This window comes from Emydura macquarii, unplaced genomic scaffold (genome assembly GCF_026122565.2).
Source record: "Emydura macquarii macquarii isolate MOO-44397 ecotype Brisbane River unplaced genomic scaffold, CSIRO-AGI_Emac_v2 contig_2834, whole genome shotgun sequence".
In the NCBI taxonomy this organism is placed as follows: domain Eukaryota; kingdom Metazoa; phylum Chordata; order Testudines; family Chelidae; genus Emydura; species Emydura macquarii.
This window is the reverse complement of record NW_027132971.1, coordinates 829,595-971,066: the sequence shown is the minus strand read 5'-3', so window position 1 is coordinate 971,066 and position 141,472 is coordinate 829,595. Positions and strand designations below refer to the sequence as shown.

General features: G+C 38.2%; 2 long non-coding RNA genes across 3 annotated transcripts; both read right to left on the bottom strand.

Moving 5' to 3' along the window:
- Window positions 1-36,045: 36,045 nt before the first annotated feature.
- On the bottom strand, window positions 36,046-49,399 carry LOC137166323 (uncharacterized). Its single transcript, XR_010923646.1, has 4 exons — window positions 49,348-49,399; window positions 42,820-42,881; window positions 37,631-37,936; window positions 36,046-36,131 (listed from the first exon to the last, which is right to left on the bottom strand). It is a non-coding gene; the product is annotated as an uncharacterized lncRNA (long non-coding RNA).
- A 1,232-nt stretch (window positions 49,400-50,631) lies between these two features.
- On the bottom strand, window positions 50,632-135,539 carry LOC137166318 (uncharacterized). 2 transcript variants are annotated; one of them, XR_010923644.1, is made up of 3 exons: window positions 135,378-135,539; window positions 91,576-91,711; window positions 50,632-50,802 (listed from the first exon to the last, which is right to left on the bottom strand). It is a non-coding gene; the product is annotated as an uncharacterized lncRNA (long non-coding RNA). The 2 variants fall into 2 exon arrangements; XR_010923645.1 differs by lacking the exon at window positions 135,378-135,539 and adding an exon at window positions 92,832-92,922.
- Window positions 135,540-141,472: the final 5,933 nt, after the last annotated feature.

Below are 141,472 nucleotides of genomic sequence, written 5' to 3'. Positions count from 1 at the left end.
AAGAACTTCCCTAGTACTTAGTGAGAAGCATCTTCTCTTTCTTCTTCTGCTTCTTTTCCCCACTTCATGCCTATCATTGCAATTTTATCTGTGGAAGTTTATAGTTTAAGTAAATACCAAACAATGAACATACATTCTCTTTGGTATCAGCCTGGTAGGTCACATTTCCTCTTAGCGTTTGTTTTAGCAGCTGCAAAAAAAAAAAAAAAAGTAATTTCCATGTAGTAAATCTCTCTTGATACCCAGGCTTTATATTTTGACCCAATTTGTTCCTTCACTGTCTCTTGGACTATAAAGAGATCTAGCATCAAATAGTAATCCCGAATGATTTTTCTATTTCCTGATGTTTCCTCCCTGACTCACCCCATCTTTAATCTTATATAAAATAGAACACTTTGGTGAATATAAACCATTTTTATGGCCAAATACATCTTAATTTGAACTCAAATTAAAGCAGACTCTTTCTTTTTTCTTGTTCCCAATTCCAAATTATAATTATAATGATTATAATGATCTCACTATTACTCCCTTGTCTAATGTACTGTTATTACTCACTGTAACATTGTGTCCTTTTATTCTTCATTTTGCTCAAGTTTATGCTCCTACCCAGCTTTCACTGAGTTCTTTTCATGTCTGTCTCAGTACTGTTTATAAACTATGTTTTTTAATAGATCTTCAATATCTTCAAAGGCCTCTGTTTTGGCGGCAGGATGTGTGTGTGACAATTAAGATAAGAGCGTTCAATGGGGTAGTGATGAGAATTCTGTTATATAGAACAGAAACATGGCCATTATAAACTACTGAGGAGAGAAAACTAAACAGTTTCAGTGTCAAAAGTTAAGGTGCATTCTTAACATCCGTTGGTTTGATTTTGTGACAAATGAGGCAAGTTGCCATCTTGGAAAAATTGAAAACAAGGTGACTGTTACTGTGGAGTCATATCCAATGTTCAGAAGAAGGTACACTTCATACAAGATTTATAGAGCTGAGGTCAAAACAAATAGAGCACGAGGCTGACCACAATTGAGGTTAGAAGATGAAATTTTAAGAGATTTAAGAAACCTAAACCTCCCATACTGATTCTTGCTGAAGGAAGATGACTTGCATGGAACCATTCAAGATTAAAGTCTGTTCTGCTTGCCACCACAGTTACATCATAGCCATGTGAATCTGCTTCTGGTGCTTTGTAATAAATAGATCTGTGCATATACCCCATGCCACTTTTAGGTTCACAGGAATACAAAGTTACAGTCCGCTGATGCAGAGGCTCCAGTCCACTGACTATGACTGGAATTGGAAAATGTTAAGCAATAAATGATATGTCTTTTTAAGGTGGAATCACTCACTCAGGGACTGCAAACTCTCTATCATTTCAGAACTTGATATATGAAATATCTTAAAATCCACTGCAACTCAGCACAGTTTTCCATCTTTAAGGGTTCATTTCTGTATTATCACCAGAGAAAAAACAAATCGTCACTATATTGTAATATATAGCTCTCAAATGTTTAAAGTTCAATGAAATCTTTATTTTCAGATGTTTGTTTTAAGCACTGAATGAGAAAGTAGTCTCATATTATAACAGTCACTAGGAGTTCAGTGACAAGGCAGAACAGAGGCTTCAAATAATAGCACTACATTCTGAAAAGCTCATGGCCTTTGTTAACAAAGATGAAATTTCACTTCACAAGGAACATGATTTTAGTACAGTTGCAGTTATAATGGAGCTAAAAGGGGACACATTCAACTAGTTCTATTGAAGTTGCAAAATTAGTTGATGAGGTTTAACAGTTTATTCCTTTTTTGTATAAGAACCTTTGGGAAAATGGAACACTATTATGATTTTATTTTCAGTCATGATAAGGTAATTACTCCTTTTTTCTTTGAAGATTTGTATCCTGGATTATATAATTAGTACATTAAGTTAGTTTTCCCCCCATCCCACCCAATGTATGACAAGAAATCATTTCTCCTTTTAAACTATAGACCATGTAATACAGTCAATGCTTAGCTGTTTAAAAATACAGTTTCCTCACTGACTGGTCCCCAGCTACATGCAAGGAGTGTCAGGAGTGGCCCAGCATCTTTTTTTCTGAGGGATTAGAGAGTAGTAGATATTGGACAGTTGTTCTTCCTCCACAGGATACAAAAGTTCCCCAGGATTCAGTCGCACCTCTTGTTCAACAGGGAAATAAAGCCATTAGTGAAAAAATATGGCTTGTGGTATCATCTAGTATCTTAAGTACTTATATGGCAGCATTACCTGAGCACCACACAATCTTTAATAGATTCATCTTCAATATCCTGAGAGGTAGGCAAGTACTATTGCCTCCATTTCACAGCTGGGATACTGAGGCTCAGACAGACCGAATGACTTGCTAAAGTCTATAGCAGAATAGGGATTGGAACTGATGTCTTTTGAGTCCCAGACTTGCATCTTAACTACCAGACAAACTTCTCTCAGCCCTCTGAATGCTTGATGAAATCTAGTTGATTTCTGACACTTCAGACCAGCTCGTGAACAAGATACCAATGGTAATATCGAATAAAATATGGCTAGTAGCATTGCAGATACAGCACACAGGCCCCGATAAGGAGAATCTAGTGTCATTCTCCAGTAACCAGCCCAGCAGGCTCAAGAAGGATCAATACCCAGCTGCCCTATGACACAGAAAGGACTGCTAAAATGTAAGGGGTGAAATCCTGGCCGCACAGAGTATGTCTACACTGTAACTAGGAAATGTAATTCCCAATCTAGGTAGACAGACTCACGCTAGCTCAGCTCAAAAATAACGTTGTGGATGTTGTAACATGGGCAATACGCTCAGGTAGCTGCCTAAATTTGGATCCGGGGGGTCAGGTGGGCTTGAACTCAGAGAGTTGGCCTGACCTGTCAGCAGTGCCGCAGCCTCCAGTCCATAAGTTTGTCTACCTGTGCTTTCGGCTCAGTGTTGATTTCAACTAAGTCTTTTAAGTGAGGGAGAAATAACATAACACTGTGTAGGATACTTAAGGCTTTGAGAGGCACTCAGATATCCACCAAGAGAAAACTAAAACAAAAACCCAGTGAAATGTACTTTCCGTAAATGACAGGTATAACAAACAATAAGGAATGATTAACAATGGACATAAATAGCCACAAACACTTCAAGTAGAATGAAGTCAGATGATACAACTGAACTCTGGCATATCTGACAACCCTCTCCTCATTCACCACTACTTTACAATGCCTATCAGCTCTAACACTTCACTGTAGTAATTCATTCTTTCATATAACATATTAACACACACACACATACATTCTCTCTCTCTCTCTCTCTCTGAAATGAAGCTGACTTGAAATCCACATTGCACCACAGATTCTCTTTTGCTTCCTGCAGGAAATTGTGCTTGCAAGAACTGTGTCCCACTTTCTGTTTGTTTTCTCATTCACTTTCTTCATTGTTTATTTTGTCCTATATAATATTATGGTCATACTTCATGAATGTTTTATTAATGTAACTATATTAAAGGCTAATAAACTAACTGTTCTAATAAATGGCTAATTGTTATAGAATCCAAGAGGTTGTTTATAATCTATGTATTAATACTTTGTTTATAATCCATGGTTATAAGTATCTATAACAACTTTTGTAATGCTTATAGACCACTTATAATACATTATTCATGTCTGTAACCTTCTTACAACATCTATTATGTTATATAATGCTTGGTCCTGCCATAAGTGCAGGGGACTGGACTAGCTGACCTCATGAGGTCCCTTCCAGTCCTATGATTCCATGATTAGTTATTTTTACTCTCCAGCAACAGAATCTTAATATAAAGAGCAGTATTTCTAAGGTATGTAATGCCATATCTAAGCATAGCACACAACAATTTATTTAGCTTTCAACTAATCAAAGAATAAGATATAAACTATTTCTCTACAGTACCAGCGTTTACTCCTCTTTCCCTTCCCATCACAGACTCCTCCTCCTCCACACTCTTTTCATATTCTTCAACATTCTCAACAAAAGCATTGTCAGTTTCTTTTGTCTTTGATCTAGCTTCAGGGCCTGAACTTGCAGTGCATGTTATACAGGTGGACCTTTCCAGCCATGGAGAATCACACTGAAGTTAACGGGGCTTCTTGCTGACAGCAAGATCTTCTCATGTGTAATACATTGGAGGGTAAGGGCATAGACTGCAATTACATTGAGGCAAGGACCTTTTTCTTATTTATGCTTGTAAAGTTCCCTGCATAGTTAAGGCAATATATAAAATGATCAACAACATATGTTTCTCTTGTATGTAAAATCCTTCTCTTTGCAGTCAAAATTTAGTTCAGCTAGTGGAAATCCTGACACCACTTTCAACTATTTTACAAATGTATCTACTGTCAAATGATATTTTTCATACACTATTTTCCTTATTCTGCATTTGTTATTTTTGTTAAATTACATCAAGATGAGCTTTCAATTGAATGACAATCAGGTTCCCATGGAATTATCAGACATCTGTTGTTGTTTTTTACTCAAAGGCATTTTTCTAACCTCAGCTTTTTAAAAATCCTGGCCCATCCTTCTACAAAGGGAAACAACACTAAAGTGATATTCCTTGGAGAATTTTTTACGCCACAAAGCATAGATTGAGACTGTGAATAAATTAGTCTGTAGATTACAGTTCAATGAATTCAGAGTAGAAGTAAAAGGATTTTCCTCCCTCCTCTGTGGATTGTGTGATTGAAAATGTGTGTATGAAAGAAGCTGGCCACTGGCTGTTAAAGAAATGTATAGTAAATCTAAGCATCATTATTCTACAATGTTTTCTTCCTTTGCTGTTTGTCACTGCATTCCTTCAAGCTTGAGTTTATTTTCAGTGGCTTTTCTTCCCCATCATCAGCAAACTGAGCAAATCATCACCCAATTCCAGTGAAGTACAGGACTTCTTCAGGTAAACCATAATTGCTTGTATTTACCATTCCTTTCCCAAGGAAAAGTTGCTCCTCCAGGTCAAGCTCAATGTATCAAAGCCCACGCATTGCAAGTACTTGTATATATAATTGGTAAACTGAAGGAGGTGGTAAATTCTGCAATGATTTATGCCATTTATACCAGGGTGGTGGTTGTGGGATTTTTTTTTTTAAATTATTCATAAAACAGTGCGTTAATTACCTACAATCACAGACACCCCCCACTCCTATGCAGAATAAACTCTAGCTGGATTGTATGTTTTTCAAGTTAATAAAACTCTTCCTTTCACTCCCATATGACTAACATTCTCCATTGTATCCAGAGTAAAATGCAAGCATGGAACAGAAGGACCAAGTTATCATAATAAGATACTTTGTTTTCTCCATAGCAAAAAATATGCTTATTATTCCTGTAAAGGCATTTTGTTTTACATAAAGTTGCAACATTTCAGGCCAGCTGAGAACTGGTCTAAATTTCACTCTGTCCCTTAATAAGATATTTGGCTATACTCAGTTGACTAATCATGAAATATTTACTGGATCAAGCACAGATAACAATTCTCCCAATTCTAAAAATGCAGACAAACATGATCAAACACTAGAAACTTTGCCTAAGCTTGCTCACTAGAGCAAGGTCATCTATAATTACTTCCTTCCATTTTTTCCCCCTTCTTCCTGAAGGATAGTTCAAGGAAGATCTTTATCTTGCTTTCCTTCTCCAAAAACTTCACTAGTATTGACCTACTGATGGGAACTGAACTGCAGTTTTCATTTGATACAGAATCACATGTATATGCCTACCACTACTTGGCAATCATGCTTAGGGTAACAGTGGTTTGATTAATAATGTTTTGAGAGTAACAGTTCTATAATTGGTAAGGCCATACATTAATAATTATATGTAATTGTCTAGTTAATGGGGTTTTATGAAAACTACAGTTAATGTGATAAGGAACTATTCTGATCTTTGACTGCATCATTGTTTCAACTATGCGGTTCATGAACACAAATATTTAATACTTGGTGTCAGAGTAGTTAACTGATTAACAGACATCGCTGAAATATGTTGCTTTATCAGATGAGTCCAAATAATCCTCCATTTTTCTTGAATATTGAATGTTTCACTCACAGTAAAACCATTTAATTGTGAAAAATAACTCACTTTAATTTTCAAGCAACTTAAATAACTTCCTACTAGCAAAAGCAAATATATACATCACATTTATTCTATGGATATCATGACAACATATAATAGTTACATCCTTTATGGATTTCTAAATAGCAGGCAAGTTCCTGATGGGAATTTTGGCTCAGATCTTTGGATATGACCGAGGAAGGCATAGCACAACTCAGGAGGGTGATGTGCAAAGCTCATTTAAGCCATATTTGTACTTCCCAATTGTGGTTCAGCTGTATACCAGGCTAAAATCTGCCCTAATTTACATTGGCTGCTAACAACCCCAAGGAACTAATTCAGTAGCAGAAATCATTAAGGCACAAGAAAGCTCCAGCTCCACATACAAGTTCAGTGATCATGTATTTTACTCTGGGAGCCAAGAAGGGGTTGAGATAGAGAGCTGCAGTTCACTAGTGATCCTGCCTACGGCCAATAAGACAGGCTTTATGGCTGCTTTGCACCAGAGGTGTGGCACAAAGTAGCTGCATTGCAGGGGAGATGATCATCCCTGTTATTAAAATAATTAGAGTAACAATTTTAAGGTCTGGTACATTACGAGCAACTCTTATTAAAGAATATATGGTGAAAGCTTGGCTTCCTGTGTCTCCAATGGAATAAAAGTGTTTGTAGCTCTGAGAGTTCATCATGCATTGGACTATGCTAATCCAGGATTTATCAGTTCTGTCATTAGGCACCTAACTATGCTTTCAAGTTCCAAAACTAGGCCCTTAATGTTCACGTGTCCAAATAGACCAGGCTGGCAGTGGGTTCATGTGGAGGGATGGGACGGGAGGCTGTGAAAGTCATGAAACTGTTTACAGTGGCTGATTTGGCCTAATGGCTTATGCCCCATGGATTCTAAGGAGTTTTGAGCTTTCCCCCTCTCCCCGCCTGCCAATTGTCCTATCCTAAACCACTCCATTTGGGCATCATGCACTTGGTAGATAGTGTGCATTCAGTCCTGCCACAGCCTGAATACTGGAACTGCACTAGTAGAATTATTCATCTTGAGTAAGTATACCAATAACATTGATTCAGGTCAAGCCCTGCTTACCTTACTCACATGAAAGTCAGTACATCTGCCTCTGTGAGTTACACATACAGTATCTGGCCCTCAGTCTTTAAATAGGGAGTCACATCTTTCTAAAAGTTTAGTTTCAGCTTAACGCTATTGTCTTAGTTTATAGCATCTTGCAAGCAGTGCATTAACTAAAACCCAGTGATCCTCAAAGCAGTCTGAGCACTGTTTAATCTTGCATTTCTCATATTCTGCTTCTATTCTGGGGGAGTCTAAGGAAAACTACACACTCCTATAATTAAAAAAAAAAAAAAGTCACCCAGGCTAAGCTCTGGGTTATATACAAAAGGTACCGCCAAAACAATGCTATATGAAACTCCAGCCTAATCCTTCTTCACAGGTCTTGCTGCTCCTAGTGCTGGCTTTTTCCTATCTCAAACCCTACCTCGCTGTCAGTCTGCCAATGGACAACCCTCATCTCCTTCATATTTGGTTGGGGTAATGAACTAGCTGCACCAATGATCCAAAATCCATGTAATCCTTTCCCAACAGGATCAACACCTGTTATGTTAGCAAGGTGAAATGCTTCAGGCAAACACTACCAGCATTACATTGCTTTTGTTAATATTCAGGACAAATATACCTTTATTGTTCTGCTGATTTGGGAAAATGCCTATGACAATAAATGTCTGGGCTTTCATCAAAGATTTGTTTTTTGTAAGCCTTTACGTATGTGCAACAATGTTGATTTGATCGACTGTTTAATTGCCTGTCTCCTCACATGTTTTCTAGCAGAGGATAATACTATTGGTGTTAATTGCTGTAGGGACAGAAGAAACCTGTGTTTAGTTTCCACTGGAATTCTCTCTCCAGACTCATGGGGAGGTGGTGGTGTGGTTATACTGGAAGATATTTTCCCAGAGACTGTTTTCTTTGGTATACTGACATTCTTTGGGCAATGTGACTATTTCCACTCTGTTTTTAGAGTTACATAGGAGTAGCAATTTAACCTTTACATCCATTAATAATAGGAATAATCAACGTGAACTGGTTCTTACACAGAAATAACCCAACTCTGTTTTCTACATAAAGCCATCACACTGAAGCCCTGTGTGATTACAAACGTCACCAGAACTGGATTATTTCATGATAAACAGCAAATTCTACTGAGCTAAATGGAGATGTACAGTATATGATTTAATGGTTCAAGATAACAAGATACAACATGAAAGCTCTTCTAATGAAAAATACTCTGATCAGATAAACTATATGGGTACACAAATAAATATTTTCCATAAATACTTTATAACTGTCTTAGAGATTGTGAAGTAGTTATGATTTAGAAGAACTGATCTAGTGTATGTAAATAGCCAAGTCTATTAAACTCTGACTAAAGAATAATCCAGGCCATCCAAGTAATCATCTTTACACTTGTTTGCATTATTAAGTGACCTACTGAAAAGAATTACTCAATTACTCATCACAGATATTTTCTTTTTAAAGTTTTGATGAAATTATAGGTTTATCTATCCCTGAATTGAGCTTCACGATCAGACATCTCGTTTACAGGAATTAAGATCGAATCTGAAAAATGTTAACAAAAACTCAGATCAAACTTAAATTGACTCTTTCCTTAATTTTTTGCCTTCAATATATAGATATAGATATAGATATAGATGAGAACATTATAAAATAAAGTACTTGTTTCTGCACTAGCTGGGAGGAAGGGTGGGGAAGAGAAGGAAGATAATATGGGCAGGAGTACATTGTGCATTAGAGAGACGTAGTAGGAATGGATGGGGAATCTATGATAGTCTGACACAAAGACAGTGATAGGGAACAAGTCAGTGTCTGGGTTGAAGGTGAAAAGGAAATCTTATCCCTGTATCATACTTTGTGCATGAGCCATTATGAAAGTTTTTGATTAATATATTTCAATGTATGTCATGAATAAATAAGAATTTAAATGTCTTTTTGTAAACCAGCATCAGCAATGACACCAATATGGCTCATAAAACAACATTTGCTGGGTAACTACTGCCACAGAACAGGGATAATCTTATTTTAGGTCCTGCAGAAATAATGTGTGCGCGCATTATTTTTCTGTAACGACATAATGAATCTCTCTCCATAGGAAGGGAGGGAAAATACCTAGCAACACAGAACCCTCAATAATCAGCTTCCCTTAGGCGTACTACTAGGAACACTCCATTATTATCCCTTGATTATCAATGTAAAAAGCGTACCAATATATCCAGAACTGTTAGATAATAATCAGTACAAATTTAGGGAATTTATTACACAGATTTTTTGGTGGTTTTTTAATCCAGTGACCCTGAGAGAATCAATATAGGTAGTTGTGTCTATGTGATCTTACATATTTAAATAACATGTTCTATAATCTGCACACTATTGTGACAACACATGTAGTTACTGCAGTTTTCATTCTAAAAGGTCTTAGGAAACATAGGACTAGATTCAAAACAGAATTTAGGCACCTAAATCGCAGAATGAAACCCCCACTAGATTCACAAAACGTCCACTCAGCTACCACCAAACCCTGTAGACACCTAAAATCATTTCAGGCCTAAGATGTTGCAGTACAATTTCCCCTATGCATCAATGTTTGTGCCTCTGAGCACGTGAGTTGTTGCTCCTTTCTAGGTGTCCAGATGCCTAAGCCCCAACATGATGCTCGAATTGGGAGAAGATAGCTCAGTCACCCAGGATGCAGGAGACCCAGGATCCAGTCCAAGCCCCCTGCTCCAATAACTCTGTCTAACTCACCTGCAGAGTCTGATCAGACAGGCACATTCAAAGGCTGCATACTAGATCAGGCCCAGCACAAAAGCTTACAGAACATGGCCGAGAGGTAGGAGAGGAGTAGCAGCTCCCACATAACTCTTAGCCCAGTAATTAGGGTACTCACCTGGGATGTGGGAGACCCTGAGTTCAAAGTCTCCCCTCAACTTGAGGGGAAGAGTTTGAACAAGGATCTACCACTGTATAGGTGAGTGCCTAGCCACTGGGCTATAGGATAATCTTATGATGATCGGTTCACTCAGTCTTTCCTGTTGAAGCTGTTCCACTATGGATACATTTTTTTAAAGGACATTGTATCAGAGGTACTAGCTCCTGGGTCACCCACATCCTGGGTGAGTGCTTTAACTAACAAGCTATGGAGTCAGTCTCATGCTTGCTCTCTCCCTTCATGGTCCAATGGCTAATTATTTATTCACAGTGGAACAGCCTCAGCAGGAGAGACTGAGGGAGCCCAACAACAGAATCTATCATAGCCCAGTGGTTAGGGCACTCACCTGAGAGGTAGCAAATCTGATCCCTTCTCTTAATCAAATGGTGAGGGAGCTGGAACTGGGAGTCTTCCACATCCTAAGTACCCCAATCACTGGGCTAAAAATTATGAAGGAGCTCCTCCTCTGTAAGTACCTAATCCCAAAGAGGGTTTACACCTGAAAATCCCAAACAGCAGAAGGCAACTCTCTCTAGCCCAGAATTAGGTACCTATCCCTGAGAGCGGTGGGGTTTAGGACACACCTCTCTCCTCAACATCTGCCACTGGCTAATGTAGACTGCTCCCCAGCCAGTGTGGTGGCTTTTGAGAGTCCCATTCTGAGGCATCTATAGCCGTCCTTTCAACTCAGGCTTTGTGAATCCCAATGATTTTCTAGGCACCTCAGGCACCTTCTAGGCATCTGTGTTGGAACAGATCTTGCTCAGCAAAGGTGGAATCTTCTGAGAATTTAGATGCTAAACTCTAAGAAGCCTCAACTAAGCCTGTATGAACTCCAATTTCACAAAGGCTTACAAACTTGGCCCCATTTGGGTCAATTTTCATGGGTTCAGCAACAAGCACAACCTTGACACCAAAGTGCTCCTGCCCTACACTTCCCAAATTTTAAGGCCTGGCTCCAAATCTTGAAGGCACTAGAGCTTCTCAGTGAAATAGTTACGATATTTTTTTAAATGTTGGCAAAATATAATATTTTCCCTAGCATCATTCGCAGAAATAACTAGAGCTTTTTAGTTGAAACTTACAAAAAAGAAAATCAATCTGAGGCAGACATGGAGGGTTTCAACCTACACCACTGAAATCCAGCAAAGAGTTTTGTAATAGAAAGTATTAAGTAACCTTAACTTTAGTCATCACAACCAGACCCACCTATAATATGAGCATAAATGTTGATGCAATTTTAAAAAGCAACAAAGTGTGTTAGCCACACATTTTGGGGCCTGTCCTGTAACACTTTTAAAACATTAAAAAAATGTAAGTGACTCAAGAGCCTACGTCATTCTTTCTAAAGCTAACTCTTAATGAGACTTAGAATCTTAAATGCCTAAGTCTTCTTTTTGGAAATGGGACTTAGGCTCTTGAGTCATTTTGAAAATGTTATTCTCTTGTATTTGAGACATCAAAATAAAGTAAAAATGACAAAATTCAGTGGTAATGGATAGGACTGTCCATTTACAATCCTTTAGCCAAATAATATTTTTTCCACTTCACTAAAATTTCTCAAAGCAAAATTCAGATGGTGTTCCCCTGGTTCTAATTCATATTTATCTATTTTCCATACCAGAACTGATTCTTTGTGAACTTTGCAGTCTTTAGTGAATTTATATTCTATATGCTTCTTTTTATTCCAGAGAATGAGTTCTCAGACTTGCAATTGTGAAATACTACAGGATGTATGTGCTAGTATTCTTTTCAGAATGGCTTATCCCCTATTTATTGTTCAATAGCAAACAACAGCTCTTAAACACAGAGGACATTTACTACATTATGCTCAGTGACAAGGTGTGCATGAAATAATTGAAATTTATACCATTTCATCATTAATGCCACAATGACGTAAGGGCTTATTTTTTCTGTAACAGGGGATCCCAAACTTCCTTGCTGAATATACCAATAAAGAGTGTCTTATGAATCACTTCTCATCCTATTCACAATTTCACAGACCAACACCACTCTTCATAGAATCATAGACAATTAGGGTTGAAAGGGACCTCAGGGGATCATCTAGTCCAACCCCCTGTTCAAAGCAGGACCAACCCCAACTAAATCATCCTAGCCAGGGCTTTGTCAAACTCTTCCATTTGTGATCAGATATCACATCACTCTTGTGGCAATTACAGACATTGCTTTCTTGGAAAAGTATTATTAAGATCATTAAGTGTATTTTGACCTATCTCCTAATGCAATTAAGGAGAGAAAGGGCAGTCAGCTCTCCATGATCACTTGTTCTGCAGAGCACAGTTTTGAAACCTGTTCTTTCAAATGCAATGAACAATTATGCCTTTAATATTGGGGAACATGCATCACATACAAGTTAAAATCTCATGATAAGACATCTTAAAAATAACATACCTCACTATATAAAGACCAAAAGGCTGTTGCAGTCTCACGATACTTTGACATTCTCAAGTAAAACTGAGAATTTAAAAGTCCCCAGAACATATTTTAATTTGAAAGAATATGCTTTGGTTTTTGAACAAAAATACACTTTAATTAACATTAGGATCAAACATCTCAACGTTCTTTTCCTTAGTTACTGCCTCCAAATGCAGCATAACAGATATATGAACGTATAACACCATTAGTAGGCAGCAGGTGAATGCATAGAATTCAGGTGACATACTTTAGAGATACTCAAAGCAGATCAGCAGTGCTGTTGTTTATAGTTATGCTGCATGTTCAGGCATCCCATGTGTTGGAATTACTAATGCTAGCTGAACAACCTTGATAATCTTTTATTGTGTGTTTGTGCCTTTACTACTACTTTTATCCTCTTTGAGCCTGAAGCATTACTACACTGTTATCTGTTTGTCAAGCAAGTTACTGTACCAATCCATGAAACAACTCTTAACAAGATAATTAATCAAGTTCTTCATTCACCACCATTTCTGATCTGCACAATTATTACTATTTTCAAGCTAACAAGTGATATTAAACACAGCCTCAGTGCTAGTGAGTTGAACCACCATCCCTGCTTAAGAAATTACAGCGCCTTTTCGTGAATACTCTTCTTTCAATCTGTTTTAAGTATTTAAAATCTATTTCTTTAGAAACACATTTTATTGATGCATTGTGTCACACAGAAATGAACCAATTTATGTAAATGAATATTCTGCATACTGGAGATAAAAAAATTAAACAATTTCAGACATCTCTGACAGAATTTCTAAATGAAGAGAGTAGATTAGTCAAATTTAAAAACGTAAGAAAAATAATATGTGGTCACCTTTTAATCCTTAAATTAAATGTAAATTACTACTTCAAAAGGCAGTAGTAATTTCAACCTTTGAAATTTTAAATCACTTTTTTGCTTTTAAACTCAGTCAAATAACATTTTGTTTAGCAGTTTGATTTTTTCTTACTTTTCCTGATTAATTATGTTTTAATAAATATAATTAAAGACTATAATGCTATTCCTTTAGCACAACAGTCCATGGGGCTGTGTCGAATTTACTATCAAATTCCTTGAGATGCAGTTCCAGAAAACCTTAATCAAAGAATCAGGGTATGTCCAAAAAGAATTTAGATTTTTACAACAGAAAAATAAGATCAAAGAAAAACACCTGGACATAACTATTGCAAAAAGATCAGGTTTCTGTAAACCCCAGGATCTCTCCAACCCAGAATTTTAGCCTTGGAACAGAGAATTAATTATATTCCCGAGGAGCTGTTACGTCTATCATTGCTTCATCATCACTGATCTTTTTAGAATGGAAGCATTCATTTACAGGATTTCTTTTCCACAACATGATTGTCTGGTAATAGACCCTTTAAATAAGAGAGAGGATCAACCACAAGGTGGCCATTTTGTTTCTAGGTTCCACTAGCTGTAATTCCCTTCTTTCTAAGTGATTGATTAACAAGATTATTATTCAAGTTCAGGAGATTGATTGCTCATATTAGATCTTTCCCTGCTATTTTTTTTTCTGAGGAGATGCAAAATCCCTCAACTCTCAAAATGTGTTCTGAAACTTGATTCTTCAGGTTAGACATTTAAACAGTCTGCTTATGTTACATCATTGTGCATGCAATCTGGTAACTGGGCACACAATATATACTTGCTTTGTGAGGAGCAAAAAGTACATACATGTTTAAGTACCCATCTCTGTGCACAGATATATACTTCCCACATGTATTTATGTTTTAGCACAATGTTATGTATCCACATTCTATCTATGTATATGCAATTAAGAACTGAATATTTGACCAAGTCCTCAAGGGGTGTTTTCCCCTCTAATTTAGTTCAAAGCAATTCATTTTCGCCAATCCTGGTAGCTGCTCCTTACAGGACAGATCAGCTGCACCTGTGTGGAGCAATTTGTAAGTTTGAGACCTGTAGGCCTGAGGTTTGAGAATACAGCACAATAAGTAAGTTGGTAAGTTGTTCCAATGGTTAAAAACCCTCACTGTTAAAAACATTATGCTTTATTTCCAGTCTGAATTTGTCTCTCTTCAACTTCCAGCCATTGGATCATGTTATATCTTTCTCACCTAGATTGAAGTCTCATGGTTAAGACAACGGAATGTTACATTGGGAAACTGGGTTCTATCCGTGTCTCTGCCACAGAGTTCCTATGTCATGCTGGGCATGTCATATGAATCTTCTTTTTTTTTTTTGTGCAGGTGTCCTCTAATTCATTTTCTGGGTGCTAAACATGATGCACCTAAAAACAGATTTGCAGAAGAGTCAAGTGTCACTGAAGTCATATGAACACATATGCTTAAATGTACTTTGACATAATACGCTTGGACTTCTGTCAGGCATTTAAGTTGGTACCACAAGACATTTTGATAAAAATATTAGAATGATATGAAAGTTAACATGGCACAAGTTAAATGGATTAATTACTAGCTGATAGGTCTCAAAATGTAACTGTAAATGAGGAATCATCATTGGGAGGGTGAGATGCTGGCTGGATTGGGGGGTGGGGCATTTATTATATTATTTAACATCAATATGTCAAAATCATAATAATTCATATGAGATATGCCATGTCAGGTACCGTTAGAAAGGCTGTAATGAGCTAAATAATGTTTATGTTCACGTTATATGTGTATTGGAAGTTATGGATGTGTTTGTATCTATATTTCAACTTGTGCTGTGTTTCTGGGCGACAACCCAGACAGGATGGCTACAGCACTAGCCTGCTTAATGGCCCATTAAGGAAACTCACAGATACAATGGGCCCAGGGGGAGAAGCCAGGGATGTACCTGATGAGTCACTAGGACTTACTCATGTGACCCTGGACTCCATCTTATTCCTGTAAATTTCCACAAGCAGCATGGCAAAGGCCAAAGGAAATAAAAGGCAGCTGCACCACATCCATTTGGTCTTCAGTCATTCTTCAGCCACCTCTGGATCAACTCATCTACAACTGAAGCTGTGAAACAAAGGACTGAGACCCATCCAGGTACTGGATGTACACCAGAGGGACCATACAAGCCTGCAAACTCCACAATTCTATTAGAAACCTGATATATATCGACTTTCAAATCAATTGTATGTGTCTGATTGCTTTAATTATTTAACACTTCTCTTATAGGTTTTTCTTTCTTTTTATAATAAACCTTTAGTTTTAGTTACTAAAGGATTGGCTGGCAGCATGGTATTTTGGGTAAGATCCAAACTTATATTGATCTGGTACTGTGGCTGACCCTTTGGGGTCAGGTGAAGCCTTTTTGGCAAAGAGCATAGAGTTTTAAATAACTGATCTCTTTACTGGACCTAGTGACTGATTGGGAGCCAGAGACTGAAATGCAGTAAAGAGGCCTGTGTATATTTTTATTTTGGCTTCTTGATAACCAGCATGGGGAATCTAAGCAGTGATTGTGCCTGGTTGGGAAGTCTGACTTCAGTGTCACCCACCAGTGCTGGGAGAATCTGCTCTCCTTCTACAGCCTGCACTGACCTTAGCATTTTCAGGTGGCTACCCTAGGCATGGACGGGTCACAGAGGGTCTATTGGGGTCCCACAGGGATCTGTTCTTGGTCCTACACTTGGTATCCTGGGCACAAGAAAACAATATGCATTTTAATAGAGCTAAATGTAAATGTATACATCTAGGATCAGAGTACACAGGCCATGCTTACAGGATGGAGGACTCTAACCTGGGAAGCAGTGACTCTGAAAAGGATTTGAGGGCTGAAGTAGATAATCAGCTAAACATAAGCTCCTAGTGTGATGCTGTGCCCGTAAGAGCTAATGCAATCCTGGGACGCATAAACAAGGGAATCTCCACTAGTTATTTTCCCTCTGTATTTGGTACTGGTGCAACCATTTCTGGAATACTGTGTCCAGTTCTGGTGCCAACAATCCAAGGAGGATGTTGACAAATTGGAGAGGGTTAAGAGAAGAGCCTCAAGAATGATTAGAGGACTAGAAAACATGCCTTATAGGGACAGACTCTTCTATTTAGCTTAAGAAAGAGAAGGTTAAGGGATGACCTGATTACAGTCTATAAGTATCTACATGGGGAATAAATAATGAGTTCTTCAATCTTCTAGCAGAGAAACATATAACACAATCCCATGGCTGAAAGCTGAAGCTGGACAAATTTAGACTGGAAATGAGGTGTACATTTTTAATCATGAGAGTAATTAACTTTTGGAACAATTTACCAAGGGTTGTAGTGGATCCTCCATCGCTACTGATTTTTTTTTTAAAAATCAGATTGGATTTTTTCTGAAAGATATACTCTAGGAATTATTTTGGGAGGTTCTATGGTCTGTGCTATATAGGAGGTAAGACTAGATCACAGTGGTCCCTCTGGCCTGGGAATTTATGGATAGAAGTATGTTACAGAAGTGTGGAATTCTCTTAAAAAAGCCCCAAAAAAACAGGTCTTACATTTCCCAGCCTGGTCACCCACAATTAGTAGACACTTTTGGCCTTATGGTTAATGCCTCCATTCCCTATCTGTAAAGTGAGGCTAGTGCTAGAGCTGGCTGGAAATTCTCTGACGGGAAGATTCTTACCATGGGAGAATTCTTACTAAAAATGTCATGGTTTGCAAAAACGGTTCAATTTGAAATGTTTGCCAGAAACCTTCCTGATTTCCTACTAGTTCAAGCACCAAACTCCTCAGCAGTCTGCTTCTCAGGTTGCTGGGGAACCCAGGCTGGATCTTCCAGACTCATGGCTCTTTGATAGTCTGCCTGGTCAGCTGATGGGGGAGCTGAGCATTTGGAAGCCCCAGCTCCTATGCTCCCAGGTGTCCTCCACAGCTCACCTCACATGTTGCTTCAGTGCAGCATTCCCTGTTCCCCAGGAACCTGCCAGGTAGAATGATGAGAAACCAGGAGTTCTGACTCCTGAACTACAAAGCTCCTGACTCCCTTTCAGACCAGTAACTGGAATGACTGAGATCTGGAAGTCCTATGAGAGCTGGCTCCCAAGCTCACAGTCCAAGTTTCACAATCTGTGGCCCTGACACAGCCCACCAACTGGACTGCCCTTGAGCAGAGGACCTTAGGGCTTTCAGCGTCCTTGGCAGCTCAGCATGTGGACTGCCCCAAGGCTGGGACTCCATTTTCTTTCATGGACAATTTCCAAATCTTAAAATATCAAAATGCTCTGCAAAATGGAATTGCTATCTTCTGCACAGCTCTAAATTAGAGCTGGATGAATAACTGATTTTTAAGGTCACAGGAAATTCCAAAAAAAGAAAAAAACAGTTTTGATTCAGCTTGAATCAAATCCAAAAATCAAACAACAACAAAAAACAAACACAAAAACCCAGCGAATGGAAATTTTCCATTTAGGTTGACCAAAACATGAAACTGATTTTGGGGGGCATTTGTAAAGGGTGTTGTAACACCCTTTATAGCATTTAGGGAGACCTGGGTTTAAGTCTCCATTCTGCCTGATGTGGAGCAGGGATTTTAGCTTTTGTCTTCTCCTAGGTATATGCCCTAACCACCAGACCGTAGAGTCAATCTTGCTCTCTTTCTCTCTGGCCTAATGTCTATTCATTATGATAATGACAATGAATAATCATTAGGTCAGAGCACAAAGAAGAATAACTTTGTAGCCTGGTGGATAAGGTGCTCATCTAGGTTGCGGGAGATACAAGTCCAAGTTCCTGCTCCAATGACAAAATTATTTATACACAGTGGTACAACTTCAAAAAAGAGAGCTAGAGACTTGTCCCAGAAGAGCCCAGTTGTTAGGGGACTCCCTCATTGCAAGAGCGTTCCAAGTTCAAATCCTTTCTCCACATCAGGCAGATGGGGCAACTAAGTCTGTCTCCTGAATCCTGTGTTAAAGGATATAAAGGGAAGCCAACCCCTCCACAAAAAAATATTGGCTGAAAACAATTTTGGCAAATTCATCAATAGTTTCAGATCAACTGCAAGTGTATTTTTCAGTGATTAATTATTCACCTGAAAAATTTTGTCCAGCTCCACAGCAGGTATTGCCACCACCTCACCTCACATGGGCATTGTAAAGATGAATTCATTAATTTTGTGAAGCACTGACATAGTATGAGGTCAGAAACATTGAAAAGCCCAGGAGGAAATTATTTTATATTCAGTGCAGGTTTTGGATGGTGTACAGTAACTACAAATATAAATGTAAATGGAATCCTTTCTGCCATATCATGTAACATTGAGATAAAACACATCTGAAAGGAGCAACGGGAACTAGCTCACAATACAAGTCAAGTTTACAAAGGGGACCAAAGAACCCTTATAAGAGGAAAGCATAGAAAAGCTGTGGCAAGACATCAAAACACAGATGAAAGCATTGTCCAGCAAGAGAGGGAGAGTGTAGGATATGCCACAAATATGGCAATAGCATGCTAATCATCAAGATCAGTGAAACAATCCAACCATCAGATAGTTTCATAGTCTATGTGAAACTATCCTTAAAATAACAGACAACACTATGGTATCTAGTATCTAAAGATCAATCTAAATGGATAAAACAAATTTAAAATGGAGTCTGGCACAGTTATCCCTGCAGGGAAAAAGGGCGGGGGGAAAGACAGCCCTGCAAATACTGATAAGATTCTGTATGAGTCAGTAACACATGCTTGGGCATTTGTAGGGAAAAATGGAGAAAAAACAGGAAGAAAGTTCTTCAACAAATACTATGCATAATACCAGCACTGAAAGGACTGACAGCAATATGAAATCTATGCCTACTAGAGAAACTTGATTGCACTGCATTTAAAAAGTAAAGCATTCACATCCACAGTTGGAAGAGCAGATGAAAGAAGTACATAAATAAGGCTGGTACCATCAACTAGTCCACTTTCCCATCACAATTACATGGCATCCCAATGTCCTTGTTGAGAAAAAGAGAGTGAATGGGTATTTCCCAGCTAGACAAACCCACCATAGGAATGATTGTGGTGCTAAAGCCCATCGGCAAAATCTGCATTCATGTGGGCCTCACACAACTTAATAAAAGCATGTACAGAGTAAGACATACACTTCCTGCAGGTGGCCAGACACTTCTTACAGAAAAGCAGACATTAGTTGTGTTATCAGAGCCCAAAACATTTTCAGGGCTAGATGTCACAACATGCAAACCCCTCTTGCTAAAGAATATACACCATTCACGACGTGCAATGCTGTATTTGGAGAATATTGTTTTAATGTGTTCATATTCAGCATACTTTTAGCACCAGAGTATTTTTTTAAAAAAATGTATGAGAATATGACAAGACTGTTGAAGTTTTTTGCCATGAAGACATTGTGTTGTTATAAGGAAGAGACAAAAAATGAACATGATGTTTTACTTCACATAATGCTGAGATGCTTCCAACAAGCCTGTCTCATTCTAATTTAAGAAGGAACAGATAATGTGTTGAACATACAACAAATGATTGCACCGCACCTTTAAGCAGGGGGGAACTTGGCTGGCTGGCCAGATGATAGGAACGGTGCTTTATGGCTGAGGAGGTGGGGTGGAGAAAGAGGTCAAACAGCTGCAGAAGAAGACAAGGGGCGACACTGACTCATCCCCTGGAATCTGGATGGGTGACAAAGTTTAAAAGGGGCAGCCCATGAGGTGAAGCCCCTTTCACATGCACAGGTGGCAGCGGTTCCTACCCTCCATCCCCCTTTAGGTGGTGAAATACCAGGTTTGGTCAAGACCTGCTGTGGGCATTCCGCTAGCCACCCCTTTTTAGGAATTTTTCCCTCACCACCAGATTGGCCTAGGTCAAGGTGTTTTTTTTTTTTGCCTGCCCCACAGCAAGCTCGGGGAGGCCTTTGTTGATGTGAGGCATGAAGGGATTTAGGCTATATGTCATAACTCATTATATAAGAGTTGGGCACCTGTCCAGTGCAGGCACTCCATAGAAAAGGTATATAGTAACCGGATAAATGGATTGGTAAAGGACTTTAAAAGGAGGTGATGGTTAAAGGACCAGAAGGGGGAAGGGTTGGGGCTCCTATGATTGGTATGGCAGGGAGCCAACCCCTATTTCTTATGGCTCACCTTAACCCTCCTACTGGGGGGTGTGGCGGATGATAAGGACCCAGCAAAGGGTTGGCTGGGGGACCTGGATGGAAAAAAAGAGGGGGATTGGGGGAATAATAAAATTGTGGCCTGATTAAAACCATATGTAATGTCTCCTGTCCTCTCTTCACTATAGCTGGACAACAGGTAACTCAACCTGATATAGACAAATTGAAGGCATTACTTGTCTGTTTCCAGTTTAAGAAAAGTAATGGGAGTGTCCAAATGCCCTGAAAAATGCTATTAAATTTAGCACAGCTATCAAAACCTGTAATAGATCTTCTTAATGGCCATTACATGTGGACGTAGGGGACAGTCCACAACAAAAATGTTTAATAAAAGAACTGGTATTGCAACCTGTTTTAAACAATATACAGTAGTACAATCTTAAACCATGGTAACAACTATTGCATTTTTTTCCCTCCAGTTAAGGAGTAGTGCTCACACAGAAGTAGTAAGCAGGAGGCCGGAAACTTCACAGAGACAGAACAGTACTATTCCTGTTTTCGAAAGGAAGATATAGCAGTTACTTGAATAATTTGGTGTATATCTGTTAGGCTTAGATTTTACAAAAGAAAAAGACCACAAGCCCTTAGTATCACTTTTGGGTTCAAACCCACTAAGATCATCTTTAATCCAGAGTGCAAAGGTAGTTGTGATTTTCTTTCAAACACATCCAAGGAGCACTCCTAGCAGCAGACATTATCAAGAGCTCCTGTTAAATTGCAGCTAATGGAAGAAGCAGAAACATAAAAGAAAATCATTATCTATATTAGAGCAATCCAGCATCAGGCATCCAACTTCAGCAAATTAGAGATGCACCACTAAAGGATGAGACTTGTCAGAAACTTGCAGAACTCTGCCAAAGAGTAAAGTCAAAGGACAAATCCCCACAGATCTTCCCCTATATTGACAAGATCACAATGACTTCATATGGCAGATGGACTGCTTATGAAAGGACAACACACATTTAGTTGAATAGTACTTCAAAAAGCAGGGACACACTTTCATGAAATTCATGAGGGACACACTAGGGTGCAGGACAAGAGAACAGCAATAAGCAAGTGGCCCAGAATGAATACATGACAGTGAGCACCAACAGACTAGTTTTTTCTGGAACGGAAACAGTTTTGTAGTCTGTTACATCTCTAGATATGTCAAAATGGCAGTGTTTCCAAAGAGTTCACCAATACTTGCAAGATACGGTGTTCTTGAAGTCCTGATAATGGTGCTCAGTTTATAGCATCAACATTCACAGCATACGCACAGGATTTTTATTCTGAACACTGCACTAGTAGTCCACATTTGTATCAGAGCAATGGGGAGGAAAAAGAGTAGCGCAGATCTTTCTGCTACAGAAAGCAGTGGACTGTACAAAGTATTCCAGGCATCCTTGTCAACAGCACTCACTACTGTCTCAGGGAGTCTTCTGACAGAAACAATACTTTTGTCTGTGTCATCAGGACATCTTAACCCTAAGTGGTCCAACTTGGCAGAATTCTGAAAGAAGGATGCTGCAGCAGACATTTGACAGCAACAAACCTTCAAATGTTTGCTACAGAAAAATAGTGTTCCTAGAACTGAGCTAAGGACAGAAAGTGTCTTTGGATCAGTTCTGCAATCCCCAAATTATCAATGCTGTTGATGGAGGAAACTACGAAATGGCATGATGGAGATTTTCAGTGAGTCAGAGAAATATTGTGGTTCAGAGGTATCTTTTCCTGGAAGCATGCTTGCTATTTCTCACTGAGTTTTACTTCCACCACAGTGAACAAAAAAACCTGTCTATTAATAGGATAGTTTAAAAGACCCTCTTTTTCTTTCCTTAAGCACTATTCATAACTCCTTGTAAACTTGCTCTTCCTTCCTAGTGTGCACTTCTAGCATATTAAATATAATACAATCTACTTATATCTGTGACTTTTTATAGTGCAAGTGATAAAGAACTAATGAAAAAAAGGCTAAGAAGGTCTTTGTCATCATTTGGGAAAAAACAATACAGTATTTCCTATATCTAGAGTGCATGTTCTTAATAGCAATAGCCTTAATAGCAACATTACTCTGAGGAATCCATAATATGATGGCACCATAGTAATATATTGTAGTGTGCATCAGACAACTTGTATATCAAGTCAAAAGTATTTAAAATAAATTTCACTGCACAATGAGCATAAAATTATTTGGTCATGAGGTACCACTATTCTGTGTGATATGTAACCTGTGAACATTAGGCCTATGAAGACTTAGTGTCTTTACACAGGTAACCAAGGGTAAAACTTGGTTTCAATAGGGATTGAAGTAAAGGTAATCCTTACAGGTACACGGCTAAAGTCAGGGTTTGCCATCCTTTCTGGATTTTTGTTTGCAAATTGAAGAAGCACATATTTCATGGGGAAAAAAATCACAGATGAACAACACTATTACACTCTAGAGGATTTAAAATGGTGTTTGAAAGTCTAAACAGTGCAGAGTTAATTCCTCTATTTAACAAAAATTGCTAAGCATGTGGAAGTTAAAGTAAACTACAAAACCTGATATACAACAGGAAGTTTTGTCTGATAGTTTGGCCTTAGAAAACATAATTCTTTTTTTGTTTGAAAGTCACATGCATTATGGACAGTATCAGACATAAAACTTACTTTCCTTCCTTTTAGCCAGTTTGTGCCATAAACTTAACATGAAACAAACTTAATGTTATTGAATATTGAATTCTTGCTGAAATACAACAGGGAACATTAATGAACATTCCTACATTTTGTGAGGAGTGAAAACTAAAACCACCAGTGAGTGGTCTGGTTACAAGTGAGAGGAAATTGTGCTCATGTCTATAGATCAAGATGAAGAGATGTAATGAATATCTACTATATGCTCTTTCAAGAATCTATATGGTTTACACAAAGGGACTTGTTCAAACATTGTTCTACCATAATGGCCTATTGAATTCAAATTAGCAAGGCTTTAGAAAGGACATTTTTGCCAATAATGGAGTTCACTGATAAAATCCTCTGTAGTTGTGATAAGGGTGATACTCTAATGCTACTTTTATTGATCTTAAGAAGGAAAAGTTTGACAAGAGATAGCACAATTTGCTGATTCATAGGTTTTTACAGATAGGTATGTTTGGAAGTGTCAATAGGTAGATCAGCTCTTATTTATGAAGCAGAAGGCTCTGCACTATTATAAATTGAATTTGTATGAGGCGGACTGTGGCCTCCCCCGTCCTCTCTCCTTCATTATTTTCCTCTTCCCAATTTTTATTTCAAATTCTTCAAGGCATTGAAAGACACTGTTCTAAGTGGATGAATGTGTGTGTTTTTTTCTTCATCTTTTTTGGCCACACTTATATTCTGAGGAACATTCTTTACAATCTGAGTATTTGCTGAAACAAAAGTGTTTGTTCTCTTTTCCATTATAATTGATAAAATAGTTAACTTATCTAGGTCGTGTGAAGCAAAATAGTAAATAGAGTGACTGACACCACACTTAACATTTTCAAGAGAACAGGTTTTCCACCAGAAAACGCAGTTTCATCACAATCAAAAATGTTTCACAGGATCGTTTCAATTTCAGTGCAATTTTTTAAAGGAAAAAGTCAAAACAAACCATTTCATCTTAGCTTTATCATTTTGTTTCAACTTTTATATTGTATTACAATATTATTTTAATGGGTAGTATATTTTATATTCTGTGTTATTATAATGTTTAGACATGACCAAAACAAAGAAATTTGATTGTTCTGAATCAAAAGGTTTTGGAATCTTTGTTCTTTGGTTTTCACTCAGATTTGAAACAAAACAAGTTCTAAACTGTTGGAAATATCATGTGTCCTTGTCAGTGTTAGAAACTGCTAGAAAATGGAAAGGTTTTATTTATTTTTTAAACATCGAATCAACACTAATAAAAATGTAATAAAAGATATAGCAATGCATATTTTCCAGGTATCACAATTGTGTTTTTGCTAATCAATACAACCCGCTCCTTTCCCCACCCCCTCCATACACATACTTTTGTAATCAGAGCTAAAAATGATTGATTGTAATATAGTAAGTAAAAGCAATCTTTACCCTAGAATGTTATTTCAAATAGGAGAGATGTCCTGAAATCTTATTTATTTATTAGGTTATTCCCTTGACCTATGGTAACGTATTGTCAAACAAACATACTATTGGACAACATCAAAACAGTTACTATAATACACAATCACATGGTAAATCTCTATCTCTATGTCAAAAACTAATTTTCCAGTTAAAAGAAAGCAAATCAACTTCACTTCAGAATTTCCTAAAGAGAAAGATTAGAGATATTATGCTAAACAGGTAAACACCTTTAAGGGTAGAAGGAAACTAAGTTACTGTTTTACATATCATATATACTGGACAAATTCAGAAGAAAACAAGTGCCATCCACTTTTGTTGGCCAGATCATTTTTGTTTAAACGGATAACTTGTCTTCAGTAATCTCAAATACACAGGGGAAAAATTACATAGCAAATGATTTTTTTTGTTTGGTTTTGTCTTTATAATGGAAAATAGGCTTATTTCAGAGGAGAATAGCATGTCAGAGATCTGGTAAAAATGATAGGCATTTTTAGAAAAAAGGATTTTCTGATTTTTGGGTGGGATTTTTTTTTTCTTTTTTTCTTTTGAAACCAACACATTTTTCAATTTTCATTTCATTATATAACACCACAAATTTTAGGGTCAAAAACAAAAATATTTTGAGTTTATTTTTTATCTCCCCCAAATATTAAATGTAGAAATTGTATGTGTAAATCTTTGTTTCTGTAAAAAGGCTATGTTTTGTGAAAAAAACATTTTAGAATGAAAAATGGCAACCAGCTCTCATTTTTTATTTATTTATTTAAGTAGTACCCAGATACCCAAACCAGATCAGGGTCCCACTGAGCTAGTTGCTGCACTGACATAGTAAGAGTCAATATCACCCCCCAAATAACTTAAAATTGTAGTTTATGACAAAACATAACAGGTGAGTGAACAATCAAATGGGAAAAGAAGAAGGATGACAGAGCAAAAGTATTATGAAACTAGCTGCCAGATCCTCAGACCGTGCAGGCCGAGAGCACCACAACCCAGGTGGACCCCACACCGACCGAAGGAGACCCAGAGGTAACAGAGATGCAGCAGCCAACAATCCCAGAGACCCAGGAAAACTATGGAGTTCGCTGCCGGGGAAAAGGGGTAAGAAGTAGCTCAGGGGATGTAAACTTTGCTACAGTAGGTGTGGTCGGACAACTTGTCAGCGTGTTTCGGGAGGATCCCCACCGACCCAGTAGCAAGTAGCCCTGTCACTGCCAGGGCCCTGGGCTGGGGCTTGTAGGAGCAGGTGCCCCGGGGTGCCCCATTCCCACAAAGTACCAGTAGGCCACAGTACCCCACAAAGGTGGGTGACTTTATTGACTCCGTCCATTATGCCTCACTGCCCTGCCTGAAAGAGCCGCTTTATTGACTCCAGCCAGTATGCCCTGCAAACCAGGGCCACCCTATTGACTCTGGCCATTAGGGTACACAGCCCACACCACCAGGGCAGTCATGTGGAGTCAGGCCACAAGGCAGACTGCCCTGAACTCAGGGTGGGAAGTTAGACTTGACTGCAGGGTCACAATGCCTCTTCTCCCCAAAGGGTGGGGGGACAGGGTATGCAAGCCTGTGATGAAGCCGTACCCCCAAATGGTGATTTATTGTGTGTTTAGGTCGCTGAGAGCACACTGGCAACGCCTGGACGGCAGAGTGGCAAACACAGTCTGCATTATAGTGGCATGTTTTGGCTTCCACAACATACAGTGGGCACAGAGGGCACAGGAGAGATCCAGGTTTCAAAGTCTACAGCGGCAGCTGCTCCCTCTCATGTGCACACTGCTCCTGGTTCCTGGCAGGCCAGGAAAATTCATTATGACATTTATTGGCACATAATGGATGGAACAACAGGGAGACAACAGTTGATTTCAGAGTGAGCCAATAGACAGTATGTGACACTACATTGCTGCTGGAAAACCTCAATAGACTATAGCCATTTGTTTTGTCCTGTGGATGGATTTCAATCCCCTCTAACTCACTCCAGTGTACCACCGGAGACCACACAATTGTGTCTTACACTTTAAGGCCAGAAGGGACCATCATGATCATCTAATCCGACATCCTGAACATTGCAGGCCACAGAACCTCACCCACTCCTGTAATAGAGCTATAACCCCTGCCTGAGTTACTGAAGTCCTCAAACCTTGATTTACAGACTTCAAGTTACAGAGAATTCACCATTTACTCTATCTTCAACCATCAAGGGACTCCTGCCCCATGCTGCAAAGGAAGGTGAAAAGTCCCCACGGTCTTTGCCAATCTCACCTGAGAAAAAATTCCTTCTTGACTCCAAATATGGCGATCATGTAGACATTGGCTATATAGGCAAGACCTACCAGCTAGACATATGGCAAAGAATCTCTGTAATAACTCAGATCCCACCACATCTAATGCCCTATTTCTGACTATCAGTGCCCCTCATCAAAATTAACACCTTTTGCTGAGGGTTTGCACTGCACAAGATGTATCCATACTTTAATTGCCAGGATTGAGCAATTTTTCTTCTATATGTTAAAAGCTCTGTTTCATGTGCTTTATGGGGGGTCTTTATTCATTGTTAAAAAAGTGAAAAACAGTTATTGGATGGGTATTTCCATTACTTTGTACCAGTGTTCTCTGAAACTAGTGCAGATAGCACTTAACAGCTGTTATGCATGAATACTCCTATGTTTGGTAATGGTGACTCTTGGGGAGGGGGATGAGGGGTCATTAAAACTCTGGCGAAGATTATCAATCTTCATTCTAAACTTTGTTTGGGTTTCCTTTGTTTGTATTGTTAATTTCATCATTTACACAGCCAAAGGTTTACCTAATCTTTGTGGGAGTTTCCCATATTTTCCTTCTGAAAAAGAACAGTTGTGTTGGGTTTAGTACGCTATTGTCACCCCTGGTTTCCTTCTTTAAGTGTGGGAGAGAAGCTGTGGGAGGGGCAACGGCAAGTAAGGAGTTCTTGCTACATACAGATGAGCACTCCCAAAGTTAAAACCAGTGACTGCTTGTTGGGAGTTGGGGGATCATTGAAGCATAGTCCAGTGACATACATCTGGAATTTTTGGTTCTTTGATTTTCCTCAAACTTCTTTAGTGTTCTTTAAATGCTGTATGTACGCTTCTGTTATGTATAGCATTGTGGCGCAGCAGACAGGAACAATAACTTCATAGCTTTGGGTACTGTCATGCACCAGGCCTTTTTAAAACAATAGGAAATTTGTGGCTGGTGGGGGGTTGAAGAAGATGTTCGAGGGACAGAGAATTAATCACTTTTCTTTAGCCACACATGCAACCAATAGTCATTGCTTTGAGTTCTACTGAACATCCAGTATGAGTGGGAAATATCCCCCTGATTATCAGAAAGGTCCTGCCAAGTCAAAGACAAGGGTTGCATTATATTTCATGTCTTCTCTGAAGGAACCGAGGGACACACCCACTAAAAAACATAGCTGTGCTGCTGAAGGCCACGGTTTGGATACTTCGTTGTGTCTACACTTACCTCAGAGATTCGGTGGCAGTCGACCAGAGTTACGCAAACTACGCAAAAGACCTGCGTAACTCCTGTCGCTTCCGTGCTTCTGTTCTGCGTTCCGACATTGTTCCTGTCGATGCAGCGCTACGCCACTTGAGGAGGTGGTCTTAATATGTTGATTTCTGGATCGACTGAGAAGGTCTTCACTGACCGCTCATTCGATCCAGATAAATCGATCAGTGAAGACATAGCCTGAGAAATGCAACTGGTACAGTCCCCTTCTTTCTCACACAACTTTTGCAGCCCCTGACGAAGGAGCTCGGGCTAACAAAAGCAAGGTACCTGCAGTATTGTTATTAAAATGTTGTAATGTATAGTGCATCAAAGGAACTGGTTGGGTTGGGCTTTGGTTCAAGGCTGGCCATCATTTAGAGAACATAGTTTTCAAAAGGTACTAGAATAGAAAAAGAAGTGTCTTTTGAATCCTGTGGAAGGGATAAAGCAATCTATGACAGAGAGACATTCCTGATAATGGTCACACATTGCAGAATAGAGGGAGGTGGTGACCTACAAAGCTAGATAAAGCACATTTGCCTTATTGTTAAATCTGAGGAACCAGCTTGAGTTTGTGCTATACCAAAAGTTTGCTGAATTACACTTGCCAGACAGGAAAGCAATTAGAGAGGAAAAGGAACATATTCTACACTAGCAGATGGAGTTCCCAGGGAAGAGAAACAGAGAATCAAAAAAAACCACCGTCACCCCTGCACTGCCAGACAGTCCATCATGTGTCCCGGGAACAGCATTGGAAAGGACATGGAAACTCTGCAAATGTATAGTGTTCTCTGGACTTTTCAATTAACACTGCAAGTTTGCTGCCTTTCCACTGCGAAGGGACATGGTATTGTGCCTGAGCAACTGCAGGAGTGGATTCTTCACCCACTCCCACTTCTCCCAGCTTCTGATGAGTGGCTCAGCCCTGGGAGAGGCCACGGGTCAGGGACTGGGAATGGTAATAAACATTTAAATGGTCACAGAGCGAATGGACTGCTCAGGTGTTGACCTGACAACCAAACAGTTCCCATTCCCTTCATGACCTCAGAAGGCCAGCACACAAGCCACCAACCACACCCGTCCCTTTCTGCTTGTCTCCTGTTCATAAGGGGAAGGAAAGATAGAAGAAGAAATAAGGATGGGTTGGGGTCTTTCGACAAGAAACTGCTCTTTCCCCGTTGGACCATTTCCAAACTAAGGACTATCACTGCAGGAGTGCTGACTGAGAAATACCCAGACAGTGTGGCAGGGACATCTACTACATGTTTTACAGTGTTCATGGGATTTTAATAAAATCATTAATTTACAGCAGAGTCTTGCTCTAGTATCATGTCAGGGTGGAGCAGGAGTGGGATGTAATGGAGGTGCCAGCTTCAGGCATGTATTCTCAGAGCAAGGGGGCATATTTCCAGAGAGCATGGGGGTGTATTGTAACTTACCAGCCAGCTCCTGCCATGACTTAGGGTCCTCCTTATTTGTTAGGTTCCCCACTCAGAGTGACTGTCGGAGTTCTTTGCCCTCCAGCCAGGAGCCTGATGTGCGTCATGCACTCCTGGCACTGTGATAGAGTCACATGAATGCCAGCCTCCTCAAAATCTCCCAGTACAGGGGAATGGTCCTGGAAACCCAGGCAAAGTTCTGTAGGATGGTGTACTCAGACCACATGTTGATCAGCACCTATGTATGTTCCAAAGACCAGGTGGTTTCTCTCAGACCAGAATCCATGATCACTTGTACTGATCAATGGAATTCACCAGAAATCTGTTCTGGAGTTCTCAGCACAAATAGCTGCTTCCACTGGCAAAGTGGAGGGAAAGGGGACAGTCAGGAACCTTTACACCTTTGGGTAACGGTCAGCCAGCAAAGGGATCAAAGCATTGTGGTAATGGTCCTGGAGCACCATCGATATCCATGACCTTCTACACACCTTCTGCCCCGCTTCACACAGCACCACAGAACAGGAACAGGCCCGTGCCATAGTGGAGGTGTGCATGTACCCACACCATTCAGACGTACAAGCTTTCACACTAGACTGTCCTTGAGGAACATGCTTCTGGGGTTTAGATGTGGACGGTAGGGGGGTTATGACAACAATGCACATGTATCTGCGTATAGTTGCATGTGAAGATGTACCTTATGATAATTCACAGTACTCAAGAAGATTTTTTTTCCTTTTAAGAAAAGGACACAATATAGTGTGTGGGAACTTTATATATAGCTTAGTATATCCCCCATGAAAGCTCTTACCCTACGGTCAGTAGTTAGGAACATTCAGATTAAAACATCAGGCTTGCACAATGTGATCCAAACAACTCCCTTTCAGATCAAATACAAAATATTGAAGTATATTTATATAATAAACAGAAAAAGAATCAATATATGCTTATTAAAACAGAAATATGTAACTATATGTTAATGGCCTAAACACACCTCCATGGGTCTAGTACTATGCAGCATTAAATGTGTCTTACTTAAGGACACAAAAGAGCTTCCACAGTGTTAGTATCCACCCTATCTTAAAAATGTCCTTTAATTATCTCCTCTGAATCAATATGTTATGAAAGAAAGGAGGACAGCAACAGCTGCTTAATGGACCAACAGTAATAGAGTGTATACAAACTGTGACCTCCTCCATGTCCTTGAAAGCATGGATATTTTTCATATTTTGGGGTCTGCTTTTAATTTTGGTAAGACACTTTCCAAAGCAGGCCCAGTTCACTGCACACTCCTAAGAGAATCAACTGTTTTTTTTTCTTTAATTAAAAATCCAGGTGTACTGAGAGTATCCCTAAACCAGGCGTACTGAGAGTATCCCTAAACCAGACAGCGTGCAGTTACCACAAGCCATTTAACAGCACCCAAGAATTTTCCCAATAAGCTGAGTCATATGGACAGGGATAAGAATATCAATCATGTTGATGACAAGTCATGTAGTGAGAGCAGTAGCTGTAATAGAGATTGTCACAATGACTACACTGCGATTCTTCAAACTTTATAAACAAAAGTCATCACTCATTAGTAATGGAGCCAATTTCTGAATGCTAGTCAAAAAGAAAACTTTTCTTCTTACAGTACAATTCTGTTCTGGTCTCACAGGTGACCACATTATTAATAATCATTTTATATGTATTTGGAGTATTCATAAACAAGAGTGAGCTCTCTACAATAGAGGCACTCTATATCAGCTGCTTGAGAGTCATGAGAGTCTTGGTGAATGATACTATGATGTTTGCATTCACTTTTATAATGTACATATGTATTGGAAAGAAAGGTGGGCAACTGGACACTCCAGGTATGTTCAAACATTTTCAGTTTAGCACCCAAAGACTACGTTGAATTCTGCTTCTTCAGATGATATAGAATAGTTCTTACACAGCCTGGAGAAAAGGTAGCAGAGCTTGTACTGAAAGAGAAGGAATTATTACTGTAACTGGGTGCCAAAGACCACAAAGAGACTGCCACACTCAGGGCAGACAGAAAGAAATAGGGCAGAGAATCCCCCTAAAGTGGTGGTTTATTCCAGAACTAGATTCTCCAAGCTAGTGAATAAAGAGCTTCTGTTGTACTACACCGGTTAACAAGAAGGCAAACAGTCCCCTTTAGGCATTCCAGCCCTTGGCTTCCATCTAGACAACCAAGTCTAATATAGTGAGAGTTTACTGAAAACACTGTTCACCATACTTAAAGATCTACCAATCCCAAAGGATCAGACACTCATTCTCAGGTCAATATGAATCTCAGATATTACCCAAATATCACATTATCAGCCAATCCTTAACAACTGAATCTAAGATTTATTATTAAAAGGAAAAGGAAAGAAGAGAGTTATAAATAGTTTAGGAATCATATGCATAGAAATGACTTTCAGTGTTCATAGGTCAGGATCATTGCAGTAATGTTATATCTGCTGGCATGCAGAAGTCTCTTTGGAATCAATTCAATGGGTTGAACTCCAATAGGCAGTTCAGGTGTAGAGTCTGTTAGAGTTTTTCCATGAGAATGCCAGGGTAATCCAGGTACTTTCCTGGAGATATCGGTTGTATGGCTTAGACCTTCCCTGTGAAAGTTTAAGCAGATCTGAGATGAAGGATCAAGCCCGAGGTTTCATTTTTATAGCTCTTTAACAGGCTAACTATTCTCCTCATAGCAACCATCACAGCAGGGCGCCTTCCCCTGAGGAAGAATAGGTAATGCAGATTAGCTTCAAAGCAAAGGTCCACAGGCAATCTTTTATTTCCTATGAATACACTGGTAAACTAGTTACACTCATTCACAAAAGGCAATTAGCTGGTCCTCCATTATAACACAAATAGTTAGGCTGAAGACAATGTAGATAATATTATTAGTTTTCCTGTAGTATCTCACATCTTTGATCTTAAGGTTAACAGAACTATTTGCATGCATAATGTAAGGCAATTAAAACATGAAATGGAATTAGCATCTACAACATAATTTAGTTACTGTGTTAAATTTCTAACAGGATATTGGTGAACACAGACAAATGCACTGAGCATATACCCTTGATTTCTATTACTATAAACGAACAGGTTAACGGTTACTAGTCTAGTACGCCTTTTTGAAATTCACATACAAGTAAATTGTGTTGATTACAACTGTAATGCCTCTTGTTAAGTTGTTATGGGTAATACACAGGTTGGCTGGTCTGCCAATGTTACATTTACTTTACATCAAAGTGGATTTATTTCTATGTCATTCACATAATGTTTGTGACAGAAAAACAGGACAACTACCCCAACACGTCCCCTATTATGGGTCAAGAGTTTAACAGGAGATGAGAAAAGCCAGGATATAATACACGTTTGTTTGTTTTTTTGTAAGGGGAGGTTGAAGAAATGAAATATTCCAAAAATTAGACCATCATATTATCTTTGACACTGTTCTGATTTCAACCATAATCCATTGTACATGGCTGGGTATCTGCAAGTCACATTGACTTGATGTTTGTCCTTCACTAGGTAATCCACCAGAAATTCACTTTTTATTCCTTTTTTTTTTTTTTAAAGAAGTAAAAGAGTACTGTGTTAAGTATATCTCATTTAAAAGACTATATTTTTAAAGCAATGATTTACAGACATCAGCATTTAACAGTACAGTCATTTATGAAAGAGCATATAGGAGAAGACCCTAAATCTATATTTGTATGTGCATTGTTAGGGCCTTATTGACTTGACTGCTAACTTGCTATACTACAGCCTCTCTCAGAAGACTATCCAGTACGAATGCTTTAGATTCTCCTGGTGGGCCTCCCACTCATATCTTTTGCAACTGCCAGTAATCTTGCATTAGTCTCTGCAATTATACATTGTTGTGTTCCAAAAGTTTCATTTTAAATAAGATGTATTGCTCAGAGGGTTAAAAGGAAATGTTCCCACTCCATTCAAATAAAAATGTATATACTTATAGTGTGTAAACATACACACTTTTCGCACGCATGCACGCACACACTCTTATTTCAACTATAGACTAACAAAATTATGTAAAATACATTTTGTGAAACTTTACCCTGTAGGTTACTATGTGAGAGAGCGATTCGATGACAGAAACAATGATTGACATGGCTATTCCTTGGTACATTTGGCTCATTTGGTGCAGCCACTATCAAAGATTACTCTTTAACTGTTAGACTAGAGGACTTTTCAAGACAGCAAATGGATCAAGGCAGTTACTTCTGATTACATCTATCATAAACCAACATCAAATAATTTTACTTTAGTGGTCTGCTTGCATGCTTTGAACTTGACATGTTTTGTACTGACTGAGCATCTGTAAAGTTAAGATTTTTTTTCCCTCCAGAATGTGGTTTGGAAATAATAAGAATAATAAATATGTGAAGATTATAGAGATGAAAGTACCATCAGTATTCATACATTTACTTATTTCCCCACCCATTTCCTTTCCTTAGTATTCTAGAGTTCTATGGATGAAGCCAAGCTAATGAAGACTCACCCAGAACAGTCTTACGTTCTGGTTGTAGTATCGGAGAAATATTCAAAAGGATTAATATATTTCTTTCTTAAAATCCTTTCAGGTCATAATTTGATGATATTGGCTGAAATTCTGTCTTTGTTTACATCCATATTGCTCTCACTAAAATCATGAGTGTAGACGAGGGGAGAATTTAATCCTGAGTAGAGATGTCACAAATTCACTTTTAAATATTTGTTTGAATATGAAACAGTAGCAATTAGTATTTGATAAGTTACAAATCTGAATAAACTATGACCTTGGGATCTCACAAACCTTTCTAATAGAGTGATTCATATTTTCTATGTATTTCAACCAGTAGACAGAAATACCAGAGAATGAAATGCAGGACTCAATTACCAAGGGGAGCACAGGAGCAGCTGCTGTGGCTGAAACTGGAAAACCATGATTCTTCAGCAGTTTTGTCTCCCCAAAACATGTTTTCTTTATGGCGGTGATCTAAATTTTGCTGAGACAGAAACTGTATTCTACAAACATAGCGAAGCATGGAAATATGAAGGCACAGAGAAGTTGGGCAAAGAAACAAAACATGTTCCTGAGCCTCCAGCCTTTAGTATCACACACACTGTTAGTAGCACAAGTTAGAAATCAAGACCACATACAGATAAAATCATGGCAGGAAGCTTAGAAGAGCTTTTTGTGGGGAAAAAGGAGGGTTTGCAGCCAGGGAATATAAGTGGCAGGATGGAACTCTTCTGGGGGCCAGGACAAGCCTGGCTGTGCTGATCACAAATCTCCCTTCCTCCTCTTCAAATCTGTCTCTAAATTTTGCCTCATGTCCTGCCACTCCCAGCTCCCTGCCTCAAGGAGAATGGGGAATAGGAAGGGTAGCCTCTTTTACTGAAAAAGTAGAGGAGGCTGAAGAATTGAGGAAAGGAAAGAATGAGCAAAGGGAGGAGAGAATCTAGTGCATAGGTAAAGCAGGTCAAATTAGAACCAAAACTAATTTTGAGCACAGCTCTAGGAATAGGTCTGTATTTTTATTTATTTATCGACCAAAGAAAGTGCTGATCAATTTAATCTAGCTCAAAAAGCTTTTCCCCCGCCTCCTTCCCCATTTTAAAGTGAATACCAAGTAATTTCCCCTGAGGAAAACGTGTTTCTCAGAAATAGCTTTACATATTTTTTTTATTTATTTTAACAAAATACTTGATACTTGTTTATAAACCTCTACAGGTTTTATGAAATCTCCAATTATATTCCCTCTAGTCTAAAACAATTTGAGTTGAAATGCATTTCTCTGATAGGCAGAATTTTATGGCTGGAAAGCTTTCTATATTTTCAGATATAGGGACTCAAAAGGGTTTTTATTTAACATCAGCTCAATAATTACCTTTTCTACCTTCCCATCTTTCCACTATTGTTTCTGGCATATTAGTTTTCAAGGTCTCAAAGTTCACAGCACTTCTTTTTTTCCTTTTTTTTGCAAGAACAGTGATACACTTCTTGCATCGTGAATAGTAATGTTATTTTCTGCTACTGTAGCTGAACACAGTGACATATAGGCTACCTGCTTTTCAATATCCTACAGCAAATTCCTTGGAGTTCTGTGTCAGCACCAGCAGATTTATCAACCTTGAAGAAAACTTTTTTTAATGGTTTTATTTATTTAAAAACTATCCTCATCAGGATAGCCACATGACATGCAACAACTCAATGTCATGAAGATGCTATGAGATGGTAGGCATTCCAACATACTAATCAACACTTAAGTTAATAAATAGCATAATTTGAAATGTTATTTAGATATTGTGTTCTAAATAAAAATGCACACAGCCTATAAAGTTACATTTTGCATTTATTTTGAACCTGAATAGGAGGACTTGAAAGCATTTTACAAATACAAAACTTCACAATTACTGTTTCCTGCATGTGGAGAGAAAGAGAGAGAGAGTTATTAACTATCCCCATTTTCTAGTTGGAAGCATAGGCACACTTTTTCACTATAATAAAGAAATATTTTACAATTCAAGGCAGATCTAGTTATATGCACAAATATTTGATACTGTTGAAGTCTTAATTTAAAAGCAAACACCTCCTCAGAATATAATGCAAAAACAGTAATTATTTTGACAACATAGGATAGAATTTGTTTTATGTTACCAGAATAAGTTATCAGGAACAATCTGTATAGCAGCCAAACTTTGGGAGCAGAATAACATTTTAAATTTGATTAAACTAATAATATTCTTTATAATTTTACTGTGACATATATTGAAGAACACCTCAAAAACTTCACAGCAATAAAAGTTGAGCTGGGTCACTGATATGTCATTTTCATTACATAGTCTTACAGCGTCCGTGATCCAAATACAACAGCCTTTTTAACCTCACCAAAATTGCCTTCCACAACATTCCAGTAGTTAAGAAAAGTAATGCTGGACCTTTGAATTACTAGTCATGACTTTGATTTTTAAGATAATAGCTATGGAACAGTGTTAAAACCAGAAACTCTATATTCATATCTAGCAGATCCCGTTAACAAGGAATTTTCAATCAACTTATCAGTTAAAGTACATGGGTAATAGAAACCCACTGACCCTCATTTCTCTCTATTATCAAGTCCTTATTTATGCAGCAGAATATTTGCATAGGTTCATGAGTATTAAGAAATCAAAGTAGGTCTTAGATTACGCAGCTAAAGTTTCTATAATAATCCATTTTTAATACTTCTAAAATATTGATCTTGAAATATACTTTGGGAGATTTCACATGTTCTACATAGTTATAAGCACTTGAAGCCAGGTGGCAACAAGTTATTTTGTTATTCCTGTTCAGTTATTTCTCGTAATTAGCCAATACTAATATAAAAAATTGTGGCCAACATCATGGTTGGTGTGAATGAAAGTCTATTAACTTCAGTGGAACTGAACCTGCTGTACATTGGGGCTTTTTTCCTGCTCCCATTGACTTTACAGGCTGCAGGACTCCTATCTAAACCTGGACCCATATTTATAAAAGTGACTAGAAAAGAGACTTGTTTAGTGTTTGTCGATAAAAAAGCTTGGCTACATTTCATAAATGGCACAATGTTCTGTAAGCGTCAATACTGCAATTCAGCTTGGTGAAAAATAAACTGTGCTCTGTCAGCTTTGTGCACTCCCATTCTTAGGGAAAAAAACAGCCCACACATCTTCAGGGGCAGAGGTTCCTCAGTCAGAAGAACTGGAGCAGTTCCATCACACATTGGTATTTCACAGAAAACTGCAAAATTCTAAAGCTGTTTCCATTTCACAGGACTTGAAAGATCCATTTTGCATAAAAGATTTCTTTTAAATCAACATTTTTATAGTGAAACTTAAAACTTTCTTTGTTCTGAAAAGCTATTTTCAATAAAGGTAAAATATATAAACACACACACACACCTTTGATTGAGTCAAAATTTTGCCAAGCTCTAAGACAAAGTCGGGTATTCTGGCCACATCTTCATTGATTGGGGGCATGTGGAAGGGACAGTGAGACATGTAAGGACTCACTAAGGCTACTTCAGCCACTGGACTAAAATAGCCTCCTTACAATAACTCCACAGACAGTCCATTGTCTTTCTATACATCCAGCTCATCCGGGCCTAGGATTTAGACCTTAATGCAGAACTTTCGTGAAAACTGTGTGAAAGTACAATTGCAGAATAATGTAGATGTTCTACACCAGCTGGCCATACAGTGCTGACCCTAAACAAAAAAAAAGTGTTTGTCAGTAGACTAATAAGACATTAACAGAAACCAAAGATAGGTGCAGGCTGCAAAATTCAGATCTGGATTTTAAACATCTCTTAGTGTAGGGGTGTTCAGATCTTGAACTTTGGTCTGAGCTTTGTTCTCCATGGACAAAAATAGTAATAGGGTCCATGCGGTTCTCACAAAAGAACTTGTCAAAATTACCAGCTTTGCTTAAAAAAAAAAAAAAAAAAAGCATGTATGTCAAAACTGAGAATTTTCCCAACATTCAAACCATTTCTGGCAATGTGGAAAGTAATTTAATTAACAATTCATTTGAATGAAATTGTAAGTTTGTAAACATTTCTCAGAACAGCATCTGTGGTACTCTCTCGCTCTCTCTCTCTCTCTTTTTTTTTTTTAAAGAGTGAATATGTATACATTTGCTATTACTGTCGTATTACTTTGCTATAAATCTTATATGGACAGTTATGATTTAATGTATATTTATGAAAATTAAAAGAAAATTGAGGATAAGGAAGAAATTCAGTTTTTAGGAATCATTAAACTAGATTTAATTGCTCTAATGTGAAATCACCAGCTATTGACTCCACTTTCATATCACATTTTATAGTATAAATTATTCCAACGGATTATTATTCAGTGTAACTGGGCTGTTGATACTACAAGGTATGGAGGCCTTGTTTTCCAAGGAAACTTGTGTGACTTCTACTCCCCTACAGTAAAATCTTCAATTCACTTAACCAGAAGAAATTCTATTACATACCCGAACATGCTGTTGTTTGCTCAAGGTACAATAATTGAATACATTATGCAGAGAAACACTGGAGAGACCCACGCTCTTCCCTATGCTGGATGGACTATGCTGGTTAGCATATTTATTACTGAAATTTACAGCATCTCTCCTGCACACGGTTTAAAATTTCTTCATATCAAACAAGGTAGAATAGATAATATCTTTTATTGGATCAACTTCTGTTGGTGAGAAAGACAAGCTTTCGAGCTGGTCTCATAAAAGATATTACCTCACCTACCTTGTCTCGCTAATATCCTGGGACAGACATGGCTACAACCACACTGCATACAACGTTACACACAGTGATTTTCAATTCTTTTTTGTTTGTTTGTGTTTCACCCTTAAAAAAAAGCGGGGTCCAAAAAGTCAGGATATCAGTATTGCCAGCCCCTACATTTAGAACCCACAAAATCACAAGATTGGCCTAAAAAGCATGGGATTGTGGTTGGTTGGTTTGTTAAAAAAATAATAGATCATACTTTTTTTAGTTTGTCTTCTAGGTTTTGAACTCCCTCTGCCCACTCCTCTGTGCATGTGAGGAGCAATTACAGTTTGAAAATTCAACCTTAAAAGCGTGCCAACTGTGTACACACAAAAATGCTAAACCTTGGTTCCCTATGCTGTCCCTTGATTACATCCATAAGAGGAAGGATCTGCCCACGCCTTTACCTTCTTGTACTCTGCTGGAGATGCCCTTTCAACTGAGCTCAGAGATTAGGTTAGTTCCGTTTTGTTGCACTGAGGTTCTGCCCTGTTCCGTGAGCAAAAGGATGCCTCCGTATTTCAGGAAACTGCTATAGCTACCTGCAGCACAAATGGCACAGCGTCCTCTAGTGGCCACCGTGGAAAATTTCAGGTAATTCGGCCAAAATTGCTCAGCCGTTGCTGTTCGTGTTTTATATTAAGAACCCCTTAAAATTGGTGCAGAATCACAACACTATCAGGTTATTGGCAATACTGGGATATGTTCTGGAAAAGCAACTGAAATTTTTGGGTATTGCTTGAAATGGAGATTTAACTCTAGAACCTTTGAACAGAGTTTATTTTAACATGCTCACTAATAGAACTAGAGGGTCAGATATTTAAACTGTACTGGCCCATTCACACAGGCATTGTGCACGTGCAAGTACCTACCTATCTTTATTGTGTACAATGCTCAAACTTTTATGCACAAACTGGGACACTGAGCATGCAAACAAAGACCCAACTAGCCATATTTTCTGCATCCATGCCTAATTTGCATGAGCAATCAAACCAATTTCACAAACTAGTGGGCATCCCTTGTCAAAAATGTGGTCATTACCTCACTGAACTGTATATGTGCTTTGAAGTTTTGTAACGTCTACGCACATTACCAGTAGAAGGCTTGATTTCACTGATACAGCAGAAAGGACAGCAGAGTCATCTGTTCTTGACTCAAGGTAAAGAGCACATATTCTGTTGTGGAAATTTTCTTTTTAGATACATTATTTTTCTTAAAACAATAAAATGTTCAAGCAATGTATCAACACAACCTATGGCAATTATATTCTCATTTCTTTTGTTAGGACTTTCTTAATTCAGTATTTGCAAGCAGTCTGTGTTTCTTCTGGCATGTTTCATATGTTTCATTTATTTACATTAATCCTAATCATCACACATACCAATTGGGGGAAGCTTATTAGTATCCTTAAAATGTTGGACCTTGATTAGATATACAAGAAAGAGCAAAGAGTAGAGAATACGAGTCGAGAAATTCTACTGATGGCCACAGAAGTACTCCATTAAGATAATATTTCCTAAGCAATAGCCCAGAAACACTCTTAATGTCAAGGCTGATCACAAGTCTGAGAAAAAAGAATAACCATTCCATTAGAACTATTTTTTCTTATCTACCACTGTAACAGGAACATATTACAGCCATATCAAGTACTAAAAAAATAATTTTCTTCATACAGTGGAGCAAGGTAAAGAATCTAAACATGGTTCAGGAGGCAAAGAAGGAAAGGATAGTTGTTCTAATTCCAATAGTGAACCCATTATGAAAAAAGGTTAACGTTAATTAGTGATCCACTACTCTTCCCTACTCCTACCCTTCCTCCAAAGACTCTACTAGGTGAGAGAAAGGGTTGGATATTGACATCTAAATGATAAAGATATGCTTTGTGTGAGGTTTTGATTTTTTTTTTTTAAATTAACTATACATTCAAGGTGTTTAAATCTCTAACAGGCAGACTGGATCAATCCACATGGACCAATTATATCAAATGAACAACTCCGCCAATGGAAAGTGAATTTCTTAAAATCATATTGTTCTCACATGCATCTCATACCATTCAGGATTCATCTGGGCTCCACTGTCTCTGCTCATATGCAAATATGGAATGCTTCACAAGAAATATACTAAATATTTTATATAGGAACTACCAGAAAGTGCCAAGTAGAAATCAGAATTTTGAATCATCTGATCTCAGAAAAAAAATCACTCTTTCCCTGTCTGGTAACAGAACCATTACAGTGAATGTTTATTTTATTAAAGTTCACAGAAGTCCACCTCATCATATTGCTGCAAACATTTGTCATCATAATTGGCTGTGGGCCTACTGGTGAACATTGTTTAACAATACATGCAATATTACATTTTACTAATCCATTCAAAATTTTGTGGGAATGTGGGGCTTTTGTTTGGTTAGCTTGTTTTTGAGTCCTCAGTTTTTGGTTTTTTAGTTAACCTTTAAGGATCCAAAACTATCAATGTTAGTTATCTTCAAAAAAAAAAAAAAACCAAACAAACAAACAAAAAAAAAACTTCTAGCTTGATTTGTTTGTTTTATAGTACATTTGAAGTTAGTACATTTTATAGTACATTTGAAATTTCATACAGAAGTGGCAACCTTAAAAAGTGTCAAAGCAACACCTAGACTTTACACTCAAAAACCATATTACATATCTAACAGGTCAAATGGAAACAGAAGAAACCAGGGATGTATGAGCTCAAGTTGCACCTTTGTAAGTGACTAAGAATCTCCATTAGGTACTGCACACTGAAGACTTCATTGCCTAGAGTACAGACAGGTCAGAGGATCATTGGAGGCACTAAGCTGTTCAAAACTGTAAGTGGGGGAAAGGGAAGAAACAGCAGTTGCCAGAAGTAAGTGGGAGTTGCCCATCTGAGACCCATTACTTTGTGGATGCTTTCACTCAGCTTGACCATGCAGAGCAGGCAGACCTAGAACCTAAATTCCAGGGGAATACCTGCTATTAAGTGGGAAAGTCCACCCAATGCACCCAGCACACCACTTCGCAGACAAGGGCAGATGTTCAGAACTTGGCAATGCAAGTGCCAGGCAAAGGTAATCAAAGTGGGCACCTCCACTACTATATGTCTCCTAACAGGATCCCCCATTCTTACACAGCCCTGCCCCTCTTTCCACTAGAGTATGGGGATGTATCTATGTTCTAGGGGGGAAGCTATTCAGAGACATCCATGTGATCTGAAACTAGAATTCAGGGCAGCTGGTGCAAGGAAAGCAATTTTAAAGCCAAGAGTATAATACTTATTGTTTGTTGGCTATTATTTTAATAATTTGGCAGCATATAAAGCAGTCATTTATCATGATGTTTTGACAGTACACCCACAGCAATACTGATTTTTACAACCCTTATGCGATATAACTAGGAGATTTAAAAAAAATGCAAACATTAATCTAGCCAAACTACATAAGAGCATACATTGAGTGAGGCTCACCACAATTAAACTAAGCATACATATGAACTACTTAAACTGCATTAAAAAACCCACAAGGCCACGTGATCTTGTCTCCAACCCATTCAAAATGAGCCCTGACAAATCTTTCTTCAGTAACCCCTCACACCACTCTTACCTGGTGATGTCCTTTTTTCCTCTGCTTCTGAAAAGAATTTATGTACTGATATCCCCACTCCAGCATCTTCAGTATATACATTGACCTGTTCCCTTCAAATTCTGCATTATCCTTTGGGTTGGAGGACTCAGCGACTCACCTACACATGGGCTGCAGCACTCAACTGCTCCCTTTTTCTCTAACTGATTCAAGGATAGTAGACAGAATACAGCCATTACCTGACAAAATGGTTTCTTCTAACAATTTTGAACACACTGGGCATTCCCAGCCAATCAGGGCACTAGAAACAAAAATCACAGGAGTTATGTGACTTGTTATAATTAACCAACCCATCCTGAAACAAAAAAAGAAAAGAAAAAAAAAAAAAAGATGAAGATCTTCTGGACCAAAACAATGTTGAGGCAATAGGAGATGGAGGAATTGGATCCAGGATTTGGAATGATCATCTTTCTTTTCAGAACTAATAAGTTTTTTAAAATATTTTTTACTTGCAGGCTCTGAATATAGCTGTTCCTCAGAAGAGGTGTTGCATTAATGATTAAAAGGCACAACCTAGCTACAGACAGTGAACTTTTGCCTGATTAAGGGCATGAGGATTGAGTTTATAACAATTCAGACTAGAGCTGCAAACCTGCAGGCATTTATGCACTTGATTGCAATGGGCCTACTCATAGCAGTAAAGTTAAGCTCTTGAGTAAATAGTTGCAGACTGAATTATTATCTATGAAATATTGTAACCTGGAAAATACATACCTGAAGACTGCAATCAATCACTAGTAGATTAAATGACTCTTAACAGAATTTTATGTGACTGGTTGTAAACTTTACTGGGATGTTTGTAAAAAGTAACTCGTTATAGTCTTTAACTTTGAGTTGTGTTTTCAAACATTGTTTTCATATGCAAATATGCAGATTGTAATATAATTTGCTATTGACTGTTTTTTTTGTGTGTGTTTGTTAAGAACTTAAGTAACATTTTTTTCCAGTACCAATTGTAAAAAAGACAGATTATTTATTTAAGAAAATATGGTACATTATTCATGTATCCCACTTCCTTGTAAATCAGCTGTTTGTTTTTAGAATGTTTTACTTCAACTTCATTTCTTGTTTCATTAACAGACTAGCACCCATGACATTAAGCATCTTTTAGCATTTGCACTAGAAAACCATATTTTAAGGTTGTATTATCTTTGCTATAACAGTCTCAGAATGAAATGTGCACAACATCACTGTAGATACTATATAGTTTTCTTTATAAATTATTTGTATTGAATAAGCATTTCTCAACATTTGGGTGTTTTAAGGAATAAATTATTCTTGGTGCTGTTACATTACAGTTAGGAATAAGTTCCAACTTTCAGTTAAAATCCATTACCACCATTTATCAGTTGCATCTACCTTTCCCATAGCTTTTGGTATTAAGCTAAGAACCGCAAACTTGGCTTGAAATCTAAGATTCATGTAAAATTTAAAGGTAACTGGTTTGGTATTTTTGTTAAAGATAATATTAAAGTCCCTGATCCAGGAAAGTATGTAAGCCCATCTTAACTTTAAGCAGAAGGGGCTAGATCCACAAAGGGATTTAGTCATCTCATTGCTACTGTAGGCACCTATGTCCTAAATTTAGAGCCTCAACCCCCCCTATTCAGCTGCTGTCTAACCATATAGGTGCCTAAGCTAGCACCCATAAAATCCCCTAGGCTCTGAAATTCCTGCTAGTTGCTGCATAAATCCTAATCCCTGGCACCTATCTCACTCTTAAACCCCAGCAGGATTCACAAAGTAGCCATTCTCAGCTTGTCTTGCATGTGGGACCCAATTTGGCAGGTGTGCTCAAAGCATGCACAGATCAGGTTTCACACAAAGTGCTGCTGCTGCTTCCCTTTTTTTTATCCAATAGTCAAAGTAGCTAAAGCATTCAACCAAGAGCTGGAAGATCTAGGTTTGAATCCCCACTCTGCCTGACGTAGAACAGAAGACTCAAACCCAGGTTTCCTATCTTTTTTGAGGTGGCCCTAACTGCTGGGCTATAAGCTAGTGGGGAGTAAGTTGTTCTGAGGGTATCCTCTTGATGCTTGTAAAAATGCTCAAATATTCATTAGACCTGAGAGACTGAGAGAACAACTCTATGGCCTAGTGGTGTAGGCGTTCACCTGGGAGACCCTGCTTCCATTCCGTCCTCCAGCAACTATTTAATTATTTATACAAAATAGAACAGTTTCAACAGCAGAGAGAGAGCAAGCCCCTCTGCAGAATATGCTGTGAGTTGGTGGTTAAGGCACATGGAGCAGAGGTAAGAGCCCTCGGCTCAAGTCCCTGCCCCGCAGACTGGAGATCTGAAGCTGTGTTTCCTGCATAAAGGAGAAGGTGGCACCTCCTCCTTTGATTTTTGTGAGAAAGAGTTGAGCTGGCTCAGGTGTCTAACTTCAGGAAAGGGTTTACATCCACAAATACCAAATGGAGGGCAGCTCCTATCTTCCTTTGAATTAGGTGGCTGAGGCCACACTCCTGAACTCAGCCTTTTCTTTTGGCAAGCTTTTAGGCAGCTCGTAATCAGTGCTGGCTTTCATGAATCCCATTTAGGTGCCTAAATCGCCTCATGCATTGTATATGGAGCCTAATTTGGGGCTATGGATCCCACTAAACAGATGAGCCTAAGTCTGCTTTGTGGATCTAGGTCATAGGAGTCATGCTGAAGATAATGGGACTACTCGTATGCTTAAAGTCAGGTACATGAATAAGAATGTTGCTGAAACATGGTGTAAGAGAACAAACCTATGCACACACAGAACATCTCTTCTATTTATTTGTAGGGAGAGAGTTTTCTGTGTAGATCTCTGAATATAGTAATTTACAGTATTAATTATGCTCAGACATGTTTTAGCTTAGTGATACTCTCAAGCTAAAATCCTTAGCAGTTCAAGTTGTCTCCCAACCTAGTTAAAGATATATTGATAAAAGATACTATTGCCAGATTTTAACATGCATACATTTAAAATTTAGAGAATAAACTTTCTTCCAATTTGGCTTGTAGATTGAGTTGAGTTTTGTAGTTAAAAGACAAAAATAATCTTGGTACTAAAAAGTGTTATTTGGCTGACCCGCCCCTTTTCACCTTTACTGCTGTGCTTGCATAAATATATTTAGCAGTGCCACTTGCAGTGAATCAAGACTAGCATTCTTTGCCACAATTCATTATCATCATCACTGCTACACATTAATTGTTATCAAACATTTTGTAACTTCCAGCTGCTTAGACATAGCATGACTTAATGAGTATAACCTTTAACACATTGCTTTTGGGCTAGTCAGTATCACTGACTGACTTTGTGCCATTGCTTCTTGAACTTGTCAGTGTTAAAGCCTCTGTGGCTAGCAATGGATGTAAGCTATGAAACTCCAACTCCTCCTCTGAAATAAATATAACTACACAAGCGCAACTGAATATCACCACTGCTTACAGAAGAGTGACTGTAGCCACTAGATCTGAGGCATTCTATAGTGTGCTTTCATAGCTGTTCCTTAAATAAAATTCATAGCTACAGTACTCAGCTGTTGCAGTGTGATATCAGAAATACCCACCTATTCAAACATGGTCAAAACACAATAATGATTTCATTTATATATTTGAAAATAGTGTCCATTATTTATGTAGTACCTTTCACCCAAAATAATCCAAAATTTCTTTAAAAATTATATATAAAGAAATCTCCACTATCCATTGAAGCATAACTATCTCTATGGTGGAATGTGTCAACTATACAACAACATTTAAAGAAACTACAGATTAGTTTAGGAAAGGAAAGGAGAAATACAATATCAGTTGAAACTCCAGAGGAAAATAGGTAGGAAAAATGTAATTACCAACAGTGTGCAAGAAATCAGTTAGATTCATATCTTTATGAAAAGAACTATGGGATTTTCAATGGGAACAACAACTTGGGATGTTTGTTTTATCTCTCCTTGACTTATATGTTCCTAGTTGACTATATAAAACTCTCCTATCTATGTTTCCCAAATATAAAGTAGTTGCATTATGGATCAGGAGTTAACATAGCCCCTGGAAGTAGAGAAGAATTTAACTAGAGTTAAATGTTAAATGCACTAATGTTTCTAGCCCACAAACATTTACTTTATCTTTAAATTCAGTGAATCAAATTGCCTTTGCTGTTATTTAGATGGAAAAGCAGGATGGAATATTGGATATAATCCAATACATCTGGCCTATTGGGGTTTCTAGCAGATCTAGGATAGGGTTAGGGAAATGTAGATGAAATATAGTAATAACTATAATAAAATAATGTTTAAATACACACTTCCCAAAGGAATGTTAAATAACATTGAAGCAGATGTTTGATAACAGAAAAAAAAGGTTGAAGAACAAGTACCCTGACTGACTATCAAGTATTCATTTTGATTGTTTGGAAGGCTAAGAGTTGAAGACACACAGAAATCTGATAAATGTGATAACATTAAAGCCTTTACTGAAACCAAGTGAAAAAAAAGGCTCAAATATTTTTTAAACAGACATACAAATTGAAGTATATTCCCACTAAGGAATTTGGAAATCAGCCATGGTAGACATGGGTTATTAAGTCGGAAATTTATTCAGGAGACATAGTTAAGCACCTTGAAAGTCAGTATGTTCATTTTGAATTCAGTCTTCCCTTTAATGGTCACCTAGGGTAAAGTTCCTATAAAATTGATGTGATAGGAACTGCATAGTTAGACTGAATGATGCTGTGTTTTACATTGCTAGAAGTTTTGAGACATACATGGGAGGTGTACTAGAGAGATCTGCATACATTAGGGAGCATTAACCTTGTGGTATGAAATAATATTCTTCGGTGATGCAAGAAGGCAAGAGCAGAGGATCTGTCATTGCATTTAACAACTTGGAGTGTGCTGTGAAATCACCAAATAATAAAACAGCAGATCGCCAAAATATAGGAAATTAGAAATCATTTGACACACAAGCACCTATCTAAGAAAGAACTTCATAGACAAAGTAACAGTGGCAGGGATTGTGAACTAAATTGGAATGACTAATTGCAGCTAAATTGCAGATATTTTTTTTAAAAAACCCTCCATTTCTTATTCATCATTCTCTCAATAGCAGTGGTAATAGAGTTTCTGTTCATCAACTCAAATATTATTTTTATGCAGCTCTAATATTCTCCCATGCTGATTACTAGAGCCAGTTTTTCAAGCCCACAAACACTTTGACCCCATCCATGATTTTGGGAACCTGCAAACGTAAAGGGCCAATCAAGCTTTATGTTTTTAAATGCAATTTCAAGCCATTATCCTTGCAAAGATGGCCTTGAACACATACTAATGTTATAAACTGATCACTGAAAGTCTCTCATTATGTGTTCCACTGACCATAGGTTATTCACAGTCATTCTTACTACACATCTGGCCTTTGGCACCTATGAAACCTCTGCATTAGTCTTCTAAGTTTTGGGGGAGTAGAGACCAATTCTCTACTGTTGGGAACTGTGGTGATACCTGGGTTGATGTCGCTGCAACTACCATCATATCCCACCCACCTGGCTTACCATGGCTGAGTCAATGCCTCTATTGATCAATGTCTAACCAGAAATAAAAGATACACAGCATAACCCCAGCTGGCCTGAGTCAGCTGACTTGGGCTTGTGGGTCTGAATTGCAGTTTAGATGTTCGGGTTCAACCTGGAATCCCTGGAGGGAGTTGGGTGTAAGAGCCCAGTCTCCAACCTGAGTTCAAACATGTACACCACTATTTTTAGCCCCAGAGCCTGAATCCTGTGAGTCGATTGGCCCTGGATCTGGGACTCAGTGCCATGTTTTTTTTTTTTTAAATTTCACACCAGACATACGCTTAGGGTCCAGTTCCCCAGCTCCAATTATTATTTAACTATGTATACATAGTGGAACAAGATTAAAAAAAAAAAAAAGATTGGGAGCAACCCACTCCAGAACACAAAATAGCTTGATGGTTAGGCCACTCGCCAGGGAAACTTGGGTTCATATCTCTGTTCCAGAGAAGGGATTTGGATTTGGATCTCCCTCATCCTAGGTGAGTGCCCTAACTAGGGAGACACCACCACCACCACCACCTCCCATTTGTGAACACAGCACTTTAAAAATGCTCCAAAACAAAGCATTTAAAGTCAAACCAAAGACTGAAAATGGACTTTTTGAATCTGCTGAAAATTGTAAAAATCATGTCGATTCACTTTGACCTGATCCAAATTTTGTTCACATTTTTCAGAACTGCCAGTGAACTGAAAAAAATCAGTCAGCTCTATTTGCTACTGTAGAACTGAAAACAGCTCAGCCATCGCTTGAGCTCATACAACAGAACCAGCCAGACTGAAATGGAGATGCAGAAAGAAAACTCATGTGATTAAGAGTTAAAAATAATATTAGAGGGAAGTGGCGAGGGGTCCCTAGCCACAAAGATATTGACAACTACAGCTGTGTACTACAACTTTATAATCTTTTTTCTATTCTCTTCCTCCCTCCCCAGTCACCATCACCACAAGTACAGCAAATAAAGTTATGCTTTACTTACTGTTGAATAGCAATTCAGGTAAAATTCAATGGATTCCTGATGCTGTGAGATTAGATTATCTCATGATCAGGCCACTGGGACATACATAATAGTGAACTGAACTGGCACAAAGTAGACTCAGTATTAGACTTTTTATGTAGCAAAGCAAAGCACAGAAAGCTGTCAGATCTAGGGTCCCAATTTTTACCTTACAGATGGTTCAGCCACATGATTCACTGCCTTTCCTTGTAAGAGTTTGCTATGTTTGAAGCAACCAACTTCTCTGACCACCAGGGGGAGGCATTTTAGAAATGTGAGAAGCAGCCTCATTTAAATGTGTAACTGAGAGCAAATTATTTTTGCATTCTAATCCAGCCTTGAAATTGACACCCTTTGTGGATTTAGTTCAAGTCATTCTGAGCCACATTTTAAAAAGGGCTCATAACCCAAAACAGAAATCAGATTTTCAAAAGAGTTTGTCTCCTATTTAGGCACTTAGCTGAAAGTACTCAGGGCCCAGCAGCTCCTACTGTGAATGATAGGAGTTGCTGAGTGTTATTGAAATCTGGTCCTTAACTCTTTTGCTTGTCTTTGTTTCCCCTTCCATACATTGGTGGATAACACTTATCTTACATCTTACCTTATATACTACTAAATAAGTGCTACAATTACTCAGATTGCATATAAACAAAATCCTCATAAGGATAATTGTTCCTTGAAAAACACTTTTAAAGTTCCAGTTCTGTAGCAGGATGTTGGGAAGAAGTTGGCTATTTTATTTTAAATGGTTTAGGTAAATATGCAGGTGTACCAAAGAATAATCTCACTGCCCAAAGTCTGAAAGCCTGCTGTGTGCATAGTGATGTGAACCTGGTGGATAGGAAACCAATTATATTCACAGATAGGCACCTGAAAAATGTGCTAGATACAATTAAATAGGGCTGTGTGGGGAAGTTTTCATTCTTAGTGTGCACTAGTATGATGAGTGAAAAAGTATGAGGGCCTTTTTTGAGATATTAACTAGAGACTAATTTGCAAGTAATTTCAAATTCAGTGAGATTTCATTGGCCTAACAAGCAATATGGGTGCTAAACCGTAAATAAGAGAGAGGCCTCTCTGATATCTGTCAAAGATAGGTAAGATGCACCCAGGATAGGGCTACAAACTCCTCTGACTGAGTAGCAGACAGGAAAGATTAAAAACTGGCTCCTGTAAATACAGGACAATTAATTTCAGAATCACTTCAGGGTGGATGTCAAGTGTATGGGGTCAGGACTCTGGCATAGAGGAATGCCGTAGGCAGTTGGTAATTCTCTCTCCCTCCGCCCTGCCCTTCTCCTCTCCAAAAAAACCTATACAGTATTACCAATCTGATGGGTTTCCAAGCGATTCTAGATTTACTTATGCCAGCTCTGATTTTTTTCTGCATGTATTTACAGTTTTGATCCAGGACCTATACAGTGTTTCCCTGAATAAAATAATGAAATTCCACAGCACAAGCTTTATTAGGCGTACAAAACAATACGTTATCATATAATGCATCTAAGCTTCAACTGCTTGCAGCCAGATTGACTATTGCAGTCCACTGAAAGAATGCTCTTATCCTCCAAACAGAGAAGTGATTCACAAAGGTCTGGGATATTCTCACTATGAAGAAAATTGCCTGTCAAAAGAAAGATAAAAAACATATTATACTGTTCTATATGGAATCTGTTTTACATACTACTTCTGTTTTACATGCCTTTCTGAATTTTTTCAACCCTGTCTGAATTAGTATAAAATCTGTTAAAATATGTATCACCCATTGAAATCTCTCAATCTGCATTAATATAGCTAATAGGGAGAGGAAAAATGGTTCTTATAAAACCATTTCATAACTGTTTGATGAATTCAGTTGTACGTTTTACTGGCACTTCCTTTATGGAACTTTCTGTAAAAACAAAAGTCCTCAAAAAGAGGGGTTTTTTTTGGAGGGTCACAACAAGAGGTCTTAAGACACATTCTTGGAGTTAGTTTTCTTGTCTCTCAGAGGGGGCAACTTGGTGAAATCTTCCCAAAGACAGATATTGACTCTCTGCTAATCCTATTAACACTGCAGGCCTGCACACCTGTTCTTTCCCGCAAGTGGCCTTTGAAGAGATTTGCACTGCCCAAGTCCATGCATTTCAATGGTACAAAGAATTGCTGGCTCACTGAGGGGGACATATTGATAGCATGTCTTGGTACTATTGCCCTGCATAATAGTACGCTCTATAAGCAGAAAGCTACAGGATGAGGTGGAATGTGACAGACTCAAAGATGCAGTTGGTACCAGAGAGTTGGAATGGGATATTGGAGATGATGCCAAACTGAAATTTCATAAAATTATAAAATAAATCTCAGTAATGACAGAGATGGGAAATAAAGACTCTCAAAATGATTGGAACTAACTTTCTATATGATGTGTTTGATTGTGCAAGTTTCATGAAATTGATGAAGATAGAGAAAACAAATATATCCATTCCAACAAATGCAGATCTGGAAATCTCAGCAAACAAGAACACTAGTGTAAGGGGAAAAGCAAGAAAGGAAAGCCAAAGTTAAGGCTCAGATACTTCTCAAAACTTGATGGGGCTCATCATTCCTCCCCCTCCCCCCAGAAGAATACACTGTTTTAGTTTTAGCAAATTTAATTATCTAATTTGGTGGTGCATCATAATTCCCTTCGCCCCCAAAAACAAAATGTTTCCCTGTAGGGTTTCTAACCCAGATGGTGATGCACTGAAAATATGAAGCAGAAATAGATTATGAATACAAGACTAAATAGGAATAGATAAATATATATTTGTCTATAGCATTATTAGTATCTAAAGACAATTTGTACAGTAAAAGATTTTAAATTTGACAGTGTCCCTGTAATCTGTTTTTCACTGTTTAGTCTTAGTGGTGTGTTCGACAGGCACAGAACAAGTAATTAAATTCTTCTGATCTCTTTCTCAGCCAGCGTGTATTGTTCCCAGGCTTTGCATTTACCTTATAACATATCAGTTTTGCTCTATGTCCCTTACTCTGGGAAGATTTAATTATCTCAGTTTAGGCCTACTGTGTTGGAGGTGGCAGCCTTCTCTAGCTTCATCCTCCCTGTTCTTTCTTAAGGTCTTCCTTACTAACATTTCTTTCAGATTCTGGGTCAAGATGGTCTTTGGAAATTTCTGTCAGCCCTTGGTGCCACACAGATTCTGGAAGCCTTGACAATATGCTTGCTTTTGTTTACTGTGTCATTATCTTGAAGTGTCTGACTCCTTTGTTTTTTACTACAGTTGGTAAAGCCTGGGCAGTGGTAATAGCTACCCCAAATTATGACATTCACTGCCTAATTGCCTTCTAGTGGTTACTCACAAATTCTAAACAAATTATTTGTGATATTGAAGCAGTATCAGAGAACTAGGTATTATTGTAGAATACTTAGTGGTAGGAACTGTCTAATCCCGTATAACAAAGAAATTTCCTCTTATGGCTGTGCATTTTCATATTTTTTTTCCCTCAGATAGGAATTAAACTTATACTTTAAAATATATATATATATATATATATATAAATATAAAGGAATTCCCCATTTTCCTCATCAAAGCAGCTTCATGCAGTCAACTAGAACTTGATTTGTAAAAACATTCAATTAAACAATTTTGAGGAAACTGAAAATATTCTAGAGTGTCACCAAACAAAACAGACTGGTCCTGATCCTCAGATGGTATAAACTGACATAATTCCACTGAAGACTGAGCTATTCCCCAGGTCTCCCCAACCAACTGCACCCGGGATGGGTGCATATCTGATACACAAACACTATAATCGCACAATTGCACAGAGTTGAAATGCAGGTAGTTCTTTCAAGCATAGGTTTGGAAATACCACGTCCTCATTCCTGGGTCCCACAGATTCAGGCTGAGTATGCAGCATAGACATATCCTAAACTAAAGTGTCTTAACCATGACATCAGCCTTCCTTTAAATTACCCTGTTTTAATTCACACTAGAATATACCTAACTTACCCAGCTCCTCTGATTTGCCCTTAGTGATTAGCCAAGTAAATTACAGTGAGAATGAACTTTTCAGTTTCATCTTTCATTTTGCTACACCACAAAGACACCATACAATTGGGGTCCCCATTTTCTTTGCTCTAAGAGCCCAAGTGTAGAATAAAAGGGTTTTCAAAGTTCTGAAGGGTGTAGGTTTGGAAACACCAAGTCCACAAGATCCATGCTTAATGGGCAGGGTAGACATAGCCTAAAGTGTCTTAACCATAAAATCAGCCTTCCTTTAAGTTACACTGTTTGCATTTACAATAGATTATCCTTGATTTACCCAGTGCTAATTACCCTTACTTGTCACCATGTAATTCATTTTAGTTTCTTTAAAGTGTATCCTTTATATGTTCAGGTCTCACATTAAAAATATTAAAATAAATATGTGCAATTTTTGCAAAGTTTATATTCATGTGATCAACATAAACTAACATGTACTGCAAATAATCTTGCACGTTTTCCTTCCTGTGTATTAGCAGATATTCAATCATAAGTGAAAACAGCATGAAGCAAATATTTTGTCTATTCTGATCATCTGGAAACCATGCTCCCCATTTGATGGTTGTGTGCAATAGTTCTGTCAGTCACTGTCAGAAACAAAGAGCCATCTCCCCTTTGCTTTTACTGCTCCCACAGTTATAGGACATGTACTGGCACAGACTAGAGAGAAATTTCTGCTAGCTCAGCAAAGAGAAAATTAAAAAAAGATACAAGATGACCAGTGTGGATAATCTGCAGATAGTGGGGATTATCATCCATTGTGGCTGTTCATTCTGATTTATGATTCTGGTACTTTTTTATTTTTGCTATCTATCTTAACACGTTTGTAATTACAATATGACTTCTGATTCTTATTACTGGAAGATAATTAGTGGCCTCTTCATAAATTCCCTTTGGACTTTGTGAATTTCAAGCATTTTTTTTTTCATTTTAAGGTGTATTTGATGGATGTTTATGTAACAATATAACACAATAAAGAGGAGAGCGGCAAATTTTTCTATGCAAGTTCAAGATCCCTTATCAGGAAGGACTGATAATTGCCTGTATCCCTGTGGCATTTGTATGATGTGTACAGCTGTCTACTATAGACTGAGTTCAGACTAGAGCCAAGATTTTACAAAAACAGGTACTTAAATTTAACTTTGTAACTCTATATTTAAATAAGAGACCCAATTTTCAAAAATGCTGAACATCTGAGAGATTCTTTCAATTGTATTGTGACTCGTGACTGACATGCCATAATCCTATGTGTTTCAGGACAGTTTTGTGTCTCAGACCAAAAATGTGCGAATTACTGATGTATATTGATGTACACCTATTTGTAAGTTGGAGACAATATAAACTTTTACAAATATTTAACAAATTAGATATTAATCTACGTTTTTAAAATCCCAAATAACCAAGCACACTCTACCTCTGAGTTTTTCTAGGCATTTGCACAAAAGCAAAACTATCCAGAATTTTAAAAATAATAAACTCATTCTGTTACCTAAGTAAATAAAATATTAAAACTACTCAAAATGCAAGATTTGGCAGGAGTGAGACGAGAGAATTGGTTTTGCACATTTCATGAACAACTCAAAAATAGAACCATTTTACATAAAATTTTGCTTGGTTACACTAAGTTTTTGAGCAAAAGGGATTCCTTTTCCTATGAATAAAAGGACCATCTATAGCAAGGGTGGCCAAACTTATTGACCCCCAGCAGTGGCCAAACTTACTGCTCGCTGGGCAATCCTCTGGCCACATCACCCTGCTGCAGGCAGAAGCTCCAAGCTCCCCACCCCACTCTGGTAGGCAGAGAATGAGTGGAGGAGGCCACAGGAGACTCCATGAGCCTCACTTGAATTGTAGAAGAGTCGCATTGGCCACCCCTGGTCTATAGAATAAGGAAGGCTTCTATGTTAAAAACATTGTCCAATTTCTATATGTTTTCAATATGAAAGTAAATGTTTCACACTATTTCATGTATTGTTGAGAATATGTAAGTGTTGAGAATACATAAAAAAATACAACCAAGCTAGTAGACATTTTTCAGCTGAAAATTTTTCCTGTCAGAAAATGTTATTTCATCCAAATCAAAGTTTTCTGCAGGAAAAGTTTATTTCAATTTTATTTTCTGTTAGGGAATGAACATTTTAATTTTGAATTGACGTAGAACAAAATATATTTTAATTCTCAAATGTCAAACTTTTCAATTTCTCTTGAAAATGTGGAAAGTTTTTTATTTTGACTTTCCCAAATGGAAATTTTGGTGACATTTGCAATCTGTTAAATTTTTTTATATTTTGACTTTTTATTCTGATTCAGGACAAAAAACGATCATCAAAATATTACTATTACCCACTGGAGAAAATTTTCTGACCAGCTCTGAAAAGAAAGACGGAATAAACAACAGGCTCCTGAAAGCATAATTTTATTGTTTAAAATTATTACTTTTACCTTTTTAAAATGTGAAAAGTAATGTGCTATTAAAATTGCCATTTCATCTTTAATTTGTTGATTTATTTTTAAAATATTGCTTGTCTGCCATAGTTTAGGGAAATCTTCCATTGTTTGATGTGGCATTTTGTTATCTGATCATGGTTGATCCTGGCCAATCCTGGTAATACTTTTGTTCTGACAGATCTGTTCATCCACACCCATATTAGTACAATTTTTATATTTCTCTGTGTTTTAATATAGTTCATTATTTACTTTATAGTAAGAATACATTGATATTTACATGCAGGGAATGATGGGAACTCTGTGCTTCCTATAGTGCCACCTAGTGGAGAGAAAACAAAGATAGTCTAGAGTTGGCTACCAGGCTCTCTTGGAGTTGCTGCATCCCTATCAAGTCTGAGACCTGCTTGAATCCCAAAGATTGCGTGACGGATAAGAGTCCCCCTAAAAATGTAGTTGGATTTGGCTAATTTTAAATGCATGTAGCTCTCCTTCACTTAAGTAGAATGCAAGTAAACTGTATATGAATCACCAAACCAGATAATAGCTTGCGTTTGTCTTATTAGGGCCATCACTGAGGGGCTCAGTTGTTCATCCCAGCTCTCTTACAGAAGAATGGTCAAAACTCGGGGCTTAAAAAAAGAGACAACAGAATAACAAAAATGAATAATAAACTGGCACTAGTTACTCAAACCCCATGGTTTCAAAGCAGTCTGCAACCATTGTACAAAATAATAGCTTAACTCAGGTAAAGAAATTCAGGATCTTGAAGGGTGTTTTTTTTCTATTTTGTTTTGTTTTTTGGATTGTATAAGCCAATAAATAAAAAAATATCAACACCAATTAAAAACAGCAACGTTATTAGACTTCAAGAACTGCTGTTAAAGACTCATCCAGGCGACTGAAAAAATAAAGCACAAGAGGACAGATCCCCAACTGGCACAAATCTGAACTCACCTGCTGAAGATCTGGCACAAAGACTTTTTGTTTTGTTTTTTAATTGAAATGATTTTCTACATGATCGAGCAAGATGCTGAAGGATGTTTAATATACATTCTCTGGAATGTGAAACTTCAGTATAGACGGCAGCTTGTGAGTTAGCCAACTGTCTTCATTCAACAGCTTGTCATAACCCTTTCCTATTACAATGGTTGCCATTAAAAAGTCATTGATTACTAAGACAGTGGTATACAGACCTGTGAATAACTGCAGTATTTCAGACATAGTGGAGTATTTGGGATTTTTTTTTTTATTGGCAATGGTGACTACTCCATCAGCAGTCATATATATCAACATATACACAGCACTGCTAGAGCCATAGAAGACACAGAGGTTTCCTTTTACGGTTGGTTGTGTGAACATCTTTAATCTTAGATCCACATAGACTGATAAATTTGTTTTAAATTTCAAATCAGAAACAGTCAAAAATCTCCAGATGAAATTCAGTCCAGATGTCCTGTCTTCTCATAAAAATGATGTGCTTCCCATGATTCGGGGGGAGGGGAGTGTTACTTGAAAAGGGGAGTGATCCACTAAGCAGTATACAAGTATGTTCTGTGGTTAATTTGTAAATAATCCCCCCAAATAAGAATTTTTCATATGGTTTTGTCTTAACTGGTGAACATTTTGCATAGCTCTGATTTTTATATTTTTCTTATAAACAAATAAAAAAAGTGACACTGGCTGCTGAAATGAGAATGTTACTGCATTTATTAATTACTACTTTTGCTCTTTTAAGATACCACTATTTCATTTGTAGCATTGTGTCATCATGAGTACAATTTTCATTCATTTGCTTTTATAGTTATTCACATGACCTTATAAACAACTATTAAACTAAAATAATTACAAATAAAACCCTTTTCTCCTGTCAAAGCTGAGTTGATTTAGTCTGTTTTACTGGCAAATCAGAGAGTTATTCTTCCTCTTTATGAAATGGGTAAAATTCAGTTGTCAGGTATGCATTGCAGAGCTTGACTCCAACCCTCTTTTCTCCACAGGTATGGAACTCCGACGGATGTTAAATATGAATTCAGTCTGAAGAGTTTTCTATGTGCTTCACAGTAGCTGGTTTTCATTTCTCATCTGAATTTTGAAAGAACAGAGCCACCTACTACTTATTAACCTTTGACAATACTTTTGCAAATTTGTCATGTATCTTCTGATTTCTAGTGGCAGGGTTAATTATTGTTGATTTATCAATAGCATTTGTTTTGAGCCATATCATTTGGGTTCAACTTTTGAACTGATGAACTTCTCCTATACAAGTGGCTTTTAAAAAGTTATTGTCCCAAGATTTAGCACAGCATGGAACCCATACCTGGGTTTAGAGTGTGAGGGGTGGTGTTGGCCCGTGATATTCAGAAGATCAGACTAGATGGTCTGGTGGTCCATTCTGGCCTTACATTCTGACTCACAATCCAGTGGGAGAGGTGCAAAGATCACTTTATGCCACCTTTGCACCTTTAGTATTCTGTGTTGCTCAGGGGACCAAGACAGCTCGTACTGTAACTTAGGTAATTCAAAGCAGGAGCTATTCTAATTTAAAGCAGTCCATCCTAGGCTGCCTATAGATGTCTGGGACCAGTGCTGCTCAAAATATGCATTAACAATCTGGAAAACGGGGTAAACAATCTGGCAAAATTTGCAGATGATAATGATCTTGAGTAATTTTCTAAGTCCAAAGCTGACTGCAAAAAGTTACAAAAAGGATCTTACAAAACTGGGTGACTGGGCAACAAAATGGCAGATGAAATTCAAAACTGACAAGTGAAAGTAATGCATATTAGAAAAACACAATCCAACTATCCATACAAAATGATGGAGGATTAATTGGCAGTTATCATTCAAGAAACAGAACTTGGAGCCATCTTGGAGAGTACTCTGAAAAGATCTGCTTTTGTATGATAATAATGTTATACTTATATGATGGATCTGTCTATTTAGAAAAACACATGCCATGTTTATAATAAAATTTATTGTTTAAACTCAGTCCAATAGGAGGCTTCATTATAATGCTGATGCTTTAAAAATTGCCCATTGCCTTTTGGCCAGATTCTGACACCCTCACTGTTATTACTAGAACTCTCATTGAACAGAATTCATTGCCTGATTAGTCTCATCAAAGCTAGTCTGGTTACTTGTGAAGCTTAGTGCTACTAAATTATAGTAAAAGTACCAGGATCTGGTCCTTTGATAGCAAAGTAAGATTGCCAGTATTCAGAGTATTTCTTATACTAACAATAGAATATTGCACATACTAGGTAAGTGTACCTATTAAATCTGGGAATGAACACATGGTTGAGAGTCAGAGTTGATAAAATATATTTGGTCAAATATTAAATTCCGTGAAAAATCAGTTTTGGGGCAACAGGAACTATTTGTGAATTCAGGTCTAAATTGATGAATAACTTATGCTAAATAAAAATGGAAAAAAGTCAGTATCTAAACAGTTCATTTTGACATTTTCAGCTTTGTAGTTACATTTCAATTGAAATTTAGCTACATTTGTTTTTTAAATAATAAAAAGTAACAAAAAGCTCCCAAACATTTAAATTGACCCAAAATGGTTTATTTTATTTTGTACCAGTGAGCAAAAACAAAAAACAAAAATCTATTTTGTAGTTTAGCCACTGAAGCTAAAAATTCTAGACCGGAAGTCCTGAGTTCCGACCCTAGCTCTATGACTAACTCAGTGTGTGGCTTTGGGCAAGTTATTTCGTCTTTTGATTCAGTTTCTCCATTCGCTTAATGGCCATACTACTACTCATCAACCTACTTAATGGTGTTGGGAGTAAAAACTATACGAATATGTAGTATTATTAATGTTATTGGCACATTTTTCAGCATCAGCATTGTGTATCCCTATTTATCAGTGACATGCTAATTAGAGCCTAGTAAATGATTAGAAATTAATAGTTGATCGGCTTATCTTTCTGTTTCCAAATGTGTATAAATAAATGATCATTATTTCTCCTATCCATTATTACATAATATTAAATTATTTGTGAAATTTGTTTATTGTTTCATATTCAAAACTAAAATCTGATATTGTTATTTAGTTGTGATTGGTCTTACAATTTGTGATGTTTCAATTCTGTGATTAGATAAGCATAACTTTTAATCGATTTTCAATTGTGAATGCTTGTAGAAAGTAAATTTATAATTTGCTTTGCAGACGTATCAAAATAGGATTGAATTTTACTGATTGTAACCTTGTGTGCTAGTAAAAGTATAAATGGTTGTGAAAAGCAAACACAAATGAGCACGAGCTCTGTTGAAGAAATTAAAAGAAAAAATTAAATAGTGAGAACTTGTTTGCAATGTTTACCTAGCTTTTGTTCTGATTATTATACGTACAAACACATACTTTACTATATTTAATAATGCAATAATCTATCCTCAGACCAGGAAAGGTAATTTATCTAGGACAGAGGTTCCCAAACTCTACCAGGTTGCACACCACCAACATAAAACGCCACCACCTGTAGTACCACCACCATTTTTTTTTTATAAACAGACTATGTATGAAAACTGTCTTAAAACCTAAGTGTTGGGAGGGAATTTTCTCCCAGCATAGCATAGTAGGGACACTCCACTTATTAGAATTTAGGAAGTTGACAGGAGATATGCAAGCTATTCTACATAGCTTGCATATCTCCCGTTGACTGCCACCGAATTTCGCAGTAAGTGTAGACCAGGCCTTCATTAGACAGTGGACGTGTACCATTGGGAGGTGGCCTGCATACCACTGGTAGTATGCGTACAACAGTTTGGGAACCACTGAGGGAAATATGTAAAGATCCGAACCAATACTTATCTGAAGCAACCACATTCTTCCCATATCATGTTGAAAGATCGGATCCATCACATGATCTGAGCATAATCTCAGGGCAGTCCTGTCAGTTAATAGCTGAAAGGTACAGATATAGTACTAAACAGGAAACAAACATTTACAAAAACAATCTAAAGCCACAAGTAACTTGTAAGCACATATTTTACATATGTGAAAGCACATGCACATTTCTCCAGTTCATTGTGTTTATTTTGAACTTTACTCCCCACCTCCAAATGACTCTACCTGTAAGCAAGGATCCAAAAGAAATGAGAGCATCCTCATTGCTACTTATCATCAAGATGTATATTCCAAAATGCCCATCCTGACGTTCCTCCAGACTAAGAGAAAACTTGCAGATTTCAAGAGCAAGATACATACATTAAAAGAATCATTCAAGTATTGTTATCCTCAGTCCTCCAAAATCATACTTCCTGTTTGTCTTGAGGTATTTTCCAAGCTGACTGGGGCTAGAGCATCAATTATACACCATGTATTTGTGCTTCATCTTTGAACAATTAAGTTATACCTCTTAAATCTCCTCTGCCTCTGACTAGAGGATAGACATTTCTCTTTCTTTTTCAGGGAGCTGCTTGCTATAATTGTTTCTAGGAGCAGTGCATAAAACATTTTTTAGATGAAATAAGGTCTATTTAACATAGAAAATAGAAGGTAATTAATGCAAATACAAATCAAATGCGATAAATCTGATTGAATCTAGAGACTATGTAAAAGCCTATCTTGCCAGACTATATATTTTTGGATTACAGAAATTGAAGGCTACCTACAGCATCTTCAGAAACACCTCTCCTGGTATTGGGAAAGCTGCCAGATTTTTCAGTGCCCTACTCCATCCTGTGTCTGATCTTGTCTCTTCTCTCCAGCTATTTAATACTGTCCAAGTCATATCCCTCTCACTGTCTGACTTTCAAATCCTATCTCAAATTCACTTATAGATAATGCAGAACCCTACCAACCTATTAAATGGGTAACTATTTTCTATCCTAATTTCTAACATATATGGTCCGTAAATCCTGTACTCTATTTTTACTCCTATCTTGAAATTACCAACTTCAGTCATTTTAATGATCTTTCAAAATAGCATCTGAGCTTGTCTTTTGTTCATCTCAGACAGCCATATCTGTTGTAGCTGATTATCCCAGACTTCTCCAATACATAGAACAAGCAACTGAGGATTTATAAGCATCACACACACACATACAGCATGTGTTCCTTTCTATCCAATATGAAATTTATCCAATATGAAATTCTATCCAATATGAAATAGTAACTCAGACTGTCACAGACTCAGAGTTTAAAGCCAGAGGGACCACTAGGTCATCTAGCCCGACCTCCTGTACAACACAGGTCAGTGTCTCACCTATATTTAGAAAAGATTTCACCAGGAAGCCTCATATATAAGCATTTCTACTTGCAGATGTGGTGGGGGTATACTAGGTACGAACAAATATTTGTAGTCATACCTGTTGTGCTCATTTTTGAAATGTGTATCCTTGAAGTCTAAAGGACTAGGAAAAAGTACCCTGTAAACATTAACTTGCACCATCTGGTTAGTGACTGTAGTTAATAAATGTGCTCTTCAAGGACAGCAATCAAGAGGTTTTTAAATATTTGACTGATGCAATGTGAACAAGGGTTGGGATTCCTCTGCTCATGTCCATACACTCATGCTAGCTCTCATTGAGCTAGCAGAAGTATAAATAGCACTGTAGCCATGGGAGCATAGGCAGCAGAAGTACAGTTGGACTGTACCGAGTTCATATCCACTGGTGTCAGCACAGCCCATGCCTCTATTGCCGTTGCCAGTTCAACTTCGGCTACGCCATATACACAAGCTGGGGAATCCACCCCAACTCATAGTGTAGACCTAGCTTGAATGCCCCTCATGGTGACTGACAAAATAACGACATGGGTTTTTTTTTTAAAAAAAACCCAGTCATTATGTTGTGAACTGTTAATGTTATTTTTTCAAGCATTTTATGCTGAAAACAGCCTTAATGAGGGGATACTTAAATCAAATGTATTTTTTCATGTTACAGACTGAGGTTAGTAGTTCAGCATGTCATGGGTGGTGTAAAAATTCTCACTCTGTAATATGGTAACATTATGTTCAATAGAGAGATCTGATGATTATATTACTATATGTCTCTCTAAACAAAAGCTCACTGTTATAATAACTATTATTTTATATGATATTTACATGTCAAGGATTTGTAAACCTGTTAACTTCCTAAATAAATACAAAAATTAAAAGGGGGATACTAAGTAATAAAGATTTTGGTTTAAATTTATAAGCTTAGAAACACTACTCCAGATATTTTGGAAAGTAGCCCATTAATGTGAAAAATGTAATGATATTTAAATACTACAAATCTCAAGGAATTTCCTTTTCATGTGTTTCTTTCAGTCTAAACAAAATGACGGATAAGTTATGACATATGCTTAACTTCTGGGTGGTTATAATAGATTATAGAAAAAGCTCAAAGATTAGAAAGACTGATCTAAGAAACCTGAAAGTAAGACAGTCAGAAAAACTTATTAAGTTAGGTTCTCAAAAGGCATTTTCTTTCCTTCAAAATGATAGAAGCCAGTGTCTGAATGTCATTAATATGTGCAGAAGTGCAATACAATCCATTTATTTGGCTCTACCACAGTAAGATAATTGCATGAGCAACCAGACATGTGATAGCATTATTAAAAGGCAAATGTGACACTGCACTTAAGGTTTCACCTGCATCCACCACCAAACAATTATGCTGTCTTATTGATATTGGATGGAAAATTTTGGTCAACTTTTTTTTCTAACAACTGTCTTCTGTATGTTGTAATTTCGGTGTTTATCTTTATTTGAAATCACTAGAGAAATTTTCAGGACTTTGATTTCTTACACGTTTATTGCATCCTACCATTGTTCCTCACCTAGAGTGATAGGGCCTGATATAAATTGGCATAGCTTAATTGAAGTTAATGGGAATGTGGCCCATTATTGCTATGGAGATTATGATGTCACTAACAGTGGATAGTGACATCAAGTGAGGCATAATCTTGTGAAAACCTAAGCAACTAAGGTATTTTCTCCTTGAAATACTCCAAGTTAAAAGGGAACAGAAAACAACGGCTGTGCATTCCAGGCAGATTTGTTTCCAACTAGAAGCTTTTTCTAATTTCTCAGAGGCATCAGTAGCTAAGTTACATTGTACATATTACAACAGTTTCAGATATTGGAATTCCACGTTACATGAAATGGTATTTTAAAGACAATTAAATCAAATCAATGTCCTTGTCTTGTCTCTCCTCTGTGGGTTCAGTCGTGGGTTAGGTCAAGGCTAACAAGTTGGTGTTAGCTCAATACAGAGTGCTAAAATCCTTGTGAACCCAGCTAGGATAATTTGCTTAAAAGCAGTGCACACTGATCATTCAGAGATGGAAGGTCCCTTCAGCCAGAATGCAAACATTAAAGATCAGAGGATGAAGAGGAAAGTCTAGGCCATGGAATACACACTATTTTATTCTTCCTTGCCTAATTCTAAAAAGTCTGAAATAATATATGCAGTGCTTTTCTGTGGTATCAATCAGTTCTGTCTCAGTGGATGCCTTGACATGGCTCTTCATTTACAACTTAATGCAGCAGATAGGAATGAAGATATGTGGTTTATCATTTTTAATTAAAATATAAAGCGTGTTGCTGAAAATCTGCTCATAAATTATGTATCCAAGAAGTTAGATGCTTCAAACATGCAACAGAAATTCCTACAAGCAAAGACAGTGAATCATGGGGCTGAACCATCTATAAGGTAAAAATTGGGACCCAGGAGCTGACAGCTTTCTGTGCTATGTTACATAAAAAGTCTAAAACTCAGACTACTTGATACCAGTTCAGTTCACTATTATGTGTGTCCCAGTGGCCTGATCATGAAAGAATCTTACAGCATCAGTAATCCATTTAGTTTTACTCAAATTACTATACAGCAGTAAGTCAAGCTTAACTTTAGTAGCTGTACTTGTGGTAATCGTGAGGAGGGCGGAAGAAGAGAAGAGAAAGAAAGATTATAAAGATGTAATACATGGCAGAGTTGTTATATGGCTTATAAGGGGGACACCATCACCACCCCCTCCTCCTCCCATTTGTGAATCTAGCCCTAACCTTTTCCCTCCAATATAATTTCTAATTCTTAATTTAATCACATGAGTTTTCTTTCTACACCTGCATTTCATTCTGGCTGGTTTTGTTGTATGTGCTCAAGCCATGGTTGAGCTATTTTCAGTTCTGGAAAAGAAAACAGAGCCAAGTGATTTTTTTGGTCTGATGGCAGTTCTGAAAAATTTATACAAAATTTGATTCAGATCAAATTGAATTCACATCTTTCACAATTTTCAGAGAATTGAAAAAGTCTGTTTTGGGTCTTTTGTTTGACTTGCAATGTTTCGTTTCCGAGCATTTGTAAAGGGCTACATTCACAAATGGGAGAAGGAGTTGACGGTGTCCCCGTTATATGTTTTAGTCTACTAGTTATGGCACTTCCCTGGCAGGATGAAGACTAGGTTCAAATGCTCTAGAACACATATTTAAACTCAAGTCTCCCAATGAGTGGCCAAACCACCAGGCTATCTTGTATTCTGGGGCAGGCTGCTCTCAATTTATCCTATGTCCCACTGTGTATAAATAATTAAATATTTACTGGGGCAGGGGAACTGGCCCCAGGTCTCCCACTTCTCAGATGGGTTTCCTAACCACCAGACTAGAGATTCATTCTCACACTCTATCTCTGGCTATTCAATTATTTCATACGAAATAGAACAGCTCCAAAAGGGGAGACTGAGAGATCAATCCCAGGATACCCTATAGCATTATAGTTAGGGCAATCATCAGGATTCAGAGAAAAGAAGAATGATTAAAGGATTGGGATATGTGCTTTATAGTGAAAGGCTCAAGGAACTTAATCTATTTAGTTTATCAAAGAGAAGTTTAAACGGTAACTTGATTACAGTTTATAGATAACTAAATGGGGAACAGAAATTTGACAACAGAGCTCTTCAGTCTAGCAGACAAAGACATAACGAGATCCAATGACTAGAAGAGGAAGTGAGACAAATTCAGATTGGGAATAGGATACAAATTTTGAAGAGTGGGTAATTAACCATTCGAACAATTTACCAAGGGTTGTGGTCTATTCTCCATCATTAGCCATTTTTAAATCAATATTGGATGTTTTTTTCTAAAAGATATGCTCTAATTCAAACAAGAATTAATTCAGAGAAGTTCTATGGCCTGTGTTATAGAGGAGGTCAGACTAGATGATCACAGTGATCCCTTGTTGTTTTATAATCTATGAATTTGGGGAAATGATTTTTTCTGCAATTTTTTGTTATAGCCAGCAAACTGAAAAAAATCAGGCATTCACATAACTGTAGCCACCATTACATATTCCCTCACCCTTCAACCCCAAATGTTTCCTGTCCTCTCCTCCAGGACCTCAGATCTGCTTCTTTCTTAGCCATCTATGACTTGCTGCTCCCTGGTCTCTGCTGTACTTTTTGCACACATCTTCTCTAGTCCCCATTCCCCACCTCTGCTTCCTTTTTCTCTCAGCCCCCTGGCCATCCATTTTGGTGAACCTCCCATTTCTCACACCATTTCTCGTTAGGGATGTGACAGGATAAACGTTTAAACGGTGAGCAGCAGTCTCACCATTTAGTGAATTCATCAAATGTTTAAATGAGGGGGAAAGGCTCGTCCCTGAGATCTTGAGCCCCCCAGCTCTGGTGGCTGCTCGTGTTGTGGGGGGGGCACCCTGTTGGCTGCCAGGCACCTAGCTGCAGCATCTGCTCAGCGAGCATGTGCCAGGGTGCGGCCACTGGGTTGGCTCAACCCTGAGAGCTTGAGCCCCCCAGTTGCAGCAGCTGCTCGTGTTGGGGGGTAGAGGGGACGCTGGGTTGGCTTGTCCCCAAGAGAGGCTCAGAGATTGTGGGCTGGGGGGATGAGCCACTGGACTCAGTAACCGAGTTACTCATTCATTAACTGAGCAACTCAGGCATTAACACATAACTCATTAACTCTTTAACTCCCCCAGTCATCAACTCATTAACACATCAACTCAGACTTTTTATGTATTTTTAACCATTCTTAACCCTTTTATTTTAACTTTTAAACAATAAAAACGATTTATAAAGCTGGAATGCAAAGTGTGTCTTTATGTAAGCTTACAAAGGAAGCAGGTCATTGCAGTAAATCAGCAAACACTGAAAAAGTTGACCTGCACACCTTTTGGTCTCCCTCGAAAGGTCAAACCCACATGATTCTGTCCAGCTTCCTTCCCTCCAAATGAACCTCACAGTGGCCAGAGCTCACAGCATTTAACCATTTAAATGTTCTATATTTAGAACGTTTAACTGGATTGCTCATTAACTGAATGTTTACATCCCTATTTCTCATACAGCACCTGCAGCAATCCTGAGACTGAGCAGAGTACAGTCCCAAGCTTCTGTAAACAAGGCCACTGGCTCTGTGCTCATGTGGAAAGAAAAAGAATTAAACTCCTCATGTCACTTTAAGGACAAGGTGAAGGTAGGAATGCAGTTGGCATCAGACTGAAATTGATGAGATGTGGAGGGGGGAGACAGCTGAGGAGGCTGGCCTACATCCTCCCATATCACAGCCCTGATAGTCATTTACAGGCCTTTCCAGCTGTACTGAAAGCAGGGAGTCCCCAAAAGTTTAGATATTTGAGACACAGTAAGTAAGCAAACTGAATCAAATTTCCAAACCCTTTGCATTTCATCCATCAATGACACACATCTACTTTAGCTTATTAACAGCCATATACTACAGCAGTTGAAAAAGTTATTGTCCTGTCAGATACAGTTTTAATTATATTCTGAAATTTCAGAACATTGTAAGGAAACATACAACATTGTACTATGAGTGCTTGGAAAGTTGTGAAAATACCAAACTAGACATTTCAAGAGCACATCTTACCCTATGTTTTTTAATCAGTCAAAGATAATTTGAAAGAGGGTGTAATCACCATTAATGGTGAGATTTTGAAAGGAGGCTAAGGGTGTCCTGTCCTGAGGTTCCTTTAAAACTCCCAACCAAAATTTATGAGTGACACTAATTGTGGAGTTGCTAAGAATACCAGTGAGGACAACTAAATCCTAATAATACTTTCTACTTCTACAACATCTTCAACCCCACAAAATACATTAAAAACTTTAATGTGTCAAAAGACCCAAGTAGAGGAGGTAAAGTATTATCTTCATTTTATATATGGAGACACATAAAGGTTAGTTAAGTGGCTGGCTAAATGTCTTGCCCAAAATCATAAACAAATCTTTGGCAGAATACAACTTTTCTATCCCCTAACCCTGTGCTTCAGTCAGTAGACTATCTTTCCTGCCCTCATACAAAGTGATCCAGACAAGTTATATAATGGCAGTAAATAAAAATACTTAAATTGAACAAATGCCGGCTTATCTAATGTATACTAGGACACCAGGAAAGCAATAATGATAAAAATGGCCAATATGTGATACTGACCTGAAAAAGATATTTGAATTCTATCCAATTTGTGTACGAGTAACATTTAGGGGTTGTATTAGTTATTTTGCCAACAAAGGTTAGAAGTAGTAAATGTTGGCCAAGTCATGACTAAGGAGGTTATGATAACCATGTTTATGTTTTGAATGTATGTATACACACCAAAGAGGGTGAAGTGTTATACTATTTAGGATAATACAAAGGGTGTACATTTTGTATGATGGGAAGAAATTAAGGAAATAAAAAATTAGGTTAAGCAACAGGAAATGTCCCCTACTAGAGGTATTTATTAGAGCAGAAAAGTGGTGGAAGTGTTTGTGCTTGAGTTATTTAAACATGGACAAAGCACTAGAGAATATACTCTATCTCCCAATGCCTACCTCTAATGTCTAGAAAATTGTCAATATCCTTCTGTAATGTGTGAATATTTTGCAGTGTAGGAATTAAGGGTTAGAGACTGACACATACATAATAGACCATACACACAACCTCAGCTTACTTCTCAGTGACCTAACTATGTTGAGAATGGTAGATAAAAAGACTGAGGTTACTTTGGTCTTTTTTTTAAGTCCCTGTCCCTGCTTGCTTTATAACTACATTTTTAACAGCTTGAATGGTTTTTACAACTGTGGGTATTAAGAGCTTTATCACTTAACTTCCACTGCCTACTAAATATATTACAAGCATTTATGGATATTTTAATGTTTTAAAACAAGCAATAAATGCATAGATTTACAAGGCAATATACATATTGTTTAACTAATAAATTTGCTCAATCCATTTTATATCTTTCTATAGAAAGAAGTGGTGCAACAAAGACTAAAGAAAGCAAAAACTCTGACCTTAATTAACCTTGCTATTATCACAAAGGATATAGCATATGTTGTGCAGACTATACTTTGCATTTCCTCTGTGTTATAAACATACAGAAATGATAGGGATTTATGATGAATCAATGGATCAGCATCAGAGCAATTTAGTTTAAAATCATCCAGTGGATCCTGAGTACATAGACTGAGTCTCCTTGATTCAAATACATGTTGGAAATGTTCCAAAGAAAAATGAGACCCAATGCATCTGCTATTGGAGAGTATAGTGACTGATCCTTTCAAGAGTGAGCTCCTAGAAGTAACGGTCCAAATCCTCATGCTCAATAAGGCTTATTTATGCTGCTCCAGTGGCACAAGGCAGTCTTTAAATCCAGCATAACTGGACAATTGAGGTTTCCTCTGGCAGGAGGGAATCCTCAGGTGACATAAGGCTGTTATATAGACTCTTCTGTCTTCCCTTCAAGGCCTCTGGGCCTAGTGGTGTTGTTAGGAATCTGAGGCCTGGCCAAGGAGCCACAATATTAGGGAAATCCTTGGCTGCTGTAATGGCCTTGGAATCCATTCCCAGCTGAGGCAATTTAGCTAGGCCCTGAAGTTACCCTAAGTTGCTCCTTGAGAGCAGACTGGTTCACAGATGATTGGGGAGTGTGTAAGGTTGCCCAAAGATATGGCCTAGAAAGTGACTTTTATGAGATCCAGAAAATTGGAAATTTAGACCAGATCTGACAACCCTTTCTAAATGTATATGTTGAATAAATATCAGTGGGATTATGTGATTTAAGTACAATCACACATAGCACAGGACAAATCATTCACTTCTCAGCCACTCTTTGCCATATGAAGTTCAACATGATTAAATTTTAGATTAAGATTTACATACATCTGAAAATATTATATCCTTGGTATCAATATTCACCTGTTCCCCACAAACACTAACAGAACCTTTAAACGTTCATTTTCTTATCTTTCTTAATTTAGATTTTCCACTCTGTATGAAAGAGGGTATTTCCAACCAATATGTTCATTTAGAAATGTGTACTGCAGTGTTCACAACTATTGCAATTATATCACAAGACTTTAAGTATTGATGTTTTTCTTAAAGTCCCAGATACTGGAGTCCTGTGATTAAATGAGACTCTCAGCTTTCATTTAAAAACAAAAACCTTTCTCCTTTATGGCTATGGAGAAAACCATTGAAATGTAAACTCAAAAACCTGGAGGCAAGTAAAAATATTGCCCACTGTACTGATATTATGTTTTTATGTTTCATTATTAAATGTGTAACAAGTTACTGAATTAAATATATGAATATAAGAATATAGCATAACAAAAGATTGGCCATACTGGGTCAAGACCAATGGTCCATCTAACCTAGTATCTCGTCTTCTTACAGTGGCCAATGCCAGGTTCTTCAGAGGGAATGAACAGAATAGGTAATCATCAAGTGATCCATCCTGTTGCCCATTCTCAGCTTCTGTCAAACAGCAATCTCTGTCCATCTGGTTAATAGCCATTGATAGACCTACCCTCCATGAATATATCTAATTCTTTTTTGAACCCCATTATAGTCTTGACCTTCACAACATCATCTGCCAAGGAGTTCCAGAGGTTGACTATGTGTTGTGTGAAGAAATACTTCCTTTTGTTCATTTTAAACCTGCTGCCTATTAATTTCATTTTATGACTCCTAGTTCTTGTGTTATGAGAAGGAGTAAATAGCACTCCTTTATTTATTTTCTCCACACCAGTCATGATTTTATAGACCTCTATTATATCCCCACTTAATCGTCTCTTTTCCAAGCTGAAAAGTCTCAGTCTTATTAATCTCTCCTCATATGGAAGCTGTTCCATGCCCCTAATAATTTTTGGTGTCCTTTTTTGTCCCTTTTCTAATTCCAATATATCTTGTTTGAGATAGGGCGACCAGATCTGCACACAATATTCAAGATGTGGTCATACCATGGGCTTATAAAGAGGCAATTCAATATTTTCTGTCTTATTATCTATCTTTTTCCTAATGATTCCTAACATTCTGTTAACTTTTTTGACTGTTGCAGCACATTGAGTGGATGTTTTCAGAGAACTATCCACAATGACTCCAAGCTGCAGTGGCACAAGAGCCAGCCAACAGGGCTGAAAATAGGAGAGTTTGAGTGGGAGTGTGACCTCAGAAACAGGTTTGTGGAGCTGGAAAATGAGGAAGGGGCACAGCAGGTGGTTGCTGAAGGTGGGAAGGCAAGTAAGAAGAGAAGAGCAGCCAATCTTATACAAAGAGTGGATGAGCCAATGGAGATACCGCCCCAAGAGAATACAGGAACGGTTGCGGAGCATTGCAGTGAAGAATAGTAGATGAGATGACTTGCACCAGAAAGAACAGAGGATAGGCCGGAGAATTGCACCATTACCAGGAAAAGACAGGTCTACGTGATTGGGGACTGCCTGCTTCAAAGAACAGACAAGCCTGTAACCAGAGCTGATCCAGAGAACAGAAGGGTGTGCTATCTGCTGGATGCTAAAAAACAGGATGTGGACCCGAGGCTGAAGAGGATCCTAATGGGAGTGAGAAAGAATCCACTGATTATCCTTCATGCGGGTACAAATGATATAGTTAGATTCTCACTGGAACATATCAAAGGAGACTATGCCAGCCTGGGGAAGACTCCTAAGGAAATCGAGGCTCAGGTGATCTTCAGTAGGATTCTGCCTGTCCCTAAAGGAGGACAACAAATGCGTGACAAGATTCTGCTGATCAACAAATTGCTCAGGCAGGGGTGCTATAAGGAGCGCTTTAGGATGTATTGTCACTGGGAGGCATTCATGGACAGAAGACTGTTCTCTTGGGATGGACTTCACCTGAGAGTATGGAGGAAAATGGACTTCTAGGATGGAGGCTGGCACAACTGATTAAGAGAACTTTAAACTAGGGAGCTCGGGGAGATGGTTGGGAGATGCCCAGGTAATCTCCACACCTGGTTTTAGCATTGAGAGGGAGGGAAATGAAATAAGAAAGAACATAGAAGTGGGAAGCAGAATGGACATTAAGAGGAAGGGTAGTATAGTGTAGATATCAGTCTAATAGGCAATACTGGCAGTCAAATGACTATGCCAAATTAGGTAAGGAACATGAGCGAAGCCAAACAGCAAAAATTAAGATGTTTGTATACTAATGCAAGGCGCCCGGGTAACAAAGTGGAGGATCTAGAGCTACTGGTAGAGGAAGTGAAACCAGATATTATAGGGATAACAGAAACATGGCGGAACAGTAGTCATGACTGCTGTAGAAGTATTGAAGGGTATGTGCTGTTTAGGAAAGACAACAATAAAGGCAAAGGGGTGGAAACTGTTTGATTATGGGAGACTTTAATTTCCCGGATATAGACTGAAGGAGAAGTGCTAGCTGTAATAATAGGGCCAAGATTTTTCTGGATGTGATAGCTGACCGATTCCTTCACCAAATAATTTTTGAACCAACAAGAGAGGATGCCATTTTAGATTTGGTATTGGTGAGTAGTGAGGACCTCATAGAGAAGCTGATTGCAGGGGACAACCTGGGTTCAAGTGACTATGAGCTAATTCAGTTCAAACTAAATGGAAGGATAAACAAAAATAGATCTGTGACTAGGGTCTCTGACTTCAAAAGGGCTAACTTTAAAAAATTAAGGGAATTAATTGGGGAAGTGGACTGGACTGAAGAACCCCAGGATCTAAAGGTGGAGAAGGCTTGGAATTACTTCAAGTCAAAGTTGCAGGAACTATCTGAAGCCTGCATCCCAAGGAAGGGGAAAAAATTCATAGGCAAGAGTTGTAGATCAAGCTGGATGCTTAAGCATCTTAGGTGATTAAGAGAAAGGAGAAAGACTACAAGGAACGGAAGATTGGGGTGGATCAGCAAGGAAAGCTACCCCTTGGAGATCAGAACATGTAGAGACAAAGTGAGAAAGTCCAAAAGCCAAGTAGAGTTGGACCTTACAAAGGGAATTAAAACTGATAGTAAAAGGTTCCATAGCCATTTAAATAGGAAGAAAACAAAGAAAGAAGAAGTGGAACTGCTAAGCACTGAGAATGGGGTGGAGGTTAAGGATAATCTAGGCATGGCCCAATATCTAAACAAATACATTGCCTCTGTTTTAAATGAGGCTAATGATGAGGTTGGAGATAGTGGTAGGGTGGCTAATGGGAATGAGGATATGGAGGTAGAAATTACCACATCTGAGATAAAACTCAAACTCAAACAGTTTAATGGGACTAAATTGGGGGGGGGGGGGGTGTGACTTCTCCATCCAAGAATATTAAAGGAACTAGCACATGAAATTGCAAGCCCATTAGCAAGGATTTTTTTAAATGAATTTGTAAACTCAGGGGCTGTATCATATGACTGGAGAATTGCTAACATAGTTCTTATTTTTAAGAAAGGAAAAAAGAGTGATCCAGGAAGCTACAGGCCAGTTAGTTTGACCTCAGTAGTATGCGAGGTCTTGGGAAAAATTGTGAAAGAGAAAATAGTTAAGGACATCAAGGTTAACAGTAATTGGGATAAAATACAACATGGCTTTACAAAAGGTAGATCATGCCAGAACAACCTGATCTCCTTTTTTGAGAAGATAACAGATTTTTTAGACAAAGGGAATGCAGTGGATCTAATTTACCTAGATTTCAGTAAGGCATTTGATATGGTTCCACATGGGGAATTATTAGTTAAACTAGAAAAAATAGGGATTAATATGAAAATTGAAAGGTGGATATGGAACTGGTTAAAGGGGTCATATAAGGGGTCATACTGAAAGGTGAACTGTCAGGGATCAGACTTGGGACAGATCTTATTTAATCTTTTTATTACTGACTTTGGCACAAAAAGTGGGATGCATCAGTTGAAAGTTACAGAGGAGGAGAAGGACCTGGGCATATTGATTGATCACAGGATGACTATGAGCTGTCAATGTAATGTGGATGTGAAAAACGCTAATGCGGTCCTTGGATGCATCAGATGAGGTATTTCCAGTAGAGATAGGGAGGTGTTAGTATCGTTATACAAGGCCTGGTGAGACCTCATCTGGAATACTGTGTGTAGTTCTGGTCCCCCATGTTTAAGAAAGATGAACTAAAATTGGAACAGGTGCAGAGAAGGGCTACTATGATGATCCGAGGAACGGAAAACCTGCCTTATGAGACAAGACTCAGAACTTGGCTTGTTTAGCCTAACCAAAAGAAGGTTGAGGGGAGATATGATTGCTCTCTATAAATACATCAGCAGGATAAAAACCAGGGAGGGAGATTTATTTAAATTCAGCGCCAATTTGGACACAAGCACTAATGGATATAAACTGGTCATCAGGAAGTTTAGACTTGAAATTAGACACAGGTTTCTAACCATCAGAGGAGTGAAGTTCTGGAATAGCCTTCCAAGGGATGCAGTGGGGGCAAAAAACCTAGCTGGCTTCAAAACTGAGCTTGATAATTTTATGGAGGGGATGCTATGATGGGACAGCCTAATTTGGCAATTGATTGATCTTGGACTACCAGTTGTAGATATGCCAATGGCCTGTGAAGCGATGTTAGATGGGGTCGGTTCTGAGTTATTACAAAGAATTCTTTCTTGGGGGTCTGGCTGGCGAGTCTTGCCCACATGCTCAGGGTTTACCTGATCGCCATATTTTCTTTCAGGGTAGATTGACAAAGACTCTGGGTTTTTTTCACCTTCTTCTGTAGCATGGGGCATGACTCACTTGCTGGTGGATTCTCTGTACCTTAAAGTCTTTAAACCATTATTTGAAGACTTTAACAAATCAGTCATAGGTCAGGGATCTATTACAGGAGTGGATGGGTGAAGTTCTGTGGCCTTTGTTGTGCAGGAGGTCAGACTAGATCATCATATTGGTCCCTTCTGACCTTAGAGTCTAAGTCCCTAAGATCTCTTTCTTGAGTGGTAACAGATAATTTAGATCCCATTATTTTATATGCATAGTTGGGATTATGCTTTCCAATGTACATTACTTTGCATTTATCAACATTGAATTCTATATGCCATTTTGTTGTTCAGTCACCCAGTTTTGTGAAATTCCTTTGTAACTCTTTGCAGTCTGCTTTGGACTTAACTATCTTCAAATTTTGCCACCTCACTGTTTATCCCATTTTCCAGATCATTTATGAATATGTTGAACAGTACAGTTCCACTGGGGGACACTACTATTTACCTCTCTCTATTCTGAGAACTGACCATTTATTCCCAACCTTTGTTTCCAAACTTTAACCGGTTACTGATCTAAGAGAGGACCTTCCTTCTTATCCCAAGACAGCATACTTTGCTTAAGAACCTTTGGTGAGGGACCTAGTAAAAGGCTTTCTGAAAATCTAAGTACACTATAATCACTGGATCACCCTTGTCCACATGCTTGTTGACTCCCTGAAAGAATTTCAGTAGATTGGTGAGGCATGATTTCCCTTTACAAAACGATGTTTACTCTTCCTCCAACAAATCGTTTTCATCTATGTGTTTGATAATTCTGATCTTTACTATAGTTTCAATCAATTTGCCTGGTACTGAAGTTAAGCTTACCAGCCTGTAATTGCCAGGATCTCCTCTGGAGCCTTTTTTAAAAATTGGCATCACATTAGCTATCCTCCAGTCATCTGGTACAGAAGTTGATTTAAATGATAAGTTACATACCACAGTTATTAGTTCTGCAATTTCACATTTGAGTACCTTCAGAACTCTTGGGTGTATACCATTTGGTCCTGATGACTTATTACTGTTTAATTTATCAATTATCCTCTAATGACAGTTCAATCCAGGACAGTTCTTCAGATTTTTCAACTAAAAAGAATGGCTCAAGTTGGGAATCTCCCTCACAACCTCAGCCCTGAAGACCAATGCAAAGAATTCATTTAGTTTCTCCTCAATAGCCTATTCTTCCTTGAGTGCTTTCTCATGTATATACAGCTGTAGGGCTGTTTCATTACTATGTAAACTGGAACCTAGGCTCTGGGATGCTATCACCTCTCATGGTGTAAAGCAATTGAGCAGAGAGTTCCTCAACTCATACGGCCTCTGCAGGACAAACCATCTCAAGATTGCTTGGAAGTAGTGCATTATCTATAATGCCTTATGATTCGTTTTCGAGGTAGGTATTCTTGCCTTTCACCCCTTCCTTACATGATTCTTGACATTTTGTCCACTGGAATATATGCTTAACAATGCTATTGTTGCCATGATGCCATTATATTGCTCACATGCTCTTCCCTTTACTATCCTTATTGGCTGACCTGCTATGGTTTGATTGTTTTACTGGAAAATTAATTAACTATCACTCAAATTCTTGCATTTACACATCTGGTTCAAAACCTACCTTACCTGTACTTAACTGAGAAATATGGTGAAATATTATGAAGCATTCTTTCTCAACACCAATAGTTCCTTTTATTGTAGTTGAGTTTTATTTTTGAGAGCTTACAAGAAATTCTGCAAAATATTTTTCTGAACTGTTGAGATCAACGTTGGCTGAAATTCAGTATAATCAGTTTGCTCTACTTTATGATCACTTTGCTTTGTTAATAGACCTAGTTAATCATTATAACAGTTCTTGGACTTTCAGCAAAAGAGATGGTTTAAAAGTTGTGATAACTCTGTTAATATTACTCATGGATTTCAAACTACCTTTTTCCATATAGAAGAGACATCTCAGGTTAAAAATTATATACACACATATGGTATTCTTAACTATATTCCTAGTATTTATTATTAAAATTGAAAATATTTTAAATATCTAGTTTACTTTTAGTATTTATGCTGGTGTTTGCTTGCTTATTTTTGCATTTCTCCCACATTCAGTAATAAAAATCAACTAACCCATTAACCCAACTAACCAGTTTGAGCATTGGTGGTTGATAATGCATTCTGACAAAGACCGACTTAGACAAAAGGAATTTCTACAAACCTATGGCACAATTGCCATGGAGGCAAAGACAGCCTACCTCTTCATTGCCATAGAAGCAGTAATGTTAAGCCCTGAAGAGGTTTTGTGGACCACTAATAACTTTGTAAACTCAGACTGACTCTACTCTGCCCCAGAACACCACACCTTTGAATTTGAAAAATTATCTTATTTAACACAGATCAGCCACATCCAGGATGCCCTCAGAGGCCTCAAACAACACAAAACAGGATGTTAGGTTATTCAAGAGAGGCTGTCGTACAGACATTGCCAATATCACTATCAACACATGGGTGATGAACTTGTGGCTGGTAGCAAGATACTTATGTCTTTGTTTCTATCCCCAGAATTTCTGAAAGAGTAATTTTATTTTGCAATGAACCAACACCACCAAAATATTTCTTTAAGGAATATTTCCTACCATAATATCTGAAAGGAGTTGCTGTGAAAAGTGCTTCCATTGCAAAATTGTTCAGCATGTCAGTCATAGAACATTGCCTACATGGAGTTACTGTCACATTTGAAATGATACCGTATGACTCTACCTTCAGGGCAGAATGCCTGACAATCCTGACATCTGCAAGCAAAGAGTGGCTAGAATTTTCATCACTGCAACCAGACAATTCTGCCTCCAGGGCAGGTCTCTCTCTGCCTTCATGGCAGAGTTCCTAATGTCACAGTTACACAATTCTGCATCCAAAGCACAAGTGATTCCAGGGGCAAAATTCCCAGCACTGCAATGATGTAGCTCTGCTTCTAGTAGACAACTTTCAAACCATGCTCTGCCTGCAAGATAGGAGCTATATCATCCCTTTCATCATTGTAATGATTTAACTCTGTCTTTGTCATAGACAGCTATATGGAAGTTGGCCTGGAGCAGAAAACCCCAATATTATTACATTGATACAGATCAATCTTTATGGCAGAACATAACATTTTCATTATAGCAAACCTGCATTGTCAGGCTGATGTTGCTCTGCTTCTAAGACAGGAGGGGCCCCTAGGGCAGAAATCTTATCACATTCAAGCTCTTATGTGAACTCTCTTTCCCTCCCATTTTGTCAACCTTTACAGTACCTTAGTCTGAAAAGCTGCACAATAATGATGGCTGGACTCCCGCTTTGGAAGCACACAGTAAATGACAATTCTGAGTGTACTGCCCAGAGGGCAGATTCCACTTTGGAGGTAGACATGCTGTACATCACAGTAATGACTGAAATATTTAGGGCAATGTAATGAAGTTCTGCCCTGGAGCAATACCACTGCAATTTCTGCTTTTCAAGGTGGAGAGTTTTTTTTGCTAAGCAATCTACCCTACAGGTTGAGACATACCACTGCAGTGAAAATCAGGAGGCAGTGTTGCAGTGCTTCTCTAAAGATAGCTACTGAAATGAAAACATAAGAACAACCATATGAATGACATTTCATTAGAGTTGAGAACTTCTCTGATACTGCAATTATAATTTTGAATTTGAGGTTCTTTCTGCTGGAATTGATAGAAATTTAGCCCATAAAAAGAAAAAATGAATGAAAAACCAAACTTTAATCTTTGGAATGGGGGGGAAGTCCTTCTCTGAGGCCAACCTACACTCTTCATTGAAACATTATTGCTAACATTTATTTTCCATACTCATCTTGAATATAAGGTTGTCCAATAGCTGTTTGTAGCCCATCTATTGACACAGGAATCCCCTCCAGCGTGGGCTAGATTCTTCCATCCTTACTCACACTGATTAAGTAGTACCTTGCTCTTTATGGATTTCCTTGGACTGCTTGTGGAGAAAGATAATACTCATCCTTGGTAAGTGTAGCAGAATCTGGTCTTGTATAAGGGCACTGCAACTGTAAAGATGTGTACAATATTTATTTAACTAGCCCCATCTGTTCCTTCATTGACGAAAGACTGTTCAAGGTAGAAATTTAAATATTAATAACTATGGTTAATTATGACTGATTTTAAAACTTTACATATGATACAGCTGTTGTAGTTCCCAGGTTGATCTGCAATTTGAAAGCCATAAAAACATCATCTAACTCATTTATAATCCTACAACTACCTATTTTAGCTGAACTTACAGAAGAAAATCAGCAATACCACCAAATGACTCAGTATACAAAAAAATCTGATTTTTTATGGTCCATGGGTCCTATTTCATAGGCCATGAAGCTATCTCTAAAAGGAGACTTTGACAGAATAAATACAGTATGTAAAATTAATAGAGAAAAATAAAACAAAATAAAGCTTCCCTCCTTAAAAGTCTAACAGAACAGTCAATTTTCCAGAAAGTCTTTATATTGCATTATAGTACATCTTACTCAGCAAAGGTAGATATCATTCCCTCCAGGTTTATTGCTTTACCTCAAGACATATTTTAAAGCAATAGATACATTATCCTTACATTATTTGTAACGATCTCAAACAGTCCAAGTCTGTATGTATAGGTTACAAAGAAATTGAAAGTACTGTATCAGCAACCTGCATGCAAACAAACCAACCAAACACCCAACAAAATCCTTCAAAGTCAATTTTTTCCCTTGAGGCTCTGAAGTTATTCTGAAGGTTTACCACAGTAAATACTAATTGAAGATCCTCTTGTTTTGCAGTGTGATTGCTCTCCCTCAAGCTAGGCTAGCCCAGGGGAATTAATCTGAGTATAACTAACTATTACGGTGAAGACAACCCAGCTGCATAATGGAGAATATGCTGTACCACACAAATGGGCTGTAATAATGGGAGCCCGTAAGGCATTTTGCCTATGAGAAACACAGTGCCTTCTGATCTGGGCTGGTGCAATTCTGCATTACCCCTTACTATAGGCCTTATTTAGCCCTTAGTTGGTTTTTTTCTTAAACAGGAATATCAAACACAAAAGCTTGCTAATCTATGTTAAGACTACATTATGAGTATTGAACCTGATTTTCAGAAGTATTGTTTACAGAATATTGAATACAAAATATTGTTTACAGAATCTGCATCCGCAGCTCATGGACGTCAACATAAGCCATGTCTGCCAGCACCTATGAAAACTAGGCCATATGAATTTGTGAAAGTATGACAATTATTCAGCCCCTCATAATGTGAGAATCCCAGGAAAGGATTTGTTGCTGTTGTACCTTTGAAGCCCAAAAGGCCAATAAAATAGGTTTAATTTAAATAAATGCTGAAGACAATGTCCTGTAGTTCCCTGGAAACAATGTTTTTATCACTGATACTGGAGATATTTCTCAGCAGTACAAGACTCCAGCTCATTTTTATTCTCATCATTTGTGATTTAGCAAGAACTTCAGTTTCTAATAGTAAGCTGCTGGCAAACCTAGATTTAATGGACAATTTTATTCATCATTTCATACATAGCAAAGAATAGCTTCCAAGTGAGTGAAAAAGACAAACAGTATGATTTCCAACATGTTCATAAAATTATTGCCAATGGGGTAAGACAATTATTCCTTTGGAAAGGAGATATGATAGCTCGTTTTAAAAATGGGTTTACTGCATGACTTGAATCCTAGACAAAGTAATATAATACATCTAAAAACACCATTCTAATACAATCAGTATTATTAACTTAAACGTTAAACATTTGAAACAGAGAAACTATATTTATCTCTAGACAAATCTCTTAGTAAGTTGCTAAAATATTTTGGAAGTATTTATACCACTAAAGCAATTTGGGCCAGATGTTTAAAGCTATTTAGGTATCTAAAGATATAGATAAGCAAGCCATAGGATTTAGGCACCTAGGTGCTTTTGAAAATCCCATCTGTCTGCATTTTTTGGTGCTAAGTACCTTTAAAATTCTGTTCCCTTCTCTTTTTAGAAAGAACACTTTAATTACTTAGAGAAAGATTCTGCAAATATACGCACTGCATGGAGTTACAAGGAAGTTAGCAGACATCCATGAAGGGACTATGATCCTTACAAGAATATTTTTTTGGTACGGGAGTCTTAAAACATAAATGAAAGAGTGGTTCCACCTTGACAACTTGCCTTTTTAAGGTCCTGATCCTGCATCTCCACCAGTTGAAGATTTATGAGAGAAATGGAGCTGGCTGCAATCATTATCAGGCTCCAATTGTAAACTATCCTAAACTATTGGGAATGGTAGAGTAGTTTCACTGTTCCCTCAGTTCCAAAATGTTATGCTGCAAAACTAGACTAAAGGAAAGACAGAGGGGACCATAACCAGAGGCCACCAAGCAGCAAGTGAGCACATTCATCCATAGTATAAAGTAGTTTATTGTGTACTGCATTAGACTATTAGTTCCCTGTGGCTCAGATGAGTAGGGCAGAAAGACATGGCAGATGGCTAAAATGATTTACTACCCTTGTCCCTGCTAAAGTAAAATAAGACCTACCAAGTCTTGTCAATGAGCTGTTAAATGAAAGTTTGATATTCTCTAACTGACTCACTTTTTAAATATTTGGGACTTGATTCCCCATGATCTTGTATTTTCTTAAGTCTTTTATCCCAGGGGAAAATTTGTATAAAAGACTACCATTCTGATTTTCAAATATTTTACGTCCAACACTTTGCACAGGTGTAGATGACAACCTAAGGTGCAAGGCACTGGAAAATCATGTTCCTTACATTTTTAGTGGAAGATTTTGAAAAACACAAATGAGAATTAGGTGCTCAACTGTTATTTGCTTTCAATGGGATTTTGGAATCTAATTGCCCTTTGTAATTTGGAATCTCAACCCCGTAATATAACACTGTTTGAATATTTGTCATTTGTACTACACACATGTTCATGTTGTTCATAAATCTTGCTGTTCAGTCTTACATCAATATGGAAGGCAATCTTAATTTATAGAGTGTTCAAATTATTATATTTCCTTATTTTTTTCTCCTGATACTACATTCTTTTTAATGAAAATCTAAATAAATCTAACAATCTAAAATCTAAAAAAATCTAAATAAATATTACATTTTATCTCAGATAAAAGGCTTTAACCCACTGAATTTTAAGACAAGACCAACTATCTTGACTGAAAAAAACTGTGTCCTATATGGAATCTAAATTTACATTTAAATATAATTAATCAATAAAATGTGCAAAAGATTCAGGCTCAATAAAACACATGATGAAATATTCTGCGTCAATAATTTAATTAAAATCAAACTCGCATTGACTGTCCTATAGTTGTAACATTTGCTAAAATGTCAACAACTATGCAAAAAAAGATGAAGGAGAACTAACAACAAATAAAAACATGCCAGAGAAGAAGAAAAAGCCCTCAAGTCTAAGTTTCAGAGCTAAATGAAGACTTCCATTTCTCCCCAAGTGATGGGGAGACTAATGGGAGCATTGGCTCAGGACCTCTGGGTGTCTGCAGTAGCTAGTGCTGAATATTTTGCCAAAGGAGCACCAAGGTCTAGCAACTTCTAAAGACCATCCACCTGAATAGTCCTTAGCTGTTGCTGTCTCTCCATCTACTCTACACTGTAGAACCACATTGGTTCTATTGATCCTCAGGCTTTCTCCACCATAGAAAGAAGGATAGTGGGAATGGCTCTAAAATAATTACAAAAAATGAAACCATCTATGTAAGAACACAGGATATATAGAGAAAAAAGGACAATTTTAAGACAAGGGAAAAGAAAAAAAAAAGAACATTAATGGTTATCTAGAATGAATGGGTTAGAAAAGCATATGTAAGTCCTTCAAAGGGAGAAATATTATGAGAAAAATGAGGAAGGAAGAAGCTGGAATTCCCAAAGAAGAAAGGAAGGGCCTAACCCTTCCACTGCAGCCTTTGTGGCAGGTGGAATGAGAGAAAGATGTCACAAAAGGGCTTAGGGTTATTTTTTTTTAAACATTTACAGTGCAGTGCCAGTGAGACGTTACAGTTTCAGGCCCCATTGTGCTAGGCACTGTATAAATCTATAGTAAAGGATACTCCCTGCCCCAAAGATTATAATGGCACTTTAAAATTTATAATAAAATGAACACATATCACTGAAATGCAGTGACAGCTCTGATAAACTTCCTATAATTAACTGGATGAATAGCGGGAAAGGCAGCCATTTTTTAAAACCTGCCATTGGGTGCAATCTGGACTCTTATGAAGGCAAAATGACTGTTTTTCAGAAGCATTTATTAGCTACAAAGATAGGTCTTAACCTGCAGCACTATCCATATCCGGGAGGACCCTAGCAGAGTGAAGGAAGTCAGCATGACCCTTCCTTCAATCTGGTGGTAGAATTTTAATTGAAGGCCTCTGTGAGCCCCCCATGATCCCTTCCAACACATCACTGCTAAAATGAGCTGCAAACACACACCGATTATTACCTAAATTCAGTTAATAACACAAATAGATTATACATTTTGACAAGTGCTGATAATACTGCTCTCCCCATAAGTATGCAAAGAACATTTGTTCATGTTTTACTTTAACACACACACACTTCAGGTGTCTTTATGTATTTTATTCTTTGTTAGAATTGTAGCTAGTTAACCAAATATATGTCAAAATATATCAACTTCAAAGTGGTTTCTATATGTAGATGCCATGACTCTGTTGTTTTCAGTACAGAAAATTATTAAAACTATTTCCTTTTTTTGCCAAATTATATTGAATTTTAACTTGGACCAACAAAAAGGCAAAGTGTCAAGGTAATTAGGCTTTTAAGAAATTGTTCTGACTACATTTAAATGTTTTCCTGAATGTAGATGATGGAAAATTTGTGAGTGACATTATTTGTTGATATCTCCCAACGTTGTTATTATATAACATTTTTTCACCTATACATTGCTTGTAGTATAAATATATTGATTGTACCTTTGAGGCCAGGTCTACACTATAGCTATATCAGTACTCTAGAAGGGCAAAGTGCTATTATGGATGCAGCTTAGTAGCACAACATTGTCAAAAACAATTTCTAGTCATTGAGAATTAAATTCAACTCAGACTTTTCCATTTTGATCTGAGAAGTTAAAAAAAACCAAAACACTTCTACATATGTCCCTTACTGGCATCTACAGCAGTTTTCAACTATTACATTTTTACTGGAATTTTTTTTTTAAATGATTAAACTCTTCTTCAAGAAACATGTTAGAAAGCTACGAAAAAATAATTCCTTTTATGCTGTTGAGATTTAGTTAACCTCTCCCTTACTGATTAAATATTTAGCACAAACCACTTACAAATTAGACCTCTTCTCAACACTCATTGTATTTACCCTGTGCCCCTCTGATGTAGAACAAACAATATTTACTGCACATCTGTGTTAAATTCACATATTCAGGGAGTAATACTTCATTCACAATTCTGTTCTTTATATCTTTTATGTAATTATGGTCTTTTTGGAGAAGAACAGAAATCTAGTTGAATATGCATGTTTAAGAGGAAGCAAGTGTATTCACAGCTGTACAAAATTTAAAACCATAATACATATATAGAGTCTTCAAGCTACTGCAAAATGCCTAACACATGACAGATGAGATAGGAACTCATAGTACTTTAAAATACTATATATAAATTTAGTTTTCTGAAATGGAATATGTAATTACTTAGTCATAAACTTGAAAAAATAACTGCATAAATCATTTTTTTCCAGAAATATCTGACCGAATGCATAGGTAACATTTAAACATTTGAACTAGAGGTCTTCTGTCTAGCATATGCCTTTTTCACATTCTTGATTACGCTTTTCGGATTCTTCTTTTACTAGTGCATCTTATCTTTCTAACTCCTCTTTTATAATTTAGTTGGCACATTACCTATCACAGTACAGTTTCCCTCTTTTCCCCAATCACTTTTCTTTTCTCCTCCATGGTTTGTCCTCTCTTTCCATCATTTTACTTCAGTCAGTTTCATTCAATAATTTCTACATTCATTTAAACATACACTGCTGAAAACGAGTGTCTACTCTTTAATATTCTTTAGGGCTAGACTGCAGATTTGTCTAATGCAGTTAACACAAGGGAGCAAGGCCTTCACATTATACAGAGTGGCTGTGATAGATTTCCTCAGATTGTGACTCCGGACACTGGATAGAAAGCCACACACCTATTACTCTGTCCCAGAAGCAGTGGAAGGAGCAAGTGTGGACAGAAAAGGGCTGTTGCAAAACACATCATCTTTAGGAGCAGAGGTGAGTTTGGGGAGCCTTCCTATGGCCTCCTTCTGGGGCTATGCAGCTATGTGCTTTCCCACTATGCTGGGCTGAACGTGAAGGCTCAGTTTATCACTTGTTTGGTTTTATGTTAGTTTTAAATGTTAAGGGTAGGCAAGTATTTTGGAGAAAATAAAAATCAATTTTCATTTTTACTCAAAGTTCTTAAACTCTTACAAATTGTTGTATGAGCATAGAGGACAGGATGCTCCTGTTTAATTGTCAGCTCAGGTGAATTTAATCTGGAAAAATAGTTCTCATGTGATTTCTGGCCCAATTTTGCAGCCGGAAACTTTTGATAAGCCATGATGCTTAAATCTCATTAGCATCTCCTTTGCTTTATTCAAAATGAAATCTAAATCATTCTATATTCCCTTTTCAATTCAGGATTATTCATTCAATTCTGTCATCAGGTTTGCATCTGCTTCTTAACAAAATGCAGAGTAATTTTTGAGGGCTGGTGAGAGAGACTGGCAACAGTCTCCACCCAAAAGTATTGCTCTTTCAGGATTCTGTCATTCTCTAAAGTGTGTGTTTGGTCAGACATGTTTGAAAATAAAGGAAACGGGCCATAGCTATACCAACATTGGCAGATATTAGTGATACACCTTCTCACATGCATTGTCATACAAAACAATCTATCTCCATGTGTTATTTCATATCTTTCTACTATATAAAGAGGTTTAAACTCCAGCAATATGTCAATTTCTGACACTGCTTGGAGGAAATATGGCCTGCATGAGTGGATTATACTCATTTATTCACACACTTCTATACAGTGTTTTTCCCCTATGAAAAGTAAAATATAATTAACATTTTTAATGTAAATCAGTCAAGTGTAATTCATGATATGTTACTAACACGAGTATAAAATATTCTGCATTTTATTATTTAATTTTGGAATATGATGTAAAAAAATACAACATCGATATTGTTTATACAAAATGGTAGAGGGTGGTTGCTGCATTCCAGCAGCCCTCCGATAATGACTTCCGATCACTACTCACCTGGACTGAACGTGAAGGAGACATTCAGTAAAAGTTTCTAACATAGCCCATTAGTTACCAATCCCCCCCAGTCATCCTGTTCCAGTGCCTCATTCTTCTAATACAAAATATAACTTTACAACAGAAAAAATTAGGGGGCATACACGTCGCTGTATCTGAGGTGACCTTAGTGCAGCCTGAGAAGACAACAAAGCTGCCAGTCACAGTCACAGAGTTTAAGGCCAAAAGAGTCCACCAGATAATCTAGTCTAACCTCCTATATATCATAGGCAAGTAAATACTTCCCTATCACTTATACTCCAAGTTCAAAAACCCGAATTAGAGCAAAGTAGTACAGTATTCAGGAGACTAAACAATTTTTTGCCACAAAAACAGAACAGGAGGAACCTGATCTAGGGACCAATCTGTTCTGGTCCAGTCCAGGGCCAACTGTATTTAACCCCAGGAGATCATTAATGTAGACAGAGATTGCTGGGGAGCCGACATAGGGTGTGCACAGTGGTGTAGAACCAGTATACATCCTTCATGAGCCATATCCTGTCAGTTTAAGGTCTCTCTCTTTGCACAGGTGGAGTGACTCAATGTGTCTGAAGCATTGTGCAGGGTTGGGGGTCTACCTTTTTAATGCATTAATAACTTTGCATTCCTTGGAAATACTGTTAATGTCTGAAAAGTACATAACACTGTAATACTATTATAACTTGTTTGATGTCTGCTGCTTTTTCCACTGCAACTCTGTCTGATACACACACACAGTTCCCTTAGTACACTTTCAGTACAAAACAGCTGTGTTCTCTTATCAGTGGAACCTGCATGTTCTGATTCTGTATGCATAAAGATTGTTTCAAAGCTCTCCATCTATCTGCTTTGGATGAAAAAGATTGCCTTCTAGCATGAAGTAACAGAACTGAGGAGGAGGGTTGGAATGGGTGACCATGGAAGCAATTTTTCAAATAAAGGGTCCCACCAACATCATATTACATCTTCCTTAGTGAATGTGCCATTTAGGGTCATTGGGAATATCTTATGTATACAATTCTTTCTCTGCCTACAGCAGCAAACAACTGCCAATGTCCATCAGTTCAGGTTTTCAAACAAATTATACTAATCCATTTTTATCATTTTAAGTTGCATATTCTAATAAAGGGGTTTGAGAAAGCTTTACCCTGAAAGATCCATGTTACTCCATGATGTGGATTACCACCCATTAAAATAATGAAATCAATAGCTGAAACTACAGTGGAGTTTATGTTTGTGTTTCTATGTGTGTGTTTGTGTTTCTACCAAAGAAAGAATCCATTTATAAAAATGGGCCATTTGGATGATTAAGCAGATGTGCACTTTGCCCTATATTGGGACAAATTTATGAAATGAATAGTCATCTGCTCCTACAGATGGAGAGCTGTGAAAAAGGATTAGCACTTTCTCATTGCTCATTGTAAACAACCTTAGCACCAGAGAGAAGCACAGAATGATCTCTGGTGACTAACTGTGACCAGAGGAGTAACTTAGAATAAAACTAATGTTCTTGACTGCATAGTAACCGGCCTACATTGTAAAATTCATTCTATGTGTTACTTTATTAAACAAAAATGCAATAGAAATTTTCCGTTATGTGAACTGGGAAGCAACTAAATGCAGTGTATGGTTTTCAAGTAAATTGCTTGGTTGCAGTTTATTTTCACACATTTAAAAAGTGGAAGAAAATCCCATACAAATAGTTCAACAATGGTTGTGATACAAGGAAATAATTTAGCTCTTTAAATGACTTTTTTGTTGAGCCAGAGAAATAAACCATTGAATTACTGAAGTAAGAAAAAAAGGAAATATTAAAATGCGAAAGGATTAGCAATCTGTCCTTTTTCTGTGTGTGATCACTGGGTCACCATAGACATTATGTTGTATTATGGACAATAAAAGAAGCTCATGTGCCAAGGCGTTAATTTTACTAAGTTTATCCGAGAGCAGCAAAACAACTTTCTCATTCATTCAAAGAATTTAAGATTGTTCTGGTTTAAAGAAAAAGTAGCCCATAGAACATCTCCAGATTGATTTGAATTATTTCCCTAAATTGTTCATTTCATTGCTTTTTAACTCAATTTACAGTGCATTTATATAATGTACATAATATTGCATTCTTCAAAATAAAAACACCACGGATTAAGGGAGATTGCACTTAATCCTCAAGGAGTTCACAATGTGTTTATTGTAAAACATAGTACTGGCTCCATTTCCATCGCTGTCGCCCTTCTGCTACCAGCTGGGCTGAAAATTGCAAACACTCAAAATTGCTGCTGGAGCCCCTTTGCTAAAATACACACACAGAAATATAAGGCTGATGTTGTCTGGGAACCCTGGGGAATATGTTAACGTTTCTGTAGCAGAGAAAAATCTCAGAGCAGCAATAGTAAAATTTGGAGCACTACTGAAGATTTTAGCGTTTGATTGGCCAAGCTTATCAAATTTAGGACGGACTGGTAATGTTATGTACATGACTAGAATAGGAGACAATTAAATTTATATATAGTCATGTATATTGTAGCATTAAGAATCCTGAAGAAGCTAGTATAGAAAATACTAGTACAAAAAATAAGTAGGCAACAAAGTCTTAAATGATTAGACTGTAAAACTTATAGAGCTTGAAAAACACCTCTTCTTAAATAGAGACTACTTTTCCCAAAACAATTTACAAGCTCATTCACTTGGTTTTAAAAGAGAAAATAAATAAAAACTAAATAAGGTCTGTACAGGCTGTCACTCAATAAAGAGAGTGCAAGGAGAATTTGAATAGCCTCTTAAAATACATATTAGAAAAAATGGGGCTGATCCACCACAGTTAATGTTAATTCAGCAGCTCTGACTGCATCAGTAGTAATGACTACTAATTCTAAGTCAATCTAACACATAGCAGTTGACACAACAAGCTTGAAATGAAAAAAAAAGGTACAATAATTAAACACTGACTATATTGAACTGAAAAATATAAAATATCTACAAATGCACATCTGAGTCCAGGGAATGTACTGTTTAGACTTGTATATTTGCAGTTAATTGCCACAAAACTGCGTGCAAGGGTAAAGTTCATTCTAGCAATACATTTCCAGAGTATTTATTCTGTTTTATAAACAATTATGCAGTATATCTTAACAAGTCTGAAGTCAGTGCTCTTTAACATGAGAAACTAGCAAGAATGGCTAGAGTTTGAAGTGAGAGAGAAACTCAGTTCCCATACACAACTCTGCCAACACAGATCATAACATTCCTGACATGCAAAATTTTGCTTTTCCAGTTTTGGGACTATTTTGAGCAGACACTGAAAATCCTACTGGCCCAGAACATTCCCTCCCTACATTTGCAATCAGAAAGGATCTTCTCCATGAAGATCTCCTATTTTGGTGTGGAAGTGAGGCCCAGTTGCTTCCACAACACTATTCCTCTCCCTCCCACAGAACCCCAGACCTTCTGGAGGCCTCTCCACATGGTCTAGCATTCATGTTGGGGTATGAGTGAGAACTGATCAGGCCTGGAAGAGGAGTGGAATGTACATCTTTCCCCCGTCCCAGCCCTACGAAAATTAGCCAGAAAAGACAATACAGGTGTCTGCTAATCTTTTCTGCACAACCCTTCTTTCTCCCTGTAGATCTGGTGACCAAAGAGAGGCTGTGATATGGTGTTGCCAAGGACCTAAGGAGATGGGGAAGTGCGATACCAGGGATCAGAGCCACATGGATTTGTGGGTATCTGCCAGGTTTGAAGGCAGACTCCACGATGTTTTCTACTGGAGGGCAAATTGAGCTGTCCTTCTGCCACCCCCACGGGGATGTTGTGAGGGATCAGTATGAAGAAATCCTTGCAGAGAATGCCTCTGGGATCCCTCTCACAACTTTTTGATTATGCCACTGAACTGAACTCTCCTAATTTTTTAATTATGCCATTCTGGGCCACTGAATGGTTTTGTGATACTCAAAAATGAGAAAAAATAAGGAATTAACCACCAAACATGTTCACTTGTGATTTATTCATTTTTAATGTAAAGCTTCAGAGCTGAAAGAACATGTTACTCTGTGACTGGGTAAAATATTGGACATATATATATATATATATATAATGTCATTGGTTTAAAAGAATGATTCTTCTGATGCTATATTTGTACATGGTCCTGTACAATAGTAAAATTGTTTCACACAAACAAGAAGGTATGTTCCTCAAGAGACCTTATGTGTTAAGGGTAGGACTTTTAGAAACACTTAACACTGCAATTCCCACTGATGTCGAGTGGAAGCAGATTTAGTAGATTTAGAGAGTGCTTCTGAAAATCCCATCCTAAGAACATAGGCTGTAATAGCAGCCACCACCTCTCTACATCAGTTTTGTGGGGGTACTGGTGTCACTGCTTCTACAGAAATATGGATTTATGCCCCTCAATATCCTGCTCCTGGTCCACTGCAATTGTAGCCATCTACTCTGATCTATACGAGGAGACTATTTCTGCTGAATGTAGTGCTACTACCAGAACTACTGTGCAGTCTCTATATGGGGCTGAAGTGAGGCAGGGGGCCTTCAGCAGAATTTCACTGTGAAGGTCTAAAGTGACGACATTTCACTATTTATATATATATATATATAAAAATTTCAATTCCTGCAGTCGGACTACATAGAGTAAGTTACTACATAATAGGAATAAGTATAGTAGAGTCTGTGTTCGTGGAGAAGAGCATTATATTATCTTGATTGGTTTGCCCACACCTATTATTTATTAATTATTATTATTATTATTTATTCTCTGTATTACAGAAGCACAAGCACCCTAGTCATGGACCAGAACCCCTTTGTGGACAGCACTGTACAGATGGAGAACAAAAGGGATCATGTCTGGCCCAAATTGCTTACAGCCTAAATAATGCCAATAAACAATACTTGTCAGTCATTCTTGTGTAATTAGTTCAAGCAACAAACACCTAACTGACACTTTATCTCGGAAGAAGGTTTATAGTACTAGACAAGCCAAGTCACTTGTTTTTAGGTACACACAGGTATTGCAGATTCAGACATAAGACTGTGTTCCAAAGGATTTGTCTATATTTTATTTTCACCCCACAGATGATGGACTTGATTCACCCTGGGGTAACTCCAGTCATGTCAATGGATTTATACTAGAGTTGAATTTTGGCCTGATGTGTCTTATGGCTTGTAGTGAGAATGACCCACCTTTTGTGCCATTTACTATATTGTATAGTCACACGTGGCTTTCTTCTCTTCTGGAAGTCTTTTGAAGATGTATAAAGTAGCTATTCCCAAGTGATTACTTCTTTTGTCAATTGACGCAACAAAAGATCATCATGTAAAAAAAAAATGTCCTGCAGTGACTTTTCTTTTGAACACATTGGCATTGCTGAAAACATAAATGTGTGTGTGCAAAAGCTGTCATCTCATGCTCCTGTCTGATACCTATTAGCTCCACAGGACATGAAAGCAAAAGGAGCACATTAAACCTCTGTGCATTGTCAGGGTGAAACACTCCTTTTATGGCTATTGTTGCAAGGATGCCACTGATAACTGGTGAAAAGGTGGAACATACCTGCAGTTCTCTAAATGGGTATATTTTACTGTAAAGCCTAGAAGAAAGTTAAAAGGGAAAAATTCAACTCACCTGTTAGTGGGAAATTTCTGCTTTTCTTACCCTATCCTGCTCAGTAGAGCAAAGCAAATTTCTTTCATGCTTTTCTCCCTTCCTTTTCTTTTCTGCAAAAGTCTCTTTATTGCTGGTGATTCTTTTATGGTCTGACCTAAAAAAAATAGAATATTTACAAAAGAAAAAAAAGAGCTGTCATTAGCTGAAATTAGACAAATTCAGACTAGAAACAAAATGTAAATTATTTTAACCATGAAGGTAATTAACCATTGAACAATTTACCAAGGGTTGTGGCAGATTCTCCATCATTGGAACTCTTCAAATCAAGATTTGATGGGGTTTTTCCCCCTAACACATATGCTCTAGCTCAACCACAACTACAGGGTTTGAAACAGGAATTGATTCAAAGAAGTTCTATATCCGGTGTTATGAAGGTCACACTAGATTATCAGAATGTTTTCTTCTTGCCTTAAAATCTATGAATTAGCATATACAAGTAAAATTAACTCCCCACTGCTTCTCAGAAAATACGATATTGGGATTTCCCTTTCTTCAATCATTTACAATGTGTCCACTTCTTCTGTGTTTCAAAAATTTGCTGCTCAAGGAACTTTCTTTAAAAAAAAAAAAAAAATCACGGTTTCTAAAATATAGTTCTATTTCCATTTGGACAAAATGGCTCCTACAAAAATATGAAATGGTTGCTCTACTGCATACTGTAGGCCTATCCTGAGATGAGTAATTAGATGTGGGTGAGACCTTATTTTTTAGGAGACAGGATTATCGAGGTAAATGGATCAGCAGGCTGGAATCAGAATGTCTGTGTAAATTAAGATAGGTAAATAGGTCAGTAAGCTAAGAGACAGAATGATTGTACTAGCTAAGATAAGGGAGAAAATCCAAGGAATCATTTACAATGGACAAGATAAGCCTGGAATGTCAGATGAGGTGAAGAGTAAGTTGTACATGGACAGTGTGTAAACAGAGCATGCTGTACAAGGCTTAGTTTCTACAGAGTAACCAAGCCAGTCCCAAAACATGTAATGCAACGTGTAGTAAATGCAATATACTGTGTAAATATATATAAAGGAAGTGATTTTCTGTGTAACTTTGGATGTGTGGTACACTCTTTACCCACCTCCTACGCTTGACTCTGATCAACCCAGCTTAGTTTTGTTGTATGCCAAATAATGATTCCTGAGTGACAAAATCTTCAATCAAACTGAGTTTCTGGGAAGCTGAACAGAAGTGTTGAAGGGAATCCCAATACTTACTACTTGTGGAGCGGAATCAGGGACTAGGTTCATCCCGGTTCAAGTAGGATAGCTGTGTGATATCTACTGGACACATGTCTGGAGAATCAATTATATAAGATCTGAAAAATTTGAAGTGAGCATTAGAGTGGACAAACAGCTTAAAGTGTTGTCCTGAAATTATTTCTACATATTGCTACTTTCTACAAGCTAGGGAGTAGAGGCCTTGGAAGTGGGTGGATCAATTCTAAAAGTGCTGGATCTTGTTGTGATAGTCATTATGATATGCAGTGATATGCATGATGAAATTAGGCCGCTAACGTGCTGGAAAATAGTCTCATGCTAACAGAGAACATGTTAAAACAAACAAATGTTTTTGATTCCACTGTTCTTATCTATATAGGAGGGCAAAGTGCCAATATTCTTCCAATAAGCAGTTGCCTTCCATGTTCAAGAAACCCATTTCATTCTCTTCAATTATAACCCTCTCTCTTTAGAGCTCCCTTTTTGAGTAAGGTGGTTGAGAAATTTGAGCTAAACAACTGTTCTGCCATCTGGAACCCTGGACTTCTAAGAACCTCTTCAATTTAGCTTTCAGCCCGGGTATGGTACAGATTCTGCATTTGTTTAATTGGTCCGTGATCTCCTCCTGGCAAAGTACAGAGATCAAATTTCCATGATGATTATTTTAGATCAGTCAGCAACCTTTGTTAACATTAACCATGAAACTCATCTGCAGACATTGGCTAGGATGGATAAAATCAGGGCAGTGGCTCCATTCTTTCCTCTCTGAAAGGTCTTGAAGGGTGATACTGGACATTGCTTATCTACCCTGAGGGCTCTCTCTTTCAGGTGTTGCAAAGCTCTGCTCTGTTATCTCTCTTGTTCAAAGTTTATATGAAGCTGTACAGGGAGATAGTGAGATGAAATGGAGTTCTGTTTTGCCAAAATGAAGATGACACAGCTCTGTTAATTACTTTTTTTCATGTGGTCCATATGGTGATGCTGACCCATTTACTCAGTGCTAGGCTAGTCTGGAGTGTGGGTTTGCCTGAAGTTCAATCCAGATTGGGAAAAAAAAAAAAAAAAGGAAAAAAGAGGGGTATTGGTAAGTGTCGGAAGTGTGTCTGGTTTGGTGTCTGATACAAGGTGGTATGCATAATAGTTGTCAATGAGGTTTACTGTTTGGGACTATTATTATTCAGACATATAGAACATGCAACTTATACCTAAAACAGAGTACTGGTCCTGGTATCATTTGAAAGGGGATTAAAGCACAATGATTTCTTTTGAAGTCCTTCCATTTCTTTTATAACTTCATATATACAAAACACACTTTTTTCAGTTTTGTGGATTCAGGCACTTACTTCTCTTTTGATTTAAAAGTGCACAAATCTTGAGTCCATAAAATAAATGGCACTAACCAGCACTTTCCTCCAATTAATTAAAAATACTTATGAAATGAATAATGGAAGTACTAAACAATACTGGAAATATAGGATTGCCAATGAAACAGTAATTGCTTGCTAATTAGAAGAGTGCTAAATGATTCTAAAAAGTTTGAACAGTCATGAAATTGTTTTAAATTAGGGGAGTAGGCAAACCAGAATCTATTTATTATTGAAACAAAATACACCTTACTGTCCATTCACCAGAACAGAGATGATGATGATGATTGTTAATACTAATAATAATTACAGTCAAATCTAGTTAACCAAACTAACATCACTTGTTTGAAGATGAGATTAATAACTGGCCAGAAATTTCTCTTTTCATTTTTTTTAAACACACACGCACATGCATGCACACCCACATGAAATATTGTGTTTTGTCATATCATAAAGCACAGAAAAAGCAATGGTATCTGAGATGTCACATTGTCAACTGCAATTATGCCATGGATCTTCCTGTTAGTCGGCAGCACTGGTCCATATACACTGCATTGTAGTCTAAGCAAGATGTTAAAACTCTAAGAGCATTTAAATGTTTAAACAGTGAGAGACCTAGGCATGGCTATGCAGGATTGAAAATGACCCATTCCTGATCCCCCAGTCTTTCTTAGTAGGGACAAGGGAGTAAGTCACAGGCAATGGGAGACTCTGCTTCAAAACAAAACACTCATGTGAAAAACCATGCATATATTAGAAATAAATAATTACTAGGTATTTGCATAAGGTCCAACATTTGGCTATTTGGAAATATTATGAGCTGGGTTATGGGTTGAGTTAAAGCCCCCTTGATGAGATTGATATGTGTGGACTCACCCTGACATTAACATAACCGTAAGCATGACCTTTCCACTTATGACAAAAGGTGTATGCACGCACGCGAAAAGAACACACAAAAATTGAGAACAGACAAGAACAGAGAGTTGGAGAGGCAAGAAAACCAAGCAGGAACTTGTGATCAATGTGATACTGGGAGAAGCTAGAGAGCTCACTTTGAGGTCTGCTGCTCGCTATAGAGTCTTGGGGGGCTAGAAGCTAAGAAATTGTTCCTTTTGTTCTTGACTCTTGAATTAAGAGACACAGGATTGTGTACATTCCTCATAAATAAACAAGTTTGCATCAAAGACAAATACCAGACTCCATCAATTTCTAATTCTAACTGCAACATCCCCAGGACCCCAAACTTTGACTAGCCATTCAGGTCAAAAAAGGGGCAACAATATTTTGTCAAATGTGGGGCCCCATATCTTTGCGGGATTTGGGATGCTATTCAGTTTGGCTGAATGGCCCCTCCCCTTGTCCAGGAATTCCTACTTTCTGCTTCTCCATTAACCTATATTCCCCTTCTCTTGCCCTCAGGGAACAGATGTCTGGTCAAGTTTCTAGTCTCACTCTCTTGCCCATATCTTAAGAAGGGAGCATTGGGCCAGAATCCTTTTCCCTATCTCTTCCCTGGCATCTGAAAAGAGGAAGACAAGGGGATAGTATGAGCATCTACAGTCATCTCTTAGCTGAGACTAAAAGATGGAGCAGTGTAGTTCTTCTCTGCCTTATCCTACCCCATGAAGCTGGGAGAAAGGAAAGTAACTTGCTTGCCCCGATACTGGATCTTACAATCTAAAGGAAAAAGGCATTCATTGGTGCTTCTCTTGCTCTGTTTGGTATCTGGTAATCAAGGCCAGCTGAAAGAACACTAATAAGTTACTCTTTTGGTTGGAAACTGACACAATGATGTTGTCTCAATAGTATAATGCCATAAATACAAAAGTTTCTTGACGGTCCTTCATATCAATAGTTGAAAGAAAGTCCATCTGAATTCTAACATCTCTGATATACAGGCTGGGAATGGTGCGTCTTGTGCAGTTTGAAATATGAGGTTTTGTGCAAAATAATTATTTTCTGGATTTCTCAAAACCAGTATGAAAATCTTTCCCACCAGGAAATTATATGGAGAGTCAAGAATGATTTCACTATTTTAAAAACAATGACAATCTGTATATATAGCTAAAAGGCAAATCTGCCCTATTTATGACAGACAAAAGAACCTCCACTTCCTTACAAAAGCCAAGTGAGTAGGTGTCTAGCATATGATACATATAAATTTATACAAACACACTGCATATTATATATAGTATATATATATTTCCAGACCTCTTCCCCTCAACCCCCAAAAAGTCAAACCAACCAACCAAAAAAAATCCCACCTGTGTCAAGATCACTTAAGGTTTGCAATATATATCAGTAAGTTAGGGTTAGAAAATATTACAGGAATGTTGTGATTCTCCCAAAAACGAGTATTTACAAACCCAGGGAAGTCAGAGTTAAGGTTAAACGTAAAATAAAATCCAAACATGTTAAAGTATAGAAATGCACTCTTACAGCACTCTTACAAGCAACCTTAACTCTGCCATATGAATGATACCATCCACTAATCATACAATTATGACTAAAGATTTTTAGTATTTACATTGCTAGTTTCGAATAAATTTATTTTTGAAGATACATTTTAATACACATTTATTATCTTATTATTCCTTATAGTATCACTACACAGCTAGCAAGGTTGTTTGAGTGCCTTAACTGTGCATTTCCATATCTTAAGATGCTTGGATTTCTGAATTTCCTGGGTTTGTAATGCTTAGTTATGGAAGTTACAACATTCCCGTAATGTTATTTACTTTTAAAGTTGAAAGAACTTAGCAGTAACTTAACTCCATCATAATTAATAAGCTTTAGTTGTATGCATGTGTGTGTCTGGGAATATTACACACACACTTCCCCCCATAATATTGTATTTTCCTCTCTGCTCGTGTTTGTACAGTTGTGCTTATGAATTCAACCATATCTAATTTAAAATACCTAGGAAGATGTCTGAGTTGATTTGCTCCTCCTTAGTAATTTCATCTCCTCTTATCATAAAAAGAATCTTTGCCTTTCTATGGTACTGTTGAATACTGCAGAACTCAATATATTTCTTCCCTTAGAAACTCTGTATAATGATTCTTTCAGTACACTAGTAGAGCCCTGCAAATCTGCGGATATCCGCATCCACAGATGAGGATGCAGATATCCATGGACCATTTCTTGCAGATCGCAGTCAGATGGTCACAGAGGTTGGGACCTCTGTAACTTCTGGGGTAGGGCTGGAGCAGCTGCCAGTCAGGGGTGCAGCAAACACCTGATCAGCTGTTAGGCTGCTGGCAGGGCAACAGCTGATCAGCTAGTAGGCGGGAGGGTGGGGCTGATCAGCTGTTACGCAGAAAGGAAAGCTGGGAGGGCTGAACAGATGTTAGGCGGGAGAGCAGGATTGATCAGCTGTTAGGCAGCTGGCAGGGCAAATCAGCTGATCAGGTGTTGGGGGGGCTCATCAACTGTTTGGGGTGGCAGGGGCTTGGCTGCTGCGCCGATGCAGGTAAGTCTAAAAGAGGCAGGGCGGAATGCGGTTCGGTAATAGTTTATTCCTGCGGATGCAGATCGGATGTGGATGGATATATTTGTATCTGCACAGGGCTCTATACATTAGGTACTACAGAAGCATAGGCCATGTCTACTCTACAAACTTCTGTGGCTTTATGCTGATGGAATTGGTCAAGCAGAGTTAGTACATTGCTGGTGCATGTGCATACTTGGCTCCCTTGCATTGGCTGCTGATACTCACCAGGAGCACTTGTGTCAATGTACAGTGTGGCACACAATGGATAGGTATTTCAGCGTGCAACTCACTATAGTATGGTGCACTGTCTTTTGGGAAATGTTGGCAATGCATAGTGGGGCAGAAACAAGTCGCTTAAGTTCCCACCATGCAATTTTCTCCATTCCACAGTGTCATCCATAATTTTCATGCTTTTTTAAAAAATCCGACAAAAATGCATGGCAGTTCTCATTGTTCCCATCTCTGACAAAAGCATGGGGCCCACTCAGCTCTGCATTATCGTCATAAGCATTGCAAACACAGGACACACAATCCTCTGGTATTTGCAGATCCACAGGAAGAACTGCAGCAGTGGGTAACATGACAAGTTTGTGGAGGACAGATTTCTGTGGGACATAGCAAAAACCAATACAAGATTGTTGGTGGTGCTCACGGAGCAGTTGTAGATGAAGTGTGTCTTCTGGGTCTGAGAAAAGAGCACTGATTGGTAGGATCATATTGTAATGTAGATTTGGGATGATAAGCCATATCTGCAGAACTTTCAGATGTGCAAGAGCAAATTCCTGGATCTGTACGTGATGCTTACACTAGCCCTTCAGTGCAGGGACAACAGAATAAAAGCTGCACTGACAGTTCAGAAGCAAGTAGTGATCACGTTGTAGAAACTTGCAACAGCAAGTGCTACTGGTTAGTGTGAAATCATTTTGGAGCTGAAAAATCCACAGTAGGGCTCATTGTCTCGCAACTGTGCAGAACCATTTAATCATCTCCTACTACTTAGGACTGTGACTCTCAGTAATGTGCACAACATAGTGGATGGATTTGCATCAATGGGGTTCCTGAACTGCAGGGAGGCAATAGATGGCACACATATCCCTATTTTTGTATGGCCCACCTCCCCAAGAGAGTACATCAATAGAAAGGGCTACTTTTCTATGTGTAGGGGTTCCTCCGTCTCCGGTTCAAAAGGAGGCCACTGTGACTTGCTGCGTCAGGCAATAAACAACAGTTAGTTAGGGGTTCCGAGTCCAGGCCTCCTGGCTAGGGTGGATAGCGCTCACAGACTGGGCTCCAACCTTTTTGGAAGAGAGGGCAATAAGCAGTCTTCAGCTTAGCCTCCTGGCTAAGGCAGAGAGCAAAGCGTCAGTGGCTCTGGCCTAGTGGCCTAATGAGCAGGGCAGAGCAATAGGCAATCAAGGAGTAGTTAGGCTAGTCTCTAGGCTAAGGCCGACAGCAAACACAGTCTCGGGGCTTGCAGTCTTCTGCAAGCCACAAACAAGGCACAGGCCTTCCAGCCTAGGGTGAGTACTCTGCCCCCAAGGATTGTGGTTGGCGGGTTGTGTGGATTGCGGGACCTGGGCCCACTCTACTCTACTGGATCCCAGCACAGGGCCCTAACAGTGGTGGGGGATCCTGCCACAGGATCAGTGAGGATCCTCCTGAAACACACTGACTAGTATGGTGACATCACAACCTGATTAACGTCTGGTTCCCCTGTGCTACTTTGTACCACAGTCCATTGAAATGGCTCCATAGTCTGCAGATCATCAGTCTCCTCGGGGTAAGAGGCAGACAGCAGTACCAGTAGCTCCTCTCCAGTCTCGGTCACCTCTTCCAGGAGCAGGGCATCACAAACTCCGGGGTGATGTTTAACCTTGATATGGTTCACTCACCTACCATACATAAGCCTTCTGTGTCTGCTTCCTCATCTGTATGATAGTGTGATAAATTATGTACCTTCCTCCATGGATGTTTTGGGAGGGTGGGCTAGTTAATGTTTGTATTGCACTTTGCAGATGTAAAGCTGTAAGTATTTAGGCATAATACAATGCTGACTCTGGCCCAACTGGGCTGAAGGGCCCACCTCCCCTCTGCTTCCGATGCAGGAGGCAGAAGGGGAGGAGCTGAAGGGCCTCCCTGCCCTCTGCTTCCGAAGGTTGGTTTGGCTCGGTCCACCAGGGAGAATGTAGTGGTCCTTCTGCCTCAGACTTGGAGGGAGGCGCCTCTGCCTTGCTACAGTATGGTTATGCGAGTGTTGGTGGATCCTTGGGATGCTTGACTGACATCAGTGTTAGTTGGCTGAGAAGGTGCATGATGCTTGTATCTTTAAGAACACAGGACTATTCAGAAAGGTGCAAGCAGGAACATTCTTCCTGACCCATGGATTACCACTGGTGATACTGAAATGTCAACAGTGAACTCTGGGGAACCCTATCCCTTGCTCCTTTGGATCATGAAGCCATACACAGTCCACCTCAGCAGAACCAAGGAGGGATTCAACTACAGGTTCAGCAGGTGCAGAATGATAGTTGAATGTGCTTTTGGTGGTCTGAAGGGCTGCTGGAGCTGTTTATTCATAAGGCTGAATCTCACAATATTTAAGAAATATCACAATATTTATAGCTGCCTGTTGTGTCCTACATAATATAGGTGAGGCAAAGCGGGAAAAGTTGCCGCTGGGCTGCAGGGTGGAGCTGGAGTGGTTTTCTGCTGAGTTTGAACAGCTCGATACAAGAGCTATTAGAAGCGCTCAGCACGGAGCTCTGAGGCTGAGAGAGAGGCCTTTGGCCTGCCCTTTAGAAAGGGCACTTTAACAAACAGCCACAGTAATGCTATGTGGTAGCTTGAAGTTTTGGAGGCTGTTAAGAATTGTATGGTTCTTGCTGTACATTTCTGAACATAATGGTCTGTTAATGCACCTATTAATTTTGCAGTGCTTGCTAGATTATTTATAATGATTACATTGTGTTTTCACTGATCCTGTGAGTTCTGTTGCCCTGTACAATAACAAATGGTGGGTGCCTTCTGTAGACTAGGTATTCTGCAGCATATGTTGTGAAGTAATAAAGATGTAATATTTACCAAAACAGATTTTTATTGCATGCCGTAGTCAGTGCCAAAAAAAGGTGCAATTAAAAAACAAATACAAGAAAATGAAAAGAACTTAACAGGGGATGGGGGGCAGAAATCATGTCCATTTCAGTTAATTTTGGCTACACATTCAGAAACTCTGGTTCTCACAGATCAGTGTATATGGAGCTGTGGTCATCCTTACTGAACCCCCAGTGGAGTAGAAGGGGTAGGGATGTGGCCTCTAATGAAATGTTGGAGGGTGTAAGAAGGTCCTAAAATGGAATTCTCCATTGACTGCTGACGGATGTGAGCTCATGTTTATTAAACATATAGGTGAACAAGAGTCTGCAGTATGTGTTTGCTGCCAGAAAAGCCCCATTATGTCCTAGTACATCTCCATCTTATTTTCTGCTGGGACTTTCTCCTATCTTCTCTTTCCTTCTCCATACTGTCTGAAATATTTACTGTCCAGGACCTCTGTCCACAGTTTGATACAGAACTGGCTTGCAGCATCTCACTGAACATATGCTCCTGTGTCCTCTTCTTCTCCTCAGCATGGTCAGGCTTTCCAAAAGTATGGAGGGGAGACCACTCAACAGACTCTACCATAGGTACAGCAGTAGCTACAGATAAAACACATAGCATGTATAGTATGTATGTATAGTCACAATGGAAAGCAAAAGTTGATTCTCAGAACTCCCTTCGCTTGTTCCCCTAATGTTTAAGGGGGGGGAAAAAAGAGATGCCTTGTAGTGCCTGATCCCAGCACTGCCCTCCAGCCCGTCATGTTGAGCATGGCACAACAGGGGTAGAGGGAGAGAAGAGAATCTTTCACTTGCATGAAATAAAATTTCAGCCCATATTTCCATGGGTATGAGGGCAACGGCACCAACAGTATTTTCAAAAAATGATGGCGATTTTAGCTGATGTCTTGTTCCTGAGGGTAACAAAGACACAGAAAGTACAGGTGCTGCTGACATTCTGACGCCTCTGGCGTCTGCATTCCAATAGCCCGGTCACTGCAATGGTGATTAACAAAGTCATTGAGGACTGGCATGGGAATGCGTCCTATCGTGGAGGGGGCACAAGGCTGACATCCCTAGAAACCTTCAGAAGTCTGGAGGGTATCTCCATGAATGTTTCACTAAGACCTCTCAGAAGGGTTCAAGGGACATTCCTGTGGATGTCAAAAAATTGCTCCACGTAGTCTTCCCAGGCTAATTCTACAAGAGAATGAAAAGTAGATAACTCGACCTTTGTTTGCTGTACATCTTCTAGTATGAGTAAATTAATTCAAAGTCAATACCTGTGTCGTGCTATATTGGGGTCAGAGGCCATCTGTCCATTTAAACACTGTAATGGGAAATGAATTCACATGCTTTACCAGAAGTTCCTACCCCTGGATTGGGCTTGCCTGTGCTCAGCTGCCAGACCAACCAGATTGTGGTAGAGTCTTGAACAGATCCTGGCTTGTGGTATAGCTGGACACCCTCAGTGGCAGGTTCCCCATTCTTCTCCTTCTCTTCCTCCGCCTCATTGTTCACAGCAGGGGTTTGTGTCTCAGGCTTCTTGGAAGTATCCATGGTGCTCTGCAGGGTGAAGGCAGGATAGCTGCCAGCTATGAAAGCAGCTCATTGTGAAAGCAGCAGGTCTGCAGCTCAGCACTAGACTGCCTGTTGGCCTCTCTGGCCTTGGGGTGTGCCTGCCACAGTTCCTTGTCTTTCATGTGACACTGATGCTGATCACTGTATCCCTTGTTGAATCTGCTTGTAAATATCCACATTTCCAAAATTGTTCCATAGCTTTGCCTGCACAGCAACTTGTCCCCACAGGCCCAAGAGATCCTATACCTCTCATCTACTCGAGGCAGGAATGCACCTGGAGTGTGTAGCTGACATGGTTGGTTGAGCAGTTGCACACGACAAGGGAGAGCTCGCCAAGCTGGGAATCAAAAAAAGGCATTTAAAAAATACATGGGGTTTTTAAATGGGGGAAGAGGGGCATCCAGCTTTTGTGACCCCGGGACAGTGACCAGAACAGTCAGTGTTGGGCATTGTGGGACAAATGCTGAAGGACTGTTAGGATTGACCGGTCACAAAGGGTGTACACTTGTGCTGCATCAGCCACAGTAGTTCAACCAGGACGTGCCGGGGAGGTGGTGTTATTGCACTGATCTAATGGATTTATCTATTGCACTTATATCAACTGGAGACAAATTTGAGCATAGACACATGCACAATTAGGTCAATGCAAAGCAACTTATATCAACCTAACTTTGTAGCGTAGTCCAGGCAAAGTATGTTTAAACCTTCATTTTTTATATCTGTTTATAAGACTGAGCCCTGGTCTATACTACAAACTTATGTCGGTACAGCTATATCACTCAGGAGTGTGGAAAAGTCACACCCCTGAGCGACAGTTATACTGACTTAACTCCCAGTGTACACAGCACTATGTCAACGAGAGGGCTTCTCCTGTCAACATAATGACCACCTCTCGGGGACATGGAGTACCTATGCCAAGAGGAGAAGCTCTCCCATCAGCATAGGTAGCGTCTTCACTAAGCACTACAGCTGCAGTGCTATAAATGTGGATGAGCCCTGAAGTAAGTACCTTCTATTTAATGTTCTATCCTGGTCACCTTAAAACATTTCTTATTGCCTTACTTAACTAAATAATATCAATATGGACTCTGTTCCAGGTATTTTCTATAGTAAGTCTAAGGTGGTTTTACTTGTCAGTTCTAAAGTAATCTTATCTTTTATCTCAGTAAATGTGGCAAGATTTTAGGGATGATCAGAGAGAAATCAAACCAGGCTCCAGAATCACTGACAACATGAATAAATATAACAAGTACAGGAAATTATAGTGAGGGGGTGAATAATTTTAATTTTGTTAGCGTTTGGTTAGACATGTGCTGCATAAATGCCTCAATGATTTCAGAATTCTAATTAAACATTATCATCATTGATATAAAGGCCAGCAGTTTTTCTTTGAAAAAGTTTAAATCTTCATTCTACACTCATTGTTCAGAGATGTTTGCCATTCTCCACTCCCAAAGGTGAATACTGCAATATGGAAATCTCATTTGCATGAAAATACAAGATCATCTGCTGTACTATTGTTGCAAACCTTGTGTGTCAGAGGCACTTCACAGAGATCGGTTGCAACAAAAAAAATTGACATTGTTAATGCATAAAATCTGAATATTTGTGTTTTAAAGGTATTCTTGATATTTCTTGTGCAACATCTAAGGGCATAAAGATTTTACATCATTTGTGATATTTCCATAATTATACCAGTTGATCTAAAATGTAAATTTTAAGTACTGTGATTCATTGTCATATTCTGGAAGAATTTAATAGCAAAGTTCGGTCCTTCTTTAAAGGAAGGCATCAGGTCACAAAATTAGCCTACTACTTGCATACAGAAGCAGATGTTAATCTTACATACACCGCACAACTAAAGCATTTACATGTAAAGATAAGCAGCTGTGTATTGTGGTTACACAGGAGGAGAGCTAGCACTCCTACTACATTTATCTAGCTCTTGCCCTCCACAGCACCCTTCCCCCCCAAACCTACAGAGGGTACACATTACTAGTTATGCATCATCTTCATATTATCCCCATCCTTCCTCCATTTTGCCTTGCACCCTTCTGCTCCCCCTTCCCTCTTTTTGTTACGCATACTATTTGTATCTGGTCTTAAAATTAGGGTATGTCTACACTGACGGCAGCAAAGTCGCCGCTGTCAGATCAACCTTTCTGGATCAATTGAGTGGTCAGTGAAGATCCACTCGATCAATCCAGAAGTCAACGCTTGTAAATGACCCCCGCAAGTTGCGTAGCACTGCATCAATGGGAACATGGTTCCCGTCAGTGCAGTGCAGTGAAGACGCCACACAGAAGGGAAGTACAGCAGTCGACGGGAGTTACGCGAGCTACTCTGTGTAGCTTGCGTAACTCCTGTCGACTGCCGCCAAATTGCCAGGTAAGTGTAGATCAGGGCATTAGATTCTTATCCCTACAAGACAGGAGATGTATTATGTTTATACAACACCCCTCACAATGTGTCCCCGATCCGATTAGCTCCAAGAACTTGGCTAGTTTTAAAAAGGGATAGGATATTTATAAAGATATCAAGAAAATCCAAAGTTATAATTGTTAATGACAGCAAAAAGGGATCAAAGATCAGGATGAGACCTACTATTAGGGGCAGATTACCCCAACTCCTGCCTCTTGTGGGAATCTTACACCTTCCTTTGAAGCATCTGGTGTTGGCCACTGTCAAAGACAAGATACTGGACTAGGTAGACACTGAATCGGAACTATAATGTCAATTCCAATGTCCACGTGGGCCTCTAGCATTACTGTAATAATAATAGTGAGTTGAGATGTAGTGTCCACTGGAGAGCTACAAAGGAAAAGTGTTAGGTTCTCCCTTATTTATCAAATTAATTAATTATCAGATAAAGAGGTAAACAGTTGGCTCAGCTCCTTTGAGTATGATTCCCTGATGTAGTGAGGTCATTTTGCACTGCACCACCACTGGAATCTGACCAATAAAACAGCTTAACCAAAACCATGTAAGGTGATCCTTTAGGTCTGAGGATCCAGATGTGAGATAGACAGGGGTGTTTTAAATTGTTGAATATCAAGTAATTTTATTCCCCAGTTACGTAAAAGTTATAATATTGAGAAACAAGAAATGGTAGGCTAAATCTCAATAATTGCCTCTCAATGTAATCCAGGTAGGTGACTTCCACTATTTTGGTCACATGTGGTTCTTTCTATGCCTTAAGGGACAACACAGTTAAAGGCAAGCAAAATAATAAGAAAGAAAGAATGAAACATAACAGAACATGAACTATAAACAATGGTTATTTTATTCACAATTGCTTCTGTATTTCTCTCTGCGGAGAGCTTTCAAGAGCAATTACACCTTTAAGAGTGGATCTACCCTGGTGTGGACACACTTCTTATGGTAAACTAAAACCTAAGTACATGATTTTCAAAATCAGTAGTAAGTTCTGTCTCAGTGGATAACAAACAGTTCATAGATGGGCATATGAATTCCATTAAAGGTTGTTGGATCCTGCTTGATTTATCATGGATAACTTAAAATTTTTCTAAGAGTTAAGTGATCTTAAAGAAGGGATTTAGTATAAGTTGAATTTTTTTTCAAATGAGTCAATACATTCTCTTTTCCTAAAGATCTTTCAGCTCTCAAAATATTCTTTTTAAAATTATATGATTCTTAAAATCTTTAAAGTCAAAATGATCAAAGAGGCTATAGTCTTTCTCTTTTACCATTTACTAGTGATACTTCTTGCCTTTCTGAGTTTGGTGTTTGGTTGAGCATCGCCAGATAACAAATTCGCAATAAATAAAAATATTTCTATAGTCAGATGGCCTCTTATATTAGTTACCAGTTACAGCTCCCATTTAAGTGAATAAATGGCTTATGGATTGTGCCTTAAACAGAATAAATACTGTATAATGGCTACATGGCTGTACAGGAATTCAACATTATCTTTTTGCCGCTTTTTACTGTAGACACTTTGGGTTTCATGAGAATAATCAGATGCTGGACTCAGGCCGTTCTCTTTCAAACAGAATGTATGTCACTACACTTGCAAAATAAAAACCAAACCTTTGCTATTTCTAGTTAAGCTTGTTGGCAAATAAAATCCTTTTCCATGAAGAAAATAAAAATTTCAAAGTTGTTTTCAATCCAGTGCTTAAAAATCAATCCTTTTCTGTTTCTTTTAAATTGTTCACAATTTTTTTCAATATTTTGATAAAAATAATTATTTTTTTTTAATTTAGTAAAAACTACTTTTAGTAAACAAACAAAAAACTCCCATAACCCTTTCTATAATATTTTAAATTACATTTTGAAAAGAGAGATAGAACAGATACTATATTTTTCACAAAAAACAATTTTGACAATAATAAAAAAATCTGAATGAAACATTTTGTTTTTGGAAAAAGGACATTTTTCAACTAAACTTTTCATTCCAAAACTTTCAACTGTCTCTAGCACTTTTAATCCTGGGGAAGTTTGACCTTTCATCCACTAGGGATGTAAACAATAGCATAAGTACCAATTAGCCAGCATTTTACAGCCATCATGGTGCAACAAATATTGTACCTATTTTTAGTGGTCATTTAAGGTCGTTATATTGGTGGAAGGAAATGTACAAGAAAATGTTACTTTTGGGGACAGTTTTTTTCCTTCCACAAATGTTAAAAACCTAAACACTTGCTGTAAAATACACTAGAGAACCTGGCCCTTTTTATCTTTAACACTGAGGATGAGTAAATGTGTCCTAACATTCTAAGATAAGATCTAGGAATTGAGAAAATGTATGTCTCCTGTTTGTCTCTTTGTCCTTCTTTGCACCCATGCCTTTCCCTACCCATTCACTGTAGCCCAGGGGTGGCCAACCCATGGCTCACGAGCCGCATGTGGCTCTTTGTTCATACAAATGCGGCTCTCGCAAGCTGCATGCGGCTCTTTGTTCATACAAATGCGGCTCTGTGAATTGTATGGGGCGCCAAAATTTTTTTACTTTCAAATGTGAAATTGACAAGCTGCCGCCGAAATTGACGGTTCAGCGTGAATTTTCCCTGGAGGGTAAGACAAGGGGAAACTGAAAAGTAAAATTGTCAAGCTGCCATCAGCGGGAACTTTCAGGGGAGGGTAAGAGAGGAGGGGAAACTGAAAAGTGAAACTGACAAGTTGCCGCAGAAATTGACAGATCAGCGCGAATTTTCAGCGGAGGGTAAGGTAAATGTGGCTCTTTGCAGTATCCATAGCTATTTTTGAGCTCTTCGTCTCTGACTGGTTGGCCACCCCTGCTATCCTAATTCTCCATCCAGCTATAGCTCTAGAAGAGCCTTCCCTCTCACCTCTGTCTCTCATGATCCATGCCCTCAGTGTCCTCCTGAGTTAGCAAAGAGCCCTCTTTCTTTCTTTCTTTCTTTCTTTCAAACCAGCTCTAGCTGGAACTGACTCTGTCATGGAAACCTGACCAAGAATCTCCTCCCTGAGTATCTATCGATCCATCATCACCTGCAAACAAACTGCATTGCTATGTAGCAGGCTCGCAGACATACACATCCAAATACTCTTGAGGATCTGGGGCTTGAATCCAGCTCCTTCAGACTCCAATTATAGACCTCTGCCACAAGAGAGAAAGGAGAATTCCTTCAAATTGTAGTAGTAGTAAGCCCTTTTATTCCATTCATGGGGCAGCCACTAGAGGACAGCATTACCTATTTTCCTAAACTGACAAAGTCAGACACAAAAAACTCCCCCCTTCGGCATTGTTTTCCCAGATACTTTGGATCTGGCCAGTCCCAAGCTTTAAAAACTCTCATCATCAGCCGGAATTCTAAAGATTAAATTAATTCACTTACCTGCCCTCTTTAACTAAAGCCTTATAAGTAAAGCTTAAGGAAGATGAAAAAATTTAGGTATTCTTATACCCTGGAGTGAGTTTATTATTTCAAAAGCTTGGCAGATGGCTGCTTTTTTTCAGCATAGTATCTCCATGTATTCTGGGAAGGAAGGATGATTGTCTAGTTAAGCATTGGACGAGGTCTCAAGATATCTGGAATCAGTTTCCAATTCTGCCATATATTGTGTGTGACCCTGTACAAATCTCTTAATTTCTCAGTTCCTAATCTTTACAGTTGGGACAACGCTACCCCTCTCTCACTATTTCTCATTCTTATGTATTCAGAACGTAAGCTGTTCAGGACAAGGACTGTCTCTTATGTAGTTTTTTGAATGCCTAGCACAACAGAGCCTCATGTTGACTGGGGTCTCTAGGCACTACTACAAACAAATAATAAAATTATAATTCTAGTCTTTGGCTTCTAGTGCTCTTCTTAGTGCCCAACTATTCCAACCTAAATAGTGAAAATGAGGAGACAAGAGATTTCTAGTAAAAGTAGAGTGCCAAGACATGGTCAAGTGATTAGGCAGCTTCAAGAACATGCAGGCAAATTATTAGGCTATCAGGGATTAGCATAAAGACAACCATTCTTACAAGAAAGTTGCAAGTCACAGGCAGGAATTAATACCATCAAAAGGTTTTCAGACCAATCCTTTGAGGTTCACTCATTATTATTCAAGAGCCCAGATCTTTTATTTATCCGAGCCATATTTGAACTCGGGGGTTAATCAACAAAGGCTGCAAGTCACATGAAATACAGCTCCTGAATGACTTCTCACTAAGCAGGAAAACAACCTCACCTGGCGTTCTAATATTACAGTACTTTGCACTTTTACAGTGCTTTCCACCCGAGGATAACAAAGTGCTTTACAAACTGCAATGACTAAGCTTCACTGCCACCCTATGGCACAGATGGAAAAACTAAAATAGAGAGGTTTATATCACTGAGCCAAAGTCATTATAGAAAATTCATGGATTCTACTATATCATTGTAGTCCTGGATTCTGGGTGGAAATGAAACGGAGAATCATACAAATGTGAAAAAAGAATTTATCTACATTGGTCTAAAAACTTCAGTTTGAGTTTTGGTTGAAAGTGTGTATAGATTTTTACAATATCCAGTCTAGTTATCTCACTCCTAGATCTATTACTTTCCAAGCTAGTTTTATAAGATTAAGGCCTAAAACTGAAAGACTTTAAAGAGGATTCCCAAAACGGAGAATGGGTGAATGACCAACAAAAAAGAACTGTTTTTACTTCTGTTGCCAATTTTGTGAGAAATTTCTCCATTGTGAATATTTTGCCAAAATTATTGATATTTCATTAAATTCATGTCAAACAAAGTAATACCTTTGTGGATGAGTCTGTGATAACAGATGTACTGATTAGATGGTGTCATGACAGCATTTGTTGAAATGACACCTTCTGAAAGTAGAACACTAAGTAGTGATATCTCAAAGCAACTAATTAGAAAAACTAGCCATACAGTATATAGGTGTTTTGAAGGATATAATGGGATAACAAGAATAATTTGAACAGTTCATTCCTAACTTGCCATTATATTGACATATATAACAAACACGAGATTTATAACTGCACCTAAGGTCAGTTTGGTTCAGATTTGTGACAATGATGTAGAAGATCTTAGTAAATTGCATGTGAGTTATTCTCCAGAATATTATAATATTAAGCCAATTCTTTAAGACTGCAGAAAAACAAAAGTGCAAAATGTGCTCAGTGTCCCTAATATAGCTCCTCTGATTTGCCACTTTAAAGGCTTTTAAAAGGTTTTTAAATAAATAGTTTTCATTTACCAATTGACAGATGCTTCTTTTGGGGAAAAGCCAGAATTCCCATCCAGACTTCTCCCTACAGCCAACTAAGAAGCACTTCACTTTCAGCCTCTCAGACACACTGGTTGCATGCCCATAAATGGTACAGATGCTTGGAAACAGGCTTTCCTTCTTACTCCAAGCATTCACAGTTTTATTTATACTTTCCCACTGTGTGTGTCTTGTGGGTTCCCATCAAAGTAAGTTAAACTTACTGGAGAACTGAGAAATATATAGGGATTTAACTACCTAGATATCTTTTCTTTTGGATAAAATCTTTACTTTAAGATACTTCTAACAGTGTTTAGAAAGAAAAAGGATTATTAAAACCTCCATTATAACTTATAATTTTAAGTAGGAACAGCCAATAGCACTTTGTTCTGAAATATATGTATGATCAATTCTATATTTAATATGATTTTTAATCTTCACATGCATGCCCTTCTTCACCACATAAAAACAAGATTCTGGTCCTTACAGTTAATGTCTTCATCCCATCTCTATTTATTCAATCTTATTGCCTTGTAACTGGCCACTCTCTGATCTACCAGTTATGCCAGCCTCTCTTGTCCAGTTGTTGGATTCCCTTACAAGCATATTCAGCACTTTGGCATAAAGATCTTCCATCAAGTAGCCCTAATTACCAATACTCTCTCCTCCTACAAGTCCCTCCTTAAAACCTACTTCTACCATGATGAGCATAAGAAAATGCAAAGTGAAAACAGCAAGGTGGATGGCTATTATGGACTTCTGATCTGTATCCTATTGTTTGGTCTATATTCTTGGGGTTTGAATCTCACCTGCTATATTCCTGTGCTTAAGGCAAGGGTGAATGGGAAAGCTAAGTGGCTTTAAGCTGATGACTGGGAGTTGGGCTAGTTTTATGCTGACTCTACACATCTTGGAGAGGCCTTCTGTGCAGAGAACGTTATCAGTTTGCTGTTTCCATCTGCTGTGAGAGGGGCAAAAAAGAGATTTAGCATAATGGAATTGAGCCCATGTTATTATTGATTTGCTTCTCCTCCCAATTATTTGGTATTCACCATTTGTTGCATCTTGTCCCTGCTCTGAGGAGCTTACAATCTAGTTAAGGCCATCTTTTGCTTTGCATAGGTATACTATGTACAGCAACTAGTACTACGGGTTCGGATTGGGGCTCTCAGAAATGCCATATTACAAACAGCAGCAGCAGCAATTTTCTATTATGATAGCTCCCAGTCTGTGCGAGGCACTCTCCAAGATATATTCCCTGTCTCAATGAGTTCACATAGTAACAATTTCAGATCATTATCAGTTCCGACTGGATTTGAACTAAACATAAAAGGCTTCATATACCTATATCCCATCAACTGTCCAAGTCTCTCGTCTCTCCTTTAATATATATCTCCACAAAACCTGTGGATATTTTTTTCTAAAAGTTTTGTAGAATTTAATAGTGGATCAGAAATATGTTCATTAAAAACAAAAGAAGAATTCATGCACTGCAATGTACTTATTTGTTAGAGAAAAAATATAATTATCTTGTGACAATACAGCACCTGATTTTTTTTTTTTTTCTAAATAAAATGTGTCTCTAAACATCTCCTTACTCCTTGGCATTCATGTGCACAAAAAAAGTGATAATTAAGTAATTAACCACCTTCTTTCTCTTCATTTCATGATCTGCTAGATGTATTAAGTGTGGTAGGCAGACTATCACATGCCATATGCAGCTGTGCAGGGGTTTCTCATTAATAATGTTGAGTGTGTATTGCTCATGTAGCTTGACATGCAGAAGGTGATGCAGTGCTAATTGCAAGGCACAACTAGGAGATAACTGCAAATAGTAAACTCTCCCTGCTAGTTGTAAGCTAGGCAGGCAGCAAATAACCCTTCTTGCTTGAAGTCCCTTCAGGCAGCTCAAATCTCCAATTTTCAATGGTTTCTTACTGGAGGTGAAAAAGTGTTTTTAAAACAAAAGAAATATACAAACAAAATATAAAGTACTGTTGTTCTCATGAATGCCCAGAGTAGGCCATTCATGAGAAGACATTCCGAGACCCAGTTACCACTACTGTTTATCTTATGTCATTTAAACCCAGACAAACTGAATACAAAATGCTAGGAAGGGGTTTGAGTGGATGACTCATCGGATATTGTTTTACACCCATTGTGGACAGATATAAATAACTGCTCCAAAGTACTAGGTGGTGGGAAATCAGGCTTATAATGCTTAGAAATTTTCAATGCTACCATAATACTAACAACTTTCTAGTACTGTAGCTTCCACAGTATGCAAGGTGCTTTCCAAGACATAATTTATGTCTGCAACTGGGTGGTGTAACTGAAGAATGTATAGACATACCAAAGGCAGCTTTAATCTACCTATCTCGAACAACAATAGCAGTGAAGCTGTGGCAGTGTAGATAGAGGCCACTCGGGTATGTGTCCAGGAGGTCTACATATGAGGCAATCACACCTCCCAATCGCAGGGCAGACATACCCATAGAGAAGTGAGGAAGAATAATCCAGTGGTCAAGACACCTGCCTAGGACTTTGGAAAACCAGGTTCAATTCCTTACTCAGTCACTGGCTGACTGTGTGACTTTGGGCAAATTGCTTAGCCTCTCTGGGCCTCCGTTCCCCATTTTCCTTACCTCACAAGGATGTCATGATGATAAAATATATTAAAGATTGTGAGGCATTTTGAGATTGACTGATGAAAAACCATTATTTCACGTATACTTAATGTTAATTCCACCGTTAGCATGAATGTACCACAAATTTATGATGCTATGAGAAGAAAAAAAGTATTTTATTATGGGTGTCAAATAGTCACTGTTTATTAATGAAATGAAGAGAATCTCCAATGGAAGTATAACAACATAACATTCCATCAGGAAGACATTATCTAATTGCCAAACATTTGGGATTTTCAGTCTCTCAAATTTCATAGCTAATGAATCACCATTTGTACACATCACAGAAAGAAATAAGATTACTCATGTTCATGGTGATCCCCATTTCTTGACTGTACAAGGAAAGATGCAATAGTTAAGCTATTTTGAGTTATCAAGTTAAAATGGTGCAAACCTCCTACGTTGATGCATTTCAAGCAACATAATCCTTGCTTAAATCAGTCTCACCTCAAGTCAGTAAATTACTGACTTTAATGAAACTATTTTATGCAAGGGCTACACCAGTTTTTAAATGTGCCCTTAGAGGGTTTTTACCAGTTTAACTAGATGAGTTAGAACCATAACTGGGCATTTTAGCACCCAAGACGAGTAAGCATATTTGATCCCCTACCATTTTTCGTCATTTTTCCACTCCATTCAGAGACGATACATAACTGTTCATGGGGACAGCCCCACAAAGGTTTTCAAACTGTGGGGCGTGCTCACCTAGGAGTTACAGAAGAACATTAATGGGGACAAGTGGTGTTGGCAAGCAGCTCATGCCCACCCCACACGGTGGGGGTTGGAGAGGGAGCGCCACCTCCACCTCCCGACTCACATCAGTGGGCCACCCACTGTGCCTGGGTGTGCGGGGGGTTGCAACCAAAATAATCTGCGGGGTGCTCATGATCCCACATATTGCCTCTGGCCCCATTTTTCCACCCCTGTGGCTTTGTACTGGGTGGCTGACCTGCTCAGGTTGTGGCCCTGAGACCAGTTTAAAATCAACTTAGTTAATATTGTGCAACTTTCCTTGTATAAAAAAGGCCCTACTTTCTGGTGATATTTGCTAAGGATGCTGACTTAAGTGTTTCAAAATGTTAAGGAATCAAGGGCACTGACTGGCTGTTGTAGAAATAGTGTCTAACCAAGATAAGTGATCGTACTAATAATTTTGGACTAAAATAAGGCAGTTTACAGAAGTGCTGATTAAAATCTGAAAAGCAGTAAAAAAAGAATCAGTTTTGCTGCATAGGTGAGTCCTATTTGCAGAGAGGCTTCATAGAAAGATTAATTCCTCCAACTGGGTTGGTGTGATGACAATTTAGGAAAAGGGTACTGCTATCGACAATTGATCTGCGATAACATGACAGATTTGCTACTAGAAGTTTCCCGTGTGGGCACATTGGAGTGCAGTTGACATGGATATCTATTACAGGTCTAAGCCATGTTAAAGATTCAAAGCAAGTATCAATTAATTGAACGTGCTCCAAACCCATCGGAAAAAAAAACAAAACCCAGCCTAAATCCTATATATTCAGAAAACATCTTTTCATAAATTGACCCTTCGTAACTATGTATATATCTGACATCATTCTGAGTGACAGCCTAAGACATGGGAGACTGAGCTCAGTTCCCTTCTTTGCCACAGAGTTCCTGCAGGACCTTGGGTCAGTAACTTAGTTTCTGTACCTTGGCTCCCCATATCTATAAATGGGAAAAATACTTCTCTATGTCACAGGGGTGTTGTGAAGATAAATACATTAAAGATTTGAAGGCCTTTGATATCTAGTGATGAAAAACACTATATAAGAGCTAGGTATTTTTTAAATTTTTTCCTTCTATGGAATCAAATCCTTGATTGGAATTTTATTTTTTACTTCTTTCTGCATTTGTGTAATATGATTTTGAATATGTAATCTAAACTTGTTAACGGGGAGAGAACACGATATATCTCTGCTTTTAGTTATGAGTGGACATGTAGGTCACATGATATACTTCCATACCCTGATTGGCTGAATATAAAAGTCTTAGAATCATATTTAGAGTAATTACTGTTCTTTCCAAGATTAATTTTGTCAGAAAGTATTTCCTATTTTTAATTGTGTTCTTTCCACAAACATTCTATACAGTAAATCCACACACTAGAATATAGTTGTGAAAAAAGAGAAATTATGCAATTTAATAAACAATTTAAATCTGAGTGAATTGTGAAGATTCTTTTTGAAGTATATGCCCAGTTCTAATTAATTTAGTGTATTAGAGCATGTATATGAAATAATTTCTCATCAAATTGTCAAAGAAAGATAACGCACTGTGCTCTCTAGCCAACATTGCAATTTGTTATATTAAGCTTTTGCTTTATTGTTGCTAAAATATTGAAATACCACGAACTTTAATTCATAGGACTATAGATATTATTTTATATATCACCACTGGAAAAACATTGATTTAGTGATACATAATACTACAGATAGTGACATTAAAACAAAGCCAAAGCTTCCTTTCCGGGATGGTAAATCATAATGGCCAAGTTGCTGTTTACCCAGATTCAGTACACCTCAAATTATCTGTACTTGTTAATGACTAAATTTAGTACAGAACCAAGTTATGAAACAAAAAAATGAGTGTCAAAGAAGGCAGAATAGCATTTGGCACATACTTCTAAAAACATGCTAAAGACCAGTCAAATTGTGCTAAGAACCAATTTTTTCTATAATGTTTAGTATATATTAATAAATAAAGAGTTTATATATGAGAGCATATATATAGAGAGCATGTGTTTTTCAGTATGTGATAGTAAACAGACTGCTCTCTACCCAATTTGTCTTTACCAAAATAAAAGTTTAAAATGGTAATTCACATACCATCTTTGAGTTTAAATGTATGCCATTTTCTAGAAACTATGGGTACATATATGAAGTAATTAAAGGTGTATTTGTTCAGTTTCCCTTTGCAGTTTTTCACATGGCTAATACAACACGTGTTCTGTGCATGTGATTGTGTACCTGTGTACATCAATGTACATATAGACACAGTGACAGTTTCTACTAGTATGTCCAACTATTCTATTTGCAAACACAAATACAGTTTTCAGTTGGGGCAAGTGGGCCTGTAAGTTTTAAAACCTGAACTTAAATAGCTGTTCATGATAATGTCAGCATCATTTGTTGACAATGATAAAATGGCTCTTGGATATCTTCCAGTCTCAAAGAATTATTGTCTGTCAATATAAAACAAATTACATTTTTTCATTGAAGAGTGCAGCTTTTCGATTTCATTATTTCTGATCTTGATGCATATAGAAGTTATATTTTATGCTTTAAAAAATCTAAAGGTCAATTACTTCATTAGTTTGCTCACTAGCTTCTGCACGTTAAATTAGTAACACACAGTGTTGCAGCTTTCTCTGCGTTGTTTCTGTTGGTGATGTTACATATGAATACCACTTGCTGCTCTGTCCAATATTGCATTTCTAATTCACTTGGTTGGAATACCATTAGCAGCTATTCAGAAATTGTCTGAATACTGAAGTTAGATATTTGCTACCCTCCTTAGTCCTAATCCTCAGAAGTATTGAGTACCTCCTGAAGGGGCTGAAGGCCCTCAACTCCCACTGATGTCAATGGGAATTTGATGGTGATCAGCACCTTGTGGAAGGCCTCAGCAGAGGATAAATCTCCTTGTTTGGAGTGAAAATATTTAAGTGTCTGGATAGCAATAAGTAAACTAAGAGTCAGTTCAAAATTCATTCAGTTATATTTAACTGAATCTACACAAGCAAGCAACCTAGAGGAAAAAAAAAAGGTCTCTAGAAATTACACCAAAATATAGCTCTCTAGAGCAGGATATCTTCTTACAACTGTTCAGTTATCAGAACAAATTCTTGTTGACCACAAGCGGAAGTTATGGCATTTCCTAGCTATTTGTGGAAGTAGTAACTGTATGAAATTGTCAGTGCTAGGTGGTGTTATAACAGAAACAGGATAAACTGTGTCAAATAAACACAAAATAATCATGCCACAATATCTATATAGAAGTGTTACAACATCACATTAACAATAATTATCTCATTGAGTAAAGTACCTTTACATTTCATTAAAATTACAAAGGGCTGGATCATTATTTTTTCCAGACCTAACCCTCACATTATCAATATTGTTTTGTAGGAATGTGGAAAAAGGGAACATGCAATGTACCTTAAAAAAAGGAAGACATATTTTTAGAGGGCCTATATCCTATTTTCAAAAGCAACTTAATCATTCTAAACTTAATGAAAAGTTGGTAATTAATGTCCTGTAACTGTAAACACGTATGTATGTGACTACTTTATACAAGTGAACTCAATGGGAATGGTCACATGTGGAAGTGCTTACAGAAGGTGGGCAGGGACATGAGTGTTAACTCCCTGGGCCTGATGCTGCTCTCCTATCTCCCAGTAACTTCAGTGGTTCATGATCAAGATCTTAGTATCTCCTCAGCTCCTCAAGGCTCCAAAACTTTGGCTTAACAGAATGTCATCTGACTACTTTTTTTGCAGGTCTTCTAATACTAATCCAATCCATATGGGTAAGGTTGTCTAGGAATAGTCCTACACCTGATGATTAGTGCCAAAGCATTTCTACCATTCATCAAACAGCTGAGCCAGAGTAACATCAGCAAGATAACTAAACACCCATTTTACTTGTTTACATGCATTTATTTCAAAGCATGACACCTTTGTCTGGATGTTTCCAACATTACAAATAACTGGTATGATTCCTGAAACAAGCAGTCACCGAGATCAAGATTCATTCACAAGCTACAGTGAATAAAATAAGACTGACCATCTAAGTAATAGTTAACTTTATGCACATATGATAACAGGAAGTGTGTGAATTAGGCAAAACAATTGTATTTTGATGCCCAGAAGTTTGCAGTTATGTTGATGTTGATACTGTAAAAGTCAATCTACAAGAAGTTATTTTATTATTATTAGCAGCATTTGGAAGAAAGACTGAGCAAGTGATGGGTGGCGAGAAAGCACACACTTCATTGACATCCATATAGGGCAGTACAAGTACAGTGTCCCCCTCATAAAGTGCCATCAGATTCTAACACACACAAATTGGCAGAGGTAAGAAGAATCTTGGTTTACATCTCATTTGAAAGGCACCATCAGCAGCAACACAGTGATTCCTAGTACTCTGCTGGGACATTGGGTTAGTAGTAATACCACTCATTGACTCACTAATAGGACTGGTGCATCACCTGGGGTTTCCTGGGAATCTCCCAGTCAAGTGCTGGCTTATCCTGACCCAGATTATGAGCTAGGCTAAGAGCCCAACTGAATGCTGTATGAGTTCAGATAAAGGGGGTGAGGCACGCAGAGGAGGAAAATAAACTATCTACACTTCTGTTGTAATGTACACAGACCAAACTACCTTTACTCCAATTCCGCATTGATAGGAACGCATTTGTGGAGTTATGTGGACAGGCTGTATTTGGTCTGTAGCTAAGTAGAAAATTCAGCCTGGACTCATTCATCAGCACAATTCTGTGTCCTTGCTTAGATGAATGGGTGGAGATTGAGTAGGCTGAAAGCTGGGGAAAGGAGAGGGCAGGATGGTGCTGATGGGGGAACCACATCATCCACCACCCTGACTCTGTTACTTTGTCAAATTTTCACAATCTGAGGTGCAATCAAGAAATCAGTGCAGCCAAATTGAGAGGGAGTCCTGCTAAGCTAGCTGCTAGGAAACTGGGTTCTCTGCCAGAGGCCAGGACCAGGGCAAACACACCGGGACCCATTGCAGACTGATCCAGCTTGATCCCCTAGAGAGACAATATTTTGGGGAAGGCACTAGCCTTTTCTGTAGTAAGAAGGAGCAAACCTGTTCCACATTTAAACAGAGTAACATGGGAGAGGGAGAGCTTTGCAAGGAAACCTTTAGAGATCTCCAGGCCCTACATCCCTCCTAGCCTGAGTTCTTCCTGTTGGGCTACTTTTATTTTTAACAGATTAGTTAAATCCTTGTTTTGAAACTTTTAAACTGTGGCATGAAAATTTATTCCTTCACTCTTCAACAAGAAAGTTAAGAGGTTTTTAATTTGCAACTTCCTATTAAGTCAGGATAATTCTTGAATGAGAAAAATAGGAAATTACTGTAAAACAAGCACCAAAACCATCTGTCATTTTCAATCTGTGGGCCTTCGAGCATAATACTTCCTTAGCTCTTCTGAAAGACAGCATGAGCATGAGTTTGTATGCATGATTCTATATTTAAATATTTTTCATAACTTTAATTTACATTTTCCACTTCAAAATTTGTTCTGGTACAGAAAATTGAAAATAAATTACTTTATTCAACTTAAAAAACAGGTTACTTCCCATGAAGTTTTTTGCCTTAGTTGACCAGATTAGAAAGATAGGAGAAATACATTTCTTGCAAGATTATTAGTTTGATACAGATATTTTTTCCAGAAGAGAAGAGAAAGATATGGGAGAGTTAATACATTTAATCATTTCAGAAATTCCACTGTGTCTGATCTTTTAATCCTTACTCATGCCAGCATCCCCATTGAAGGCAATGGGATTACTGTAATTGCATGAGTAAGAATTGAATCAGTGAGTCTACTAGCCTGCATAAGGATTACTCCAATGAGTAAATTGCATGATCATAGAATGTTACAAACTGTCATTTTCTGTTCATACACAATACACTATTTTTAATTTTGTATTTGAGTTTGAAACTTCTGTGATTCAATCCTGGAGAATTGGTGGGTTTGGGGATTTCCATAATCTTGTCATGCAAATCTTTGCATAACAGATTAGACTGTGGTTCCCTTGTGTTAACTGAGAAGCAATAGTCCACTCCTCTGGTATAACTCTAGAGAACATGAGCTGTGATGCCATTAGATGGCTTTATATTATGCCTCTCTCAGATTGACATGGATGAGTTATTCTCAGAACTCTCTGAACTCCTTGTGGATTTAAAGATTAGCTTTCTCTTTACCTTTGCAAAACCTCACTTTTACATATCATTGGAAAGACAGCACCAGTGGCTCCTATTTGATCTTTTAACATATCATTAGCACAGAAACATGACAGTTCCAAACTGCTAAGTGTTGAAGTAGTTCCTCTTCACACGGCTCTCTCAACACAACATCTCCTCCATCCCACTTGCAGCTTCTTTTAACAAATACTTCTTAAGTGCGGGTGGGTGGAAGGGAAAACACACACACCATGCTGCCACAAACAAGATGTTAGCCTGGCAGGAGACAAAACAAGTAATTCTTGGTTCCCTTTGATTTTTTCCCCTAAAATTTTGTTTAATACCTGACAAAATAACATCATCACTATAGACAGAAGCAGAGTTTCTCTAACACTACCCTATAGCATTCTTTGTGGGTAGTTTTGATTTAATTATACATTTTAACGTTGTTAATTACCACCTAAATGCTTCTTCTGTTGGTTGCTACCAAAATCAGTGTTCAGAGAATCAATACAATGAATAAATAACACTCGACAATTACACTGAGCTTGTTTTCAGGTCTCTGAGAAGTGTTATTCTCACATCTCCTCTGTGAATAAGAATGATCCCCAACCTCTCCCATTACAGATATAGCAATGAGAAACAGAGGTTAAAGGACAGGACCTGTTCAACTGCACTATAAACGGGGGAGGTTCCCCTCCTAGCACACTCGAAAGAGGCCAAGCATAACTGTAGTCCTTGATGACCCTTGAATTCAAGGACTGTGTGTAAGGGCAGTATTGCCTGCAACAATAAACTGCCCAAAGGGCACTGGAGAGAGAGGGGGGGATGATCTCTCCTTCTCTGTGCTGGCTTCATGGTGGGGGGGGGGGGGGGGAAGAAGAGAGATAGTACATCCCCTCCCCTATTTGCCTCCAGATTATTAAAACAAACGAACAATTATATTTATTGATTTACACATTTCATTTATAGTGATTGGTTAGTCATTATTCAGCAATGCAAAACAAAACACTTTGCATGCCAAGTTACAAATGCCTAAGCAATAAACTGCCTACTTCCTGTAGGCAAAATTACTGATGAGGAGATCAGCCATGGAATATGACTTTTTCCCCCTCCCTTTAAAACAAATAAGCCAACTGATTATCAGCATAAGTCACTAGGCTACCAAGACTCATCTGTCTGCACTTAGGATGCAGACAGCAACCAATGAATCTTGCTTATCTAGTGCATATCTTGTGGACCCTGTTTAACAGCTATGTTGCATTTTGATGGATGTAATGTTAGGAACTAAACTCAGTGAATTTATCTCTGTTTTTATTTGTGAATTATTAAAAATATGGATTGATCATTTTTAGTTTGTCAGAGATGAAAGATGAACCACATGATACACATACCATATAGCCCAAATACCTGTACAAGCAATAGGCAGTTTTTGGGCCAGGCATTGACACCTTGGTGAACTACTTATCGCTTTATTTACACATGGAGTTATTGATGAATGAATGAATGAACAGCTACTCCAGAATAACTCCACGTGGGGACACTTACTCAGGATCAAGAGTACCTTGTTCTGGTTACACTTAATGCACAGTGGATTCAACTATTGCATTAAAATTCTCTTGCTCCAGTTTATTCCAGAATAAGAGAGACCACACATGGAGTTATTCAGCAATATAAAGCAATGTGCTTTAAATTTACATCCCTGAATTAGCTTTCAAGTGTAGACAAGCCCTTATACCTTAGTATAACCCTAAATAAACAATACAATTTTCATGTATTCAGCATTGAAAAGTAAACCATGACCAACAACACTACAAAAATAGGCAGCTAATAGTATCCAATTAAATACTTCTCCTACTAAAATAATGAAAACACACATGTAAATATTCATTTGAAGTTATACTAACAAATGAGCAAAGTCAGTTCTAACACCATCCTCCCACTTCTTGAATAATTTCTTTTCTGCCAGTCCAAGCAAAGATACTCTATGACCAACACTATAAGATTCAGATGTGTAAATTGCCTTATATTTCTAGCCAAATGTCATGATTTTTTTATTCTGATTTTTGTGTTTTCTTTAAATTTGTCTTTTATTATGAACTGAAGTTATAAATAAAATGTAATATATGAATAAGCATTTGGAAATAATCCTGTTGATTATAATAATCCATTCTAATCTCCCAGGAAAGCTTTGTTAACTAGTACATTGGAAACTACTTTGTGTGTCTTTTAGGACAGAATTGTTACTTTAGAGCTATGGGGCCTGATTCTAATCATGTACCAGATTGAATTTAACTGCAGCAGCTGTAGTGTAACTAAAATTGGTGCAAAAGTTACAAAAGATCTGAATCAGTTATACTCAGCTGGTTAAGTGTTATTAAAATGCACTCACCCTCACTCCCCAAAACTAGACTAAGCACTAGTGGAGGTTCTGCAGTGACCAGTCCTGTGTTGACAAGGTTTAGGACAGGAATGCTGGATGTCCTTTTCTGTCTCTAGTTTCTATGAACAGGGAGAATAAAGTTTTCATGATTGAAGTGTAACACAAAGAGAAGACAATCAAATCACTGGACCATTATTATGGTAATCAAGACATAGTTATTGAAAATGAGATATAGAACATGTGCTAGACAGTTCTTAAACATAAAAAGATTAGGCACATAAACTGGACTAATTTATTTTACAATTTATGCATATTTTGAAATGCAAGTTTGGTCATTTGTCTTTTTTTTTTTTTTTTTGGGGGGGGGGAGGGAGAGTATGTGCCCATGAGGCCATAAACACCACATTTCTTAAAAAACAGCTGTACTAAAGTTACCCCCATGTTGATTTCATTATATTTTGAGAATTCCTTTAAAGAGTCCCAGTCTGGGATTTTTTTTTCCACGTCTTTCTGACTATAGCTGAAGCACGTTCAAAAGAAATTTCTATTTAAGATTTTTCCATGTTTTCTCAGCATTGACCACAAAGTTATACCTGAAGCAGATTACTTTTCCTACTGCACTCTCCAGCACTTCTTATCACCTGCCTATGCATATGGGATGAGAGTAAAGACTGCATTGAGGCTGCTCTATCCCATCCTACTTCCAGCAAAAAGGATAGGCAACACAGGGAGAAGGCCTGTAGCATCCACTCAGGTCCTTCTGTAGGCACATTAAGTAATAGCCCAGCCTTATTATTTCTTGCAGATTTATATTTTAGAACATAGTAAAATCATTTGATATGAAACCAACTGACTGTGCATATAGCGAGTGTAAGACTGTGCCATCTTTCAGCAATAAGAGAGCAGAAAATAAAGGGGGAATATAAGAGGAGATAAGAATATTTATCATCTGGAAGAGGAGAAGATGTAGTAAGCAGCAGACACTTCCAAAATGGCCACTTTAGGGTTATCGCTTCTTCCTTCTGCCAAATTTAAAGTTATATCCCTGCAGAAAGGCATGCAGGGAAAAAGTTCCTTCATACAGTTATTTGCTATGTTTGACTTTTCCTTACTGTTCAAGTATTACCACAAATGGATAGTGCTCAAGCAGGCTGCCATCTGCACACAGAGGCATGTGTCAGCATTTGTCTTTGGGTTAGCTTTGTCTTTGGGCTCGCCAATGAATTAGCTTTGGGCTCCTTTACTTTTTTGAAGTTTAGGATTTCAATTTGTAGCTGTCTCGAACACCATATTCGCTTTCACATGTTATGCTGCTGCTGTGAATCTCACAGAAAGTGTTGAAAGGATGAATACATTAAAGATGGCAAAGTGCTTTGAGATCATCAGAAGAAAAGTGCTATATAAGAGATAGGTATACTTATCCTTAAATTGCTGTGGTGATTTTTCATTCTAGAGCCATGTTTGTGGCTTTCATCTCCTATGTTAAACCTAAAATCCTGAGGCTGTTGATAAGTGAATAGAAACTCAAGTCTTGTCTTTTAAGAACATAACTATTCCAAATAAAATAAAGTCAAACTATACTTGGGGCTTGTCTACACTTGAAACACTACAGCAGCACAGCTGCAGCCCTTCAGTGTAAATATACCTATACCAGCAGGAAGGGTTTTCCCCTCAGCACAAACCATCACCTCCCCCAGGCACAGTAGCTAGATTGAAGTAAGAATTTTTCTATCAACCTACCGCTATCTGCTTGGGGACTTAGTTCAGCTTAACTACATCACTCAGAGGTGTAGATTTTTCACACCCTGAGTGATAAGAGATGTAGCTAGGTCAATCTAATATTCTAGTGTAGACCTGCTTTTTTTGTACTGAATGTGAATTTTGTCAAAAAGTTACCGACAATTTTGGTTTTCACAATATACTGTGTTTCCTTTCTGTGTGAACATTATTTTCCTAGTGACATTGCTAGTATTTCTTCTCATTCATAATCATATTTGCTTTACTAATGTCTATTTCTATTCCTTCCTTTCCAAGTCCATCCATCTGCCTTCTCAGTGGCTATCACGATGACATCCATGATATTAACAAAATGCATAATCCTTTTCTAAGGCACACAAGCGTTTCCTAGGTATTTATATATATTTGAAGCATTTCAGATACACTACATCAAAAAAAAAAAAAAATCTCTTCATGAGGGATGAAGAGAGAATGAAAGTAAGGGATTGTAAAACCACCCCGTAATAACAGCACAAAAACAACATTAGCCCACGTTAGGAAGATATCTTAAATGTTTAGGATTTCTTTATTCCTGTAAGAAATATAACTATTGAGTTTTACTTGACAGTTATGGGAATTTATCAATCACAAACCAAATAAGGGTAAGCTTTTTCATTTTCCCTTCTTTGGTTACCAAATCCACAGCCAGACAAGAGACAGCAGTAAGCATCTCTGGCCAGATTTACAGGCGATCAGTCTCTGCTGTTACTGTAGCTTGACTGGTTGTAATGCTCAGCAGGGAGCATGTGTTCCTACATGCTTGCTGAAATATTAATACACAAAATTGTACTGAGGTTTCTGATAGCAGAAGATTGGCTGCTCTGTGGTTTTCTGATTAGAGGTGTATTGGTAATTCCGAGAAGACAGTGGCGCCTAATCAGGTTAAGCCTAATCAGGTTTTGTAACCTGATAGCATAATTTAAGAGGACTCAGAGTCACAAAGCTACAGACCTGGCTGACCCCAGCAAATTACAGTGTTTGTTAATGTTCTGTTATAGACATCTTCTAATCAACCAAAAGCAGATATATTAAGTGAAAAATTGACTAGTGGTTCATAAAGATATTCTAGCCTCCTATCTTATTTTTGACAGATGGTCTACTCAAATGTAAAGGAAGGCATCACAGCTTCTATTTCTTCCTAAGGCTCTTGGGAATGTAAACTTCAAAAACAGTCACTTTACTTTCCTACTAAAGAAGCATAATTACCTTAAAACTTGATCATCATAATCTTGCACAATATGTGCCTCCTGGGAAATTTAAAAACAATTTAAGGAATGGAAGGCATGGGGAAAATCCCTTTTACATTGAACATGGTGATTATAATCATATAAGCTTTAGACTCAGTTCAACTGGAATATAAAGAAAGTGATTAAAAAGAGCACTAAAATGTATATTGTATTTTCAGAATCAATGTTAATTAAATCAAGTGATGGCCAACTAATGGTGTTTTTAAAATGAATCTTCTTACTAAATGTTTAACAATAAATCTGTTTGGGAATATTCCCAGCATTCCTTTTGAGGAGGGTTTTACAGAAATTCAAGAAAGTTTAGAACCAGCGAGTTTCAAGGAGTCTAGTAACTGAGTGAGAAGGGAATTCCATAGTCAGTGAAACTAAGTTATTGCAGAAAAATGGACAGAGGTATTTGAAGCTGACTCCTCCTCCTCTGTTTATGCTTCAAGAACAGTGCTGCTTGGATTTCCCCTTCTATGATGCAGGTGACATCCCAGTGAAGGACTAAGTCCTGACAACACCAACAAAAAGTCAGAAAAATATCTTTTTGGCTTCAGTTGTAGAGTGGTGGGAAGTTGAACACTGTCAACTCTTTTATAGTACTCTACTGCTTTAAAAACAAAACAAACAAAAAAATCATCTCCAAAACTTGTAATCTCCAGGTTCAAAATTCAGTAGGAAATTTCGCCCCCCTCCTTTAATACTTTGAAAAACATTGATCCCCTTTCCCCATTCTGCTAACATATCCCTTATCAAATATTATCTGAATTAAAATGGAGCAATGGGGAAATAAACAACATCTCTCTCTAATGGAGTTGGAACTAAAATGTGGCTCTTTTAAAAAAAATCTGGGAAGAGAGTTCATTATGAAGTTAGCAGAGGGAACATATCAAATGTAGAGTGATGAATTTTTTGATCAGCTAAGACATAAGAGGTATTAAGTAGCTTCAAAACAGCTAGAAATAGCCAGTGAGTCCCCCTTATGCCAGCCTCACCTCCAGCATAAAGGAAGGTGGATGGCAGGATAGGATGGAGTGTGGAGGGGGCATAGAGGTACAGGTTCCAATATGCATGATTCTTTAGTACAGTCCCTCATGCTAAATGCTAGCTAAAGTTTCTGTACCAAACCACCTTAAAGCCCCTTTTACATGGGGAATACATGTTGACCTCTTCCCAGCCACTTCACAGATTTAATGGATGTGCCCATAGTTGGAGAGAAACCAAATGTCACTTAAAGGGTGCTTTTTAACCCTGGCTTCTACAGTGCTGGATGAGGGGCATGCACACACATTACCCCAAATGCTAAGAGCCAGATCCACAAAAGTGACAATGAGCAACCCAGAACTTGGGAAAAAAATATCACAGGAACAATACTCTTGTCTCAGTGTCTGAGTTAAGGACTTATGTAATAAATGGGAAGAGACCGGTTCCTTATAATGTGACCCCCAAAGCCAGCAAGCTAGCCAATGGGTGATGATGACCACAGGGGTGTAAACTAAACCTTACTTCTCTCTTGGAGATAGGCCTCCAAATGGGTCAGTGGGTCACAACTAAGAATGCAAAATTCAGAACTAACTGCTTAGAAATAGGGCAAACTCACCCCAAACTAGTGGTTATTCTATCATCATATTATACCAGTCCAGTAACAAATGTGAACTTCTGTCTCAGGGCATTGATTAACAAGAAGTTAAAAATGCAGTCTCCTTAGCATTCCAGCACTTGTCTCACCATGCAGACACTGGATTTTATGATGAGTGGTTACTGAAAACCAATTTAATTAATCAATTATACGGTTGTTCTAATCCCAAGAGATCAGCCACTTCGCCAGGTTAATATACAACTCAGATTTTACCCAATAATCACACTGCTGACAAACCTTTATTAACTAAAATCTAAAGGTTTAATAATAAAAAAGGGGGGGAAAAAAGAGTTAATAATGGTTACTAGATCATATACATACAAATAATTGCAAAGTCCTTATATCACGTTTGCAGCAGTGATGGACTAGACCGCTGGCTTGTAAAGTCACTCTGGTAACTTCCATAAGATTGGAAGGTCCTCAATCCATAGCTCAAAATGCTCCTTTTAGTTGTGAATCCACAATCTAGAGAATCAGGGCAAGAAAAAGGTAAAATGAAGATCTCTCAGGGGTTTCTTTTATTTGTTGCCATGTGCCTAGAAATTTACTCTCTCTGTTTTTGGAAAGTTACTGGCCTAAAATGTAGACTTGTGTCACATGAGCATATCACATATCCTTACGTGGCTTGATGACTCGGGGGGGGGGGGGTTAGCCATTGCTCATATTCTTGCTGAAAAGTCCACAGGAAATGCGATCTAGGCAGAACGAGTTTCTTCTATGGCCCGGCGTGAGAGGTAAGTGTTCTTGATGGGCCATCAATACATAGCTGCTTGGCCTTAATATAAATTTTACCTGGTGGAAGTTACCCAGGAATACAACACATATATATGATGCCAGTACATAGCCAATATTCATAACTTTAGGTACAAAGATGATTCATGGATTTAACTGGGATAATCATACTTGAGAGATTGTAACTTTTGCATTGACACCTTACATGGCATCCTTTGTATAAGATATTGCAATTATATTATATAGAAGGTATTGCAATTGTATAACAGTGGTAATATCAATTATATAAACAGCATCAATACTCTGGACTGTCGGGAGGTGCCAATCTCTGCTTGCAATCCACAAACCAGGAAAAGATAGGCATTCAGCTGCCTAAGTCATATGAAACTGCCACCACCACTAGCAGCTGCAGGTGCAACTGCCCACTTATAACTCTTAGTCTAGTGGTTCTTACCCAGATGTAGGAGGCCCTCCCTTCCCAGACTTCAAGTCTCCCCTTCAGGGAACAGGGAGAAAGGATTTGAACAGGTATCATCTACTTTTCTGGTTTGTCCCTAACCACAGGAACATGCAATATTCTGATGTGGGTCTTCCTATTGAAGTTGTTCTGCTTTAATTAATTGGGCCAGAGAAAGACTTGGAATGACACTATAGCCTTCTCCCCTTCAGGAGGGCTGGACAGTTAAACTGAGAGTCGCCCACATTCTGATGCGTACCCTAGCCATTAGCCTAAAGATTGTAAAGGAGATCCTTCCCCCACCTTTCCCCCGCCTCTCCCAGCGGTTTTGTTTCAGGTCCTGCTCATGATTTAAGCAGCCAGTTTGTGTATCGTTCTGGGGCTTCGGGAGAAGATAGGCATCCAGATGCCTAGAGTGAGACTGCAGTGGACGTGCCCAGAGGCAAAATTTTAGGAGCTGCATGATTTTAGGCATTTATAGGGTTAGGGGACAGCCAAGGAGGAGTGTTGTGAATCTCAGTGGTGCCTAAAAATGGGACTTGCATGCCTAAGCATTTCTATGGATCACACCCTAACTGCTTTGAAATGGAATCCATTTCTCTGCACCAGGGCTTTCAGACGACAAAGGCAGCAAATTCAGAGAACAAATTACTTTAGTAGGTAAAGTGTTATATCTCCATTTTAGAAAAGGAGAACTGAACTGGAGTAGTGAAGTGAGTTGCTAGTGATCATGCATGGAGTTAGGCTATGAGCTGGGATTAGAGCCCAGGAGTTCCTAATTCCCAGTACTGTGATCAGATCTTCAGCTATACCTGTTTGAATCTAGCTACTTTAGGGGGGAAATTTTAATCTAAAAAAATAGTACTTTTAAGGAAACTAAGGTTGTTGAGGGCTTTTAACAGCTATTGCTGTACTGAATAAGTAGTGTCAGTACTTGGCACACAGACAATATGGGTGAAAATCCTGACCACATTGAAGTTGGGGCATAAAAGACAGGGGCTGAATGTCTGCAACCACTTTTTCATAGAAATGATCTTAAATGCTCAGGATCCTGCAAGAAGTGAAAACTGATCATTGTGAATCAGTATGTTTCATAATAGTTTATTTCTAAGGAAGGTAGGGAAAATAATCAGTTCTACAGAACACCATACTGTTTTCAAACTATTTTCAAATTATCCCAGTTTCCATACTGCTATGGATTACAATTGGAGGTCCATTTCTGACTGTGTAAAAATAGCAACCAAGTGTAATAATGAAAGATGAGGTACATGTTGACATAGCATTCAATGACTAATCTGTCACTCCTCTCGGATGCAAATTATCAACGTTAAATAGTAAGGGCAAAAACTGCTTTTATCTTTTTGCAGCCTTAGTTCAGCAAAATAATACTCTGCCAGTAGTTTTTAAAATGTCTCCTCCTCCCCAGGCCATTGGTGGTTAAAATTAAAACTGTGTTTCTAGTGACAGCAGCTCAGAATTTAGCACTGCAGTGAGGGGAATGCAGTACATCTTAGTGACTATCAAGCGAAATACACAACTTTAAATCAAATTAAAGATATGTTGTCCCTCGTTAACACCACAAAAATATATTTCATGTGATATAAACTCTGATTTATATAAACAGTTGGTTTTATGTGTTCATATCGAAAAATATGCATTTTCAGTTGATGGCTATGGATTTTTACTTCTGATTCATAATCACAAGGGAGATTCTGAGTAATATCATTATAGCTCTAGTATTGTGTACCAGAATATGGGTGGCTCCGATGACAAAAAGAAAATTAAATACTATAGAGTTGTCCCAACTCTTCTTTGTTATCACAAAAGGATATCTTTCAGAGGCATATGACAGAATCATATTCTCCATCAGATTAAAAACCAAAACACTCAGCATGAAAGTGGAATCTGAAGACAATAATAACTCTGAGGATAATACAATTAAGTTAACTCAGCAACAAGAGCAGGATAACCAGATGAGGTGACTTTCAACACCAAAGGTGCCATTTCTGGAATCGACAGAATCTGATGCCACAGCGTTCTGGTTCTGAACTGGCTCAGTGACCACAGCAGTTACAATGCACAGAAGCCCGAACAGCAAAGCTTTGGTTTTAATGTCTGCTGTTAAAAAATGTTTGAACAAGTAAAGAAACAATGGGTAGAATAAACTCTGGTCTACTGAAGTTCTACTGGTATTAAATCAGGTCATGAAGTCCCTGGCAGTAGAAAGTCAAAATGAAAAGGTTATAGTAACACAATGGTGCAATCTCTCTTTTACAGAGGTGCCAGAAAGGGCCAGCATAGCATTCACAGTGATGGAGCTGGCCAGTATGGCAGGGAACTGTGCTGATCTAGTGTAGCCCGCTCCCTTGCCACACCAACAAATTCCACCAGTAAGGAACTCCCTGAATAGAAACTAAAGTTTTTCCTCCCAGAACAGAGCTGGTAAAAAAGGAAGTGCTTTATTTCCTGAAAACAAACAAAACAAATTCACATTAAAAAAAATACCGAGTGAAGAATTTCAAAGAAAAAAACAAACAAAAAATTTAATTTAAAAGGTCACTTTCTTTTGGTTTTCAAAAACTGGAGAGTCCCCATTCCTCCCCACCCCCCAACAGAAACCTGAAATTTTTGGACAAAAAAAAAAAAAAATAGATTCTCCCAAAAATTCCACTCAATCAAAAGGTTATTTTTCATTGAAAATAATAAAAAATAAGTCATCCAACTCTACCCTTTCAAACAGGTTGTGAAAACACTGTCTGATGACATTTAGGGTTGGATCCCACACAGAATGCAAAGGGTTCTTCTGGAGCAAAGGCACAATTTGAAATCCCCATCAATAATGGTTTTCATCTAGCCCAAGAATGGCAATGGCAAATCAATATTTTTAAAATAAATTATACAGTCACTGACTGGCACATAGAGAGCAAATATTCCCTAAATAGGTTGCAAAACATAGTAGACTGTGAATCCTAATCTGAACATGTAAAGAGCTTTTGAAAGGATGAGTGAAGTGTATGGTTGTATTGCAAATGACTACAGATCACTGTAAGGTTGCAGCTTTTTTCTGGGATCAGAAGAGGCTATTAAACTGATTGGAACTGAACTCTGAGGTTAGCTTAGTTCTCAGTTGTCTTCCCTAATATCAAGGTATATTCAGAATCCACTGCTGAACCAATGAAGGTTCCTTCAGTATAGCACAATTCTTGGTCCAGTCTCTGCCTGATGTCTCAATATCTGCATACAGAGTAACACTCTTTGACAGGGAAAGATACCAATCTAATATCCTTTTAAAAAAAACAAAAAAAAACCCGACATTTTCAACTTGAAGGAGCTGAATATGCTTCACAAGCTACATATATTTAGCACCTCTGAAGTAGAAATTACTATTGAGTGGAGGGTATCAGTCAAAGAACAGACACTATACTTCCCAATTGCTTATATGTTGAATAGGAAATTTTGGCCAAGGAAATCAGAGAAAAACCCTACCTTTTATGATAAGTGTGTAGGCACCCTGTACTTGAGGGGCCTTGGAACTTAATTGAGAGTTTTACAGTTGAGAAGACCTGGGGAGAGTACTACTCCCATGATGCCTTGGGGAAAAAGGAAAGAGACTCTTCCTCTTCCAGGGAGCTCAGAAAAAAAAGTATGGTGGATTTCATTTTGGTTTTGGGGTGGAGCATGGCCGAGGCTGGAAGCTGCTCCTGACTGCTTCTGAGGGTCCTGAACCTGCTGCTGAGAGCCTGCTGGAATTTTTGATCGAGCAGGGAGCTTCGGAGGTTGGTGGCATTGCCCACGCCAGGGCAGGGACTGAGCCTGAAGATGACTGAGGTGGGCCTGCAGTGAAGGTTGTGTGAGTGCCCCCCCCCCTTTTTTGTTTGGGGCAGGGCTTGTAAAGGACGGGGCACAGCAGAGACACATTGACTGGGCCTGAGAAGAGGCAGAGAAATATACTCTTTGAGCAGGGCCAGGACTGCTGACATTTGGTTGGGCCAACTCCAAATCTTCAGCTTGATACCTTGGCTGAACTGATACACTGAACCAACAGAGTGCGGTCTCCTTCTTCAGACCTTCAAGCATGCCCATGCAAGCAAGGGGTTGGGCTCTAAACTCTAGGGGAGTGTACACTCTGGAGGTGGAGTAAATAATGGCAGTGTAAATGCCAGTTAGACAAGTTTCATTTATTACTGTATACTATGTTTATTAATTGAGTTATTCAACTACCCCTGTGGATTTAAAATAGTAGTGATATTTAATTTCAGTCTGTTATGCCATATTTCCTTAATTTGTTAATTAAAGTTGTGTTAACTCTAATTTAAGTATATTGAATGTATAGTTTGCATAATTGGTATTTTTGAGTTAGACCCATGCCACAGATTATCATCATTATTATTAAACTAGGTTTAGTCCTGGAAGTTCCCAAGGCAAGCTATTGAGCGTGTACAGGGTCCAGCCAGGTGGAGGCACTGCCAATTTTAAATTTCGTTAGGAGTAAAGGGACTGCAGCAGATGGGTGGATACAGGATTCCCATCTACCCTACATCATCACTGGGATGCTCAGGATCTCCTTTGTTGTCAGCAACCTTAGGCGCCCTTGCACACAAGTGAGTGTTGCCTGCTCCCAGGTAACCCAGGAAAAAAAAAAAGGGGGGTTACAAATGCAATGAGATCTTTAATCTTGATGCAGGGTAGAGAAGAGGTCTGTTCAGGAACCCTGAGTAAAGTAGATGATATTCAATGAATCTATCTCAGAAGCATGAAATCAACAGTCAGCATCAATTGGATGGGAACCCGCAATTGCAGGATGTCTGGAGACCTGATTCAAGTCTCAGTTACACTTGTACGATTCCACTGAATTCAGTGGAATTACTCTTCTTTCAGCAGTATATATCTGAAGTATCAGGCTCAAGGTAGTGATAGGGGTTGTTTGTTTTTGTTTTTTTTTAAACCCTGCTCCTTAGTTCATTAGGGGCTTGAACCTTCTCCTATTGATGTCAAAGGCAGAACGCCTATTAACTTCAATGACATAGGATCCAGCTAAGGCTACCAAAGAATGCAAAATTGTCAGAAATTTCTCTTAAGCTAGAGTTAAGAGGTGTATATACATATAAACAGCAATGACATCTATAGAACATTGCAAGGTAGGGGTTTCTGGGTTAAGTCTGAAAGCCAAGAAATTCTAAGTTACAGTTTCAAGGTTATGTTTTAAAAAAGTTGCAAACAAGTAAATACGTAAATAAAAAGTTAAGGTACTGTAGACCAAGGCCAAGATCCATCAAAGCATGTGAGTAGCCCACAGAAGTAACCGGGGGAGAAATTAATGAATGTTTAATATGTTAGCATTAAAGTTAAGCTCCTATTTAAGTGTTTTGCTGTACTGGGGCCTACAATGTTCTTTCTGTATCTGTATCCCTGCCCATTCTCCAACCAAAATAATGAGATTACCACACAAAGTCTTCATAAAGATGGATGGTTATGCATTAATATTTTAAGCCGCCTTTAGGTATGTCAGTAGTAGGAGCCGGAAGTGTGATTCCCAGCTCGTAAAGACATATTCATGCTAACTCTCATCGAGCTAGTATGCTAAGAACAATAGCGTAGCCAGGGCAGTATAGGCAGCAGTAAGCAATGGCATGAGGTAGCTGCGCTGAGTATCTGCTCATGTGGTTTAGGCAAGTTTGTATCCAGTATGGTTAGCCCATGCCTCCACTTGTGACTCCCCTGCTACACTGCAGCTGGGAATCACATCTCTAGCACCAAGTATAGACATAACCACGTGGAAAGCTCTAAGTAATAAAAAAAAAAAAAATTGTACAAGCATATAATGACCCCATTTTTGGATGAGCATCTTTATAAAAATTGAATAAGATTTGCAGAGTACAAGTTTAATCTGAAATCAATAACAGAAAATGTTTAGATGTAAAAATTACTACTAAATATAGTTAAAAAAACAAAAAGTAGTTCAAATCAGTTCTTTTTCCACTTGTTTCCTTCCCAATAGATCTACTTTTAAATATTCAGGCCTGATTACAGTATAGCCCCCACTCCCATTGATTTATATCAAAAGCAACACTAGTTGTCCATATCCATATAAGGATCACATTTTAGTATCACATTCAATCAGTTGAGTACAAACAACAAAACATGGACAAATAACATTTGCATCCACAAATTAGGCAGACATCCACATTCCACTATTTCTTCTCATAATTGACAGTGTGCAAAACCACAGTGCAAAATTAGAAGGTAGTTTGATACTACTTTTAAAATTTGGCACATATTCTATTAACTGTTTAGGAAGTCTAAAATGGTGTACACAAGCTTTGACATTCACCTTTACATATGGTTATGTGGGCAACTACAAAAACAGAAGAGTGAACAATTAATTTCCTGAATAGCATGAGTATTGCACTCATTCAGCCATCTAAATGTGACTGAATTTTTTGAACATTATTTATACTATTTACTATGCTATAGTACTGAACCTTCTATTCGTTTGACTTTGTTGTCAGATGTGCTGTACTGACAGCAGCAAACAAGATATGGAAACATTATCAATGCCTGGTTTTAGCTGCTGCTGCTGACCAGACATCCTCGCTCAACAGTCTCCAAAACTTTCCTGCCCATTCTATCCCATGGTGTAGGGGAGCAATAGAAAGGGAAAGACTCGAAGGACACAGCAGAAACAAGAGGTGACAAATTCTCTGGTACTAAAACTCGTCCAAAATTTGTTTCTTTTTCTGAAAATTCTGAAAGAAAAACAAATTTTTGCTTTGTTTATTTTTAAAGGCCTAAATAACTTGAAAGCAAGTTTTTTAAATGAATCAAAACTTTTTTTAAAAATTCGTTTCTCTCATTTCTCAATTCCCCCTCTCCCTTTTTCCCAGTGAGGGAAAGTGGGGGGGAAGGGGGTGGAGTAAAAATGAGAGAGATGGTAGGGGAACAAACATCCACCTCTCTTTAATAAAAAGAAAATATCTTCATGCTTTTACAGTATAAAGTAGCAAGAAAAGTATTCTCTTCCCAGTTTCAAAACAAAAAGAAAACAAAAAGATTGCTTAAAGTAATCAAAAGGGATTTTTTTCCCCTGTGAAAAGATTCGTTTTAGAGGATACCCTATTTTTGATTAATATACCTACTTTTTTTTGACAAGTTCTACTCTTTACCTTGAGCTTTCTGGGGGCAGACCCAGGGATTTTTTACCCCCTTGTAAAAGGATTAGGTCTATTTTATAGCACCCTACTTCCCCTATCAGACCCAGCTTTGTTTCTGCTGGGTCAGTCAGTTCACTCCCTGAGGTTAATTCTGTCTGGGGTTTTTCAAGGAAGCCAGGGTAGTTGCTTTATTTAAGCCTTCTAAACAAAATAATCAAACCCTTGTAGACTGTTCTCTCAAAGTCTGTCCAAGCAAACTAGTACTTTGCCCTACTCTGTCTCCCACACCAGTAACAAGATTTCCTGACTCTTACCTCAGAGCTTCAGCAATAAAGGGCTCCAAAGTGTCTGTTTGATTTTTCTAGAACAGTTCCTCTCTGCACTAGCTCCAGCAGCAGTCCATTGAAAGCACCACTGCTGGCCACTCAGCTAATTAAATTCCAGGTCTCTCTGGTGCAATAGGTGGGGCTAATGAGACAGACAGCTCCAGGACTCTGAGCCCACAGGGATGGTATCCTTTATACCCCTCCTTCCCCAATGTCTCCAGAGAAAAAACAGGTGACTCATTCATCCTGGGTTATTGGGAGCTCTGCTGGTAGTGCATTTCCCTTTTCTATCTCTCTGGTACAATCGCTCTCCGGCACTCAAGAAGCCTGGCCACTCCCTACTCATGGGCTCTTGTTCATTTGAGTCCTTTGTTAACGGGACAAGTCTTTGGGTCCCATGAACGATAAGCTATCCCTTCCTTTGTCACAAGTGCCTTTATAATGTAAACCAATGCAAACAGCTAATTAAGACTGAAAGGAATATGCACCTGGGTTCCACTTTTGCAAGACAAAACCAAAGTGACAAAGATCCTCCTTACACATATATTTTTAATGTAAAATTAGTCAGCTATGTTTAGGGCTCATCCCAAAGAAGCATGAGGCAGATTCTGTGAAGCATAGCAGATGCAGCTCTCAGAGAGGAGGAACAAAGGTGATTAAGATACCTTTGTGTATGCAGATATGCTCCCAGCATAAGTTATAGTTTTACCTGGGCTGCACCACATCCCAAAATTTCTATAGCACTGAGCATTACACAGGCTTACCACCTTTCACTACCAGCTTCATGTGCTATGGGTTCCAAAACACCAAAGCTAGCTCTCCTTGTTAAAACTTCCAACTCTCTGAGTACTATGATTGCAAATGGGAACACCTTACATCCCCAACCATGCCCACTCTGCTGCTCCATCAGAGCACAAAGAAAAGGAAGAGAAGAAGCAGGGTCAAACTTTTCATGTGATGAGTGGAAGTCCTGAAGCCACGTATCCTCCAAGAGCCTTCATGCCTAGCTGCAGTCTGAAGAACTGCCTTGATCCAGGTCCCTGCCTCCCAACCAGCAGCCTGCAGAAACCTAAGCCCCAGCTGCCCCTACCAATCTGGCAGGCATTGGAATCTTGTCCACCTATGAAACCAAAAGACACCCATCTCCCAACTGATTACTCCAGCTTCCTACCACAGAGGATGTTCTCCTCACCCTACTAACTGTCTTATTGTTTAATTCTGACTCAGAGTTGCTCTAAAATGCACTGGTCAGGGGACATCTTTGTTCTTGTAGGAGATAAATTTCAGGGATAGCATGAGGAAGTTTGCACTGTTTGTTGCTCATTTAAAAAAAAATCCTATGTAGCAGATTTCATAACATCAAAAAGCAAAAGAAAAAACACTGATTTGTCTTTAGCTATAATATACATCAGAAGAAAACATGTCCTACAGGCCAAGCTTTTGTTAGGAAGCTTAGTATGAGTTTGTTAAAGCCTTCAAAGAAGCTGAAATTAATCTTGGAAATGCATTGCAGGATTTATATTATAAATCTCTGTTTCTGCTATTAATTCTGTTGCCTCTTAGAATGACAGAAGATTAGGGTTGGAAGGGACCTCAGGAGGTCATCTAGTCCAATCCCCTGCTCAAAGCAAGACCAACTCCAACTAAATATTCCCAGCCAGGGTTTTGTCAAGCTGGGTCTTAAAAACCTTTAAGGATGGAGATTCCACCACCTCCCTAGGTAACCTATTCCAGTGCTTCACCACCCTCCTAGTGACAGTCAGTCCCCAGTCTGTAGCAGTGCATGGGATTCTTCCGTCCTAAGTGCATGACTCTGCACTTGTCCTTGTTGAACCTCATCAAATTTCTTTTGGCCCAATTCTCCAATTTGTCTAGGTCATTCTGTATCCTATCCATATCCTTCAGCATATCTACCACTCCCCCCAGCTTAGTGTCATCCGTGAACTTGCGGAGGGTGCTATCTACCCTATCCTCCAGATCATTAATGAAGATCTTGTTCACATCTCTGCATTTTACACAGCCCAGCTGGTGAGCAGCACGCAGGAATTTTAAATGCTGTAGATTTAACCCCAGTAACTCATATACACGAAGAATCTGATTGAGCTGCAAAAGCACAAGTAATGCAGGAGAATATTTTAATACTCTACCCTGAGCACTAAACCTTTTTCATAAAATCAATACAGCGAATACACTGCCACCAAAGTTTTATGAGTACTGTTCTGAATAGTTTTCCACCTTACTGGAATACAATACTCTATTAACCAGTAAAAGGCAAAGCTATGTTCTCCCAAACAGTTATGCTGGGATTTTATATTAGACCACAGCCTTCAGGATAATCAATGTATATTTATAGGAACTTAATTACAGTGATGAAGTATGTTTTTTCTGCCACGAGGGAAATTGAAAAGATATAGTTCCAATTATTTGTAGCACAACCAGCTGAGTGCAGTTATGCAAAGTTTGCCATTAGCAAACAGTTTACTGCACTGAAACTGGCTTTTCAATTAACAAAACCAAGAGAGATGCAATACATCTCCATGGGGTATAGGAGCAAAAGTTCAAGAGGAATTTTCAGCTTGCTGCCTACGGTGGTCAACATCTATGTTTTGCTGAGGACTCAGTTGAGATGTTGTAGAGCTGAGAAACAGCAGTAATCATAGCACTGAAGCCTTCAAAATATCACTGTAGGATCACCTTTGAAGTTATCTGGGACCAAGTTTTGATCTTAGATGTGTGTAAAGCTCCCATAGATTTAAATGGGAACTACAGCCATATCTGGAATGTATCTTTTTTAGGTAATAAGAGAGGTATTTGATATACGATCTGGAGACAGTAAATGTGGTTTAAATAGGGAGCAACTTTATTATTAATTATCGAGAAGTACCCAGCAGATAAAAGTGATGACTCCATTATTCATTCAATATGTACACAGCCCCTGCCCTTTTCCATCCTGGTCCCCAGTCAAGCCACTGCTGGAATCTTATAACCTCCCCCCCCTCAAAAGAGGGTTAAGGTGGGCTATAAAAGGAAGGATTGGCTCACTGCCATATTAGTCATAAGAGTCCAGAACCTCTCTGTTTCTGCTCCTTTAACACACACCAAACCATTTATCTGATCACTATATCCCAGTGTGGCCAACACTAGTGATTTTATAATGATTCTCATGATATTTGGTGTGTTTGTTAAAGCCCCAGCTCCTGGAAATATGTGATGAGGTGAGACTCTTGGCTTTCATTTTCTAAACAAAGGAAGTTTTTAGCTCTCTGATTTGCAGAGAAAATTTTAAAAACATTACTCAAGTGCAGCTGAAAGGTCTGAGAAGCCAGAAGGCAAATAGAAAGAACCCAATATTTATTTATTTTTATTTTTAAGTCTCATGATTTTTAAGGCATTCCCCAGGGTGGGGAGAGAGAAGTCAGCATCCTCATGCTGATCCATTCTGCCCTTAAAGAGGTATACCCCTTCCACTGGCAAGCCAGACAATGCCATCCCTTTCTCCCTGCTGCCTTGCACCCACATAAGGTGGAGTGCGATCATTATTAATCACAGAGTCACAAGAAGTTAAATCAAACTTCAAATTGCATTTGTCAGTCAGGTGCAGTAATTGTAATTTTGAGAACCCATTTTCCTCTGTGTATGATCATATATCTCCCACTGATATGAGAGGGAGTTTTGTATGGATATGGTAATCCAGTGCCATTAGTTTCAGTTATTGCCTTAGCTGTAACTCGAACACAAAAGACAAAGGAAAACCCTACCTATATTTTTAAGGTTTGGTGTAGGGTCAATTCTGTAACTAAGTGCCAAGTACTCCTTTTCCAACCAGTTATTAATATTTGAGTTCAATCAGACCAAAACCTCTGCTTTGACTTCAGTGAGTTCCTTACATGTCAATGAGAGCAGGATTTGGTCCAATTTGTTTGAGTCCAGTATGTAGACTTTTATATAGATTTGCAGGGCTCTACATGTAAAATCACTGGTCACTCTAGTAATTACTTTTATTATTACTATTAAGTTAAAGTATCTAGTTTACCCTCAAAATGCTAGCAATTTCATCCAGCTCAAGTTCCTTGGCAGTTGTAATGTGGAATATAATTCAAATTTCAAAATAAAGGCATCTGTTATATATATTGATATATATAATATCTGAGATTATACAACTACTCAGTGAATTTACAATTTTGTATATATTTTTTAAAAAGTGAACATTCCTTGACTTCTAAGGACAGATTTTTGTATTAGTTGGACGAGATCCTCCATGATGTGAACTGGTATAGCTCCACTGAACTGAAGTCACTTATTTACAGTAATTGAGGAACTAGAAAGGAGGCATGTCTGTATACCTTTCTGCCATTTGTTTCTTAAGGATAAAAACATACACTGAGTGGAGCTCTTAAAAATAGGATCTATATTAACCAGCAACTGTGCTACATAAGGATTAACTAGCATATTGAAATGAGAAGGCCAATAAAACAAATTTAGTTCTACCATGGGAAAAAATAAACTTCTCTAATGCAGAGATTTTATCCTGCTGTAACCTAGATTTACTATTAAGGGCTAAGCCCCAAGCAGGCAGCAGACCTGGGAGACACAATGTGTAGACCAGCACATTTGTTTGCAGGCAGAGGGAAGAAAAAGGGAGCCACTGTCCTTGCCATCCACTTTACAGGAAGGAGAGTTGCAGCCCTACTGAATCTGCTCTTCCTGCTATGTTGGGGCCCACAATATGAGTATTCAGCTCACAGATAGTGATAGGACTTGCAATTTCTGTTGTAAACTTGGGCAAGGTCTAAGCATAGCAATCAAGAGAAAAGAAATCTTCCACATTATCTAATACACATAGTGTAGACATTGAGGTGAGGGAATCCAAACAAATGAGTGAAATGACAAATTTCAAACAGCAAATATTAACACAATGTAAGAAAAGCTGTTGAATTTGAATTATTTCATTACATATTTCCTTGAATAAGACATTAAGTAAGAGATAACAAGGCAATGGCTGACCAAGAACTATTGTATAATATTTTTAGAAACATAGTATGTTGCTAGAAACTCTGTTTCCCCCCCCAGAAAATAATTAAAAAAAAAAAAAAAAAAAAACATGTTGCAAGATAGCTCAGTAGAGACTCTAGATCAAGGAGTTCTCACAAGTCTAGAAGAATCAGAATCACTTCTGATCATTTCATTTATATAGTTTAAAATGTCCAGAAGAAAAAGCATGGTGAATATGTATAAAGCATTGCACAGAAATAAAAATAAGAAGAAAGAACATTGATATGTGTTTTACAAATCAATAACTCTTCAGATAATTAAGTTGTAGTGAAAATAAAAATGTCTCTCTCCTTCTCCCTCTCTCCCTCTCCTGGTGAGTTTGAAGGAGGACTATATATATTTTCTGTGTTCTGCTCATTCGAGGTTCCAAAGACTTCCTTCATCTCAGTAGCAGCATTGGTGTTTCAAAAAGGACCCTCAACTTGCTCCCATTGAGTTTGATCAGAGTAAGATTACACCCAAAGATGGACCTAAGGTACCTTTATATTAATGTATCTTTTTCTATCTAAAGCCTAGCATCTCATTTGCTCTGTTTTCATCCTGTTTATAAGGTTGTATGATATTTATATACCAAACTCCTTCCTTCTGCTTATTGCAAAGTCACTGGAAACATTTATCCCATACATGTTCAAGAAATAGTTTGCTTTGGCATCTCACTCTGAAGTAAAAATTCTTAATGCAGTAAAAGTGATCAATTTTCCATATGAAGTGAATATTTTACAATTTATCATATCTTAATACTTTATATACTAAAACAACAAAGCTGGATTGTTCTTTTTTCTCCCCTGTTGAAACTGCAGAGATGAAAAAAGAACAGAATTTCATTATTTAAGAGAAAATTTCATGTAAATTATAATTTTCCATGTCACCTCTTTTGTCTTATGCAAGTGTCACCTACGTGAATTTCAGATCAATCTCAAATTCAAATATAGCCAAACTGTAAGCATTTAAGGGATACAAGTTACGCAGCTAAGCAAGCAATCCTTCCCCTCCCCCTCCAAATTTGCAATAGCTTATCCAGATAACAAAAT